Here is a 144,179-nt window from a genome sequence, read left to right as displayed (position 1 = left end):
ATATATATATTTAGTCATTCGCATCTGTCTGTGTCGGTGTTCGTTCGCGTTCTCCGTGCTGAAGGGCCGTGTCCCTGTGTATTCCCGGTCCTGCGTAGCCGGTTCTCTCTCTTTCTCCTCCCTCGCTTGCTCTTTGGTTCGAGACCCCCGCGGTCCCGCCTCGTTTCCACACGCACTTGCGTAAAAACTCGACATCATTGGTGAACCCGACGTGAAAGAGGCGGCAGAAGAGCAGAAGATGAGGGGGTCGGATCTTGCGGAGGCCATGGCTTCGGCCGTGGATCGGATTGTAAACGCGCGCGAGGGCACCGGTGCCCTCGACAGAGCTATTGAGGCGGTCGTCGGCACGATCGGCCGGTTCGATGGGAAGGATGCCACGAAGTATTTGGCGTCCTACGGTGCAGAGATGCTGATGCGGGACATTCCGGAAGAAAGGCGTCTTGCCGGATTTCCCCGAGTGGCAATGCCGAGCATCCATGCGGAGGTGCTCGAGGTGCGGGCGGAGAGCCGTACCTGGGAGGAGTTCGAAGGTCGGCTCCTAGAGAAATACGGGCTGGACGACGCGCTCCGGCTTTCGAAGCGAAGGTTCATGGAATGGGTGGAGTCCCCGGGGAAGGGAAGAAACGCGTCGGCGCTCCTCCGGGAGTTCGAGGAAAACTTTGCGCGCCTTTCGGCGCTCGACCGAACCATCCTGGACACGAGCCGGGTCTTGCTGTTTGTCAAGTCGGTCGACGAGCGGGATCGGGAGCACGTGGGCCTCTTGCTGGAAACTGAAGACGGGCTCACTACCGACTGGGCGGCTGTCAAGAAAGTCTGTGGCCGTTTCGACAAACGGCGAGAATGGGCGGATAACGGGGCGACCGGGTCGGGCTCGGTCGCAGCAAGGAAGCTCGAACCAGCGCCACAGGTGCGCAAGGAAGAGACCCGGGAGTGGTTGGAAACCGGTTCGGCTTCGACCGGCGTAGTCAGAGGCTCAACAGGAGGAGCGGCGCTGGAGGAATTGACGAAGGCGATAAAGGACCTCCAAATCGCGCAGGCCCGAAGGGAAGGAGGCGAACCGGCTCGCGACCGACGGCCGGCGGCAGGAAACAGGTGCATGTGGTGCGATGAAGTCGGCCACATTCGGAAGGACTGCGGCGACTTCGCGGAGGTGCTGAGGAACGGGGTGGTGTACCTGTGGGAAGGACGGGTGCATGCCAGCGACACCCGAAGGGCCCTGAGCCGAAACGACGGAAAAGGTGGTATGAAAAGGTTGATGGAAGAGGCGGCGGCCCGGCACGCGGAAACCGTCCACTACTCGGCGTCGGCCGGCATTCGAGTCGGGGGCGGCGAGGGCCGAAAGGAAAGCAAAGCCGGATTCTGGCCGACGATGCTAGAAGGCCTTGCCGGTGCAGGGCTTAAAGGGGAGGAATCGGACCGTGCGGAGAAACGGGTACGGGAGATGACCGGGTGGAGCGACCCGGTCGAGGAAAAGACGGGCTTCGTGGAAGCCGCTTGCCGGAACTACGAGGCTCTGGTAGAAGAGAAGCGGGTGGGGAAACCCGGGACGACCGGGCCCTCACAACGATACGAGACCCGGTCCGGGCCACGACGGGACGAAGCCGGCGGGGCCGGTACGCAAGATAAACCCCAGAAGGGCGGGTACCGTCTGGGGACGGAGATAGAAAGAACCACGGACTTACGAAAGGTCCTGGAGGAACGGATCCTCGACAGCAAGGTGGAGCTGTCGTTACGGGAGGTGCTGGGAATCGCCAAGAAGGAGTTCCATGACTCCATCGTGGACTTAGTGAAACGGAAGAGGCTGTCGACGGAGACAGAACCGGAAAGACCGGTGGAAGTGCGGACGACGCACCTAGACGACATGGCGCTGGGAGACGAGTGGGCGGAAAGCCACTATTCGAGACCACACTGGGCCCGAGCGACCACGGAAACCCCGGTAAAGATCGGCGATGTCCAGGAACCGGTGATAGCTTTGGTGGACCACGGATCGGAGATCAATTTGATGTCCATGGACTTCTATAAGAAGGGCAAATGGCCGATCAACACCAAGCACGGGTGGAAAATAAGGGCAGCAACGCGCGCCACCGAGGAACTGCACGGGGCCTGTCCGAATGTGCGAGTCAAGATCGGCGACGTCGAGATTGACCAGCACTTCTTCGTGCAGGAGACGTCTTCGCATCCGGTCATACTGGGAGAGCCGTACATCACGGCGGCGCGAATGGAGACCAAGGTGCTGGACAATGGTTCGGCCTACGCGAGGGTCAAAAGCCAAGACGGGCGCCATTCGGTCCAGTTTCTGACGGTACGGCCGAACCACGAACGTAACCGCGACTCCCTCGGTTCCGAAAGCCGAGAGGATTTTTAGAGAGGACTGCCAAGGCGTGGGGCCGCGACAGTCCGGATGCTCCGGAAAAACCCCACAACTGTACGATAAAACCGTGTACAATAGGTAGGAAATTTTGCTTCTCCGGCAGCGGAGCATGTGCGATGGTCGGCATCGCCGGCCGAGAGAAAACAAAGACGGAGGGGAGACTTCGAGCGTGCGGAGTTCTCGGCCCTGACGAAGGGATCAACGGAGCCGTGGAGGCAGTCTCCTTCGACGACACCTTGGGAATGCTGGGGAAGGTAGTCGAAGAAGACCTTAACGAAGACCGGACGATACCGGTATGTTCCGAAGAAATGTACGAAGTCATCGCGGACTTCGGTCGAGGGCTCGAGTCGGAACGGACGGCCCGAGTGAGCACCAAGTACAAGACTGTGGACCGGAAGGTGAGGCCAGTTGCGGCGCCCTTACCGGAGGGCAGCGAATCCCGGATTAAAGGGGTTGCATCGGACCCCAGCTTACGAGATCGGGCCTGCATAGGACACACCTTCACCAACGAGACGCTCCGCGAGCTGAAGATCGGTGGGGGCGGGTTCCTGCTGCCGGCGGAGGAAGACCGGTTTCGGAGAATGCTCGGAAGGCACGGGAAAGCCTTCGCATTCTCGCCGGAGGAAATCGGGTGCGTGGACCCGACGATCGTAGAGCCGATGGTGATATTCACGGTACCGCATGTACCGTGGAATCTCAAGCCAATTTCGGTTCCGAGAGCTCACATCCCGAAGTTGATGGAGCTGTTGAAGCAGAAAGTTGATATGGGCATTCTCGAGCCGTCGAGCGCCCCGTATTCAAACCGCTGGTTTACCGTACCAAAGAAAAACGGATCATTGCGCTTCATTCAGGACCTGCAGCCGGTCAATAGGGTGACCATTCGGAACGCAGGGATCGGACCGACCATAGACGAGTTCGCGGAGGCCTTCGCCGGAAGGTCGATTTACTCGGTCGGTGATCTATACTCAGGGTATGACCAGTTCCAGCTAGCCGTGGAGAGCAGAGACGTTACGACGATGCGAACTCCCCTCGGCCTAGTGCGGATGTGTACGCTGCCGCAAGGAGGGACCAACTCGGTGGCCCACATGGTGAATGCGATGAACAAGGTGCTGAGGGACTGCATCCCGAACATCACCATGCCGTTTCTAGACGACATCCCGATCAAGGGGTGCCCGGTGGAAGAGAAGGACGAGACGGTCGGACCGGACGGATGCCGGCGATTCGTGACGGCGCACATCGACGACTGCGAGAAGGTGCTGCAAAGGCTAGAGGATGCGAGGCTCACCTTCTCGGGGGAGAAGTCAGCGTTCGGGCAGTCAGAAATCATGGTGGTCGGACATTTATGTGGACCATATGGCCGGAAACCGTCTCCGGCAAAGATAGAAGCCATCTCCGCGATGAAGCCTGATTGCAGCTCGGTCACGGAAGTACGAAGATTCCTGGGGGCATGCGCATTCTACCACATATGGATCCCGCATTACGCCCACGTTGCGGAGCCGCTATACGGATTATTGAGGAAAGGGCGAAGATTCGAATGGCTAGACAAGCACACGGAGTCGGTCCGGAAGCTGAAAGAGGCTCTTTCGGCAGCACCGGCGCTCCGAAAGGCCGTCTACGGGAAGGGCACTCCAATGTACATAACGGTTGACACGAGTCCGACCGGAATCGGGTGGGTCGTCAACCAAGAAGACGAGGACGGCAATCGGTTTCCGATCCGATTCGGCGCGAAGGTCCTCAGCGAACGGCAGCGAGGATACGCCCAGGTTAAACGCGAACTCTGGGGTATCGTTTCGGCGGTGAAGGCCGACAAGGACTATCTGATCGGGACAGAGGTAATCATAGAGACGGATTGCATGCCGATTCTCGGCATGATTTCCGGATGCGCGACGCCGGACCTGGCAATGCTCAGGTGGATAGCGTACATCAAGTCCCTGGACCCGGAAATACGACACATTTCCGGGAAAGACAACGCCATGGCCGACATGCTTTCAAGGGCGAGATTCGATGACGAGGGCGGCATGGTTTCGGAGGACGAAGAGGTCGGCGTGGACTTCTTCGAGACTGCGTATGTAACAACCGACGGGACAAGCACTCCGGCGCTTAACGACTTCGACGCGAGCAAGTACGACGGGGAGTGGCTGCAGATCGGTGGGTTTTTGAAGACAATGACGCCTGATGCGTCATGGACGAAGGACGAGGCCAACCGGATCCGGAAGAAAGCGTACCGGTTCTTTCTCCGGGATGGCTATCTATGGAAACACCCAAAGAAGAGGGACGGCGCTCCGCCCCGGGTGGTGGCGATGAAGGAAGAACAGGAGGAGCTGCTGACGGCCTACCACGACAGCCCTTGGGCCGGACACCGAGGAACTTGGGCCACGTTCGAAAAGATAAAGGAGAAGTACTGGTGGCCGGGACTGTACCAGGACGTGCACCGATTAGTGACAACTTGCGAGAGCTGTCAGATGCACTCCGTGGTCCGACACCGGGATGAGCTTCACCCTACGTACCCTCCGACCATCCACTTCAAATGGATGGTAGATCTGGTGACGATGCCAATGGGGGTAGGACAGATGCGGTACCTGGTCCTAGCACGGGAGGATCTGACGAACCAGGTGGAAGGCCGGGCCCTTCCGAACAAAACGACCGCGGCCGTATGTCGGTTCCTAATCGAGGACGTGATATGCCGGTACGGGTGCGTCGGGAAGATTGTGGCTGACCGAGGGGAGTTGGACGCCGAAGAAGCCGCGGAGCTGTTCGACCGGCTGGGAGTCAAGCTCTCGCTCACCACTGCGTACAATCCGGAGGCGAACGGAAAGGTGGAGCGCGGACACGGACCGATCGTCAAGGCGCTGGTTCGAGCATGCCGAGGCCAAGTCGGAAACTGGCCGCGGCTGCTACCTTATGCTTTGTGGGCAGACCGGACCACGCACAGTTCGGTAACCGGGTACATGCCGACGGAGCTCATGTTCGGCCAGAAGCCGATCATGCCGATAGAACGGACGATCTCCTCGTGGGCAACGGTCGACTGGAGGGACGAAATGAGCCGGGAGGAGTTGTTGGCCGCACGTATACGACAGCTCGAGCGGAGACCGGAGGACGTGGCACTGGCTGCGGAGAAGCTCCGGGTGGCGAGGACAAAGAACAAAGCCCGGTTCGACCGAACGCACCGGCTCCGACCGAAGAAAATCGAAGAAGGTGACTGGGTGCTCGTCTACGACAGCAGCCTCGACAACCAGCACCGAGCTACATGGAAGTTCGCGCGAAGGTGGTTCGGGCCTTACGTGGTACGGAGCGCCAATGACAACGGGACATATCACCTGACGGAACTCGACGGCACGAGAATGGCGATACCGGTTGCGGGGAAGCGGATCAAAGCGTTCAAGAAGCGACACGACGACGAGCCAGACCCAGCTCTCCTAGTCAGCAGTGACGAAAGATCCGAAGACGAGGAAGAACCGACGGGCGAAGAAATGAAGACGGGCCGGTTTTCTCCGTCCCAACTCTCTTGGTGCATACCGGAGGATGCACGGTTAGGTGGGGGCGGATGTCGTGAAGAAAACCGTCCATAGGCGGAATCGGCGCACCAAGGCGTGGGAACCGGTTCTTCACGCGCGCACGCTCCGAGTTGTACATAGAAGCGAATTAGGAGGATAGTCGGCGGGAACGGGCCCTAACACAAGTGGAGACAAAGACCGCGCGAACAGTCCTTTCGAGCGCGCGCGCGAGCTAAAGGACGGCACGAGTCGGCGGCGTAACTACGCGGATGCGTGAAGAACGGAGCGGATCCCTGTTCGAAAGGGACAGGGAATAAAGCTGACATGACGGCCTGCTCGTCGGACTATATAAGAGCGGGGAAAGAGCTGTTGCAGGCATCTCGCGCAGAGAGGACGAAGTGCTGCCGGACCGTTTCTGGACGCTTCTCTCTCTGTCTCCTTCCTTCTTGAGCTCCATAGCTTTCTGTGCAGGGTTCCGAGGAGGCTTGCGCTGTTTCGAGGAACGCCCGAGTGCTTCCGGCAGCACCTCCGACCGGCTACCCCTTGTGCGTCGAAGCGAACAGGCATCGGCATCTGTTCGCCGGCCTGCTCGGTTGTAACCAACCTGTGCCCCATCGAGGGTTGTAGTCGTGTTAGCCATTCTTGATATATATATTTAGTCATTCGCATCTGTCTGTGTTGGTGTTCGTTCGCGTTCTCCGTGCTGAAGGGCCGTGTCCCTGTGTATTCCCGGTCCTGCGTAGCCGGTTCTCTCTCTTTCTCCTCCCTCGCTTGCTCTTTGGTTCGAGACCCCCGCGGTCCCGCCTCGTTTCCACACGCACTTGCGTAAAAACTCGACAGCGTGTAGAAGGGTGGGACCACGAGGGTCTTGGACGAGAGAGGAAGGGATGTCAAGAGGGCGATTCCGGACGCGTCCCTGAAGCGACCGAACACGAGAGAGAGAGAGAGAGAAAGAGAGAGAGAGAGAAGAAAAAGAAAACACGTGCGCGCTACACCGACTCTTATGCACAAGAAACAAAAAGGGTGTGCTTCCGACACCACCAAGTACACCGATATGCACAAACAGACGCAAATGTGTATATTACAAGGGAAATAATACAAAACCGGCTTCGAGCCGGACCAAGGTAGGTTACAGCCACAGTCGGTTGCCAAGCCGCCGGTCGGGGAGCTCACAGGCTGTCGTGCCAAGCGGGGTCTTGCACAGGACCGAGCAGAAGGAAACCTCCAAAAGAGGGGGGGGGGATACAACCACGGCCCCGAGCCGGCTACGCACAGAAGAAGAGAAACTAACCTAACAACTTGTCGACATAGCTACTGCTCGACTCCTCGAGACGAAGCAGGAAAGGAAAGAAGAAGAAGGGAAAGAAAGTAGTTAACCCTAGAAAGAAACACAAAACGGTATACCCTTATAACTCAAAATTGGGCAACCCCTTCACAAAGGACGCTCCCTTCCTTTTATAGAACAAGGAGAGAGATGCGTTACAATGTGGGATAAATCCCGATTTACATGGGATCCTCTGTCCCTACTTAACTCCTACTATTCACACGTTTTTACAAGGGTAAGTGCACATGGTGCACACCACTGATTCTCCCGATATTCTTCGATTCCGCCTAGGGACAGTTTTCTCCACGACATCCGCCCCCACCTAACCGCGCATCCACCGGTATGCGCCAAAATAGACTCTTGACGGAGAAGACCGGCCCACACTTACCCTTTGTCCTCCGGGTCACCAATTGCTCCGAACCGGTCGTTGTCGCTATCCATGTTGCCCAGATCCGGTTCATCCTCGTGCCGCTTGCCTCTCCGTAGGCTCATTCTTCTCATCAATAGGTTGTTCGCTGCGACCGGAGTGGAACGGGAGGCCATCGGGATTGAGCTCGAAGACGATGACGGAGCGAATGGGCTTACGAAGGACTGGTCGAAGGTCGGAAGGGTTTGCCAACGGCTAGACAATGAGCGAGCCGAGAAAGCTAAGAGGAAGGCACACGACGGCGTACCATCACAATGGGAAGAGGCCGAACGGCAAAGAGAATCGGAAAGGGTCGGCGTTGGGGCCAGGATTGTGGAGGCGTACGCAGCTCTCGAGGCGATGCTCGAGGAAGAGGAAAGATCGAGGCCACAAGCCGAGACCGAGGAGACAGACTTGCCCCACGCGATGGCAGGAGATTGGTATGACGGTACGAAGGGAGAGGGTGCGGAACAAAAATCCCTCTCGACTTGCAAAGATAGAACGGCCAAGGACGAGGCCGAGATACCGATCGCGGAACCAGATAGTTGGGACCAGCGGTTTCGGGCGTGTCAGCCCGAAGCCCCGGACATCGGAGAAGCGAGCCCAGGCGGGGCTTGCGCAATCAGTAAGGACACGACCGCCGACCACGAAGAGTCGGTGGCTACGGACAAGGGCGTAAAACGAACGGGCGATTCTTTGTGTCTTCCCGCACTTGCTCCCGAGACGATGGCAGTCGGGCCCAACTGCCCACGTGAGTCCCAAGAGGAGGAAGGCGGCGGCGAGAGACCAAGAATCACCGGCGAGACGATACGGGGAAGGAGCGGACGAAAGCCCCCGAACCCAATTCCGGAGAACTCGGCATTCGGGCCCGTATGCCCATGTAAGACCGAGGAGATGGATGACGGTACCGAGGAGTCCTGGCATGATGCCAGCGAAGATGGATGAGAAATACCAAGGAACGACCCGACCGGGGACCGAACCACACGACGCTCCGATACGGGTGGAGCGTAATCCGGTCGTGGATTGTTCGATCAGGGCCGGATTCGGCATAAAGGTGCCGATACAGGAGAGGGTGCGGAACGAGCCGCCCTCTTTTACATGGGGAGAAAGACCGACCGGGCGAAGGTCGGGAATTGGAAGGAGGGTGGTCAGAGGTTCAGAACGAGTCTGGCAAGGTCGGCATCGGAGCCGAAACTCCGGACATTGGAGGATCAAGCTTAGGCGGGGCTTGATTGATCACAGAGCGGATGCTATCCACCAACACCACTAAAAGGGGCGGTGGCTCGGACGAGTTGCTGAAAGACGTTGCGAAATCGGTTACGCCACATCCTATCCGAAGACTTCGGTTGTTCGGCCAACGTGGCAACGTAAGACCAAAGAGAAGGAAGATTGAGGCGGGAACGCAGCAAGGAGAGCGACGACGAGTTCGGGAGAAGTGCGGGGAACGAAGACCGGTCCCAGGAGATCTTCACACTGAGACCCAGCAATCCAGAGAATGACGGACGGACCCGGACGAGAACCGGGCGGAGCGGACTTCCGGAAACCCATTCCAGGAGGGAGGAAGAGAGCAGGCCTACGAAGAGGCCGGGAACACGGTACGTCGGTACCACAGGAGAGGGTGTGGAGTGAGCCACCCTCTCGACTTGCGAAAGAAGGAAGACCCAGGATAAGGGTTAAGGATACGAGGAGCCCAAGGAGGATCCTTCACACCGAATCTAGAGACTTCGGTAGTTGGCAGCGCGGTCGGCGTAAGACCAAGATACTGACGGTGGCGGCGGGGGGACAAGGGCGGGCAAACCGCGGTCCCACGAAGATCCTCACACTGATCCGGCAGTCGGCCCGAGTGCCGACGTGAGTCCTATAGGGGAGATCAGTGGCGGCAGGTGAACGTGATCGGACGACGGAAGCAGAGAAAGAAGGTATCAGGCCGGCAAGGCGGCTACGGACCCTCTCAAACCTTCCGGCAAGGTGAGTGGGCGTAAGGAAGTCTGGTCCTACGGGATCCCCACACCAAACCAGAGACTCCGGCAGTTCGGCCAACGTGGCAACATGAGACCGAGAGAGGTTGGTGGTGGTGGGAAACGGGACCCGACTACGCGGAAGACACAAGGAGAATCCGGGAGGGACTCAAACAAAGACACCCTGAGTTTCAGCAAGCAACGAAACGAAGACCGGTCCTATGGGATCTTCACACCGGTTCCGGAGACCCCGGCTGTTCGTCCAACGTGGCAACGTAACACCGTGGGAGAAGGAAGGTGGCGTAAGACGGGACGGACGAAGTGCGGAGCCCTTACTGGCCGGTTACGGTAGCGGAAGGAGCCGGTAGGGCAAACCCGGGGAGGTGTCCGGCCGAAAAGGCACACCTAGGACGGAACAAGAGTCTCGCAAGTGGCCATCGTGGGCCGGATCGAAGCGTGACTACGGGACTGTAAACGTGAGTGTTTGCGGAAGCGTAAAACAGAGAACAACAGAGAGAGAGAGAGAGAGAGAGAGAGAGAGAGAGAGAGAGAGAGTGAGACAGACAGAGAGACAGAGAGACAGAGAGAGCAGAACACAATTTCAAAATTATTTCAAGACTCTGTACACACATTGTGCTAAGTAGCACTATTTATACAAGTCCTCTTGGGACTGACAGAAGTACCATGTACTTCAATGCTCACACGATCATCTAACACTTACTACGAGACTATAGCTACCTAGTAGTCTATCCTATACTAGGCTTCCGATTGGACTTCCGGTTACGGATTGCACCCGGCCTCCACTGCTTGCCGGTTTGGTTGCTCACCGTCATACCGATCCGTTTCGCCCGATCCGTCTCGCTTACCGGCTCCGGCTTATTCAGCCGATCCGGCTCCGGTTGAGCTTGCCACTCAACACTCCCCCTCCAGCTCAACCTGAGGTGGTGTCGTAGTGTCGACCTCTGTGACAGTCAGTTCTTCCAACCGACTTCTCCTGGCGTCACTCTGCCTTGCTCGCGCTCCTCGTCCGGTCCGGTCCCATTTGCCGCGACCCCTTTCGTTCTGCGCGCCTCGACCCTCTCGGTCGGCATGTCTGCTCAATAGGCCCATCTCAGCACTCACGCTGCTGTGACTCCGGCGCTTGCCGATCCGTCGGTTCTCCCACAATGGCATCGACTTCCGCTGTGTCCGTGTCCCTTTGGCCTTCAGTCGATCCGACTCATCCAGATCCATCTGTTGATCCGAGTCAGCTGTCTCCGACTCGTTCCAGCTCTTGTCCGAATCGGTACACTCCGATTCGACTTCCGGCTTCAGGCCTCTCACCACATCAGACCACTTCCGAGTCTTGGCCTTCTCCATGCTTCCCTCGGCTTCTTCAGCTGGTGAACCGAAATCAAATTCTTCATTCAACTCCGCATCATGGTCAGTACCGTCGTGATGACCTCCGCACACCATGCACTTCTCTTCTTGAGTGCACAACTCTTCTTCACAGCCGCTTGCTCCGACTTGTTCGGATGTGTCGACTTCCTTCGTCGACTCGGCTTCCTTCATCTTCTTGTCTCCTCTTCTTCCAGCTCTCCTCTTACCGTGTTGGGATTTCGGTCCCTCCGGATGGGATGTCCGGAGATGAATGACGGCAAGCCCGGTTGCGATTACGGAGCCGGATGACGAAGACCCCGGCTACGGAGCCGGATGCTGAAGACCCCGGTTACGGAGCCGGATGACGAAGACCCCGGCTACGGAGCCGGATGCTGAAGACCCCGGTTACGAAGCCGGATGCTGAAGACCCCGGTTACGGAGCCGGATGACGTATGTACCCGGAGAGAGAGATCCGGATGCGGGGACATATTTGTGAATATGTTTGCCAAGGGCCCTTGAGGCTATATTTGTAAATAGCCCGAAAGTCATATATGTATAAATATGACTTAGGGCAAACAGTTTTATGTTGTTGCTCATGTTTCATGCGAAGTGAGAGCAGCCTAGAGAGAAAGAGAGAGAGAGAGAGAGAGAGACGAAGAGGTCGTTGCCTCTGTGTATTACCGCCGCCTGTGGCGAAGACAGTGAACTCAAGGTTGTTGCCTTGTAGCTTCACCATTGTACATCTCTGTTCATACTGATAGTTGGAGTCTGAGGACTCCCGTGGTTTTTCCCATTTAGGGTTTCCACGTAAACACCCTGTGTACCCTCCTCTCTATTGTCTTCGTGCATTTTGTATTTCCTGTTTTCTGTGAGGTAATCCTATTCCTCGGTTGTGGCCGAGCACTGTTTTACAACAAATTGGTATCAGAGCGACGGTAACACAGAAAATGGAAGGCGGCGGTAGTGGGCCTCCGGGCATGATGGTGTTGAACTCACAGAACTACGCCGATTGGAAGATAAAGATGGAAGACCTTCTCATCGTCCGAGACCTGTACGAACCGATCGACAATGCCGAGATACCCAAGGGAGTAATAGAGTCGGAGTGGAAGCTCCTGAACCGGAAAGCCGTAGCGACGATCCGGCAATATGTCGATGTAAGCGTCCTACAACATGTGGCGAACGACACCAACGCATATGAGATGTGGAAGAAGCTGTCGGGCCTCTACGAGAGGAAGAATGCGTTGAACCGGACCTCCCTGATGAGGAAGATAGTGAACCTCAAGTACCGGGACGGCGAGAATATGGTGGAACACGTAAGCACGTTCATGGGATTCGTGAACCAGCTTGCGGCGATCAAGTTCCCGTTGGAGGATGCAATGCAAGCCATCATCCTGATGTGTACATTGCCGGACAGCTGGGAGAACTTGGTGGTGACTCTCAGCACCTCCTGCACCGAAGATAACTTGTCTCTACAAACGGTAAAGACAAGCATTTTGAACGAAGAAGCGCGTCGGAGGGATAAGGAACAGGTTTCCGATCCGAAGGCGCTGCTTACCGAATCGGATCGGGGAAGACAATGGAACCGGAGTCCGCAAAGACGGGAGAAGTCGGGGACCTGGTCGCAGTCAAGAGGAAGGCCCACATGCTTCCACTGTGGGAAGCCGGGGCACTTCCGGAAGAATTGTCGGCATTACCGAAAGGACAACGGAGCCGACGACACCGATTCGAAGAAGTCACCGGAGAGAAACGGTGCATACCGGGGAGCCACGGACCGGAGATGTCCGGATCGGCGAGGTCAGGACCGGAAAGGAACGACGGCACTCGCGGCAAGTGAAGAAGAGATAATGCTCATTACCGAAGAGAGGGAGCTGAACCTTGCCGGTGTAGAGATGACCTGGGTGGTCGATTCCGGAGCGTCGTTCCACTTGACCCCGGAGAAGAAATACTTCTCATCCTACACAGCCGGTGAGCACGGCTGTGTCCGGATGGGAAACGAAGGTACATGCCGGATTGCCGGCATAGGAGACGTGTGGCTGATGACATCAACCGGATGCAAGATGCTGCTGAAGGATGTTCGACACGTTCCGGAGGTTCGATTGAATCTGATTTCGGCCGGGAGGCTAGATGATGAAGGCTACACGGGTAGCATCCGGAACGGTGTCATGAAGTTCAGCAAAGGGAGCCTGATAGTGGCTCGGGCCCGGAAAGACAACACACTGTACCTGATGAATGCCCGGTTATGTCCGGAAGAGCTGAATGTGGCAGCCGACACTGCCGGTGAGCTGTGGCACAAGAGACTGTGCCATATGAGTGAGAAGGGGATGAAGAGGCTTGCAGAAGACAACCTTATTCCAGTGAAGCATGTGCACCTGGAGAAGTGCACCGACTGTCTGGCCGGTAAGCAAAACCGGACCTCCTTCCACTCAAGGCCACCGACGAGACGTAGCGCACCATTGGAGTTGGTGCACACCGATGTGTGTCAGGTAGAAACGAAGTCACATGGCGGAGCCCAGTACTTCGTAACATTCATTGATGACCATAGCCGGAAGCTGTGGACGGCACCGTTGAAGACAAAGGACCAAGTATTGTCCGTCTTCAAAGAACTTCACGCGAGAGTGGAAAGGGAATCCGGCAAGAAGCTGAAAGCGATACGAGCGGATAACGGAGGGGAATACCGGGGGCAGTTCCAGGAGTACTGTCGCTCGAAGGGAATCCGGCTCGAGTTTACTGTGCCGAAGACGTCGGAACTGAACGGGCTGGCCGAGAGGATGAACCGGACCATAATGGAGAGGGTCCGGAGTATGCTGGCACATGCGAAATTACCCAAGGGATTTTGGGCTGAGGCAATGTCGACGGCGACATATGTGATAAACAGATCACCCTCAGTACCTTTGGACGGAGACACGCCGCAGAGAGTGTGGACCGGTAGGGAAGTATCCTACCGGCATCTGAAGGTGTTCGGGTGTCTCGCATACGTGCATGTGGCAAAGGACCGGAGAGGAAAGCTAGATCCAAAGACCCGGCCATGCATATTCCTCGGTTACGGCGACGACGAGTTCGGCTACCGAGTATGGGACCCGGTTGACAAGAAGATATTCAGGAGTCGAGACATCATCTTCATGGAGGACAAGACACTCGCCGACTGGGAGTCGGAGAAGAAGATGAAGAGCTCAAAGTCGACCGGTGAGGATCAACTCTACGAGGAGCAGTCCCGACCGGCAAGGGACCGGTTAGCACTCGAGGATCCGGCCGAAGACGGTGAAGAAACAGAACCGGCCGAAGAAGACGAAAATGATACCGGAACCGGCCCCGATCCCGAAATGGATTCGGATGAAGAAGAAGAATCGGAAGAACCGGTTACCGAAGCTCCGGAACGGAGATATCCTCTAAGAGAGAGAAGGGCCCCCCGGAGATTTCCGGAACCAGAGCACGTGCTGCTAACCGACGAGGGGGAGCCGGAGAGTTTTGAAGAAGCGAAGTATGACACCCATAGCCACAGGTGGTTAAGTGCCATGCAGGAGGAGATGGATTCCCTGCATGAGAACCACACATATGAACTTGTGGAGTTGCCGAAAGGAAAACGGGCACTCCGTAACAAGTGGGTGTTCAAGCTGAAACCGGGAGATGCCGGAAACCCCCCGAGATACAAAGCCAGGATCGTGGTGAAGGGGTTTCAGCAGAAGAAGGGCGTCGACTTCGACGAGATATTTGCCCCGGTAGTGAAGATGACCTCCATCCGGACGGTGCTGAGCATAGCGGCAAGTATGGACCTCGAGGTAGAACAGATGGACGTGAAGACGGCATTCCTTCACGGTGACCTCGAAGAAGAGATCTACATGCAGCAACCGGAAGGATTCGAGAAGAAAGGGAAGGAGCACCTGGTATGCCGGTTGAAGAAGAGCCTTTACGGACTGAAGCAGGCTCCCCGGCAATGGTACCGGAAGTTCGACTCCTTCATGACCGACGAAGGGTACCACAAAACGCAGTCTGATCACTGCGTGTTTGTGAAGAAGTTCGAAGGAGGAGACTCTCTAATACTCCTCCTGTACGTGGACGACATGTTGATCGTCGGACGGGACCAGGTCAAGATACGGATGCTGAAGAAGGCACTTCACCGAACCTTCTCAATGAAGGACCTGGGTCCGGCGAGGCAAATACTAGGGATGCACATCATCCGGAACCGGAAGAAGAAGCAGTTGTGGCTGTCACAGGAGAAGTACGTGACAAAGGTGCTTCACCGGTTCAACATGTCGGAAGCAAGACCGGTCGGGTCAACCCTCCCGGCAAACTGCAAGTTGTCCAGCAAGCAAAGCCCCAAGACAAAGGCTGAGAAGGAGGACATGATGAAAGTACCATATGCCTCTGCCGTCGGAAGCTTGATGTACGCAATGGTGTGTACAAGACCGGACATAGGATACGCAGTCGGAGTGGTGAGCCGGTACATGAGCAATTCCGGCAAAGAGCACTGGAACGCGGTCAAGTGGATACTCCGATACCTGAAGGGCACGGCAAACGTGTGCCTCCGATTCGGCTCTGGTAAGCCCGAACTCGACGGCTTCACCGATTCGGATATGTCGGCTGATGCAGATACCAGCCGGTCCACATCAGGGTATGTGATGACGTATGCAGGGGGAGCTGTTTCATGGCAGTCGAGGCTGCAGAAGACGGTTGCGTTATCAACCACGGAGGCGGAGTACATGGCGGTTGTTGAAGCCGGCAAGGAAATAATATGGATGAAGGACTTCATTAGAGAGCTCGGTATCCGGCAGGAGGAGTACCGACTCTACTGCGATAGTCAGAGTGCCATCCACCTTGCGAAGAACGCGGCCTACCATTCCCGGACGAAACACATCCAGCGTAGATACCACTGGATCCGGGAAAGGATAGAAGATAAAGAGCTCGTACTGACGAAGGTCCGCACGGACGAGAACGGGTCGGATATGCTGACCAAGGTGCTCACACCCGACAAGCTGGAAACATGCCGGAAGAGGATCGGATTGGAGAGACATCCCATGCCGAAGTGAAGGGGGAGTTTGTTGGGATTTCGGTCCCTCCGGATGGGATGTCCGGAGATGAATGACGGCAAGCCCGGTTGCGATTACGGAGCCGGATGACGAAGACCCCGGCTACGGAGCCGGATGCTGAAGACCCCGGTTACGGAGCCGGATGACGAAGACCCCGGCTACGGAGCCGGATGCTGAAGACCCCGGTTACAAAGCCGGATGCTGAAGACCCCGGTTACGGAGCCGGATGACGTATGTACCCGGAGAGAGAGATCCGGATGCGGGGACATATTTGTGAATATGTTTGCCAAGGGCCCTTGAGGCTATATTTGTAAATAGCCCGAAAGTCATATATGTATAAATATGACTTAGGGCAAACAGTTTTATGTTGTTGCTCATGTTTCATGCGAAGTGAGAGCAGCCTAGAGAGAAAGAGAGAGAGAGAGAGAGAGAGACGAAGAGGTCGTTGCCTCTGTGTATTACCGCCGCCTGTGGCGAAGACAGTGAACTCAAGGTTGTTGCCTTGTAGCTTCACCATTGTACATCTCTGTTCATACTGATAGTTGGAGTCTGAGGACTCCCGTGGTTTTTCCCATTTAGGGTTTCCACGTAAACACCCTGTGTACCCTCCTCTCTATTGTCTTCGTGCATTTTGTATTTCCTGTTTTCTGTGAGGTAATCCTATTCCTCGGTTGTGGCCGAGCACTGTTTTACAACATACCGATGGGTTCAACAGTTTTTTGTCCTTTGCCCGTTTCGGTAGAGACCTTGCCCTTGCTTCTCCCCCTCAAGTGCGGCATGTCGAGCTGCTGAATACCGAGCATGTCGGTAAAGTGCTGCAACTTGTCCGATCCGAGCGGCTTGGTGAAGATGTCGGCAACTTGTCGATCCGTATGAAGATACCGTAGGTCAACTTCACCGCTCAGGACTCGCTCACGCACAAAGTGGTAGTGCACCTCGATGTGCTTTGTGGGAGCATGGAACACAGGGTTCGTGGCAAGCTGCAGGCTACTCATGTTATCGCAGCAAATCGGGATCGGGGTCGGTACCTCGATCCTCAAGTCTCGCAGCAGTCGCCGAAGCTAGATGGCTTCACAAGTGGCAACGGTAGCGGCCCGGTACTCAGCCTCAGTGCTTGACAAAGCCACTGTAGGCTGCTTCTTGCTGCTCCACGCAACGGCCGCGCTACCTATGGAGAACATGTATCCGGAAGTGGAGCGACGATCAGACGCATCGCCGGCCCAGTCAGCATCTGTGTAACCGACAAGCTCTTCGGGTATACCTCACCGGTATAGCAGTCCCCGGTCCTTAGTGCCGCTGACATACCGTAATATTCCTTGCGCGCACTAAAGGTGCTCCACGGTCGGCTTCTGCATGAACTGACTTACCATGCCGACCGGATAGCTGATGTCGGGTCAGGTGATGGTTAAGTAGATCAGGCTTCTGACAACCTGTCGGAACCGTTTCTCATTGCAGGCCAGTCCGGAGTTGGGACGAAGCTTCTGGTTCCGGTCCAGGGATGTGGAGACAGGTCGGCAATCCGTCATGCCGAACTTATACAACATATTCAACACGTAATGTCGTTGTGAGAGCAATATGCCGTCGGGGGTCCGGATCACTTCGATCCCAAGAAAATAATGAAGGTCCCCCAGGTCCTTCATTTCGAATGCGTCCGACAACTGGGACTTGATGCGGTTGATTTCGGGAAGACCCGGTCCGGTGATGACTAAATCATCCACATACAAGAGTATACATACCGGACCGTCAGAGCCTTCCCGGATGAACAACGAAGAGTCCGACTTAGAGACAGCAAACCCCAGCTTATGCAACCGGTGCGTGATCTTCACGTTCCAGGCTCGGGGGGCTTGCTTCAAGCCGTAAAGCGACTTCTTCAGTCGGCATACCGCCGACTTGTTCATCTCCGATTGAAATCCGGGGGGCTGAGTCATAAAGACTTCTTCTTCAAGCTCTCCTTGAAGGAAGGCGTTCTTCACATCCATCTGGTGAAGATGCCACCCCCTTGCCGCAGCAACCGCCAGTACCACACAAACCGTCGTCATCTTCGCCACAGGAGCGAAGGTCTCGTCGTAGTCGATTCCGCGTATCCCTTCGCCACTAACCGGGCTTTGTACCGGTTAACAGAACCGTTGGCGTTGTACTTGACCTTGTACACCCACTTGCATCCAATCGGTTTACAGTGACGGGGAGGATCAACTAGGTCCCAAGTTTCGTTGGCATCGAGTGCCCGCATTTCTTCGTCCATAGCGGCACGCCAATTTGCGTCCTTTGCCGCTTATGCGTAGCTCTCCGGCTCACGCACTTCTGTCACCTTAGTCATGTACGCATAATGATGCGCCATGTATTCATTGTACCCGTACCGCATGACGGGATCCTTCTCACGGGTTGATCGACGCAACGCACCGTCACCTAATTTGAGGCCCTTCTTGACCAGTTCGGTCTTCGTTGCCGAAGATCTGCCTTTCTCCTTTCCGGAGTCGGATACGCACCGATCCGACTCATCGTTGCCGGTTTCGAATTCCGACATCTTCCTCTTCCCCTTCTCTTTGCGCATGAACCGTTTCCTCGGTTCCTTGCGCGGGGAGAGCACGGCAGAGTCTCCACCACTTGCCGTCTCTTCATCCGATTGGTCCAACCGACTCAGTCGCTCGTTCGGTCCACTCAACCGAAACGATTCCGGACTCTCATCTTGAGTCCCGGCTTCATCATCCTCTGCCAGGGCTGATTCAGGCTCACTGGCCTGATCTTCCGGCATTGGGTCGGGATCGGAAGTCGGAGTCGGTACGGAGTACCAGGATGCCGATTCATCGAACTCGACATCCCGGCTAACTCGAACTTCCTTCGTGCAGGGGTTATAGCACTTATACCCCTTTTGCTCTTGAGGATAGCCGACTAGGATGCATTTTTCCGATTTTGCATCCAGCTTTCTCCGCTTCTGATCCGGCACATACACATACGTTATGCTGCTGAATATCCGAAGGTGTCTTAAGTTCGGCTTGCGCCCGAAATACAGCTTATGAGCTGACACCTTGTCACCAATGCGGTTTTGTATGTAGACGGCCGTCTGGACCGCCTCCGCCTAGTAGAACCGGGGCATGCTCTTCTCCTCCAGCATTGCCCTTGCCGCTTCGACGAGTGTCCGGTTCTTCCTTTCGGCCACACCGTTTTGCTCCAGTGTGTATCTGCAGCTGAACTCTCGCTGAATTCCCTTCTGCTGCAGATAACTAGTGAATTGGCCGGAAAAATATTCCTTTCCGCCATCCGACCGAAGGCATTTGATCTTCCTCTCTGATTCCCGTTCCACCATCTTCTAGAGGCTCCGGAAACAGTCGAAGACTTCGCTCTTCCGCTCAATGAGGTAGATCCAAGTATGTCGAGTATAGTCGTTGATGAAGGAGACGAAGTATCGGCTCCCGCCAAAGCTTACACTTTGTGTCGGTTCCCACACATCCGAATGGATGAGATCGAGCTTGTTACGGCTCCGGTTCCATTCGGTGGGGAATGGAAGCCGGTGTTGCTTCCCAAGTTGGCAGGCTTCACAAATTTCGGCTCTCCGGCCGCTGAACTTCGGCAAACCGAAAATGACTTGTTTCGTTTGCAGGTCTTGAAGCCTCTGGTAGTTGACGTGGCCTATCCGCTTGTGCCACAGGTCGATGTCCGACTCGACCTTCTGTCGTTTCGCGAATAGAGCGGTGCCAAAGTCATTGGTGTTGAGGATAAACTTCCTCCCATCTCTGCGCCCTTGCGCAATGACTTCGCCCTCATCCTCAATGAAGCACCTGAGGTGCGTAAACCGCACCTGCATCCCCTGGTCGACAATCTGACCGACGGACACCAGGTTCTTCGTGATTGTCGGAACGTGTAATACGTTCATCAGCTTCCCTTTCTGTCCGATGTGGCTTAGAGGGACTTCTCCGACGTGCATGATTGGGTGAGGAGTGTCGTCTCCGATTTCGACTACTCCTGGTTGATCCGGTTTCTCCAGAAAGGAGAACCACTCTTTGTGGCTCGTCATGTGGTTCGACGCGCCGGAATCAACATACCACACTTCCTCTGTTTTGGAAGTGGTCTTCTTCATTGAGTTTGCCTTGTGATTCATCACCAAGGTTGGCCCCTTACCGGCCTTTCCGGTTCCGGATCCTCCTGATCCGTTTGCGTAGTGCGAGTTTTGTCGGCCATCCTTACCGGTCTTGCCGGATCCGGATTTTTCCGAATCGGCACGCTTTCTCCAGCACTCGCTTTCCCTATGGCCTTTTTTGCCACAATACCAGCATTCCGTAGCGGATTTGTCTTGCTGGCCTCTGGCACCGCCTTGACTCCCCCTGCTTGTGGAAGTCCCGGAACTGCTATCGGCACTCTCATAGTGCCTTCATTCCTACTTTTGCCGGCCGCCTCCATTGCGTGGCGACCCACCTCTTCCACCACGCCCACGGAACAAATCTGTTCCCGTGTACAACATTCGGCTGTCCGGGGATGCACTGGTAGATGCACTGGCGTGGTATTCTCCCTTGTACACACCGCAGTCCAGAACGCTCCGAACTTGGACGCCAGGCCTCTGAGACATACCTGCACCATCTCATCTTCCTCTATGGTAACATTGATAGAGGCGAGCGAGTCGCAGATCTCCTTTATCCGGCCTGTGTAGTCTGCCACGAACATGTTCTTTTGTCAAACATTGCTCAACTCCTGTCTGAGTTGCAGCTTCCGGGCAGTGGTGCTTGCGGCAAAAACCTTTTTCAGGTTCCCCCAAGCATCCTTCGGTGTCTTAGCTTCACGGATGTGGCTGAGCAGCTGATCGTCGACACTGGATGCGAAGCAGTACATCACCCTGCTCTCCGCTTGTTCCCATACCGGGAAGTCCTTGTGTGCCGAGTCTGGCGCCGCATCATTCGCTCCTTCGACATAACTCCAGTACCCGTGTCCAAGCAGGTACTGGTGCATCTTGTAAGACCAGGATGTGTAGTTTCTCCTGTCGAGCTTCTCCACCGGGAGCGACGTAGCCATGCCTCTATCCATGTCTTCTACTGTGTTTGTTTTCGACCTGTTAGGGTTTTCTTCTCAAGAGTAAATGTTTGCAGCAGAGGTTCTCAACCGTCGTGCTCTAATATCATGTAAACGTGAGTGTTTGCGGAAGCGTAAAACAGAGAACAACACACACAGAGACAGAGACAAAGACAAAGACAGAGAGAGCAGAACACAATTTCAAAATTATCTCAAGACTCTGTACACACACTGTGCTAAGTAGCATTATTTATACAAGTCCTCTTGGGACTGACAGAAGTACCATGTACTTCAATGCTCACACGAGCATCTAACACTTACTACGAGACTATAGCTACCTAGTAGTCTATCCTATACTAGGCTTCCGATTGGACTTCCGGTTACAGATTGCACCCAACCTCCACTACTTGCCAGTTCGGTTGCTCACCGTCATACCGATCCGTCTCGCTTACCGTCTCCGGCTTATTCAGCCGATCCGGCTCCGGTTGAGCTTGCCGCTCAACAGGGACGGTGTTCGGCACGGGCGGTGCCGAACAAAGGAAGCGGAAGATGGCACAAGGGAGGTGCCGGGAACGAGGTGACGGGTGCCTAGTGGACTGCACAGGGTCGGAGTCAGGGGATGGCAAAAGAGGCCCGAGGAGGATCCTCCACACTCGCTTCGTAGATCTCGGTAGCTCCGTCGAAGTAGCGAAGACTAACACGGCGAGCCCGGGGTGACAAGCTAGTGGGGGCGAGGGGACGACGACAAGTGGAAGACTCAGGACCTGTTGCAACAACACGAAGACGGGAAGGCCAAGCGGGCTACTACAGGGTGTTCCTCGGATGCGGAGGACACCGGTATCCGGGTGAGCGCAGATGCACGATCTAGCCAGGAAAGGGGCCGACAAGGCGTGCAATGAACCGGAGTATGGCACAGGCAGTGCCAAACAACGGACGAGGGTATGCGGCACACGGAGGTGCCGGAGCGGAAAGGCGAGCGCGAAGATGGGTTGTGCGGTTTAGAGGTAGCGTGTAGAAGGCCAGAGAAGGATCCTCCACACCGTTCCGGAGACCATGGCGGTTCGAGCTGACGCGGCGACGTAAGACCATGGAGAAGGAAGGTGGCAACGCGAGGCAACATGGGACGGCAATCAAGACAACACGAATAGTCGATGGAGGCCAAGCGGGCCACTACGGGCGTTCCTCAAGCGGAGGACATCCGGCATATGGCAGAGAACAGAGCGTGCATACGGCCGAACAAGGGCCAGCGGAAGTACGCGTACTACGAAGATCGCAACGAAGGACCCATCAACGGGTCGAACTAGCCTACAGGGAGGTAAGCGCGAAGGGAGAACCGAAGCCGACGGTTCAAACCGGCAGCGAGCCAGGATGCGGATTACGGAAGACCGGTTTCTCACCGGTCGAAATCTCTCACCCTTCACCGGATTTCGCATGTACCGGTGGACGTGCGGTTAGGTGGGGGCGGATGTCGTGAAGAATTTCGTCTAGAGGCGGAAACCGGGAAATATTGGCTACATTGGCGGGGTGCACCATGTGCACTCACCCTCGTGTAATTGTGTGAGTAATAGGAGTTAAATCGGGACGAAGAATCCCATGTAAATCGGGATTTATCCCACATTGTAATGCATCCCTCACCTTGTTCTATAAAAGGAAGGGATGGTCCCTTGTAGAAGGGTTGCCCATTTTGTATTAGTAGGGTATACCGTTAGACGGAGAGACGTTCTCTCTTTCTCTCTCTCTCTTGTTTTAGGGTTTCTTCTTCTTGCTCCCCTCTGCTTCTTCTTCTTCTTCGTCCTTCTGTGTGAAGAGCCTTGGCATCTAGCGTTCCAATTTTCTGCCCTGTACTCTGTGCAAGACCCCGCTCGGCGCGACAAGCCCGAGAGCGCCCCGACCGGCGGCTTGGCAGTAGACAACGATTGTATCTCATGCGGCCTAGGTCCGGCTTGAAGTCAGTGTTGAATCTCGTTGTCTTGTAAATACATATACATGTGGTTGTGCATATTCGGGTCTCTGTTGGTGTGCGTGTGTGTGTCTTAGTGTTTCTTTCTTGCTTATGTACATGTTCGTGCGAGAGTCAATGTTGCATGCCTACTCACTCTCTCTCTCTCCCTTCGATTGCTTCTGGTGTGCTCCTGGGGTGCCCCGGAAAGGGTGAAGCGCGGCTTCCTACGCTCTGTCACTCCCTAGTCCAAGACCCCCGTGGTCCCGCCTTTCTACACGCACGCGCGTAACAACGCGACACCGGGTTTGTCGTGAGTTCGGGATGTTGAAGCATAGTCCAACGAGGATGGTACCCAATGTTTGCAAAAAGTGGGGAATGTCCAGTAAAAGAATGTTTTGAGTTGTTGTAAGCAAATTCCACCAAATGTAATAGATCAACCCAATCATCTTGTTGATAGTTGACAAAACAACAAAGATATTGTTCTACTATTTGGTTGGTGCGTGTAAAGAATCAAGAGATGGATTCTTGCGAAGCGGAATTGGTGTGAACTGTGTGTGTATGTGTGTATGAGATAGAGAGAGAGACACACACAGAGTATACGCAAGGTTAAGTATATTAGCAAAGGAGAAAGACTCAACATTATACAAGGTGGGAGGAGGGTGCTTTATGTAGTCACCCTCTCTCTTCATTAACTACAAGGCTCATGGAGCATGGGGAATGTGAAAGCTCATAAGTTATGTGTCATAGAATATGATTCTATGACTCATACTAAATGCTAGAATACAAAGTGGTGACATAATGGTGACTCTTGACCGTTTGAGTGTCTCTTCACTCTCAAGGTGAGTTCACACACTAGACCAAGTTGAGCTTGATTCTCAACACGCCCCCTCAAGCTCAAGTCGGGTCGGTTTCAGACTGTATCCGAAATCCGCTTCAACTCGCGTTCTGGAGTCCGTGTCAACTCGTGACGACTCGCATGTATGCAGAGTTGGGGAATCCGTGCTCCAGCTTGCGTTGTGCGTAGTTATGAAGTCAGTGCTTCGGCTTGCGTCTTTCTTCGCGGCTTTGTTGCGTGGTTGCGGAATCTACGCGTTATTGCGTACTGTCTTCAGTACTCCCCCTCAACCTTGGCAGGTCAGGGATCGTCAATCCAAGATCGGTCATGAATTGCCATAACTTGTCGGCTCCTAAGGCTTTAGTGAAGATGTCAACCGTTTGAAGATTGGTGCTAATGTGTTGTAGGTCAACATCGCCAGCCAGGACGCGCTCTCGGATGAAGTGATAGTGCACTTCGATGTGCTTTTTCCGTGCGTGGAACACCGGGTTCCGAGCCAGATAGATACTGCTCATGTTGTCGCAGTAAAGGGGAGTCGGATCCCTGATGGGTACGCCCAGATCCTTCAAAATCCTCTTGAGCCATACGGCTTCACACGCAGTTACGGCTGCGCCCCTGTATCCCGCCTCCGTACTCGAAAGAGCGACGGTAGGCTGCTTCTTGCTACTCCAGGATATTGCTCCACTGCCGAGGGAGAAAACAAATACGGAGGTTGATCTTCTATCGGCTTTGTAGCCGGCCTAATCGCGTCAATGTACCCCTCGAGTCGTATTGGCATCGCGGTCTTGTAAAGGATGCTGCAATCCATTGTGCCACTCACGTATCGTAGAACTCGCTTAGCGCAATCCAAGTGAGTATCACGCGGTGTTTGCATGAATTGGCTAAGGAGGCCGACCGGATAATTGAGATCGGGTCGTGTGATCGTGAGGTAAATGAGACTCCCGATGAGTTGCCGATACTGAGTCGGCTCACACGGTGTCGAGATATTTCGCAAGTGCGTGTGGAGACGAGGCGGGACCGCGGGGGTCTCGAACCAAAGAGCAAGCGAGGGAGGAGAAAGAGAGAGAACCGGCTACGCAGGACCGGGGATACACAGGGACACGGCCCTTCAGCACGGAGAACGCGAACAGACACCGACACAGACAGATGCGAACGACTAAATATGTATATTAACAAAAATGGCTAACACGACTACAACCCTCGATGGGGCTCAGGTTGGTTACAACCGAACAAGCTGGCGAACAGATGCCGATACTTGTTCGCTTCGACGCACAAAGGGGGGAGCAGGTCGGAGGTGCTGCCGGAAGCACTCGAGCGTTCCTCGAAACAGCGCGAGCCTCCTCGGAACCCTGCACAGAAAAGCTATGGAGCTCAAGAAGGAAGGAAACAAAGAGAGAAGCGTCCAGAAACGGCCCGACAGCACTTCGTCCTCTCTGCCCGAGATGCCTGCAACAGCTCTTTCCTGCTCCTTATATAGGCCGACGAGCGGGCCGTCCTGTCAGCTTTATTCCCTGTCCCTTTTGGACAGGGATCCGCTCCGCTCTTCACGCATCCGCGTAGTTACGCCGCCGACTCGTACAGTTCCTTAGCTCGCGCGCGCGACCGAAAAGACTGTTCGCGCGGTCTTTGTCTCCACTTGTGTTAGGGCCCGTTCCTGCCGATTATCCTCCTAATTCGCTTCTACGTACAACTTGGAGCGTGCGCGCGTGAAGAACCGGTTCCCACGCCTTGGTGTGCCGATTCCGCTTATGGACGGTTTTCTCCACGACATCCGCCCCCACCTAACCGCGCATCCTCCGGTATGCGCCAAGAGAGTTGGGACGGAGAAAACCGGCCCGTCTTCATTCCTCGCCCGTCGGTTCTTCCTCGTTTTCGGATCGTTCGTCACTCCTGACTAGGAGAGCCGGGTCTGGCTCGTCGTCGTGTCGCTTCTTGAACGCTTTGATCCGCTTCCCTACAACCGGTATCGCCACTCTCGTGCCGTCGAGTTCCGCCAGGTGATATGTCCCGTTGTCATTGGCGCTCCGTACCACGTAAGGCCCGAACCACCTTCGTGCAAACTTCCGTGTGGCTCGGTGCTGGTTGTCGAGGCTGCTGTCGTAGACGAGCACCCAGTCACCTTCTTCGATTTTCTTCGGTCGGAGCCGGTGCGTTCGGTCGAACCTGGCTTTGATCTTTGTCCTCGCCACCCGGAGCTTCTCCGCAGCCAGTTCCACGTCCTCCGGTCTCCGCTCGAGTTGTCGTATACGCGCGGCCAACAACTCCTCCCGGCTCATCTCGTCCCTCCAATCGACCGTTGCCCATGAGGAGATCGTCCGTTCCATCGGCATGATCGGCTTCTGGCCGAAGATGAGCTCCGTCGGCATGTACCCGGTTACCGAACTGTGCGTAGTCCGGTCCGCCCACAAAGCATAAGGTAGCAGCCGCGGCCAGTTACCGACTCGGCCTCCGCATGCTCGAACCAGCGCCTTGACAATCGGCCCGTGTCCGCGCTCCACCTTTCCATTCGCCTCCGGATTGTACGCAGTGGTGAGCGAGAGCTTGACTCCCAGCCGGTCCAACAGCTCCGCGGCTTCTTCGGCGTCCAACTCCCCTCGGTCAGCCACGATCTTCCCGACGCACCCGTACCGGCATATCACGTCCTCGATTAGGAACCGACATACGGCCGCGGTCGTTTTGTTCGGAAGGGCCCGGCCTTCCACCTGGTTCGTCAGATCCTCCCGCGCTAGGACCAGGTACCGCATCTGTCCTACTCCCATTGGCATCGTTACCAGATCTACCATCCATTTGAAATGGATGGCCGGAGGGTACGTAGGGTGAAGCTCGTCTCGATGTCGGACTATGGAGTGCATCTGACAGCTCTCGCAAGTTGTCACGAACCGATGCACGTCCTGGTACTGCCCCGGCCACCAATACTTCCCCTTCAGTTTCTCAAACGTAGCCCATGTTCCACGGTGTCCAGCCCAAGGGCTGTCGTGGTAGGCCGCTAGCAGCTCCTCCTGATCTTCCTTCATTGCCACCACCCGGAGCGGGACGCCGTTCCTCTTCTTCGGGTGCTTCCACAAGTATCCATCCCGGAGAAAGAATGGGTACGCTTTCTTCTGGATCCGGTTGGCCTCGTCCTTCGTCCATGACGCATCGGGCGTCATTGTCTTCAAAAACCCACCGATCTGCAGCCACTCCCCGTCGTACTTGCTCGCGTCGAAGTCGTTAAGCGCCGGAGTGCTTGTTCCGTCGGTTGTCACATACGCAGTCTCGAAGAAGTCCACGCCGACCTCTTCGTCCTCCGAAACCATGCCGCCCTCGTCATCGAATCTCGCCCTTGAAAGCATGTCGGCCATGGCGTTGTCTTTCCCGGAAATGTGTCGTATTCCCGGGTCCAGGGACTTGATGTACGCTATCCACCTGAGCATTGCCAGGTCCGGCGTCGCGCATCCGGAAACCATGCCGAGAATCGGCATGCAATCCGTCTCTATGATTACCTCTGTCCCGATCAGATAGTCCTTGTCGGCCTTCACCGCCGAAACGATACCCCAGAGTTCGCGTTTAACCTGGGCGTATCCTCGCTGCCGCTCACTGAGGACCTTCGCGCCGAATCGGATCGGAAACCGATTGCCCTCCTCGTCTTCTTGGTTGACGACCCACCCGATTCCGGTCGGACTCGTGTCAACCGTTATGTACACTGGGGTGCCCTTCCTGTAGACGGCCTTTCGGAGCGCCGGTGCTGCCGAAAGAGCCTCCTTCAGCTTCCGGACCGACTCCGTGTGCTTGTCTAGCCATTCGAATCTTCGCCCTTTCTTCAATAATCTGTATAGCGGCTCCGCAACGTGGGCGTAATGCGGGATCCATATGTGGTAGAATGCGCATGCCCCCAGGAATCTTCGTACTTCCGTGACCGAGCTGCAGTCGGGCTTCATCGCGGAGATGGCTTCTACCTTTGCCGGAGACGGTTTCCGGCCATATGGCCCACATAAGTGTCCGACCACCATGATTTCCGACTGCCCGAAGGCTGATTTCTCCCCCGAGAAGGTGAGCCTCGCATCCTCTAGCCTTTGCAGCACCTTCTCGCAGTCGTCGATGTGCGTCATCACGAATCACCGGCATCCGTCCGGCCCGATCGTCTCGTCCTTCTCTTCTACCGGGCATCCCTTGATCGGGATGTCGTCTAGAAACGGCATGGTGATGTCCGGGATGCAGTCCCTCAGCACCTTGTTCATCGCATTCACCATGTGGGCCACCGAGTTGGTCCCTCCTTGCGGCAGCGTACACATCCGCACTAGGCCGAGGGGAGTTCGCATCGTCGTAATGTCTCTGCTCTCCACGGCTAGCTGGAACTGGTCGTACCCTGAGTATAGATCACCGACCGAGTAAATCGACCTTCCGGCGAAGGCCTCCGCGAACTCGTCTATGGTCGGTCCGATCCCTGCGTTCCGAATGGTCACTCTATTGACCGGCTGCAGGTCCTGAATGAAGCGCAATGATCCGTTTTTCTTTGGTACGGTAAACCATCGGTTTGAATACGGGGCGCTCGACGGCTCGAGAATGCCCATATCAACTTTCTGCTTCAACAGCTCCATCAACTTCGGGATGTGAGCTCTCGGAACCGAAATTGGCTTGAGATTCCACGGTACATGCGGTACCGTGAATATCACCATCGGCTCTACGATCGTCGGGTCCACGCACCCGATTTCCTCCGGCGAGAATGCGAAGGCTTTCCCGTGCCTTCCGAGCATTCTCCGAAACCGGTCTTCCTCCGCCGGTAGCAGGAACCCGCCCCCACCGATTTTGAGCTCCCGGAGCATCTCGTTGGTGAAGGTGTGTCCTATGCAGGCCGGATCTCGTAAGCTGGGGTCCGATGCAACCCCTTTGATTCGCGACTCGCTGCCCTCCGGTAAGGGTACCGCGACTGGCCTTACCTTCCGGTCCACAGTCTTGTACTTGGTGCTTACTCGGGCCGTCCGATCCGACTCGAGCCCCCGACCAAAGTCCGCGATGACTTCGTACATTTCTTCGGAACATACCGGTATCGTCCGGTCTTCGTTAAGGTCTTCTTCGACTACCTTTCCCAGCATTCCCAAGGTGTCGTCGAAGGAGACTGCCTCCACGGCTCCGTTGATTTCTTCGTCAGGGCCGAGAACTCCGCACGCTCGAAGTCTCCCCTCCGTCTTTGTTTTCTCTCGGCCGGCGATGCCGACCATCGTACATGCTCCGCTGTCGGAGAAGCAAAATTCCCTACCTATTGTACACGGTTTTATCGTACAGATGTGGGGTTTTCCCGGAGCATCCGGACTGTCGCGGCCCCACGCCTTGGCAGTCCTCTCTAAAAATCCTCTCGGTTTTCGGAACCGAGGGAATCGCGGTTACGTTCGTGGTTCGGCCGTACCGTCAGAAACTGGACCGAATGGCGCCTGTCTTGGCTTTTGACCCTCGCGTAGGCCGAACCATTGTCCAGCACTTTGGTCTCCATTCGCGCCGCCGTGATGTACGGCTCTCCCAGTATGACCGGATGCGAAGACGTCTCCTGCACGAAGAAGTGTTGGTCAATCTCGACGTCGCCGATCTTGACTCGCACATTCGGACAGGCCCCGTGCAGTTCCTCGATGGCGCGCGTTGCTGCCCTTATTTTCCACCCGTGCTTGGTGTTGATCGGCAATTTGCCCTTCTTATAGAAGTCCATGGACATCAAATTGATCTCCGATCCGTGGTCCACCAAAGCTATCACCGGTTCCTGGACATCGCCGATCTTCACCGGGGTTTCCGTGGTCGCTCGGGCCCTGTGTGGTCTCGAATAGTGGCTTTCCGCCCACTCGTCTCCCAGCGCCATGTCGTCTAGGTGCGTCGTCCGCACTTCCACCGGTCTCTCCTGTTCTGTCTCCGTTGACAGCCTCTTCCGTTTCACCAAGTCCACGATGGAGTCATGGAACTCCTTCTTGGCGATTCCCAACACCTCTCGTAACGACAGCTCCACCTTGCTGTCGAGGATCCGTTCCTCTAGGACCTTTCGTAAGTCCGTGGTCCTTTCTATCTCCGTCCCCAGACGGTACCCGCCCTTCTGGGGTTTATCTTGCGTACCGGCCCCGCCGGCTTCGTCCCGTCGTGGGCCGGACCGGGTCTCGTATCGTTGTGAGGGCCCGGTCGTCCCGGGTTTCCCCACCCGCTTCTCTTCTACCAGAGCCTCGTAGTTCTGGCAAGCAGCTTCCACGAAGCCCGTCTTTTCCTCGACCGGGTCGCTCCACCCGGTCATCTCCCGTACCCGTTTCTCCGCACGGTGTCGAGATATTACGCAAGTGCGTGTGGAATAGAGGCGGGACCGCGGGGGTCTCGAACCAAAGAGCAAGCGAGGGAGGAGAAAGAGAGAGAACCGGCTACGCAGGACCGGGGATACACAGGGACACGGCCCTTCAGCACGGAGAACGCGAACAGACACCGACACAGACGGATGCGAATGACTAAATATGTGTATTAACAAAATGGCTAACACGACTACAACCCCCGATGGGGCACAGGTTGGTTGCAACCGAACAGGCCGGCGAACAGATGCCGATGCCTGTTCGCTTCGACGCACAAACGGGGAAATGGGGGGGGGGTAGCAGGTCGGAGGTGCTGCCGGAAGCACTCGGGCGTTCCTCGAAACAGCGCGAGCCTCCCCGGAACCCTGCACAGAAAGCTTTGGAGCTCAAGAAGGAAGGAAACAGAGAGAGCGAAGCGTCCAGAAACGGTCCGACAGCACTTCGTCCTCTCCGCGCCCGATCCCTGCAACAGCTCTTTCCCGCTCCTTATATAGGCCGACGAACAGGCCGTCGTGTCAGCTTTATTCCCTGTCCCTTTTGGACAGGGATCCGCTCCGTTTTTCACGGATCCGCGTAGTTACGCCGCCGACTCGTACAGTTCGCGCGCGCGACCGAAAAGACTGTTCGCGCGGTCTTTGTCTCCACTTGAGTTAGGGCCCGTTCCTGCCGATTATCCTCTCAATTCGTTTCTATGTACAACTCGGAGCGTGCGCGCGTGAAGAACCGGTTCCCACGCCTTGGTGCGCCGATTCCGCCTATAGACGGTTTTCTTCACGACATCCGCCCCCACCTAACCGCGCATCCTCCGGTATGCGCCAAGAGAGTTGGGACGGAGAAAACCGGCCCGTCTTCATTCCTCGCCCGTCGGTTCTTCTTCATTTTCGGATCGTTCGTCATTGCCGACCAGGAGAGCCGGGTCTGGCTCGTCGTCGTGTCGCTTCTTGAACGCTTTGATCCGCTTCCCTGCAACCGGTATCGCCATTCTCGTGCCGTCAAGTTCCGCCAGGTGATATGTCCCGTTGTCATTGGCACTCCGTACCACGTAAGGCCCGAACCACCTTCGTGCGAACTTCCGTGTGGCTCGGTGCTGGTTGTCGAGGCTGCTGTCGTAGACGAGCACCCAGTCACCTTCTTCGATTTTCTTCGGTCGTAGCCGGTGCGTTCGGTCGAACCGGGCTTTGTTCTTTGTCCTCGCCACCCGGAGCTTCTCCGTAGCCAGTGCCACGTCCTCCGGCCTCCGCTCGAGCTGTTGTATACGTGCGACCAACAACTCCTCCCGGCTCATCTCGTCCCTCCAGTCGACCGCTGCCCACGAGGAGATCGTCCGTTCAACCGGCATGATCGGCTTCTGGCCGAACATGAGCTCCGTCGGCATGTACCCGGTTACCGAACTGTGCGTGGTCCGGTCTGCCCACAAAGCATAAGGTAGCAGCCGCGGCCAGTTACCGACTTGGCCTCCGCATGCCCGAATCAACGCCTTGATGATCGGTCCGTGTCCGCGCTCCACCTTTCCATTCGCCTCCGGATTGTACGCAGTGGTGAGCGAGAGCTTGACTCCAAGCCGGTCGAACAGCTCCGCGGCCTCTTCGGCGTCCAACTCCCCTCGGTCAGCCACGATCTTCCCGACGCACCCGTACCGGCATATCACGTCCTCGACTAGGAACCGACACACGGCCGCGGTCGTCTTGTTCTGAAGGGCTCGGCCTTCCACCTGGTTCGTCAGGTCTTCCCGCGCTAGGACCAGATACCGCATCTGTCCTACCCCCATCGGCATCGTCACCAGATCTACCATCCATTTGAAGTGGATAGTCGGAGGGTACGTAGGGTGAAGCCCGTCCCGGTGTCGGACTATCGAGTGCATCTGACAACTCTCGCAAGTTGACACGAACCGATGCACGTCCCGGTACAATCCCGGCCACCAGTACTTTCCCTTCAGCTTCTCAAACGTCGCCCACGTTCCACGGTGTCCAGCCCAAGGGCTGTCGTGGTAGGCCGCCAGTAGCTCCTCCTGCTCTTCCTTCATCGCCACCACTCGGAGCGGGACGCCGTCCCTCTTCTTCGGGTGCTTCCATAGATGCCCATCTCGGAGAAAGAATCGATATGCTTTCTTCCGGATCCGGTTGGCCTCGTCCTTCGTCCATGACGCATCGGGCGTCATCGTCTTCAAAAACCCGCCGATCTGCAGCCATTCCCCGTCGTACTTGCTCGCGTCGAACTCGTTAAGCGCCGGAGTGCTCATCCCGTCGGTCGTTATGTATGCCGCCTCGAAGAAATCCACGCCGACTTCTTCGTCTTCCGAAACCATGCCGCCCTCGTCGTCGTACCTCGCCCTCGAAAGCATGTCGGCCATGGCGTTGTCTTTCCCGGAAATGTGTCGTATTTCCGGGTCCAGGGACTTGATGTACGCTATCCACCTGAGCATCGCCAGGTCCGGAGTCGCGCATCCGGAAACCATACCGAGAATCGGCAGGCAATCCGTCTCGATGATCACTTCCGTCCCTATCAGGTAGTCTTTGTCGGCCTTAACCGCCGAAACAATACCCCAGAGTTCGCGTTTAACCTGGGCGTACCCTCGCTGCCGTTCACTGAGGACTTTCGCGCCGAATCGGATCGGAAACCGATTGCCGTCCTCGTCTTCCTGGTTCACGACCCATCCGATCCCGGTCGGACTGGTATCCACCGTTATGAATACCGGGGTACCCTTCCCGTAAACCGCCTTCCGGAGTGCCGGTGCCGCTGCAAGGGCCTCTTTCAGCTTCCGGACCGATTCCGCGTGCTTGTCTAGCCATTCGAACCTTCGCCCCTTTTTCAGCAACCCGTACAGTGGCTCCGCGACGTGTGCGTAATGCGGGATCCATATGTGGTAGAACGCGCATGCCCCCAGGAATCTCCGTACTTCCGTGACCGAGCTGCAGTCGGGCTTCATCGCGGAGATGGCTTCTACCTTCGCCGGAGACGGTTTCCGGCCATATGGTCCGCACAGGTGTCCGACCACCATGATTTCTGACTGCCCGAAGGCCGACTTCTCCCCGGAGAAGGTGAGTCTCGCATCCTCTAGCCTTTGCAGCACCTTCTCGCAGTCGTCGACGTGCGTCGCCACGAATCGCCGGCATCCGTCCGGCCCGATCGTCTCGTCCTTTTCTTCCACCGGGCATCCCTTGATCGGGATGTCGTCCAGAAACGGCATGGTAATGTCCGGGACACAGTCCCTCAGAACCTTGTTCATCGCATTCACCATGTGGGCCACCGAGTTGGTCCCTCCTTGCGGCAGTGTACACATCCGAACTAGGCCGAGGGGAGTTCGCATCGTCGTAAGGTCTCTGCTCTCCACGGCCAGCTGGAACTGGTCGTACCCTGAGTATAGATCCCCGACCGAGTAAATTGACCTTCCGGCGAAGGCCTCCGCGAACTCGTCTATGGTCGGTCCGATTCCTGCGTTCCGAATGGTCACTCGATTGACCGGCTGCAGGTCCTGGATGAAGCGCAGCGAACCGTTTTTCTTCGGTACGGTAAACCATCGATTCGAATATGGGGCGCTCGACGGCTCGAGAATTCCCATATCAACTTTCTGCCTCAGCAGCTCCATCAACTTCGGGATGTGAGCTCTCGGAACCGGGATTGGCTTGAGATTCCATGGTACATGCGGTACCGTGAATATCACCATCGGCTCCACGATCGTCGGGTCAACGCACCCGATTTCCTCCGGCGAGAATGCGAAGGCTTTCCCGTGCCTTCCGAGCATTCTCCGAAACCGGTCTTCCTCCGCCGGCAGTAGGAACCCGCCCCCACCGATTTTGAGCTCTCGGAGCGTCTCGTTAGTGAAGGTGTGCCCTATGCAGGCCGGATCTCGTAGACTAGGGTCTGATGCAACCCCTTTGATTCTCGACGCGCTGTCCTCCGGTAAGGGTGCCGCTACTGGCCTTACCTTATGGTCCACAGTCTTGTACTTGGTGTTTACGTGGGCCGTCCGAACTGACTCGAGCCCTCGACCGAAGTCCGTGATGACTTCGTACATCTCCTCGGAACACACCGGTATCGTCCGGTTGTCGTTAAGGCCTTCTTCGACTACCTTTCCCAGCATTCCCAAGGTGTCGTCGAATGAGACCGCCTCCACGGCTCCGTTGATTTCCTCGTCCGGGCCGAGAACTCCGCACGCTCGAAGTCTCGCCTCCGTCTTTGTTTTCTCTCGGCCGGCGATGCCGACCATCGCACACGCTCCGCTGTCGGAGAACAAAAATTCCCTACCTATGGTACAAGGTTTCTTCGGTTTTATCGTACAGGTGTGGGGTTTTCCCGGGGTGTCCGGACTGTCGCGGCCCCACGCCTTGGCAGCCCTCTCTAAAAATCCTCTCGGTTATCGGAACCGAGGGAGTCGCGGTTACGCTCGTGGTTCGGCCTAACCGTCAAAAACTGGACCGAATGGCGGCCGTCCTGGCTCTTGACCCGCGCATAGGCCGAACCATTGTCCAGCACCTTGGTCTCCATTCGCGCCGCCGTGATGTACGGCTCTCCCAGTATGACCGGATGCGAAGACGTCTCCTGCACGAAGAAGTGCTGGTCAATCTCGACGTCGCCGATCTTGACTCGCACATTCGGACAGGCCCCGTGCAGTTCCTCGGTGGCGCGCGTTGCTGCCCTTATTTTCCACCCGTGCTTGGTGTTGATCGGCCATTTGCCCTTCTTATAGAAGTCCATGGACATCAAATTGATCTCCGATCCGTGGTCCACCAAAGCTATCACCGGTTCCTGGACATCGCCGATCTTCACCGGGGTTTCCGTGGTCGCTCGGGCCCAGTGCGGTCTCGAATAGTGGCTTTCCGCCCACTCGTCTCCCAGCGCCATGTCGTCTAGGTGCGTCGTCCGCACTTCCACCGGTCTTTCCGGTTCTGTCTCCGTTGACAGCCTCTTCCGTTTCACCAAGTCCACGATGGAGTCGTGGAACTCCTTCTTGGCGATTCCAAGCACCTCCCGTAGCGACAGCTCCACCTTGCTGTCGAGGATCCGTTCCTCCAGGACCTTTCGTAAGTCCGTGGTTCTTTCTATCTCCGTCCCCAGACGGTACCCGCCCTTCTGGGGTTTATCTTGCGTACCGGCCCTGCCGGCTTCGTCCCGTCGTGGCCCGGACCGGGTCTCGTATCGTTGTGAGGGCCCGGTCGTCCCGGGTTTTCCCACCCGCTTCTCTTCTACCAGAGCCTCGTAGTTCCGGCAAGCGGCTTCCACGAAGCCCGTCCTTTCCTCGACCGGGTCGCTCCACCCGGTCATCTCCCGTACCCGTTTCTCCGCACGGTCCGATTCCTCCCTTTCAAGCCCTGCACCGGCAAGGCCTTCCAGCATCGTCGGCCAGAATCCGGCTTTGCTTTCCTTTCGGGCCTCGCCGCCCCCGACTCGAATGCCGGCCGACGCCGAGTAGTGGACGGTTTCCGCGTGTCGGGCCGCCGCCTCTTCCATCAACCTTTTCATACCACCCTTTCCGTCGTTTCGGCTCAGGGCCCTTCGGGTGTCGCTGGCATGCACCCGTCCTTCCAACAGGTACACCACCCGGTCCCTCAGCGCCTCCGCGAAGTCGCCGCAGTCCTTCCGAACGTGGCCGACTTCATCGCACCACATGCACCTGTTTCCTGCCGCCGGCCGTCGGTCACGAGCCGGTTCGCCTCCTTCCCTTCGGGCCTGCGCGATTTGGAGGTCCTTTATCGCCTTCGTCAATTCCTCCAGCGCCGCTCCTCCGGTTGAGCCTCTGACTACGCCGGTCGAAGCCGAACCGGTTTCCAACCACTCCCGGGTCTCTTCCTTGCACACCTGTGGCGCTAGTTCGAGCTTCCTTGCTGCGACCGAGCCCGACCCAGTCGCCCCGTTATCCGCCCATTCTCGCCGTTTGTCGAAACGGCCACAGACCTTCCTGACAGCCGCCCAGTCGGTAGTGAGCCCGTCTTCGGTTTCCAGCAAGAGGCCCACTTGCTCCCGATCCCGCTCGTCGACCGACTTGACAAACAGCAAGACCCGGCTCGTGTCCAGGATGGTTCGGTCGAGCGCCGAAAGGCGCGCAAAGTTTTCCTCGAACTCCCGGAGGAGTGCCGACGCGTTTCTTCCCTTCCCCGGGGACTCCACCCATTCCATGAACCTTCGCTTCGAAAGCCGGAGCGCGTCGTCCAGCCCGTATTTCTCTAGGAGCCGACCTTCGAACTCCTCCCAGGTACGGCTCTCCGCCCGCACCTCGAGCACCTCCGCATGGATGCTCGGCATTGCCACTCGGGGAAAACCGGCAAGACGCCTTTCTTCCGGAATGTCCCGCATCAACATTTCTGCACCGTAGGACGTCAGATACTTCGTGGCATCCCTCCCATCGAACCGGCCGATCGTGCCGACGACCGCCTCAATAGCTCTGTCGAGGGCACCGGTACCCTCGCGCGCGTTTACGATCCGATCCACGGCCGAAGCCATGGCCTCTGCGAGATCCGACCCCCTCATCTTCTGCTCTTCTGCCGCCTCTTTCACGTCGGGTTCACCAAAGATGTCGAGATATTACGCAAGTGCGTGTGGAATAGAGGCGGGACCGCGGGGGTCTCGAACCAAAGAGCAAGCGAGGGAGGAGAAAGAGAGAGAACCGGCTACGCAGGACCGGGGATACACAGGGACACGGCCCTTCAGCACGGAGAACGCGAACAGACACCGACACAGACGGATGCGAATGACTAAATATGTGTATTAACAAAATGGCTAACACGACTACAACCCCCGATGGGGCACAGGTTGGTTGCAACCGAACAGGCCGGCGAACAGATGCCGATGCCTGTTCGCTTCGACGCACAAACGGGGAAATGGGGGGGGGGTAGCAGGTCGGAGGTGCTGCCGGAAGCACTCGGGCGTTCCTCGAAACAGCGCGAGCCTCCCCGGAACCCTGCACAGAAAGCTTTGGAGCTCAAGAAGGAAGGAAACAGAGAGAGCGAAGCGTCCAGAAACGGTCCGACAGCACTTCGTCCTCTCCGCGCCCGATCCCTGCAACAGCTCTTTCCCGCTCCTTATATAGGCCGACGAACAGGCCGTCGTGTCAGCTTTATTCCCTGTCCCTTTTGGACAGGGATCCGCTCCGTTTTTCACGGATCCGCGTAGTTACGCCGCCGACTCGTACAGTTCGCGCGCGCGACCGAAAAGACTGTTCGCGCGGTCTTTGTCTCCACTTGAGTTAGGGCCCGTTCCTGCCGATTATCCTCTCAATTCGTTTCTATGTACAACTCGGAGCGTGCGCGCGTGAAGAACCGGTTCCCACGCCTTGGTGCGCTGATTCCGCCTATAGACGGTTTTCTTCACGACAACGGTCCGATTCCTCCCTTTTAAGCCTTGCACCGGCAAGGCCTTCCAGCATCGTCGGCCAGAATCCGGCTTTGCTTTCCCTTCGGGCCTCGCCGCCCCCGACTCGAATGCCGGCCGACGCCGAGTAGTGGACGGTTTCCGCGTGTCGGGCCGCCGCCTCTTCCATCAACCTTTTCATACCACCTCGCCCGTCGTTTCGGCTCAGGGCCCTTCGGGTGTCGCTGGCATGCACCCGTCCTTCCCACAGGTACACCACCCTGTTCCTCAGCGCCTCCGCGAAGTCGCCGCAGTCCTTCCGAATGTGGCCGACTTCATCGCACCACATGCACCTGTTTCCTGCCGCCGGCCGTCGGTCACGAGCTGGTTCGCCACCTTCCCTTCGGGCTTGCGCGATTTGGAGGTCCTTTATCGCCCTCGTCAATTCCTCCAGCGCCGCTCCTCCGGTTGAGCCTCTGACTACGCCGGTCGAAGCCGAACCGGTTTCCAACCACTCTCGGGTCTCTTCCTTTCGCACCTGTGGCGCTGGTTCGAGCTTCCTTGCTGCGACCGAGCCCGACCCGGCTGCCCCGTTATCCGCCCATTCTCGCCGTTTGTCGAAACGGCCACAGACTTTCTTGACAGCCGCCCAGTCGGTAGTGAGCCCGTCTTCGGTTTCCAGCAAGAGGCCCACTTGCTCCTGATCCCGCTCGTCGACCGACTTGACAAACAGCAAGACCCGGCTCGTGTCCAGGATGGTTCGGTCGAGCGCCGAAAGGCGCGCAAAGTTTTCCTCGAACTCCCGGAGGAGTGCCGACGCGTTTCTTCCCTTCCCCGGGGACTCCACCCATTCCATGAACCTTCGCTTCGAAAGCCGGAGCGCGTCGTCCAGCCCGTATTTCTCTAGGAGCCGACCTTCGAACTCCTCCCAGGTACGGCTCTCCGCCCGCACCTCGAGCACCTCCGCATGGATGCTCGGCATCGCCACTCGGGGAAATCCGGCAAGACGCCTTTCTTCCGGAATGTCCCGCATCAGCATCTCTGCACCGTAGGACGCCAAATACTTCGTGGCATCCTTCCCATCGAACCGGCCGATCGTGCCGACGACCGCCTCAATAGCTCTGTCGAGGGCACCGGTGCCCTCGCGCGCGTTTACAATCCGATCCACGGCCGAAGCCATGGCCTCTGCAAGATCCGACCCCCTCATCTTCTGCTCTTCTGCCGCCTCTTTCACGTCGGGTTCACCAAAGATGTCGAGATATTTCGCAAGTGCGTGTGGAGACGAGGCGGGACCGCGGGGGTCTCGAACCAAAGAGCAAGCGAGGGAGGAGAAAGAGAGAGAACCGGCTACGCAGGACCGGGGATACACAGGGACACGGCCCTTCAGCACGGAGAACGCGAACAGACACCGACACAGACAGATGCGAACGACTAAATATGTATATTAACAAAAATGGCTAACACAACTACAACCCTCGATGGGGCTCAGGTTGGTTACAACCGAACAAGCCGGCGAACAAATGCCGATACTTGTTCGCTTCGACGCACAAAGGGGGGAGCAGGTCGGAGGTGCTGCCGGAAGCACTTGGGCGTTCCTCGAAACAGCGCGAGCCTCCTCGGAACCCGAAACGGCCCGACAGCACTTCGTCCTCTCTGCCCGAGATGCCTGCAACAGCTCTTTCCTGCTCCTTATATAGGCCGACGAGCGGGCCGTCCTGTCAGCTTTATTCCCTGTCCCTTTTGGACAGGGATCCGCTCCGCTCTTCACGCATCCGAGTAGTTACGCCGCCGACTCGTACAGTTCCTTAGCTCGCGCGCGCGACCGAAAAGACTGTTCGCGCGGTCTTTGTCTCCACTTGTGTTAGGGCCCGTTCCTGCCGATTATCCTCCTAATTCGCTTCTACGTACAACTTGGAGCGTGCGCGCGTGAAGAACCGGTTCCCACGCCTTGGTGTGCCGATTCCGCTTATGGACGGTTTTCTCCACGACAACGGTTTGGTGCCGGAGTGCGCATCTAGTTTGAGATTACGATCGAGCGGGGTTGCCACGTATTTGCACTCAGTCATCCCGAACTTGTATAACAAGTTGAGGATGTAGTGTCGTTGAGAGATCATGATTCTAGCCGGAGTCCGAATTACCTCGATGCCGAGGAAGTAGTGGAGCTCCCGCATGTCCGTCATCTCGAACTTGTCGGAAAGGAGGGATTTGACCTTATTGATTTCGACGAGATGCTCACCTCCAATGACTAGGTCATCCACATATAAGATGATGACGATCGGACTTACAAAATCGCTTCGTATGTAGAGGGAGTTGTCCGATTTTGACATACGAAAGCCGATTTGATGAAGATATTGCGTTATCTTCGAATGCCAAGCACGCGGTGCTTGCTTGAGGCCGTAGAGTGGCTTCTTGAGTCGGCATACGGCTTTTGGATGAGTGCTCGAGTTGAAGCCGGGTGGTTGGATCATGTACACCTCCTCTTCTAATTCGCCTTGTAGAAAGGCGTTCTTGACGTCCATTTGATGGAGGTGCCACCCTTTCGCCGCGGCAAGCGCAATTACGGTCCGCACCGTTGTCATCCTTGCCACCGGGGCAAAAGTCTCTTCGTAGTCGACGCCATGCGTCTAAGCGTATCCTTTTGCTACGAGTCGAGCTTTGTAGCGGTTTACAGAGCCATCCGCGTTATACTTCACCTTGTAGATCCATCTGCATCCGATCGCCTTTTTGTGTGGTGAGGTGGGAACGAGATCCCACGTCTCGTTCTTCCGTAGTGCCTACATCTCCTCGTTCATTGCTTCGATCCATCGCGGGTCCTTCGCGGCTTCCGAAAAGGTTTCCGGCTCCCGTACTGTCGCTACCTTCATCATAAAGGCGTAATGGTACGCAATATAATCGTTGTAGCCGAATCGGCTTACGGGGTTCTTTTCACGAGTGGATCGGCGGAGCTTTTCATTTGCCGAGATAAGGGCTTTCTTGGCTCCGATTGGTACCTCGAAACCGTCGAACTCACTGTCAAGTGAGTGAGTCGATTCATCGTCGTCGAAGCAATTGTCTTCATATTCCGCCATTTTCGCCTTGCCTTTGTCTAGCTTCAGGCTAGGCCATGATGTGATTTGATCGCTCAAAGGCTCTTGTGGTCCACTCAGTCGGGTCGTGATCGGACTTTCTTCGATCATGCGCGTAGGGCGATCTTCATCCTCGATCTCTTGTTCGGTAGATTCCGGGTCGAGCGGAGTCGGAGGCGAAGTTGTCTCTGGTGCGTACCAGGATGCGGACTCGTCAAAGACGACGTCTTGACTTACTCGAGATTTTCGAGTTGAGGGGTTGTAGCACTTGTACCCCTTTTGTTCGAGTGAGTATCCTACGAGGATACATTTCTCCGACTTCCGGTCAAGCTTTTAACGCTTCTCGTCGGGGATGTGCACGTACGCAATGGAGCCGAATATCCGAACATGTGATAGGTTCGGCTTCTTTCCGAAGAATCTTTCGTGCGGAGTGACCTCGTGCACGCAAGATGTTGTGCACCGGTTCATTAGGTAGACGGATGTATTTGCAGATTCGGCCCAATATGACTTGGGCATATGCTTCTCGTTCATCATGGCCCGCGCTACTTCCAGGATGTGCCGATTTTTGCGCTCGGCTACTCCGTTTTGTTGCGGAGTGTGTCGGCAAGTGAATTCTTGCCAAATTCCTTCCTTTCAGAGATACGTCGTGAAATCGTCCGAGAAGTACTCCCTGCCGCCATCCGATCGAAGGCATCGTACATGTCGGCCCATGGCTTTCTTGACTTCATTCTTGAAATTTTGGAAGTGTCTGAATACTTCGCTCTTTTGCCGCATCGGGTAGATCCAAGTGTGCCTAGAAAAGTCGTCGATGAAGAGCACGTAATATCGGCATCCGCCGAATGTCACCATTTGAGCCGGACCCCATACATTGAAATGAATTACGTCGAGTACGCCTTTGCTCACATTCCGCTCCTTCGGAAATGGGTGTCGATGTTGCTTGCCGAATTGGCACGCTTCGCATACACCTTCAATATCCTTCTCTTTGAATGTCGGAAGTTTGATGACGACTCCTTTCGATTTCATTGCTTTGAGTTTGTTGAGATTGATGTGGCCGATTCTCTTATGCCATAGCTCTATGTTGGAGTCGGCTTTCGTGCTTTTCGCGAACATGGCGGATTTCATCTCGTGCGAATCGAGAATGAACAGCTGGCCCTCTCTTCTTCCGCGTGCGATGATTCGGCCTTCTTTTTCGATGAAGCACCCTTCTTGGTCAAATCGTACTTGCATCCCTTGCTCAACCATTTGGCCGACCGAGACCAAATTCTTTGTGATGGTGGGTACATGCAAGACATTTTTAATGTATGTTTGCTTACCTCTTTCACCGAACGGAACATTGCCGATGTGCCGAATCGGGTGCGTAGTGTCATCTCCGGTTTCGACATAACCGGGTCGCTCCAGCTCTCGAAGTCATATGGTTTGAGGCTCCGGAGTCAACAAACCATACGTCCTCCGGATTGAGGGCACTAGTTGAGGTAGAGGCCGACATAGAGTTTGCTCTATGTTTCATCATGAACATTCCGCCACGGTCGGAGTTGTATGCGTACATTCCGCCACGATCCTCGTAGTCGGAGTTGTGCCCGTACATTCCACTATACTCTTCGTAGTCGGAATTGTGCGCGTAATTCGTGAGTTGTCGGCTTGTGAAAGCCGATTCACGCATCTTCTTTCGGCACTCTTCTTCGTGGTGGCCGAGCTTTCCGCAATATCCGCATTCGGTTACGTTTTGACGGCTCGGGCCGAAGTGGAAGCTCCCCCTTCTTGCGAAGGTTCCTCGTTGGCCTCCGTTTTGCGGCCGAAATTGGGAGTTGTTGTCGTAGGTCGGACCTCGTCCGCCTTGTGCTTGGCCGAATCGGCCTCTCGCTCGTCCACGTCCTCTTCCTCCATTAGAGTGTGTGTAGAGCATGTGGCCTTCCGACTCATTGCTCCTTGTACGCACGTGGTTTTCTTCGACCAATAGCATTGATTGGAGCTCGAAGTAGGAGGGAGATCTCTCCCGTGCTAGAACGGCGGTTCGCATTGCGCTGAACCGTGGTGCGAGGCCGCCGAGGCATATTTGCACCATCTCATCATCATCTATACTTATGCTTATTGAGCCAAGCGAGTCGCAAAGCTCCTTGATCTTCAAGGTGTATGTCGTGATCGACATATCCCTTTGTTGAATGTTGTTCAACTCTTGGCGGAGTTGAAGCTTCCTCGCGGTCGTGTTGGCGGCGAAAATCTTTCGTAGGTTTTCCCACGCTTCCTTCGGCGTCTTGGCTTCTCGAATGTAACCGAGCATGTGGTCGTGAACACATGTCTCCAAACAATACATCACGCGGCTTGTGGCTTGCGGCTTGCTCCCATGTTGCGTATCCGGGAGCCGCTTCGGCGGGTCGGTCTTCATGCGCTCCTTTGATGTAGCTCCAATAGCCTTGTCCGACAAGGTATTGGTGCATCTTGTACTCCCAAGATGCGAAGTTGTTTCGATCCAACTTCTTGGTAGGGAGAGCGCTCCCCATTTGAGTATTCATTTTGTCGATTCTTCTTCTTCTTCTTCTTTTTCTCTCTTGAATGTGAGCTATGTAGCGAAGCTACGATAGTGATGAGCCGGTTCTTGGTCGTCGGCGTGGAGCACAACACACGATCACGATGAGGCGAATGGGCTAGATCGAGCTACCAAATCGCTCTGATACCATGTAAAGAATCAAGAGATGGATTCTTGTGAAGCGGAATAGGTGTGAACTATGTGTGTATGTGTGTGTGAGAGTGAGAGTGAGAGTGAAACGCAGAGAATACGCAAGGTAAAAGTATATTAACAAAGGAGAAAGACTCAACACAATACAAGGTGGGAGGAGGGTGCTTTATATAGTCACCCTCTCTCTTCATTAACTACAAGGCTCATGGAGCATGGGGAATGTGAAAGCTCATAAGTTATGTGTCATAGAATATGATTCTATGACTCATACTAAATGCTAGAATACAACGTGGTGACATAATGGTGACTCTTGACCGTTGGAGTGTCTCTTCACTCTCAAGGTGAGTTCACACACTAGACCAAGTTGAGCTTGATTCTCAACAGCTTCTGACTTTCAAATGCGGCCTCTCCTGGTTGAAGTTCCATATATGAAATCAAGATAAAGCATCTGATTTTCCTTGTTGCGTCCCAGGGCGATATAGAATTACGAAATCAAAACGAGTTAAGAACTGCGCCCAACGAGCTTGTCGACAACTCAAGACTCGAGCACTTTGGAAGTACGTTAGGTTTTTGCGATCATTATAGACAATGATTTGTTGAGACAAACCCTCCAAAAAAGGACGCCATTGTTGAAAAGAATCCACAATGGCAAGAAGCTCTTCGTCGTGAATCTCATAGTTGATTTCTACAGCTTCGAATTTCCGTGAATGAAAAGCCACAGGGTGTAGTTGGCCATCATTGCTAATCTGGGATAATACGCTTCCTAGTACGAAGTCAGATGCATAAGCTTCGAGTATAAAGCGCTTCAATGGATCAACATGCATCAAATTTGGTGTGAATGTAAATGCTTGCTTTAATCCTTCAAATGCAAAGTTTGCATTTATACTCCACACAAATGGTCGATTCTTTTGTGTTAGTTGAGTGAGGGGCAATAGGATCTTTGAATATTCCTTGATGAACTTGCGATAAAAGTTTGCGAACCCCAAAAAACATTGTACATCTCGCACAAATTGTGGTGTTTGCCGATCCAAAACTGTTTGAACCTTTGCTAGATCCTTAGAGATGCCATGCGAAGAGACTATGTACCCCAAAAATTCCACTTGACGCTGGTCGAAACTACACTTCTCCAATTTTGCATAGAGACCATATTCACACAACCGTTGCAAAGCTTGTCGAACATGTATATCATGATCTTCTTGAGTTTTTTAGTAGATCAAGATATCATCCAGGTAAACTATGACGAAAATATCGAGGAAATCTTGAAAAATGTCATTCGCCATATGTTGGAAAACTGTTGGTGCATTCGTGAGACCAAATGGCATCATTGTATACTCAAAATGGCCATAGCGAGTACAGAAAGTAGTCTTCCATTCATCCTCAGGACGAATTCGAACAAGGTTGTAAGCACCTCGAAGATCTAACTTTGTGAAATACTTAGCTCCACTAAGGCGTTCCAGAAGGCTCGAAATCAATGGTAGAGCATATCGGTTTCGAATAGTTACTTTATTCAATCCTCAATAATCCACGACTAGACAAAGCGAACCATCTTTCTTCTTAACGAAAAATATGGGTGCGCTGGCAGGACATCTTGAATGCTGGATAACCCCATTCACCAAGTTCTCATTGATATATTCCTGAAGAACCTCTAGCTCCGTGGGTGAAAGGTTATTGTAAAGAATCGATGGTGATTCTTGTGCAGCGGAATAGATATATGTTATGTGCGTATGTGTGAGAGGAAAAGAGAGGACAGAAAAGAGAACTCAAGATAGTTGAATGAGAGGAAAATAGAATACTCAAGAAGAAGGTGTATATTTCACAAGTAGAATAAGAATTACAAAATGTAGCATAACAAGGAGTCACAGCCGACTTTTTATGAAGTATGAGGAGGGTGCTTTATATAGAGTCGCCCTCTCTCTTCATTAACTTACAACAACCACTCTCTCTCTTGGGGAATGTGAAGACTCATAGTCATGGGGAATATGTAACTCATTAGTTATGTGTCATAGAATATGATTCTATGACACATAGTTTAATGTGTAGAGAATGGTATGACTCTTGACCTTTGAGTGCACATAGATTCTCAAAGGTGTGTTCACACATTGCACTATGTTGAGCTTGATTCTCAACAATTCTTAAAGGTGTGTTCACACATTGCACTATGTTGAGCTTGATTCTCAACATGCCCCCTCAAGCTCAACTCGGGTCGGTTCCTTTCAATTAATGTCCGCTTCAGCTCGTATCCGGTTCGGATGATCTCCAGTGTCCGCTTCGGCTCATACCTGGTTCGAACGGTATCCTGTTCTCGCTTGTACTCCCCCTCAAGCTTGGCAAGTCAAGAATCGTCAATCTGAGGTCTGACATGAATTGTCGAAGCTTGTCGGCTCCTAGGGCCTTGGTGAAGATGTCGGTTGTCTGAAGATTCGTGTTGATGTGTAGAAGATCGACATCTCTAGCCTGAACACGCTCTCGAATGAAGTGGTAGTGCACTTTGATATGCTTTGTGCATGCGTGGAACACCGGGTTTCGAGCTAAATATATACTGCTCATGTTGTCGCAGTAAATGGGAGTCGGATCCTTGATGGGAACGCCCAGATCCTTCAAAATCCTCTTGACCCATATAGCTTCACATGCAGTTACAGTTTCGCCCCTGTATTCAGCCTCCGTACTCGAAAGTGCGATGGTAGGCTGCTTCTTACTACTCCAAGATATTGCTCCACTACCGAGCGAGAAGACAAATCCGGAGGTCGATCGTCGATCGGCTTTGTAGCCTTCCCAATCCACGTCTGTGTACCCTTCGAGTCGTATTGGTGTGGCCGATGCGTAGAGAGCGTCATAATCCATTGTGCCGCCCACGTATCGTAATAATCGCTTAGCGCAATCGAAATGGATATCTCACGGAGTTTGCATGAATTGGCTAAGGAGTCCGACTAGATAGCTAAGTTCGGGTCGAGTGATCGTGAGATAGATGAGGCTCCCGATCAGTTGACGATATTGAGTTGGCTCGCACTCATCTGTGTCGAAGTCAGCATCTAGTTTGAGGTTTCGATCGAGAGGCGTAGCCACCGATTTGCACTCAGTCATCACGAACTTGTATAACAAGTTGAGGATGTAGTGCCGTTGAGAGATCATAATGTCGGTCGGAATCCGAATTACTTCGATGCCCAGGAAGTAATGGAGCTCCTTCATGTCCGTCATCTCGAATTTACCGGAGAGGAGGGACTTGACCTTGTTGATGTCGACTAGACTTTCACCTCCAATGACCAGATCATCCACGTATAGGATGATGACAATTAACCTTCTAGAGTTGTGTCGTACGTAGAGGGAGTTGTTGAATTTCGACATTCGAAAGCCGATTTGATGAAGATATTGCGTAATCTTCGAATGCCAAGCACGCGGTGCTTACTTGAGGCCGTAGAGTGGCTTCTTGAGTCAGCACACAGCTTTCGAATGAATGCATGATTCGAAGCCGGGAGGTTGTACCATGTACACCTCCTCTTCTAATTCACCTTGGAGGAAAGCGTTCTTGACGTCCATCTGGTGGAGGTGCCACCCTTTTGCCGCTGCAAGTGCAATTACGGTCCGCACCGTCGTCATCTTTGCCACTGGGGCAAATGTCTCTTCATAGTCGGCTCCATGTCTGAGCGTATCCTTTCGCTACGAGTCAAGATTTGTAACGGTTTACGGAGTCATCAGCATTATACTTCACCTTGTAGATCCATCTACAACTAATTGTCTTCTTGTGCGGTGAGTGGGGAACGAGATCCCATGTCTCGTTCTTGGAGAGTACTTGCATCTCCTCATTCATCGCTTCAACTCATCTGGGGTTTGTCGCGGCTTTGGAAAACGTTTCTGGCTCTCGTACTGTCGCTACCTTCATCATAAAAGCGTAATGGTACGCCATATAATCATTGTAGCCGAATCGGCTTACAGGATTCTTTTCACGGGTGTATCGGTGGAGCTTCTCATTTGCGGATACTACGGCTTTCTCCACTCCATTTGTCCGAATCTCAAGGCCTTCGAACTCACTATCGAGGGAGTGAGTCGATTCGTTGCCGTCGAGGTGATTGTCTTCATACTCCGGCATTTTCGCCTTGCTTTTGTCCAACTTCGAACTCGGCCGAGATGTGCTTTGATTGCTTGGGGGCTCTTGTGGCCCACTAAGCCTTGTCGTAATTGGGCTTTCTTCGAACATGCGCGTGAGCCGATCTTCGGCTTCTATCTCTATTTCGGCGGAATATGGGTCGAGTGGAATCGAAGTCGAAGTTGTCTCTGGTGCGTACCAAGATGCGAACTCGTCGAAAACGACATGTCAACTTACTCGAGATTTTCGAGTTGAGGGGTTATAGCACTTGTACCCCTTTTGCCCCAATAAGTATCCTATGAGGATACATTTCTCCAACTTCGGGTCGAGCTTTTGACGCTTCTCGTTGGGGATGTGCATGTACGCAATGGAGCCGAATATCCGAACATGTGATAGGTCTGGCTTCTTTCCGAAAAACTTCTCATGCAAAGTAAGTTCGTGCACACCCGATGTTGTACACCGATTCATGAGGTATACGGCCGTGTTAGTTGCTTCCGCCCAATACAATTTCGGCATGTGCTTTTCGTTAAGCATAGCCCGTGCCACTTCGAGGATGTGCCGATTCTTGTGTTCGGCTACTCCGTTTTGTTGTGGCGTATGTCGACACGAAAACTCTCTTCGTATTCCTTCTTTCCGTAGAAACGCCAAAAATTCGTCGGAGAAGTACTCCTTGCCTCCATCCAACCAAAGACATCGTACATGTCGGCCCGTGGCTTTCTCAACTTCATTCTTAAATTTTTGGAAGTGTTCGAACACTTCGCTCTTTTGCCACATGGGGTAGATCCATGTGTGCCTGGAGAAGTCATCAATGAAGGCCACGAAGTATCGGCGTCCACCGAATGTAGCCGTCTGAGCCAAACCCCATACATCGGAATGAATTACGTGGAGTATGCCTTTGTTCATGTTCCGCTCCTTCGGAAATAGGTGCCGATGTTGTTTGCCGAATTGGCAAGCCGCACATACGCCTTCAATCTCTCTCTCTCTTTAAAGGTCGGGAGTCCGATGATGACTCCTTTCGATTGCATCGCCTTGAGCTTTTGAAGGTTGATATGGCCAATCCGCTTGTGCCATAACTCTATGTCGGACTCGGCTTTCGTGCCTTTTGCGAACATGGCCGATTTCATCTCGTGCGAATCGAGAATGAACATTCAGCCCTCTCTTCGTCCGCGCGCGATGAGTTGGCCCCCTTTTTCGATGAAGCAACCACCTTGATTAAATCGAACTTGCATTCCTTGCTCTACAATTTGGCCGACGGGGACCAAATTCTTCATGATAGTTGGTACATGCAAGACATTTTTAATGTAATTTTGCTTACCTTCTTTTCCGATCGGAACATTGCCGATGTGCCGAATCGGGTGTGTAGTGTCGTTTCTAGTTTCAACATAGCCGGGTCGGTCCAGCTCTCGAAGTTCTCAGAACCATTCTTGATGCGATTTCATATGGTTCTAGGCACCGGAATCGACGAACCATATGTCTTCCAGACTAGAGGCACTAGTAGAAGTAGAGGTCAACATAGAATTCGCTCTATGTCTCATTACAAATAATCCACCATAATCATCGTACTCGGAGTCGACAGCGTAATTGGTGAGTTGTCGACTAGTGGAAGCCGACTCGCGCATTTTCTTTCGGCACTCTTCTTCGCGGTGGCCGATTTTTCTGCAATATCCGCATTCAACCGAGTTTTGTCGACTCGGACCGGAATGGAAGCTCCCCCTTCTTCCGAAGGTTCCTCGATGGCTTCCGTCTTGATGCCGAAATTGCGAGTTGTTTTCGTAAGTCAGGCCTCGTCCGCCTCGTCCTTGGCCGAATCGGCCTCTTCTTGCACGATCGCGTCCTCTTCCTCCGTCCAAATGCGTGTAGAGCATGTGGCCATCCGAGGTGTTGCTCCTTGTTCAAACATGATTCTCTTCGACCAACAACATGGATTGAAGATTGAAGGAGGGCGGATTCTCCCGTGCTAGTTCGGCGGTCCACATCGCGCCGAACCGTGGTGCAAGGCCGTCGAGGCATATTTGCACCATTTCGTCATCCTCCACATTGACGCTTATCGAGCCAAGTGCATCACAAAGCTCCTTGATCTTCAAGTTGTAGCTTGTAATGGACATATCCCGTTGTTGGATGTTGTTCAACTCTTGGCGGAGTTGAAGCTTTCTCGCGGTCATGTTGGCGGCGAAAATCTTTCGTAGATTCTCCCACGCTTCCTTCGGCATTTCGGTTTCTTGAATGTAGCCGAGCATGTGGTCGTGAACACATGTCGCCAAGCAATACATCACTCGGCTTGTCGCTTGCTCCCAAGTTGCATAGTCGGTGTCTTTCGAGTCGGGTCGGTTTTCTTGTGCTCCCTTGATGTAACTCCAATAGCCTTGGCCAACAAGGTATTGTTGCATCTTGTACTCCCAAGATGCAAAGTTGTTGCGATCCAACTTCTCGCTAGGGAGAGCGCTCCCCATTTGAGTATTCATTGTCGATTAAGCTTCCTTTGTTCTTTTCCTTCTCTCTTAAACACGAGCTATGTAGTGGTACTACGATAACGATGAGCCAGTTCTTCTTGAACGTTGGCGTAGAGAACAACACACAATCACGATGAGGCGAGGGGACTAGATCGAGCTACCAAATCGCTCTGATACCATGTAAAGAATCAATGGTGATTCTTGTGCATCAGAATAGATATATGTTATGTGCGTATATGTGTGAGAGGAAAAGAGAGGACAAAAAAGAGAACTCAAGATAGATGAATGAGAGGAAAATAGAATACTCAAGAAGAAGGTGTATATTTGACAAGTAGAATAAGAATTACAAAATGTAGCATAACAAGAAGTCACAACCGACTTTTTATGAAGTATGAGGAGGGTGCTTTATATAGAGTCACCCTCTCTCTTCATTAACTTACAACAACCAGTCTCTCTCTTGGGGAATGTGAAGACTCATAGTCATGGGGAATATGTAACTCATTAGTTATGTGTCATAGAATATGATTCTATGACACATAGTTTAATGTGTAGAGAGTGGTATGGCTCTTGACCTTTGAGTGCACATACATTCTCAAAGGTGCGTTCACACGTTGCACTATGTTGAGCTTGATTCTCAACTGTTATAAATTGGTTCCCATGGAGGCTCTTTTCCAGGCTGCAAATCAATCGGGCAATCATATGGTCGATGCTCTGGTAGTCTATTGGCCTTCACCTTATCAAACACATCGGTGAATTCTATATATTTCTTCGGTAGTTGGACCCCCGATTCTTGTGAGCTCGATGTGGGAGTTGCTAAAACTGCGAACACCAACATGTCTTCCTTCTGTTCTTCCTGACGTAGCTGATGTATAGAGATTGTCGAAATCTTTTGGAATGTCATATCCTTTGTTGGAGTTTTAAGAGACTCGGACTGTATTGTGACCTCTTCAATGGTTCTTTTCCTCCAATCAATAGTTCGGTTATGTAGCTCAAACCATGGAAGACCAAGAACTAGGGAGTGCTTTGGACTACTAATGATGTTGAATGAGATGACACTAACCAGATTGCCTAGGACTACACGAATTGGTTCAGACTCTTCAACTATATCACCTCATGCTATGGGGCGTCCATCAATGACTCCGACAGACACTGGGCTTGGGAGCTTATGCAACTGAATATTATGCATTACAACAAACTCACGATCCATGAAACAAGAGTTGTCTCTAGAGTCTAAGAGGGCAGACGTTGGGACTTGATGGCACCTAGATGTGTTAAGCTCAACTTGTGCAAAGAAAACTCGACTAACTTGACCGGATGAAATGGAACCACAACTAGGGACAAACGTTATATGCCTAGGGCTATCCAACCAAATGGCTCCGATTTTTTCCGGACTTACTCATTTAACACATCATCTAATTGGATCAAGACATCAAATGTATTTTTATGACAGGGACTACTAGGCCTACTTGGGTTACGAGAAGGTGGGGCAGAAATTGAGATGGGATTGTCATGAGCACTTGGTTAACTAGTCGTCGTGGTTTATGTGGACAATTCACAACAATATGCCTTGGACCACCACAATAGAGGCATAGATGATTCGCTCATCGTCATTGCTTTTCAGCATCCGATATTTGTCCTCAACGTTGTGTTGTCTTGATTTCCATTGGAGTAGGGCCTTCCACCAAACTTGACTTTGATACTTGGGGTGGAGTTGCGACCATTGAAGCATATGTTTCTGTTGATTGGAAGCGTAACATTTGTTGGTGCTTAGAACGCCGCTCAAATAAGCGATTGTCACATCACACGACTCGGCTTACTGCTTCAGTAAGAGATTTTGGATCATCATGGAAGGTAAGAAGTAAATCCTTCACATCATTGAATAGACCTTGACGAAATTGGTCCATTAACCCCACCTCGTCCCATGAAATATCACATGCTAGAAGGGCGAAAATCTGCACCATAAGCGGAAGCAGGACGATCTCCTTGTCGTAATCGTTGAATTTTGTTTATTACGGTTCTCATACTATCAGCGTCTCCAAAATTGGCTTGGAACTCATTAATAAACCCTTCAAAATCTTCTAATAATGGTGAGTGCTTCTCTAGGAGTGGTGCAAACCATGCTAATGCGGTACCCGTTAACAAGGTACCAACTAGTCCCACACGGGCAACATTAGTTGGATAACGGCTAGGATGCAATTTAATCACAAGTCGTACCTGATTTAAAAATCCACGAAATTGAGACCTTGTACCATCAAACTTGGCTAGTAGACTAATCTTTGGTTCTTTCGGTAAAGTTTGAACTTCCACCACTTGTCGTTGCAATATAGTAGCCTCCAATTGATGCACCCGTTGAGATAACTCTTCAAATTGTTGTACCTTCTCAGCACTTACTTGTTGTAGGTTGCCTAGCAATCTTTGATTTTCTTGCTCCATGGCCACGAATTTGGTTGTTAGCATATCGAGTTCGGAGAGAACACACATATATTCTTGCTTGCTAACGGACTCCATAGTTACGAGAGAGATTTGCTAGATTCGCTTAAATAAGTTTAAGAGAAGAAGAAGAAGAAAAGAATATTTGGTTCAAACTGTCGAGACTCGTGAGTAGGAGAGAGAGAGAGAGAAGACAAGAAATGGAAATGAGATTATATTATAAGGAAACAAGGTTACAAAGAGTAGGTCGAGGGCTAAAGACTAGTGTTGAATCGAATGAGTTGTGATGAATGAATAGAAACCTATTTATAGGTCCTTATGGAGTATTCTAGAATGTTCTAGAATATTTTAGATATTTATGATATTTAATATAATCATGGAATGTCCTAGAATGTTCTAGAATACTTTAAATATCTTGTAATAACTAATAATATATTTATTATCATATATGTTATTATAATGGTTAAAGGTTTAACATATAGACCAAGACGTCGTGGGCTCGAATTCTTGTAAGGCCAAAATGTATGTCTTCATGACAGATATCAATGGTATGTTCATGTTTATGAGTTGTCAGAACCCACCAAATTCATCCATGATCATTATATGCAACCATAGTATGCTCATTGACATAAACATGCATGACATATTCATATTCTTGCTTTCACCAAGATTAATGTTTTATTCAAATCATGTTACCATCACTTCCAAATATATCAGCCATGAGAACATATGACACTATACCATTATTATGTAGTTGTATTGCAAAAATAATCTCCAAAGCTTCTCATTTCCCCATTTCCTAGAAGCACCCAATAGTGAAATCCATATGATTGAATACTCAAAAACTGGCATTACCTTGATCGCTGAAATAGCCTTATCATATTGCCCCCCACATCCAAATACTACAACCATGCAATTAAGATGCTCTAAGTTTGGAGAAATACAATATTTTGTGGTCATAATCTGAAAAAGCATTTTGGCATCGTTTACGAGCCCAATGTGACCACATGCACTCATCACACATACTAATGTTATGCTGTCAGGAGATATGCCCTCACTTTCCCTGTGTTTGAGACACTTTAGGGCTTCATGTGCTTGTCCTTGTTGAGCATAGCCAGCAATAAGGGCTGACCAAGCCAACATATCTCAAAGATGAAGCTCTTCCAATACTTTTCTTGCTTTCTCAAGCATACCACATGTAGCATACATATGAACCAAGAAACTACATCTTAGAGTGGAAGCTCATCAAATACATTTTGTGCTTTAATACTTTTTAGTTTCTTAGATATATCATATAAGTTATAAGTTATGACAAGGAGGAATTTGACAATAAAAAAGGGGATATTTTACTTCACATTAAGAAGGAGACTTAGAGTAATAATATTTTTTTTTTCCAAAAAAAAACACTACTTCCCATTAGTTAGCAAAAGAATTACATCGAAGAACAGCCATAATCAAAACAGCATAATTCTCACCTAACTATTTACAACAAGAGTAACCCACTGCCTCTTTTTACATAGTGACCACCATGGTGACCACATATTCACAACGAAGCCAATGGCGGAAACAGCCAATGGTTAATTCAGCGTCTGGTCCTAAATGGAATTACTTAGAGTAATAATATTTGTATAATAGATGTAAAACTTAAAAGTATTTGTTTTATTTTTTAAATAAAAGTTTCATTAATTCCCCACTTTTTACTCTCCCACAAAATTTGATATTTTTATTTGTCATTAAAAAGGGCACCTCACACTAATATTATTTTTATAATAAATATAAAACTTAAAAAGTATTTGTTTTATTTTTTCATAAAACAATCAATAAATAAATGAAAGGTTCGTTGATTCCTCATTTTTTACTCTCCCACAAATTTTGATATTTTTATGTGACATAAAAAATGGGACGTCACACTAATAATATTTTTATAATTGATGTAAAACTTAAAAGTATTTGTTTTATTTTTAATAAATAAATAAATAAAAGGCTCATTAATTCCCCACTTTTTACTCGAATGGTTAAATAAATAATAATAATAAAATTTTAAATAATAAATAAATGAATGAATGGTTATGTAATATTCTTGGGGTCATTTTGTATTCTCGAATATTACGAATATTACGGATGTAGAATACCATGAATATCATGCATGGGAAATCTATGCTTGCAACCTTGGTTGAGCATAACCGAACGTGCAAAGAGGCAATTCTAGCCTTCCAATTTGTAGACCTCTCGTCCTTATCCAATGACGCCACCTTTTCCAATGCTTGTATGTGTTTACAATGACGCCACCTTTTCCATCCTCATTGTCTAATAGAAGTTTCTCTATCTTTTTCCAAAACTGGGAGATGACATACTTGTCAACCCATTCCAAGCCCAAGATTACATCAAAGCCATCCATATCTACTGAGAGAAATGTTGTTTGTCCCTTCCAATCTCTAGCTTCTACCTTAACATCTTCCACTATCGAGCATGTATTTGTGAATCCCATTACAAAATTGTCTGCAAGATTGCTTAGTGGTTGTAGTTTCAAGCCAAAATTCCTTGCATACAATTGCATTATGAAATTGTGAGTTGCTCCATTATCGCTCATTCCAAGCCCAAGATTACATCAAAGCCATCCATATCTACTGAGAGAAATGTTGTTTGTCCCTTCCAATCTCTAGCTTCTACCTTAACATCTTCCACTATCGAGCATGTATTTGTGAATCCCATTACAAAATTGTCTGCAAGATTGCTTAGTGGTTGTAGTTTCAAGCCAAAATTCCTTGCATACAATTGCATTATGAAATTGTGAGTTGCTCCATTATCGCTCATAGCTTCACACGTGTACCCATTGATTTTAACTTGTAGAAATAAGTTGCTTGTGTTGCTTAGACTTGCATTAAGGCAGGTAGGCCGTGATTTGATCGCGCTAGCTCAAATTATGGTTTCATCCACTTCATCCTCGTATTGAGCTATCGATGTGTTTGCTTCCCACTCGGTTCCTTCCTCGCCTTCCGTTATCTCAAGTTGGGACGAGCCTACTCTCACCTGGAATTGTTTCTTTTTGGGTATTCTAATGCAAGGTTTAGACCACCGCACTCAAAACATTATCTCCTCTTCACAGGACCACAAGCTGATGTTATTGGGGTATTATTGAGCAGTGGTACACCTTGCCCTGTATTGCTCATCCATTGATTTTGGGAAGCTTCTCCTCGAGTTAAACCTCTCCCCATCAAGTCCGTTGTTGTCGTCCAACTCCTATTGTTGAAGGTAGCAAGTTGATTGCCATAGGTTAGACCTGTATTGGCTTCGATGTCACTAATTCGTTCTGCTAATCGCATGGCTTCTTCACATGATTGTGGGTTCATCTTCCCCACCTCTATCCGAATATGTGGCCTTAAGCCGAACACAAACCCATGAAGGTTGGTGATTGGATGTAGATGAGGTAAAGTTGGCCCTCTCCTTCACATGTTTTGTAATACTAATTGACGATATTTCTCAGTATAGGCGATAAGTTGACCCTCTCCTTGCTTCAATGCCTTCCACTCATACATAACGCGTAAATACTCGTTGTGAGGGATAAATTATTACCGCAACTCTCCTTTGAACTTTGTCCAGGATGCAAATTCTAGTGTTGTGCGGGTCCATCTAGAAAACTTGCTGACACTATCACCCATAGCTCTGGCTCTACACAAATTTGAACCAAGAACAACTCAATTTCCCTTATCCATCTTGTAAGTGTTATGGAGTTCCTTTCTCCTACATACGTATGTGGTTTGATTGGTTTGAATGTACCAAGGTTGTTGTGGCGATCTCCACCATTGCCTAATTCCACTCTATGGATAAGCTCTTCCAATCTCCCTTGCTTGCCTTCCACATGCGTTCTTCCTTGCGTTTCCATTGTGTTTACTCCTGATCCCTCCTCTTCTCTCAGCCATCTCTCCCTAACTTGCTCCTCCTCGCAATTCCTTAAGTGCTCTACTTCTTTGATTTCCTGGTTTACTTTTGTCTTGTAATGTATTGCTCAGTGTTGTCCTTTCCCCTTCACCCATCTCTCTTGAGTTGAAATCCTTTTTCCTTCTCCTTTCTGCCATGCATGTGAAATATCAACCCCCAGCTTTGCTTCTTCCGTTGTGCAACTTGGCCCTACATATCTTATTGTGCTCTAATACCAAGTGTTACGTTAAGACACAAAAATTTAAGTAGATAAGCTAGATTAATTGAGAAAATGACAAACGGGTAATTATTGAATGATAGTTAATAGTGATCGAACGCCAGAGTACACTTCAACTCCCCCAATTTGGGAGGTCCCCTTTTTCAAGAAGATGTGCTTTATTAAATACCCTACTTAGGAATGAGGAATAGGGATCACTTCATGACTGAAACGATTACTCTTCTTTTATCTTTATATTATGTGAACGGTTCTTTATTTTATACCATATTAACATATGTAGTGCGATCATAATTAAAAGAAATGTTTTGACTACTTTATTTTGACATTCTTCACTTAATGATATAATTAAAGTATTTATGTTAAATCTAACATGTTGAACCTTATTTCTTTAATTAATTCTTACTACTGCAGAGTTTAGTGTAGGGTTTTGTCGATGTGGTTAGCACAATTGAGAATGGTTAACGTCAATTCTTACCCACCTCACCCCAATTGGGTAGGCACCAACTTGAATCACCCAACATGACCTCGATGTGGGAGACCTTTGTTACATAAGAAGTTCACTCATAGCAAGATCTTCTTGGGGAGGACACAATATTAAGTAAATTAGTTTAGTCAAAATTAGAGTCATTTGGTTAGGTAATCTAGAATCTAAAGATTGTTCCCAATACTCATTATATTTTGTTGAATGGATTTAGCAACTCTTGTTTCATGGATCTTGTTGTGTAGGTAATGGGTATCTTAATCCAACACCTTTAGTGAAATAATTGCATAGAGGGATATCGTTGAATACCTAAACCTATTCATATGGTTCTTGGTGGTTTAGTTTCAAACATTTTCACTTTAATTTATTTGGATGACATCTTCACATCCAAAACTCAAGAGAATCATGATGTCCATGTTCATCAAGTTGTATAAGGATTGAAAGAATATGGCCCAGCCCCTATGCTAAATCAAAGAAATTTAGGTTTATCCACAATCAATTACAGGATTCATGACAAAGAGCTTTATGCCATTGTGGATTATTTTGAGCAATGGTGTCACCTTTGGGAAAGGTCCTCCCATTAGACCATTGTCTATAATATCTATAACATCTTCATGCATTACTAGAATGCTCATGCCTTGACTCAACAAAAAACTCATTGAGAGTAGTTTTTGACATTTTTTAACTTCTTGATCATGATCTTTTTTTTAGTAACACTTTATTACTAGTGAGAAATCTCAATGTGAGGCGAAAACCCATAAAGAGAAGTATACAAGCGTCAATTAGACACTGAAGAGGTTAGAAGCACTCAAAGTAAAGAGTGTAAATTCATAATGTGATATCTCTAAGTTGCAGACAATGAAACAGAGATTGTTTGAGGGATTGCTTAAAGAAGCTAACTTCATGCAATTGGTTTCAATCAAAGACCTCACTATTGTGGGCCGTCCAAATGGTCTAGACTCCAGAGTTCCCAAAATCTTGTCCATCAGAGAAAATATGCATTGTTGGATAGCGCACACAAAATCTGTCCAAATAACCAAAAGTGCTTCCCAAACCTTCGGCCAAGAAATATGTGAGAAACTTAGTCCTATGTACAAATGTGGTAGTGAATGACCATGTCCATAATAAGTGTAGGATTGTCTTCGATCGTCCACCACATCAATCGCTTTTTAAGATTTGACGCAGTTGGGAGCACAACGAACAGGCGTCTCCATAGGAATACCCGTTGCTTAAGTGGACCAGAGCTCCATAAGCCCATAAGCCTATTTTTTCCACCATGATTGTGTTTTATGTCAGGTGCCACAATGCATTTCTTGTTCTTGAAACCAAAGGGCACGTTGCAACAACCTATACACCGAATGTGTTGTAATATTATCCATTGGAATAACAATGTTGCCTTTTTGTAGCATCCAACCCTGAATTTTATGATCTCCGTCTAGAGGAACCACATGAAAGTACCAACTTTGTGACTTGATTCTATATAACTCGATGATGTGGCCGAATACTATAAAGACATGTCATGTCATTGAAGCCTAATAGGTGACCTTGGTCATTTACCACATCTGCAATTGATTTCAGCCCCTTCTTTGTTTAAAAAATAAGCTTTTCTAGGTTCTTGTTCAGCTAGTGACCATGGGAATATAGCACTCCAATGTACGCTTTCAAGGCGTAGACCACATCTGCAATTGATTTCAGCCCTTTCTTTGTTTAAAAAATAAGCTTTTCTAGGTTCTTGTTCAGCTAGTGACCGTGGGAATATAGCACTCCAATGTACGCTTTCAAGGCGTAGAGAGAGTTCCCTAATTCTAAATTCCTACTGTTATGTACACATAACGTTGGTGAGGGTAGGTCACTAATATTTACATTAGTGAAGGGTATGTTCACTATTATTAAAAAGGGGACTAATGATTGGATAGAATGAATGATATGTGCATGCACTATCATGATTTAGACAACCAATGAATAGAGAGCCTTTTAGAAAGGCACATCTATTCAAGGGGCCTAGGAAAAGGTATAAATATGAGGCTTAGCTACCCTCATAGGGATAATCACGTCGGAAGGCTGCTGTCGTAGACACCGGTGGTGCGGGCTAGGCTTTCGTCTCGACGATCGTGTTTATCTCTTCCAAGGTATTAGTCATCCTAATATCCGGCGGTATGGGACGTCGGTGGTAGGTTGGCTATGTCTAGATCATAGCTCGGGGGTGGTCGGGTGGAACGGGTTCTTCTATCCAATCTATTTTCTTCCTTTTTACTTGATTTGGTCTATTGATTAGTAATAGACTCTTAACAGTGGTATCAGAGCTTTTACTAACAATTTTTTTGTTGTTTTGATGTTTTTTGCGTGTGAGCGAGGGGGATCTAACAAGGCTCGTCATGCTCTTCCGATACCATAGGACTTCCAAGAAAGACCACAATAAACCTGAGTTCGCCAAAACTCCGAATGTCAAGTTCATTGGGAAACGTAAGCAATCCAGTGACACTCTTGACCGCGACTCAAAGAAACCGAACCTCTTCTGTGCATATTGCAAGAAGCGGGGCCACACAAAGGATACCTGTCGTCGTCTTGAGAGGAAGTCAATGAACACCCCTCCTCAAGACAAATCTACGAGTCACACAGGTGAGTCTTTTGATATTGTTGAAGTTCATACCAATCACTTAAGTTTATGTGAATGCACTTTTCCTTCACATCTACTTGGACCTAATGATTTACTCCGAGCAGTCGGATATATCAATGGAACACAAGCACATTTCTTGTTTGATTCCGGTAGTTCTCACAATTTTCTTAATGATCACTTTGTGCAGCAAATGGAGCTCCACATAAACGCAAGTGATCATATCTATCAAGTTCACATGGCAAATGGAAACGTTCAATACATCAGTGGCATTGTTTGTCAACTGCCAATTCAAATAGATACTTATTTGGAGAAGCTTGACTTTCATGTTATGAAATTACAATCCGCAGATGTCATTTTAGGATATCCTTGGTTTTTTAATAAAAACCCTTCTTTGTCCATTGATTGGGTTAATCACTCAATCACATTTGAACTTAATAATTGTAAACATTTTATTCAATGTTCCAAACTTCCTTCTCATTCACTTGTGTCTTCTAAATCTTTAAGTGAGTATTCTAGTTCATTAATTTATTCGTGTGTAATTGATCCTGCGGTTCAATTTTATTATTTTAATATTGACGCCACACAATTACCACATTTTGAGCAACGATTACTCGACTCTATTTTAGAGGATTTTCAAGATGTGTTTCCTACTGAATTACCGCTTACTTTACCACCTAAACGTAATGTGGACCATCAAATTGAACTCATCCCTGGGGCTGCTCCTATGAGCATTCCACCTTACCGACTTAGTCGATTAGAAGAGGATGAGATCGCTAAACAACTTAAGGAATACTTGAGTATGGGCCACATTAGGTATAGTAAATCACCTTGGGGTGCGCCAGTTCTATTAGTCAAGAAGAAGGAAGGTTCGTGGCGAATGTGTATCAATTATCGCCGTTTGAATAAAATGACAATTAAGAATGCATATCCATTACCTCGTGCCGATGATTTGATTGATCGTTTGCACGGGGCTCGATATTTTACGAAAATTGACTTACAAACTGGTTATCATCAGATTCGCATCGCCGAGGATGATATTCCTAAAACCGCTTTTCGTACGCGCTATGGCCATTATGAGTTTTTAGTCATGCCATTTGGGTTGACTAATGCTCCAGCCACATTCCAACAAGCGATGAATGATGTTTTCCGAGATCAACTCGGTGATTTTGTTGTCGTCTTCTTGGATGATATTTTGATATATAGCCGTACCTTGCAAGATCATGTTCAACATGTTCAATTTGTTTTGCGAAAGTTGCGTGACAACTCTTTCTATGCAAAACATTCAAAATGTGACTTCTTCCAAAAATCTATTGTGTACCTAGGTCATTTAATTACAGAAAATGGCGTTGAAATTGAACCTTCTCGTATTGAAAAGGTTAAACTTTGGCCCATTCCTCGTAATATTCGTGAACTTAGATCATTCTTAGGGTTTGTTGGATTTTTACGAAAATCAATTCGTAACTATTCCAAATTGACTACGCCATTAACTGACCTTTTAAAAGGTCATCCACGTAAGTCTGTCAAACCAATTTCATGGAATGAACAACTTGACAAATCATTTGAGACACTCAAGGAGCATGTGTGTCAGGCTCCCACTCTTCTATTACCAGACCCTTCTAAGCCTTTCTCAATTGAAACCGATGCTAGTGATTATGCTATTGGTGCCGTTCTTTATCAAGGTGGTCACCCTATTGCTTTTGAAAGTAAGAAGCTTGATGCTGCTCAATCTCGGTATTCGGTTCAAGAGAAAGAGTTGTTTGCGGTAATACACGCACTTAAAACATGGAGGCACTATCTCTATGGAAATAAATTTGTGGTTACAACAGACCATCAATCATTAAAGTATTTTTGTGACCAGCCCGATCTTGTTGGTCGTAAAGGCCGTTGGGCTGACCTTATGCAAGATTTTGATTTTTCCATACGATATCGCAAGGGTTCTATGAACACCGTTGCTGATGCTCTTAGTCGCATTAAAGAAGTTAACATGCTTAGCTTCACGGAAATAAAATCTGATCTTTTAGATCACCTTCGAGGGAAATACCTTGATGACAGTTATTTCTCAAAATACTGGACGAAAGCCGAATCTGGTTTAGATGCCGATACTAGCACCCTACCCTCGAAGGCGACCTTTCACATTACAAACGGTTTGCTCTACCGTAGTGGAAAGGTCTGTGTTCCAGATTTACCAAATGTTAAACAGAAAATTTTTCATGAATGTCATGATGCACCATCTGCTGGTCATCCTGGAATACAACGCACACTCGTTCTCATCTCGTGTACTTTTTTCTGGCCTAAGATGCGCTCTGACGTGCATAAATACGTAACTCAATGCTTACAATGTCAGATTAATAAGTCGGAACGACTTAAAGCTGCTGGTCTTTTACATCCCTTAGATATTCCCAACAATAAATGGGAAAGTATCTCGATGGATTTTATTGTTAGTTTACCTCGTACACAGAGGGGTCATGATGCCATATGGGTTGTCGTTGACAGGCTAACAAAATTAGCTAGATTTATTCCTACAAAAACCACGGTAACCGCTCAACAGTTGGCTTATCAATTTGTTGATGAGTTATTTCGTTTTTATGGATTACCGATGGATATTGTTAGTGATCGAGATTCCAAGTTTACTAGTGACTTTTGGACTCAGGTCTTTAAGAAACTAGAAACTACGTTGAGCATGAGTTCCGCAGATCATCCTCAGTCTGATGGACAAACTGAACGAGTTAATCAAATTATTGAGGACATGCTTCGAGCTTATGTAGCAAAAACCCCTTCTAAGTGGGAGCAATACCTTCCTATCTTAGAATTTGCCTATAATAGCTCTAAACATACATCCACTGGATATAGTCCTTTTATGTTGATGTATGGTTTTCAGCCACGTGCCCCAGTTGATGTCACGATTCATCGTGATACATTAGACAGTACACGCAATTTTTTGCAAGACATGAACCAAATGTTGCATATTGCCAAAGAAAATGTCAAGACAGCTCAAGATCGTGCTCGATTTTATGCTGATCAGGATAGACGTCCTCGTGCATTTACTATTGGTCAAAAAGTTTTTTTGCGTGTCCCGACTGATTCTACGTCATTATCTACGGGCAAGTGCGCTAAGTTAGCCCCACGATATTGTGGCCCATTTGAAATCCTTAAGCGAGTTGGGTCATCTGCTTATCACCTTGCCTTACCTCGTAACGTTGGTATTCATCCTGTTTTTCACGTCAGTCGTCTAAAACCATTTTTAGGCTCTGGTGATAACACCATCACAATCCAAGATCTTGTAACATTAGAGGATTTTTCTTACAAACCTCATGTTCCTGAACGAATTCTTGATTCTCGTACTAAACGTTTACGTTCTAAAGAGATTCGGCTATTCAAGATCAAATGGATGGATAAACCTATTGATGATGCCACATGGGAACGCGAGCATTCGCTTAAGGCACAATTTCCTCACTTTATATTGCAAGAGTGCAATCTTTTGAAGTAGGGGAGTATGTTATGTACACATAACGTTGGTGAGGGTAGGTCACTAATATTTACATTAGTGAAGGGTATGTTCACTATTATTAAAAAGGGGACTAATGATTGGATAGAATGAATGATATGTGCATGCACTATCATGATTTAGACAACCAATGAATAGAGAGCCTTTTAGAAAGGCACATCTATTCAAGGGGCCTAGGAAAAGGTATAAATATGAGGCTTAGCTACCCTCATAGGGATAATCACGTCGGAAAGCTGCTGTCGTACCCATTTGAAATCCTTAAGCGAGTTGGGTCATCTGCTTATCACCTTGCCTTACCTCGTAACGTTGGTATTCATCCTGTTTTTCACGTCAGTCGTCTAAAACCATTTTTAGGCTCTGGTGATAACACCATCACAATCCAAGATCTTGTAACATTAGAGGATTTTTCTTACAAACCTCATGTTCCTGAACGAATTCTTGATTCTCGTACTAAACGTTTACGTTCTAAAGAGATTCGGCTATTCAAGATCAAATGGATGGATAAACCTATTGATGATGCCACATGGGAACGCGAGCATTCGCTTAAGGCACAATTTCCTCACTTTATATTGCAAGAGTGCAATCTTTTGAAGTAGGGGAGTATGTTATGTACACATAACGTTGGTGAGGGTAGGTCACTAATATTTACATTAGTGAAGGGTATGTTCACTATTATTAAAAAGGGGACTAATGATTGGATAGAATGAATGATATGTGCATGCACTATCATGATTTAGACAACCAATGAATAGAGAGCCTTTTAGAAAGGCACATCTATTCAAGGGGCCTAGGAAAAGGTATAAATATGAGGCTTAGCTACCCTCATAGGGATAATCACGTCGGAAAGCTGCTGTCGTAGACACCGGTGGTGCGGGCTAGGCTTTCGTCTCGACGATCGTGTTTATCTCTTCCAAGGTATTAGTCATCCTAATATCCGGCGGTATGGGACGTCGGTGGTAGGTTGGCTATGTCTAGATCATAGCTCGGGGGTGGTCGGGTGGAACGGGTTCTTCTATCCAATCTATTTTCTTCCTTTTTACTTGATTTGGTCTATTGATTAGTAATAGACTCTTAACACCTACCTCTCCATTTTATGTGATGCAATACTTCCTTTCAGTTCTTTAGAAGCTTTGATCTAAACAAACATCCTTTAATGTGTCTGTCAAGCTTTCCGAACACTACATCCCAATTATTAGTATCCCATGAGCCAAATGACTTGGTTTTCACATTATCAAACATATATGATAGCATTCTTGCCCAAACCAATGTTTGTTAAGCATATTTTGGCTATAAAGTTGCTTTCTTAGCCAAGATATTTGTAGAACCCATTCAACCTTTCCTTTCCATGTTGCATTCCATCCCAATGGACAGCCAAGGTGTTAAATCATTTCATTTGGGTTAACAACTTGGCCTAGCCACAAAAGTTGATGCCAACTATATGGTGTCAAGTGTAGGAGTTTAGACTTGTTGAAGTTAACATGTAGTCCAAGAACTAATCCATACAATTTGAGGGCATCCACAATCACTCTCATATCCTGTGGATTATTTTGTGCATGAATGATGTATCATCTACATATGCATTAGCCACAAAATCGTGTCCATCTTTCATTTTAAAACCATGCAGTCAACTGGTTGATACTAGATTGATTATCCATGTACAATAAAAGTGGATGAGTTGCAATTGCATACAACAATGCACTTCAGAACAACCTTGTCATACTAATTTGGCTAAGCTCCATGAATGTGTCAATTCACCATCAACAATGCATGAAGATGTGCTAGACCTATAAACCCAGTAGGTTACTTGAGACATTTTCGGGCCAAATCCTAGTATGACCATTGTGGCTTCCACAAGATCCCATTGGAGTATGTCAAAGGCCTTTTCAATGTCAATTTGTATGATAAATACATGTCTTCTTTGATGTATTTTGCATAATAGTGGCATTAGCTATATTATTTGTAATTTGCCTTCTTGGAATGAACCCATATTGGTTTACATGTATGCCTCCCAACAAAGTGTCCTTAATATGATTAACAATTACCTTTGCAATAAGTTATCGATCACTGGCATGAGATTGATCAGTTGCCAATCTGAAAAAGATTCACACAATTTCTTTGTGGGTATTAATTTGACCAAAACTTCTTTCCATGATATAGGCATATCCCATTATTTCCAAGCTTTATTTGCCATATACAATATTAGATCCTTAAGCAAGTCCTAAAATTCTACAATGAACTCTAACGTAATACCATCCCAACAAGGCGCTTTGTCTTCCCTGAGACTCTTCTGAGTCTCTAAAAGCTCCTCCATTGTGAATGTTGTATCCAAAGCAATAGCTTTATCAACATAAATTGTGGGGTGAACAAGTGACAAGAAATGTTATCCCATGAGTGTTATCGCTTGCATTTGGATCATACAAATAAGCATGGTGGTGATACTAATATGCAGTTAGATTAGTACTCTGCTTTGTTTCATATCTTCAACCATAGTAACCATGCATAAACAAGTCAAATGCATCTCCTTCAATATATGGGGCCTTGCAACCCTAGTAAACAAGTGGATGTAATTTGTGTTCAATAACATAACCAAGTTGAATTCAAAGGTCAAGTTGGTTCATTTGGAGGTTTTGACATCTTCAATGCATGCCAAAGTACAACGTTCGGAGTACATGATAATGTATCACTAAGGTGATGCAACAAGCAAAATCATTTTTTGACAGATAGGTGGTTGGAGATTTTGAAGATGATAATACTCTAGAGTAAGCTTAGTAGTTTTTCTATGGCCTATGATCACACTTGTGATGTCTGTTGTTGGTCAAAGATGATGTTACATCCCCCAAATGGGTTACAACATCCTTTGTTGATCATGTATGATTTAGGTGAGGCAACAAGCAAAATCATTCCTTGGCAAATAGGTGATTGGACTCTCTCTTTTCCGACAATGGTTTTAATTATGTCTAAATTGATTTTTATTTTATTTTATTTTTTGGTAAAGTCTAAAGTGATTTACATGATTGATACATTGACACTTTGAAATATCTTAACAACTTCAACACAAATTTTTACCTTTTTCCAACTAATCTTAGGCTGCCACAGACATACATAACTCCCAAAGCATTGCCAAGAATAGTTCCTTTCCCTTATCCACCGCTTGGACATGGACAAATGCTTCATGTCGATGAAGGAAATACCCAGAGAGGTGGTTGATACCTCCAACGTATACAACCATTAAACATGATGAAGACATTCACCCTTTCCCATCTCTTCTTAAAAACCTCTTGCTTTTAACATAGGTGGTTGGACATTTTGAAGCTCTAGAATTAGGTTAGTTGTTTTTTCATGGCCTATGATCACACTTGTGATATCTATTGTTGGTCAATGATGTTGCTACATCCCCCAAATGGGTTACGATAACCTTTGTCTATTAAAGCAGATTCATGTAAATTTATCTCTCTTGATTTCATTACAAGTCTCTTATCCTCCAAAGGTTTTGATTTCATCCTCACATTGGTGAATATGTTTTATTAAAATGACATACTTTCTTTCACATACCAAAACTATTAATAGTTGGGAAACAACTAATATAGTTATGTGTGAAATATTCAAGCATCATGTTTTTTTGAGATGACATTATTAGCAATTGTGAGCCACACTTCATATTGACAATTTGGATGCATTTTCTCGACCTACTGAAAATATCATGTAAGCTCTCCTCAACCTATATCATCCACAAAGTGGCATCCAATCCAATGTCCATATCAAACATTGAACCAAAAACCTTTGCTTTTTCATCAACTATCAACAAGATGATTTGGACAATATTTATTCATTTTGCTGATTTTGTTGATAATAATTTGATTTCCTTTATAATGTACATCCCATCCTTCCTAAAGACATGCATTACCCATGTTGTTCTATGCATGTTCATCCAAAAGTCTATCAAAATTGTTTTGCAAAATATTGTATAAATCAATTCTTCGATATTCAAATTCAACTTTTTCATCATTTACGAGATGTCAAGACCACACAAAGTTTGTTGCAAATACTTATTACTTCCATCAAGTTTCAAGTTTCAAGTTTGGGATTGTTTGTGGTTGTCATATTGTGGCCACCATCAAGCAAGATATATGACAAATTACTTCAATAACTCCTAGTACATTCGTGATCTTTGCCTGAAATCAATTATGTTGCTTTTCATTTAGATCTCCTTTCACATGTATAGTGTTTTATGTCTCCCTTTTGGAACCTTTTGTTTCTCACTCTATTTCAACTTGTGTTCCTCACCCACCCCTAATTCTACACTGCGAACATTGTTCTCCCTTCACATGTACACTTGGACAAGCCAAACAAACTGGTTAAGCTGAAATTGAAGCGTTGTTGATACCTACTAATAGGTAAGGAGTTATATTTCATTGAGGATTGTTTAGGTTTACCTAAGGTACACTGCTTATATTCACGTGAAACGTGAAAGTGTGCACAAAAGTACTTATATTGGAACACATACACAATTACACGTATTCCGATTATTGTACACTTAAGTAAACATTATACACACTCTCATAAGGGCATACAACATAAAGAAACAACATACACGAGAAGAACAAACTAAAGAAAAGGGTTTTTCAAGAAGCATGAATGAGTGCCAACTCATCCACTTACTCTTGCAAAGGGGATATGTAAAGATGTCAATATTGTATATAAAGACATTGTAACCGGCACATAAGTGGATCAAATCATTGAAGGAATCATAGTCATATTTGAGAAAATAATGTTAATTTATCAACCATATGTTGTGGAATTTGACACATTGAGTATGGAACTTGAAATTGTGAGACGTTTCCATGTTTACAAAGGGGACATGTAGGGCTTATCTTAAACCATTCCTCCACGCATCTCTTGTGGAATTCATGGTTGCATTGAAGCTTCACCATGATGATACCTTGGACATAATCATTCAAACATATGCAACATGTCGAAGAAGATAATAATGATTGGGATGACTACAAGAATATTGGGGAAAAAGGATCAAAACTCCATATATTAGTCATTCAAATGTACGATAAAATGTTCAAAGGAATAATAGGGAACAATTTTTTTAAGAGTTTGAAATTAATGATGGATATAATGAAAGGGAATTTTAGCTAATAGGATTGATTAAAATACCTCTCGTGGATGAGAAATCGATATATTGAATGCAGGTTTGATGTTCCCCCCATTGGCCATTATATGTAAATGAACATTGTCATCATCATTTTGACAATATGATGTTTGGATTGACATGAAGACAACACGGAAGACAAATGAACACATCATCACTAATGCCATCACTAAAGTTAGGAGAGGAATTCTCCAACAACCCAATAGTATCAAACTAAAGACTCCAACCCTGCATTGATAATTGCCCGACATGTAAAAAAACAAAAAATATGTGATTAGGGTTACTTAACCACATGATTAGGATGAGATAAAGAAGAGGTTTAACATGTGATAAATTCCATTATGTTAGGATTTGAACCAAAACAATATAGTTAGACAAAGTACATGATGATTAAGAGGAGGTTGAAAGATCAATCAAGTTAATTACCGGCATATGTTAGGGTGGCACATTAAGCAATATTGATAATCATGATTAGGGAGGGGTAATAAGAAACCTGGATTGCCAATCATGAACCATAGAGTGAGGACATAATCTAAATATGAAGAAGCCAAGGAAGAATAGAGATATCCACAAAGTATTGGCCTCATGTTTAATAACAATAGATCAATTTCATAATGAGCATAAATACATCCATAGTGCTAGTTATTTCAAAACCCCCAAATTTGGTTAAGGAGTCATGGTGCTGGACTCTAGTTATTTCGATATTAATAGCTATCCTATCAATCTTCTCTCTCTATACATATATTTATTTATTTATTTATTTATTAAAATGGAGTGGAGTGGTCTTATCCACAATGCTATCACATCAGTCAAAAGCAATATTTGGAAAAAATATCTTAAACCAATGCAAGCTATTTAAGAGAGGGAGGATACTTATGTCTTTGAATTGTCCCTACCCCCACTCAAAAGATCACATTTGACTATCATTTATGAGCTAGTCTTTATCTTTGGCCACATATTTGCATTGGGACCCCACTATCCTGAAGAGTTGTAGTTATGCTTCCAATAATTGTAGTGTCGTTGTAAGTATTCCTTGAACGATAACAATACCATTTCATACGCCAAAGTTGTATGTCGGTCCACACTACTGATTATATCTTTGTTTCTGGATTATAGCTTCATCGACTTGATCAATGATATCAGTATTATGTCGTCATGCACTATCTGAATTATATAATATGCTCATCCATGATACGTTGATTCTTTGTAAGAGTTTACTAGACCAAGGGGTAGGATGTTCATGTTACCCAATAGGACTTGATTCATTACCATAAAGCGGATTTAGAGAAGAATACGAGTTCTATGCATACCCATGCAAAACTTTAGCTTTACGAGTTTTACACAATTGATGTTTAGATAACATTTTTTTTGCCAAAATCCTCAATTGTTGTGGTATTTCCTCAAAACTTCCTATTTTTTCAATCAATGGCAAAGGAAACTTGATGGTGCTCATCAAGGAAACAAAAGTCTTAAGTATTCATTATGAGATGTCTTTTCCATCATTAGAGAACCCTAGAATTTTCTCAAAGAAAGTATGATGTAACCATATTCTGTTTTTTCAATAATTTCTATTAGGACAAAAACATTAGTTATAGTGTGCCTATCATTGATTCATTTATCTTGTTCTGTTTTTCTAATAGCTTTTATCATCTTATTATTGTACTTGGCAAGAGGTTCCTTGTCATGAATTCTATCATTACTTGAAATTGTTGTATGCCAAATATTGTGTGTTGAGTCATCCCGATTCCCCACTACTAGGAAAAAAACTCCAGAATTCAAATATTTAAATGTGATTTTGTATAATCTTCAAGTGCATGACACAATATCACACAATAGAATGGTTTCGTATCATTATTGTTCCTAAATAGTTTCCTAATATAGTTTTTTTGCTCTCATTTAACATTGTTTTCCTTGATTAGTAACCTAGCAATATAAGCCCAAAGAGTTTTAAAAGTCCAAGTCCAATTTACTTAGTTCCGTTTAACAAATGTAACATCCAAGGATATTTGTTGTTTTACTCTCATCTACATTTTGAGGCAATGCCAAATTAAAGTTCCACTCTTGCCAATGCTATACTAATGAAAACAACACATATCCTTTATCGTTAACTGCTTAGTGGGGTGCATCGTGCCTCTATGTTGGAAGTTACTAGTACTATGATATTCTTGAACAAGAAGAAAGTTTGCAACATCGGCATTTGATATTATTGGGTAATGAAAACAATTATTACGGATATCATGTTTACATGACCACATATTTGTAAGAGAGAAAGAGAGAGGGAGAGAGGGGAAGAAAATTTGACTCAGCAAGGCGAGAATAAGTAAACATATCAACAAAAGATAAAAAAAAAGCATTCATACATAAGAATCACTAAGAGAGGAAGAACAGGAGATACATCATACATCAATGAGTGACCAAAACTATTATATGGAATAAAAGTGATTAATGGCTTGTGTACGTTTATGTTTGAATGGAAAGTTAGATGTTTATTGGTTTTATTTTCATTAAACATGTGATTAATTATAAAATGAACAGATATACAAGTCTAAAATTTAAATACAAGGTGTCCAGACTCCACATAACATAGATCTATTGTTTTACTTTTGCCTTTCATTCAATGGAAAATTTTAAAAATTTACTCCTAGTAATATATTGAGAACAATTACATACCCCTCTCGAGAAAGACAATGTAGTTAATGTAGTTCAATGATTGCAAGTCACTTTACTTTGCCTTTAATTCTAATGCTCCACGCGTCTCTCTAATCAACCCCATGCTCTCTTTATCTCATGTAAGTTCGACGTGACTCGTGAGAGGTGAAATGTGTGTGTGTTTGAAGTTGAAGGAGGGAGAGAGAATTTGACAATTTGTCATTGACTTACAAATATTCATTAATTACTTTACCACAACGGGCAAATTTGATGTTTTATATATTATTATGGGTAAATTTGGTGTTATGGTTAATGTGAGCGGTAGTTTTTCAATGTTCCATTGATTTGATAAATCCTCTTGCATTAAAATCAACCCAAACATTTTTAATTGAGCTAAATCCCTTTAAGTATGAGAATCGTAGGCATATGTCTCCCCGTCTTATATACTTGTATAATTTTTTTGTGTAAAAAGCTCGCCTAACTAACTAATGGGAAAGTGGCTCCTTTTGTGGAAAAAAAAATTACATAATATTAAACAACGAAAAAACACCCCAACATGAAAGGGTGTTTTCGCTTTGAAACAAGGAAATAACAGATGAATGTGTAAATGTACTTCTAGCAGGGTTCGTGACACAAACTCATTATAGTATATTTTCCTTTGCTTATTATACATGACGGATGCACATTCAATTGTTCTCTCAATGAATCCACCAAAACAAGCCAAAGCTCTCGTTACAATGGTCGCTAAGTATCATACAAAGCTCAACCTATAGCCTTGGTCCCCTATATGTACTTTGTTAGGAACTGGAAAATCCCTTAAATGTCTTACTTTGGTATTACGAGACAATACTAAATAACCAACCCCCAAAGACGATAATAACTTTCATCGAACAACTTATGTTCTTTCTCTCTCATAAATATTAATTGTCTGGGATTGGAAAATCCCTTAAATGTTTTAGTTTGGTATTACGAGACAATACTAAATAACCAACCCCCATAGACGCTAATAACTTTCATCAAATGATTTATGTTCTTTCTCTCTCGTACATATTAATTGTATAGGGACATAATGTATAACAACAATAGATTGGGTACAATATAAAGTGAACCGCACCCATTCCCATTGTATCTATCCCTTATCAATAATTAGGAGGGATACAATACCTTCTCACTATCTTAAATTCCATGATTCTTTTTTGGAATTCTAGTATGATATATCATTTAATAACTAAACGCAATTGAGCCTTACAATTAAACTATGCTCAAAGAGCTCAGTTACCTTCCCATTCCATTGAACGAGATGTTACCAACAACTTGAGTTGCAAGGAATTTGAGTTTTTCTCTTTCCAAAGGAAGATGTTACTCTACATACTCAAATATACTATGATACAACCTCACGGAATGGTGAATAATCATTGATCTAACACTTTTAGTTTGTCTATCACTATTAGCCACGTGATACCGAGTACTTATAATCCTTCTCTTACCATGTCGAATGCCTACTTTCTTTATTAAGAGCACAACGATTTTTGTTCATGGTTGTTGGCCCTCAAACATGGCCTTGAGAAAGGCACATTGGTGAGACACCATATGTTCATAGAGATTTCATAATGTTGTGCCCCCAAGTTGTTTTGACATACAAATATGATTCCAGACCAACCAAACAAATACCCCAAAATCCCTTTCCTCTCACACCTCAACAAAGTCCAAAAACCTTTGAGATTGAGCATCAATTGCATCTCACACTTCATAGACTCCTAAAAGACATAAGTGATTGATTTGAGAGTGTAAACTCTTCTTTCCATGCTAGCATAACAATTGAAATATTGGATGATAGATCTTCGTGGTTGTGAGTGTAATATAAATATATTATAGTAACAAAGGTCTATGAGTCATCATATGAATAGATAATCATTAATAATTAGGTAATTAAGCAAGGGTTAATTAGTACCTAATGATGTGATTAAGTTAAGCTGCGGAAGGTTATGTGATATGTGTGCGTATGTGTGTGAGAGGAAGAGAGAGAGAGAGAGAGAGAGAGAGAGAGAGAGGAAGTTACACTTATGAACAACGAGACAATATGGGGGATTATTAACTATATTAAAAAGCATCATGTAATACAAAAATATCCACAATGAGGTATATATAGTATATGCATCTCACGTCCAAAGGTGCACATGTGTGAGTAGAATACAGGTATAAAGGTGTAAGTCCTATATTAAATGAACATGGGAGTGGAGGATCTACAATGTATCCCACTCAAGTACAAAATCCTATGTAAGGCTTTAAGGACAACACGCTAACTAGATTCTATCTAGGTAACTACTAAGTTATGTGTGTTAACTAACTAACTAAATCTAGTTGAGCTTGATATCTCAACAATAATTAATCCAATATTGCAACCCCTCCCCCCTAAGCTTCTAAGGGGTGCTTGATGGTTCCATGCAACCCACATGACCTCTATTTTCCCCTTTCTATCCACAACAAATATAGAAAAGGTTGCGAAATGGAATAAACCCTAATGTTGTTTTTATTTAAGTTCATGTTCGTTTTGTTGAACTCATAAATAGCTTTGCATGTCTCATGGATAATTTAAATTTCATTTAAATAACCTCTACTTACTCAATATCAAGGCACAGTTCGGGTTGTAAAAATTATAGAAATAGTATCAAAACACTATTGCCTTATGAGCCATTTGTGAAACTATACAGGAATACAAGCCACAATGTTCTTCATAACTAGCTTGACGAGCATAATAACAATGAGAACAAGATGTACATGATTTGTTATTGGTAATAATTGAAATGATGGAATGGTCAAAATCTCACTAAACGCGAGCAAGGCATTAACTATTTGCTTAAGGGAGCACTTTTCACCCTTTCCCGCTTAGAAAACACATATGCATGTTTTACATACCACGTGACATTGTGAGCCATAAAAAACCTAACTCTGCAACTTGCACTATGCATACCTATGATGTTGTAAAGTATTTCCATTATATTATGATTGAAGTCGCACGTAAACACACCACATGGACAAGGGAAACTCACAACAAAGTGTGAATCTAGATGAACAACCTTATGATAGATCATATAGGTGGTAAATGAACAATCAAGACCTCAGTAATAAATCGCACAACATAGGATGAGGTTGTAAGGTCTTGTTCTTATTAAGTATGAGTCTCTAATAAAAATACCATATGGACAAAGCAAACCATTAACAAAACACCAACATCGCCAACAACAACACTAACAACAATTGGCGGGTCTAGCCCAACATTCTAACAATGCAAAGAACGAGCAAGTCCGGAGTAAACATATCATGTGGACGGGGTAAACCAAAGAGCCACCAAGACCAAAACCATCACTAATCTAGCCAAACATTCTTCTAATGCTCTCTTAAAATGATTTTGCATCATAGGTTCTAGTTCTATTGGGGTTTGATGACTTCCCAAGAAGCCATGCATAAGGAAAGAGAAAGAAAGAAGCCTTAGGAGCCACACCCTCCTATGTTAAAAAAACATTCAAAAAAACTATGCAGAATTTGAACCCACAAACACAGACACACATATACGCAAACTATCTCGCAGAGAGAGACAACAGTTCTTGCCATGGAGGATTCCATACCCGAGGTAAGCTATCGTCACACAACGAAATCTCTCTCTCTCTCCCCTTTTCCACCATCTTCTTTCCATTGATTCTTTTGCTTCTTCATTTATCTGTAGATTCTGCGAAATCGATGGCAAGTACGAGACTCTCTCCTGCTTCATCTTTCTCATGATGCCACTAATTCCTCCTTCAAGGTGCCATATCTTTTTGCTTCCTAGATCTCTCTGTTATTTTTTTTTTACGTCTAAAAGCTTTCGTTTCTTTGCAGCACATCTATGTTTTAAATATAAAAGTTTTTTTCTTTCTCAACCTTTATGTTTTAGACATAAAAACTCTTTATTTCTCTCTAAAGATGAATGCATATATAGGAATTTCGTTTAAATATTGTCTGTTTGAACAATGGTATGATGTAAGTAGATGGTTTACCTCATACTGGATATACCTTGGCAGAGAAGATTTCAATCTCATCTGCTGTTGCATAGGCAAGAATAAATGAAATAATGAGTACTATTTCATATAATTGGTGTATACATACATACATACATTTATATACATACACTCAGTATTTTCTGTTGATAAGTTTTTTTTATACATGCTAATTCATTAACGTAAACACTGTCCCCAATTTCATGAAATGGATCAATGACAGAAAATTCACCAATTTCAGTGAATAGGCAAGAATAAATGAAATAATGTGTACTATTTCAAATAGTTGGTGTATACATACATACATACATTCATACATTTATATATATACACCCAGTATTTTCTGTTGATAAGTTTTTTATACATGCTACTTCATTAACATAAACACTATCCTCAATTCCATGAAATGTATCAATGCCAGAAAATTCACCAATTTCAGTGAATATTTGAATTCCATAAAAAGGATGGATTTTTATGTACATATATACATGTCACCAGGTATAGAAACCCCCCACATATGACAAAGTGCTCATTTTGCCCCCAAGCACTCTTGCCTCCCTTGACTATTTGAGTGTATATAATTCAGAAACAAATGTTTCTTTATGGTAATTTAATTTTGCTTTCTTGAAATTTCAGGGAACATCTGATTGGGAGTGCCAGAAAAACAAAGCCCTACTTCAATTAGTGCATCAAAACGAGGAACTTACTTGCTTATTAAAAGAAGTAAGTGCTTTTGATCTCATTATCAGTACACCTGGAAAATACATACTTTTTATAGAAGCACAAAGGATGCTCTCATCTTTGTTAGATTTCTATATTGGAATGTCAATAGATAAATCATACAAAACTAATAAAATAGTAAATTTCATAAAGATGTGGAACATAACAATTCACGTGGTTTCTTTTCATGTTTAATAACTCATGAGCCATATCTATATTTATTGATATATAGTACACTTGCACATAATTGTTCTTGTAGACTTTGGTACAGACTATTCAGAAATTGGCTGTCTATTTTAGTGATACACTATTTCATATATGTTTCACTATTATAGAGATATATTTCTTCTTATCTGCTGCTGCCTATCATTCGAGTTGTGATGGAAACATTGTTATCCATACAATATTTGTATGATATGAATGCACAATGAAAATTCAGCTATGCTGCGTATTCTTGATGTGAAATGGGAGCATCATTTTCATAGACAATGGTCTGTAAAAAATTTAAGGTCTTTGAAAATTTGAGCTGAATTAGTGTAGCCTTGCATTTCATTGCAATGTTAGCTGTATTTTCTGTATATTTTTATGATAAATATCTTAATAACATATTTATTAGAAACTAGTTCAGCAAGTTAAAAAACACATGCATATAAGAGTAGACATTTTCATTGGTGGGATTAATTACATGTATGCATGCATGCTGTTTGTTTATGTACGAGTTAGAGGAGGAGGACTGCAAATGGAAGCATGATTTCTTTAAGTTTTTGTTCACTAGGTTGAAGACACACACATAGACACACCTGTAGAATGCAGAATAAATTGAAATTAACAGTGAATATCGCAGGCCAAAACTGCAGCATTTGAGTGGGAAACAGAAGTGCATTGTAATGAAGAACGCTTGAAGAAAATCGAGGATGCTCAGAGTCAAGTGTCTGTCTTACTTACCAAAAATCAATTGGCACAATCTGCACTTCTACAACGTGCTCAAACCATTCTCCATTTCAAGAAACTGACGGCTTTCTTCTCATCATGGTGCAGATATGGTACTCTCTACAAAGAAAAACAGGTTGCTAACATAATATATGTACTGAATTGATAAAATTATTAAAAGGATGTTAAATGTCAGTCAGGAATAAAGTGGTTAAATGTTAGTTTGTGAAGTTATTTTCTAATGCTCTTTTTTCTGAAGTGAAAGTACCATAACATTAGTAAGTAGTATTGATAAGGTCATTACGTCTTATAGAAGCTCTAGTACCCAGCTCATGCAGATTGGAAGAAGCGGAACAAACAACTCTTCTTCGTGTCTTCGTCTAGTTTTTCACCAATATCTGTCATTCCAAATTTACATACCATTTATCTTATAGGACAGGCTTCTTTTTATATTGCCAGCCGGCGTGGGCCTATTTAAAAGCCCTAGTCAATCAATTCTCATGTTTGTTTTAGTTACATTCTCCGGATGTCTCGAACAAGGCATAACAAAGGGGTTACAATAGATCAGGCAATAGCAATTTGTTGTGCACATAGGCCCCAACCCCATGGACCACGATCTTACCACCCGTGTCATTGACAGATAAAGGCCATTATCTCTTGCCATTGCAAGTGCTTTCCGCACTTCGGATGCCTCTCCATTTTGGATTGACCTATGCTAGAGATATTTTGTAGAAAAAACTACAATATATTTGACGTGATAATCTTATGTGTACCGATAACAAGATTCTTTAGTCTCCTTTTATCTTATTTACCCGTTTTTACTTGTTAACATCTATTTATTTTGATTTGCTGTTCTCAAAGATGAGACAACACTTAAGACGTAATCTCTTGTTTGGCCTTATAATCATCGGGAGAGATTGTCTCTGAACTACAACACTTGGAGCAAAAACATGAACAGTCAGACACTTATGCTCAAAAGTTCCCATTATTGTTGCAACACATGCTCTTTGGGAAGGGATCACTAGAAAAAATCTTGATTCAAATGTTTCTCAATGGGGTTCACCCATACATCCGGGCAACAATGATGATGAAACGGATAAGTGGACAGAGGACACCATAGTGTGGTTTCTTGGTGGGAATTGTTGAAATGGAGAGTGGTTGTCTGATGAGGAACCAAGAGCTGGGGAAGACACCATTCCCCCATGGTAGGATTGCCAGTGTAGAAGTTAGGGCGAGCTAGTGGCTACGCGTAAGTTGGCTCCCTCTCTTCAACAGGGTCTTGATCAAATTTTTGAAGATTTTTTCGTAGATGAAGCCACTGTTACAGTTTTCACATCCTTAAGCCTGCAATAGAATTCTAGAGTATTGTTTCCATGAATCTATGAAATCATTGTGATTTTTATCCTGGAAATTCTTATTAATAAATAATGTATTTTCTTCTTGTTGGCACTTGTTTGGAAATTATATATGAACCATCTCATGATTCATACTTATATCATTTGTAAATGATAGTATACTCTGCTGGAGGTTGATTATAGTTAGTATAAGTTTTTTAACATTGATAAAGTTCATAATAATAGGTGCTCATGAAATTGGCCCATATCTGGGATCAAAGAGTGTTATTCAAGTGGTTTGGAATGTTCCGAAATGGCCTCCTTTTAGTCAAAAGAAAGAGGCAGGTATTACAAAGATGCCTAACTCATAGAAGGAAATGGATTATGTCTCAAAGTATTTATTGGTGGCACCAATTTTCCAGAAGGGAAAGGATTGCCCAGACAGTGTCCAAGGTTGTTTTGCGAATGAGGACTCAAGGAGTGATTAGAAAATTGAACAGTTTTTGGAGGTTGGCTTGTAGCAAAGCACTATATAGAAAGCGGCAATATAATAGAGCTAAGATGGCATGGTTTAGATGTTATTTTAGAAAAGCATGGAATCGATGGTTGCAACTTGCAGAGACAGCTGCAAATTACCAATATTTGGCTGGGCAATTCTACGCCAACAAGGTTAAATGCACAATTTTATCTAGATGGATATTTTTTCATAGAAAAACTGTTGAAAAGGCTACACATTTACTTGCAAGCAGCAAGCAGAGGGAGACCATATTGAGTCAAATGTCATTTAAGTGCTGGTATACGCTCACCAAAAATAAGCGAACAATATCTGAAAGAAGTATGTCATTTATACATCGTAGCCTTTACAAGATCAAGAGAAAATGTTTCCAACATTTGTTCCAGGGAGCAAGTAGAAATAAAAGAAAAAGGGATTTCAGGACATTTTTGATAATGAAGAAGGAAAGGCACAGCAAACAAGTAGTTTTTTCACATTTGGCATCTCGAACGTTGCAGAAAAAACTAATTAACAATTTCATACTAGTTCAATCATCAAAAAGAGGGTAAAAAGTTCTTATTGTGCAAAATAAATGCAGCTCAGAATTATTTCTTCTTAAACCTAGTTGAAGGTTCTCTCATTTTTGGTATGAATATTTCTTTTGCAATGGTCTGCAGATTAGCTGCTTTGAATGGATGGCGGTTGCATGTTGTTCAAACTATAAAGTTTAAATCATGGGCTCTCTATAGGCAAAAACAAAGAGACATTCAAAGTTTAAAAAAGGCATTATTTTCCTGGTTGCTATATCATGAAATGAGCAGGTGATATAATGATTTAGCTAGTTTTGGAATGTATATCTTTCCACCAATACTTCGTTCTGATTTGATTCTAGTCTTGATTACAATATTCTTTACATTTATATTTCTTTCCTAGCTCACTAAATTTGAAATTCCCTAATCAAGCTAAACAGTAAGGAGGTGGAGGCTAAGGGTGGACAATCTTGTGTCATAGCTTTAGCCCAAAAGATTTACAAAATTTATCTACGTCTTCAAATTTGCATTGCTGCTCATCAACCCAACATTTATTTACGTTTTCAAATTTATGAGAAAATGGTGTCTCACTTTTTTGTCCCAATTTTTAGTGTTCTTCTCTAGAAGTGGATTCTTAACTCTGAGTCTTTGGTGTATTCTTAAATATTTTATCAAAATTCGAGGCAGAGAAACAAGCCTTGAAGTAATTACTCATGTATTGGTTCCTTTACCACAGCTCAGACCCAACAATGATTTCAATCCATGGACGTGGAAAGGTAAATTCATGGACATTAGGCCTCACTTCTGGGTAGCGCTCTCTAATGGAAGTGACTCGCTGGGGTCTCATAATGAAAAATTCAAGCTGGAAGAGTATAGTGATTCCCCTGAAAGAAGAAGCATGAGCATCAAGTCTCAGAGGCAACAAAGCCCTCCCTTTGGTTCCCAAAATAGTATCACCGTCACAGCAAAGAGTGTATTTTTTACGCAAAAAATTGTATCACTGATTGACATCTGCATAAAACCCATTGCCTGCAGAAATTGTTCTTGACCCTTACTGTAGGTGTAAAGCTGTATATGATGTTGACAAAACTAAAGATGATAGATGTATGAGCTTGAAACAATAGGGTATGTAAACATCAAGTCGGATGACTATATGCCAGTGCCACTATATGATATCTCATGAAGCTGGTCGCCCATGATCAAATTCACAGAAATTGTGTATCATTTATGTTCTTAGCACTCTAAACTAGAGCACCATGTAGCATATTTTGCTAGAAATGGGTATTGCATATGTGTTTCAAAATTTTATTCGTGGAATTGTTGACTATCCTAGAATCTATTACCTTTAGCAAATTTTGAAGTTATTTGAACTTTCTTCTTTTCCTTTCGATAGGACCCATAGTGCTCAACGGAGTATGCATCTTTTGGAAGAGAAAATGAAGCTAATTGATGTGCAGTTGAGAGAATGTCAAAAACTGAATGTTGAGAAGGAGCAGCTCTATTCATCATTTGACAATGGAAAAGATGGGTCAGCAGATGCTTCTCAGAAAATTATAGACAATACTGCATCTTTACTGCAGCATAACCTGTCTTTTCTGGAAGGTGTGTCTGTAAGAAAGGGAAAATATGATATTCTGGTTTTTGTACTGTCTATCTTTAAGAATTAGTTGGAATCAAGATTTTGTAATGGGTTTGTACAGTCAACTTGCAATGGACTCCTATCTTTCATGAAGCTGAGGATGGACCTTTATCTCGTGCTGGACATACTAGTGTACCTATTTCCTGCTTTTCTGGTCATAAATTATCGACATTCATTGTTATATTTGGTGGTTATAATGGAGAAACTTCATTCGATGATGTATATATTTTTGATACAGGTAACAATATTACTTTTAAATTTTGTAGGTACCAAGCCCATAAAAAGGATTTTGTTTTTCATTATAGTAACATGGTGTTCTTTTAAGTGTCTTTGAAACCAAAGTACAGATAATGGGGATACCCAACTATAAAACTTAGACCAAATTCCATCTATAAGACTGACTTATATCTTCTATTATGATGCTGCTTTGCTAGAGGTTCTAGATCAGGCTTGCTTGTGCTCGTGCCACTGACTTATGACAGATCGATAGTTTAGATTTACTTGTGAATCACAGATTGAATTATTTTATTTGATACGATTTCTGTTTCTTGCATAGAAACTGGTAAATGGAGAGTTCCTGTTATTTCTGCGGAGATGGGAAGTGCATGTACTGGACCAATATGGAACCACACAGCATGTGCATTTGAGAATAAAATGATTGTGTTTGGTGGCTTTAATGGAAGTTTGCAATCATGTGACCTTTCGATCCTATCCTTCTCAGATGATGGAAGTGAGTCTTTGTTGATTTTAATTTCTTTGTAGTCATCTATTTTTAATATACATGAAAAACATGGATGCTCACGATATTTTCAGACTCTTGTAGGTGGTCTCAGCCCAGATATTCAATAGGTTCAAAACCATGTCCATTATCTCAACATACGAGTTGCCTTTATCAAGGACGATACATGGTAGTCTTTGGTGGCTATAGTACATCTAATGGCCATTTGAATGAGGTTTGGATATTTGATTTGCACGTTTTGTCATGGTCCTGTCCTGAATATTTTGGAACTCCTCCCTCAAAACGCCGTGGTCATGGAGCTGCTATTGTTGGAGACAAAATGTACATTTTTGGTGGCTTTGATGGTACTTTGCATTTAAATGATCTTCATTGTATAGACTTACAGAGTTTGAGTTGGGTTCTCCTTGACACGAAGGGAGGACCATCACCAAGAAGGCATCATGTAATGGAAGTTGTTGGAGAGCATATAGTGGTTTACGGAGGATTTGATGGAGAGAAATACCTTGAAGATGTCTATAGTTTTGATGTCAAAAGAAATATTTGGACATGTTGGCACGTATTGAGACCATGTATCAGTTCGTCAAATAATATTGGAGGAAATGGAACAATGATTGGACGATCTCTACACACAATGACATTTCATAAAAGGCGCCTAATTGTTTTCGGTGGTGTCCATGGTGGAGGATCTTTGCAAGATGTGCTTTGTTTAGAAAGTGTCGCTGGTAAGAGATTGTTGAAACCTCAATTTGTTCTAAGAATCCTTAGAAGTTAAATTTATGCCAAGGTTCTTGTCCTGTATATTTATAGTACATTATTAAAGCCATCATATATTATTTTTTATTTCAGACATATAATTAAAGTTTTAGAATTGTATAAATACATATACAAGATGTATATCAGGTGGCTCACAGTAATCAAGGTGTTTACATATTGTGAGTCCGTTCATTAATTAAACGAGACCTGATGCTGTCACATTCTTGATGGCATGTCTTGCACCACATTAGATATCTCGCCTCTGAGCTGCTGTAGAATCTGAAATTTCGAGGCATATATGTGTCTTCTGAGGATGGCTACGAGGGGAAAATCTGTGAAAGCATTTCATTAGAGGTTGAGAACTGTAGCCTCTCACAGGATAACTCTTTCATGTTAGGTTTGGGATGAGTCTATGTCAAAGATGGTAATAGAACAATAACAGAGAACATCAAAGACGATAAAGGAAGAAAGATGGGCTGAGCATGAACTCAATTTTGTTTCATGTTAGAGATGATTGAGTGCAACATGAATAATGCCTTGAAGCAGCCAAAATGGAAAACCATGATAGGGGTATAATATGATCCAAACATAGAATCGTACAGCCAAAGATCATCTCTTAAAAGTGTGCTGTCAGAGAAGTATAAATCTGTGCGTATAATGGTCCAATGGAAAATACTCTTTTGTGAAAGGGTTGAAACAGAATTTCACACTTGACTTTCTGTTTTATATGGGAACTTATCTAACCAGGAGACTGGAGATGATATACTACCAAATATCAGGGAATTCTACTGCCTATATCTTTCATAAGTTTAAAGTTATTGTAATTGTTTATTTAAAACCTAAATTGCAGAATTGGAATGGATTCAAACCATTGATTTTGGTTTAGGTATGAGATAAAACCTAACTAGAGGGCTTAGTGCACTGATCATGATCATTCTTTTGGTTACCTTATCGTTCTGGATGCTAATGCATGTTGATTTCATAGTATTCATATATTCTTCTCTTTCTCTCATAGCATTGTTTCTGTTGGAAAATAGATGTGCAGAGAATGTGTATAGAAACACTTGCAAAGAACGAAGCAACCAAAACGATTGAGCTCCAACAAAAGATTGACAGTTTAGAGGATTTGTTGAACAAACAATCAAGGGTTCTGATTGCTACTGTAAATAGATCAGCACAATTTGAGTTTGCCTATGAGGTACAAAGAAGTTATAACTTTCGAGGCAATCAAAATTCAATTCTATCTGAGTTGCTCCATGAAGTTGCATTACATTTTACATGTGCGCTATAGAATGCCACATTTTTTGCTTTGTACTGTAAATAGAAAAGGCTACACTATTTTCAAAACAAAATAATTAAATGGTCTATTCCCTTTATCTTTAAGGCCCTAACTAAATGTTTTTATGGAATTGTCAGATACAAAAAGTAATATAAGCATGTATCGTAAAAACATTATGAATCAAACTTAGCAATTTACTTTTACTTGTTACAGAAGGAACAAAAGGAAAGGAGAGTTTTGGTTGACAAATGCATAACTTTAAAAAAGAAGCTGGAGAAGTTACGAAGCAAATATGAAAGAGCATGCAACTCCTAGGTTTCCACATATATAGCTACTCTCACTACATTGTATGATCAGCCTTGCTTCTTTTTGAAAAGTTTAATTTAAGATAGTAAGCGTACCATTACTAACTTGATGGGATGTTTTTTTGTTTTCGTACAATGAGAACATATATGTGGACTAAAATCCAAAGAATGAAATGATGATCATAAGTAGTTCCAAGTAATGGACATCAAGCTTGTCTTCTTGTTCATATACAACCATAGAACTTTTATAAGCGCTTTTACAAGTTTGTGGTAAATTTGTAGTGATTAATTTGTAAGTATTAGATGGGAGATCAATTAACAATTTTGAAAAAACTATTGTGTTATTTTTCTTAAGTGGATCACGAGATTGTATTTTTTGGTAAACCAATTGATTGTTATGAGTTGGTGATGTGTAAGGTGGAAGTGCTTGGTAATTGGGGGACTATGATTCCAAGGAGTGTCTACATTTTCAGATTTCAATGCCTAGTGTTGAAAGTGGCAAACAATTGTTAATTTGGGCAATGTTATCTTCAAAAATGTTATCCTTTCATAGGGTTTTTGCTCATGGACTCTGAGTTTTACCCTCTCTGTCATGTAAAGTTGTGTTTGATTGCCTTAGATATTTGGATATTTAGTATAAGAAATTAATTTTTGTTTGATAATCTGCATGGAATATTAGTTGACAATTTTTCCCAACCTTATCTTGAAAGGAGTTGTTTTTATTTAACTTAAACTCACAATACTTTTTTGGTTTACCTTGGCACAAGGTGCTCATTGTTGTAATTAAGACAACTTGAGCTTTTTGTGTTGTAATATTGTTTTGATTTACATGAACATTTGTTGAGAAATACTCATTGATGCAATAGCAACAACAAGCAAATTTTGTATTGTCATTTTGTTTTAATATGCTTCAATTCTTGCTAAAAGACCATATTTGAGATGGTGATGCCACTTTGATGCACTAATGGCACAAGTAGTCTACGAGCAGTGTGATATATGGAGTAGCAAAGATTTGAGAAAAAGTACAGAGTTGAATCCATGACCTTGTATGTAAACATGAGTCCAGAAGAAGTGGGACTCTCAGCCCAAGGTGTGAAGGGAGCTTTGATGTGCCTCTTGGTAGCGAGACGGAGCTAAGGCACGAAAAGTGTGTATCAAGAATATCAAGAGCGAGTGTGAATGTGTGTGTCGAGAATATCGAGAGCAAGTGTGTGAATGTGTGTATGAAGAACATCAAGAGTGAGTGTGTGAATGCGTGTGTCGAGAGCATTGGCAATGAGTGTGAATGCGTGTGTCGAGAGCATTAAGAGAGAGTGTGTGTGTGTGTGTGAATTTGTGTGTGTCGAGAACTTCGAGAGTGGGAATATAGTCATGGCTTGTACTAATAATTGAAGAGGACTCTTATGTGAATGAAGCGTTGCTTGCTACTAGTATTTTTAATGGTAGATAGAGTACATGGGTAAGTAGAAAGTCAGAACAGAGTCATGGTCATGAAGAAGATAATGATGGGGGCGTGTCCACTATGGAATATAATCAGAGGAAGGGAAAGAGACCCATCATCATCACGGTCCAGAATCTCTCTTTACCTCCAATATTCTGACAAGATTTGATGGCACTAAATCAAAGTTTGTTCTTTCCTTCATTCTCTATTCCTTCTTCCTCTGGTTGAAAAAGTCTTTCTGTTATTTGTTTCTGTTTTTGGAGGATATGGAGGTCCCTAAGAACACCGCAGAACTACTCACCTCTCTCTTTCAACAGGTAATGTCTCTCTTCATTTGTTTTATTTCCTCTCTTGTTTTCTGATCATGTGTGCGTCAACACAAAACTTGTGTTTGTGGATGAAACCCTAACTTTGTTTTGTGTGTGCATAACAAATGGTCTCTAATCCTTCAGGATTTATTTTTCCATGAAAATATAGTATTTCTACTTTTGCTTTGTTTTCACATAAAAAGAGGCAAGAGAAAAGAAGAAGATATACGTTTCTTTCTATGATGAAACCTTAGCACCATGACATGGAGACAGAGAAAGAGAGATCTAAATATGGTTTATTTTTATGAGAGAGGTTTGTCATCGGTACCATTGGCCTCAATGAACAAAATGAGCCTGGCTTTTTTAGGGTTTTATTGACGACCAATTCATTCAACTTCATCAACTTCAAGACGAGAGCAACCCTGACTTTCTGGTGGAGGTTGTTGGGCTTTACTTTGAAGACTCGGAGAGGCTTATCAATGAACTTATGAAGGCTCTGTATGTCTTCTACATATACATAGTATTTAATCGTATACAAATATATATGCTACATTCTCATGGTTTTTTTTTTTTGCATTGGACCTACACAAATCCCAATCTCTAAATGGTGGCATTTACCTGTAAATACGAATGGGTTTCTTCAAGTAATTGAAAGTTGTTAATCCTAATTTGTGATGTAACCTACATAACATGCGTATGCCATACTAATAATATAATCGTAGGTTCTTCATGAAATTGTAAACTCAGTCGCAGCTTTATCTATGAAACATGAGAATACCAATAGGTTCTTCAAGCGGTAGGAATTTGAGAAATAATCCTAAAAGGGGACTTCGTGTACTCATCGCACATACCAATAGAGTTTCCATGCATGGGAATGTGGCCCAATTTCCTAATTTAAAGTCTCACATACACACCCATGTGACCATGAATACCTATGTTTCTTCAAGTAATTGGAACTTGGAAACTTAAAATAAACCTGAACCCCTTATCTGAAGAGGATGAAGATCTATTACATTTCAATTGCATCGTATGCATATGTGTATTGAATGCTCATGCTGCTTATGGTCATGCAGAACCCAAGATCCGGTCGACTTCAAAGTCGTGGATGCATGTGTGCATCAGTTAAAAGGAAGTAGTGCAAGGTTGGTTTGATATCTTCATTTGTTTAACTGAGGATGGCATGTAAAAAACAATCAAATAAATTAGTGATTAAAGATCACATCACTGATAAATATGTAGGATTACAATCACTTCATTATATATTTTAAAGTTTATGTCCAGATCATGGCCTATAGGCTATCGATAGTGAACCTGCTCTGGCAGTAACGCATAATGGTGTACTTAAGCTTAAAGTGCATAATGCTATAACAATCTTGAAATGAATTTTGATGTGTCGAACAAGCATTTTCAATGATTACCCTGTGATTCCGCAAGCTGATTAGGGAAGTAACTTGTTTTATCATCGAGGGTTCGCAGTCTAGGAGTTCTCAGGATGAAGAATTGTTGCGTTGCTTTCCGCAGCTTTTGTGATTTGGGTGATTTGCAAGGGTAAGAAAACATTAAGTTCTGAAAACATAGTGTGGAAATTTGAAGCAACATAGATTATAGTAGAGTAAGAGAATATTCTTACTTGCTGTTTACCTGGATGTTTTAAAATAACCAATAGGGTATGATATTTTGATGTGAGCAGATGTTGGCAAGCATTCCAACAACTCAAACAAGAGTATAGTGTATCGAAGCATAAATTGGAGGAGCTTATAAACAGCAGCACTCTTTCATGCCAATTTGATCCATGGACTTTAAGTAGCCAGGTTTCTGCTCTTAAATCATGTTAGTTGGAATGTTTATATTTCTATCTTTCTCTAAAGATTGGCTTACAAAACGTTTTGGCCAATGACAGCAGAAAGAGCATCCCGTGACAATGGACACTGCAGAAACCATGACAACATAATAATACCATCACCTGTGGCATTCATCATAGAAACTGTTGATTGTGCAGATTATTGCAATGACAGCACATAACAATCAAGGAGGTTCATTAAATCTGATGTGATTGTGTGATACTACTGACAATAGTGTAGAAATTGGTATAACATCAGTGACGGTGTTTATTCTTTTCACCATTAATTAACTGATAAACATCATGTTTCAGTAATTCAATGTTGCAGTTGCCAAATATCAGTGTATCCTTAAAATTATATGATAGAAAAAAGCTTTGAACTCAAAATATAGAATTCATATTTCTATGCTACATCTGAAGAAACATTAGAAACAGCCCATAGATTCATAGGTTCCATTGCAAATGCACGTTTAGACATTTATAATATATGTCAAGATTGAATGGCAATGAGTAAAGGGCCAACTATAAGAAGAATAGAAGCATTCAACATAGAGAGAGCTATGACCTCTTGGTATTCATGCACATCACGAATATTCATAATTGGCTTAGGTTGGGCAGATACTTTAGTTTGCCTAAAGTTCTTAGGGTAATCTTTAGTGATCAACATATGTTTTCATCCATCACTATGTAAATAGTGGATGAGTAAGAAAGTAAACAAAAGGCAATATAACATAGTCTATTCATAATTGCCTCAGGTTGAGCAAATACTTTGATTTGCCCAAGGTTTTTTGGGTAATCTGTAGTGATCAATATACTTTCTTTTCATCCATGACTGTCAATAGAGGATAAGTAAGAATGCAAAACAATGATAACATCGTCTATTTCATTAACAAGAAAACACAATTAATTTTAGAACACCAGTAATGGTAAAATTGAGCATTAGCAATTCACAAGTTCGCTTAGAATTTGCAATTATCTAAGCCACCATAATATTTGCAAAGACACTGCTGAAAAAACAAGTAATTTATTACAGCCATTAAGAGTATTCGTTGCCAAACTATTATGGTGAATATGTGGCAGAGTTTGCAAATACATAAGGAAAAGGAAAGGTTGTAAGAAATTGAAACATTTTGCACCACGAAAATACTAATATGGACGCTGATGAAAAACAAGCAATCTATTTATCACAGCCATCATGAGTAAACATTGGCAGACAAAAAATACTATATTTCTGGCAGAATTTGAAACTACCTAACGACTAAGAAATGTTATTGCTACTGAAACATTTTAAGCCACAACTGTAATTACAGGACGACTGATAGAAAGCATCAAATTTAACAGAACCAAAAAACAGACTAGACTCGTGGTAAGTATTAGCTAATATCATATTATATTTGGATTAGTGTTCAACTATCTACGTAATAAGAATCACAACAATTGCAAGCCTTTCGCCAAAATAATATCTACTTCAGCAATTTTATTGCAGCCACAAGACAAACCCTAAACAGTCCATATTTGAACCTGTGCAAACCTCAATTGCTAAAATTTTACAGTTACCCTAAATTAATACAAAACAATGTCAAGACAATTCTGAGAGCAAAGCATTGAAACATATTATTATATTCTCGTCCGTCATCAAACGTTCAAATGTGTTTACCACCAAAACACCTCTCTATCAAGAGGTTTCGAAAGCAACTCCCAAGCTCATACCACACTCAAACACAAAGATATAAAGGAATTTCCAAACGCAGAAGGTAAGAGTAATCCATTATCAGAATAATGGTGGTGTATAAATACACCGTTTTAGTAACGAATCTTTTCTATTTAAAAGCATTTATCTTCTACGCCCTCTCCCCTCTGATGCGACGTGCAAGCTGAATGTCCTTGGGCATGATGGTGACCCTCTTGGCGTGGATCGCGCAGAGATTGGTGTCCTCAAAGAGCCCGACGAGGTAGGCTTCAGAGGCTTCCTGGAGGGCAAGCACAGCAGAGCTCTGGAAGCGGAGATCGGTCTTGAAGTCCTGTGCGATCTCACGGACGAGGCGCTGGAAGGGGAGCTTGCGGATGAGGAGCTCCGTGCTCTTCTGGTACTTCCTGATCTCACGCAGGGCCACAGTGCCGGGGCGGAAGCGATGGGGCTTCTTGACGCCGCCTGTGGCGGGGGCGGATTTGCGGGCGGCCTTGGTGGCCAGCTGCTTGCGGGGGGCCTTCCCGCCGGTAGATTTGCGAGCTGTTTGCTTGGTCCTAGCCATGGCGATGGATCGAACAGAGAATTGGAGATGGAGATGGAGATGGAAGCAAAGAGCAGACAGAAATCGGCGCCTCTGTGTGTGTGAATGTTATCTGAGTCTGAGATCTGAGAGCTGCGGCGGTTAGATATTTAAAGAAGAGAGGCGAGTTCAAAATTCGTTCGTCTTTCTCCCGCCTTCTTTTTCCTTTCCTTGAGATCCAACGGTCCACTATCGCCCCCCTCTTCCTCCTCTTCATCCAACGGCTCACCATCAGCGATCCGCTCCCTCGTTTCTGATTGGCTCTTCTCCGGATCGCCCCCCACGCACAACACACAAACCTCTTGTTTTTTTGTTGGTTTTGTGTTCTGTTTCTCCTCTTTACCATTCATTCCATTGTCTTGTGTCATTTCATTTCCGGAACCTTTGTTTCTAGTTCGTGTGTTTTCGCTCCTTTGGGTTACCTCAATTTGCATTTGATCTCTTATTGTTCATCATGAGTCTCTTGATTTATTTATTTTTGTTCTATTCATCGATATCATTTGTCTTCTACATGTGTGTGTCTGTGTGTGTCTGTGGAACCCACTTAATGTAAATATTTTGCAACACATCGTCGAGAAGATTGTTGAAAGACACCAATTGGGTTATCTAGACAACCTCCACGTGACAAACACCACCAAACACACACCCTTAGGTAGGTAGTAGACTAATGGAAATATATTACCATCTTAGAGAAGAGCTTCATCGTGGGGGCTCAAGACAATGAGTTGTCATACTACTCAAGAGAAGGAATAGATGAAATTGATGGGCTAAGAGCTAGAAGAATGAAAGTTTGTTGCATTATGTTGTCTCAAAAGGTACTTGTACACCAATATATGCTCTCAAAAATTATGATAGAGACAATGGTGCATCCAGACATTCTACAATAGAATGTTTTAGTGTCAAGAACCTCGCTAATTGATTGAATGCCCGAACAAACAGGGATATTACGATTGTAACCCAAAACAATGATATATGTATGTAACCAAAGGGAAGTCTAATTGATAAACAAACTAATGACATCTACTGGCCAAAATGCACAAGAGTACTGGCATGGTTTTTGCGTGAATCTTGCAATTATGAACATATCATCTCAAAGTGCCCAAGTGAGAAAAGAAGGTAGATATAAACTTGTTATTAGTTGTGCATTCAAAAAATGTGTACAATGAAAAGATCACTCATACTATAGCCATTGTCAATAGTATGTATCCTTCAATATTGAAAGTGTCAATGAGGATGGGGTCATCATCAATTGCTTTATGGTATAAATCAGTTTACTTTGTTAGATCATATGAAAAAAATAAGGCCAGGTGAAAAAAATGGTTGAATAATGTTGAGGTGGAGATAAGATTCCAGCATGTCATCCCTCACAACACTTGCAATGTGTGGAAGAGGGAATTATTACAAACGCTAAAAAAAATGATGATAAAAATGTCAGCAAGTTTGAAAGAGCTAGATATACGTAAAGTTCGAGCTCTACAAGTTTGGAACACATTAGGTGGATTGTCTTAAACAAACATGGAATGACTCGCATGTGACGAATGAACTCAAGTTAAGGAAATAAACTTGGGCGATAGAGAATCCCCAAAACTCGTTTACGTAGCAATAGAACTAAAACTAGAAGAAGGTTCAAGTTTTGTTGCTCTACTCTAGGAGTTATGAAAGGCATGCCTCCCAAACCACCACATGTTCCCATAGGTCATAGGTCTATATGGGTTTGTCCGAGTTCTTGGGATAATCAGTTTTCCGACTATCCTACTCGTATTAATTATAGAATCAGTTCATAAGGTTACGATTATAATCTTGAGAGCGATTTGACAAGGAATCCATACTTTCATATACCCTTTAATGGGGATTCAAGTGGGTGTGGTCATCGAGCACTCTAGAGTGACTAACTTTGTGTACCTAAACTAACCGAACACTAACTCACCTCTCTTCAAGGTTATCCTAACCTAGAAGCTTGCCAATGCCCTTTCAAGGTTTATTCGTTAAACAATGTAGTCAAGCAAATGAACATGAACACATTGACTAACCACACTTCAATTAATGAGAATCACCACCACACATACAAGAGAATGAGAATGAGAGGCTCAAACAATACGTAACACTAATCTCTCTAAATGTATGAGAGAGAGGGAGGTTTGGCTTAAATTGGAGATCAATAGAAGCATTCAAAAGGTCTAAAAGTGACCTTTATAGTTATTATTATTAATTTAACAAAAAAGTTTTGTCCCTTTTCACATTGGGTGACCCTAAGGCTCTAGCTTTACAATACATCACTTGTGACCTTAGTATTGATGTTGATATTATCATTGGGCACATTATTATAATAGGTACTTAACAATGTCACCCATTTAACAATTTATTATTATTATTTATTTTTCTTTTTCTTCAAAGATTTTCCTCATTAGTATTAAGGAAAACATGTGAATGCTACAACTTAAGCTTATCTGGCCAAAACCTTACAATTTTCATGTACAATGATATACGATAATCCTAAGACCAAAGCTAGAACTTTGTAAAATGTTATTTTTTTGCATTCTGTCGTGCTTCACTGTTAATCAAGAAAGGGTCCAAGGAAGTTGATAGTTCCATTGAGGCCCTTGAGTTGACTCAGAGAATAGGGGTAACTTTTTCCATAAGTGAAGGTGCTTCTTCTTTCTCTTGTTCACAGTCTCTGGTGAACCCTGCATGTTGTCATACTGGTCGCGGACTACTGCCACCAAGTTCTCCCATATCTCACGTAAGACATCTGAGAGACATTGATATGTCGCATCATAACGTCAATTGCATCGACATTTCCATAATGCCCATAACGTTATTGTAGTCACTGTTTTTCGTATATGGGCAAATCGCGCCTACTTTTGAGGTTGTTGAAAGGGGCTGACCAATATCAATCTTCTATTATGTACCATCATTGACTCTTGAACATCGTTTGCCTCATACAACATCAAACTGGAATGTAACACTCCCCACATTGTTGTTCCCCATGAAAATAAGCAACCAACATTGATTGTTAAAAATAACGAAAGAACTTTATTCCATACTTGTTGAGCCAAGGAACATGACCAAAGGGCATGCTTGATAGTCTCTTGCGCTTTGTGGCAAAAGCCACATTGTCGAATATTAGGTGTTACATTCCCTTTCAATGAGTGATCAACTGGTAAGGTCATATGCACTAATAGCCATCTGAAGAGAATAAATTTAGTTGGCCCCTTGAACGACCAAATCCATTTCCAATAGGTTTTCAAATGCAAAGTTGAGAACCCCCAAGTGGTCCAATGTTTCTGAGTTGTTGGTATCCTTGCATTCTGAGAAAGCAATAGTGCTCTTCCAAGTTTTACTGAGTATTGAAAGAAAGGAACCTTTATGATCTATTCCCCCAAGGAATGTGACCAAAACCAGCCCCTCGGATCCCATGTTAATCTTGCAACCGGGTCTTTTGCATATAGCCACAACATATCACACGTATGCGCAATTGAAGGATAAGGATCGAGCATCCATTTCTTTCCAAATTTAGCAACGACTCTAACTGGTGCACTTCGCAAGTGTTGTAGATAACTGCACTCTAAGGTATAAGGTTGTAATGTATGATTGTCTAGGACCTTAAAGTATTAAGCACACCCGTTAGGTGAAACTGCCTTGACAGCCACCGATGTGTCATTTATGAAGCATCCAAACCACATATGTTCCTTTGTGGGTTGAAAGGTTGTAGAAAACAAAGAATATGTTGTTGATATACTAGCAATCATTATCTTGGCACCATAAACTGATTGTAATTGTGCAAGACGATCTTCTTATGACATTTGCTGAAAATGATTCCACATTCTTACAGATGCAGCAGGTCCATTATCCAATTTTCCCCATGCAAGGTGAGTTCTCAAGACCAACACTTTTCCTGCATTATCCAGAAATAAAGATTTGGCAAGAAGAGGTTGATTAAGTAGCGCATCCCATGTAGAAGGCTTGTCCTTAAGCAAGAATGACTTAATCACATCCCATGCCTTTATGATTCCTAGCAAAAATCTATTGGATGCAAGATCCCGCCTTGGTGTTTGTACATCATTCAAGAATAACCATTTTAAAGAGGGTAACCCATTTAACAATTAAGATTATGATAGAGAAAAAAGACTATGGTTCGACTCACAACATCACTCATCCTTTAAGACTAGCCATATGTCGGTGATGGTCAACAACATGCACACGATTGGTCCACAAAGTTGTGACAACAATGGTTGGACCAAAATTTGCTACATGGTTGTACCATTCGAGCTAGTGACCCACCATCATATAGATATTATGAAATATAACCTTGAAGATAGTTGACAACTCTACCTCTCATGTGAAATATATAATTAGAGATACGATCGCCTCAATTAACAGACAAACCATTGTCACAATACTCCTATGGAATGTAATGAACAACTCTCAAGCCTCTAGGTGGTGATCATCCAATGTGTGGGGTCATTCCCACGTGATATTAAAATCTTTGGTGGCATGACATGTGTTGAGGCCTAGGGAACCCTTCCAAAACCATGTATTCCAAGTAAATATTGGTGTGGTGCAAGTAAATGTATTATTTCTTTGAGAGCATTGGTGTACTTCCCAATGTTTGATGGTTAATGCACTAAAATCCTATTGTGTGGTTTTCCTTCAAATGTTTGGAGTCATTCCCATGTGAGATTAAAACCTTTACTCACATGATACATTGCAACCCTGGTAATGCCTAGGGGAACCCTTCCAAAACCATGTATTCCATGTCATGTGGTGTCATTTCCGTGTAATACACCGAAACACATCTATGGATCGATGAAGTTATCCCTTCTATCAATGTCGTTGGCCTAGGATTTGGACTGGCATATGCCCTTTTGGTGGTGAACTAGGCCATTGTGGTTATCAAGCACCTTGGAGCTACTGGCCTACTTAACTATGATTATTAGTAGTTAAGCTCACAAACACACACTCACTCACTCTCTCTCTCTCACTTTATTATCTCTTGCACATGAACGTGAATGTAGAGACAAATAAGATATAATCAAATACACCAATTCTTACGCAAAGAGGTTTAGCACCGTAGAAGAGGTGGAGATTAGAGTTTGTCTTACTTAGCTCTTAACCCTAATCTCCCATAGCTCTAATAGAATATTAGGGGATTAGAGTAAGAGCTCTATTGCATTAATGAGAAGGAAAAAACCTAAGATTGGAGAAGAGCTACAAAAGTCACTCAAAAGTGGCTTTTATAGCTTTTAACAAGGTACTAAGTGAGTTCCTTTCACACTAGGTTGCCCATTGGCTTACATTGCTTTATATTTGCTTTTTTCTATCTCTTGTTCCTATGGTTAGTTGAGCTCGGTGTCCCTTATTGGTGCTGCAATCTCCACAACAAGTGTCTCAGGTGTTAGATACTTAACACGTGCTGCAAGTAAATATATGATTTTTTCAAATGCACAATAGGAGTACTTCCCAATGTTCGATGGTTTCTGCACTACAATCCTAGAGAAGAGTGTAAACTTGAGCCAATCATCTCCTTCGGTGGCAATGCTCAAGTTAAACCATGAAATTCTTAGGTTCAACGTGCCCATTGCCTACCTTAACTTCCCTTTCAGAAGGGACTCCATTGGCTACCATTGTAAGTCTTAATATATCAACTTCAAGCACATCACATTGTCGTGGTCCAAGTTTGGCCCCCAAAAGGAAGTCTAATGGAGATGATTATTCACACCAAGGTAATTTCGAGTAGAACTAGAAGCGCAATCCTTATTCTCTCAAGTCACTTTTTTGCAATGTTTCCCCACAACATCAATAATAGCTTCAACTCTAGGTGAATAACCCTACAAATAAATATATAAAGGAATTTATTTTATCCATCTCACAAATAATGTTGTGGGAGAACTTATCTCATGTAATTGTGCAAGCTCCCATATCAATGACGTATTTTGGTTTAGCCATTTGTTCATAAAACCTTACCAACCCAAAATGTTTGCCATTGTATGAAAACCCTTCACATTATTAAGTTGGAATGACAAGTCATTTAAATTTCCTCAAAGACTATGTGCCAACCATGAGCGAACATGCATGAGTTATTGTTGAAGGCCCACACAAAGGAACCTCCACATAACGAGTACTTAAAAAGTTGACGATTGTTCAGTGGTTCCATGAAGAGAAGACACAAATATGGCTTCCCAAGCATGTGCACACCCATTCAAAGCCAAAATCGCCCCAAGCTAACTCTTAAGTGTGTTACAAAATCCCATAAACACCACATCCATGGCAATGGGTGAGAAGATAGAATTAATCATATAAATATGTTTTATATGTAGTACATATTTGTATAATTAGCCCCAAAGCTTTCATTTTTTGCATTAAGTGGGCTAATGGAAGCTATATCAAGCTATTGATTTCTTGTCTCTTCGTTATTCTATTGAGTGCATGGAATGGGATGTAAATGTGGTAAGGGCTCTTCATTATTGAGTGGTAAAGTATTGTCTTGAATAAGGGATTAATTCTTAGTGTGAGATTAGAGTTTGCTTTAGTAGTAACTTGTAAGTAGCTTGGCGGTGATCGACACTCGCTCTCGATTGTCCTGACTACTACCAACAAAAGGGTAGATAGTATATGTCCTTGCACACCATCCTCAAGGTGGTTCTTGAGTAGTACCCACGAGTAAAAATACATTACACATCCACATCCCTTGCTCACAACACCTACAACTCACCCTTTCATATTCACGTTGTGCTTCATCATTGGGCATAATATCACGATTCACACCTAATGTGAAGGTTGATCCATCTATATGAAGGTGAAATTCATTGGTGCAATATGGGGAATTTGAAAATTGGGACTTTTTATTTTATTTTAAGAAAGATACACCTTAGTATATTACTTGAGAAATGTACATATAGAAAACAGAAGGAGACATTTCATCTCGCCTCTATTGTAATACAAAAGCTAATACCAACATCTGATCAAACAGATGATATCATATAAGGAACAAATGGAGCACAATCTACAAGCTATGCAATAAAAAAGAAGGTATGGCATAATTCCACTTCATACCATAAGTTGTATCTGAAAATAAGTGAAGCCCTCGCCGTCGTTTCTTAAAGTCCACTTGAATTTGCCTTTGAGCATCAATTGAACCCTGCATATCATCATATTGTCCACGTATGGTATGGACAAATAACAACCAGAATTCAATAAGCATAGTACTGAGATGTATGTGAGCATTATTAAAAACAGCCTTGCATCTCATTTTCCATATTGTCCAAAGAGCTAATGACGTAATAGTACGCCAAATAACCAAATTTTCAGTTCTAAACCGAGGAATAAAAGATGGAAATGAAGTGAGATAAATGTACCCATTGGAAAAGTGAAAAACATGAGAAGCATGCATACTTTCATACTTCATAACATCTCCATGAAGAACACCCCATAATACTGCACCCCATGAGAAGATAGAATGAGCATAATGGTGTCTCAGTAATAAAAACAACTTACTCTAGAATTGCTTGATTTTGGGACATAACCAAAACAAATGCAAAATAGATTATGTAGATGCACCACAATGCATTCCACAAGCATATTGTTGATTTTGCCTCAACCAATCACCAACAGGAAGAGCATAATGCATCAACAACCAACGAAAACAAATCACATTTTTCGGCAACTGCATACTCCACAACCATTTCCAAAATTTTGTAAGTTGCAATGCATTCACATTATTTGCATTCCAATGCTTCATGGCAGTAGGGCATTTATACTTTTATTGCAATAATAAATTTCTACCTAGCTTAACTGAATATTGGAAAAACTCCAAGTGTTTACCATTTCCACTAGCATTCGTTTTTTTCCATTGATAATCAGTTGGATCCCAATCCAAATTATAAAGAGGCTTTTTTTGAAAAACCCACAATGAACAACACCGTAAACATTCTTGAAAGGGTGGATCGAAGAACCATTTTTTTCTAGATTTTGCAACTACTCGAATCGCTGAAACATTGGCATACATCCACACATTTGATTCAGAAAATACATGCCACAACCTACCATCATCATCCACATTAAAGTATATTACATCACCCGCAGTGTTAATTACTTTAACTCCTAAAATAACTTTTAAATGAGAGAAATAACCAATCCAAAATCTAATTGCTAGAGGTGGACCATGAAGCCATAAATTGTCCCAATGCCACTTGCATATCATTGCACATAATAGCACTTCCTCGAACTGAAAACCTCGACAAAGATTGTAACGGTTGATTCATGACATATCATCCCCATGATAGAACATTACCTGCTATTGATGCATCCATAGAAGCCCAATTCAATCGAGGACGGCTACCAAGCAGAAAACCCCTTGAATCTGAAAATTTGGACTTTAGCTAGACATTCTTTAATTAATTCAAATGATTGCTTACACCAACATGTCCGTTTGAATTCTTTTAAAAGTTTGTTTAAATTGTTTGTAGTAACCAACACACCCCATGAGTACTTTTAATGCCTTTTCATTATTTAGTGGGGAAATTTGATGAATTAATTTGACTTTGTATTTTTTCATTGATATGCCATCTTTGGGTACTACATGACCATGCATTAACCCATGTTTTATCCAAATTTGACATTTGAGAGGACTTTGGATTTGTTCATTGGTATGCCATCTTTGGGTACTACATGACCGAGCATTAACCCATGTTTTACTCAATTTTGACATTTGAGAGGATTCAAAGACAGTAGATATTGTCAACAATATTCGAATATGGTTTGAAACAACCCCAAGCATTCACCCCTCGATGAGTTACAACAAAGGTTACCTACATTTAACAATCGGCAACGGTTTGGTTTGGTTCGAAAGTGTCAAAACCGAACCATTAAAAAATTTGAAACTTGAATCAAACCATGAAACTATTTGAACAAAAACCGTTAAAACTGAACCGTTACAAAAAATGCAAACCGTAAAACCGTTTAAACTGCGGTTTCAGTTTTCAAGTTAGATCAAATTTCAATTTTACAATTTTAAAAATTTAAAAATTTCCATTATTTCGAATTTTAATTTTTCAAGATTTTTCTAAAATGTGAGAATTAGGCTTTAAAATGTTTTAAAAAAATATTTTTAAAAAAACAATTGGCAACCTAAACCATCAAATGATTTAAACCAAACCAAACCCTTTTAACTACTATGTCGCAGTTTCGTGGTTCGATTCGATTCAAACCAAACCATTGCCGATTATTACCTCTGTCTAATTTGTAGGCAAATGTCCAAAACTTTGTAGCAAAAGTAGTGTTGTTGGTCTTCTAACGTGACAATGATTTGGTTGTACCCTAAGAACCTACCTATGAAACTATTCAAAATTTACCATTTTACTTAGGAACGCCTATGATAGGTGATATCCATGTAGTGAGCTCAATGGGGTATATGATCATTGCTTCACGCATCTTATCAATGTCTTCTTGAACTTCGTTCGTGTAACAAGCACTCATATATTCACAAAGTGTTTATGCTAAATATAGCCTTCTTGTAGAAGCCCAACAAGTGTCTCTCAAACTCACAAGTAAAGTTGTAGTATTGTGGAATGCATTAATTTCAAGCTATATTGAATGTGGGGATGTTGAGAAGGTAATCAGTTGTATTCAGAAAATGCAACAAGAAGGTGTTTCTCTAAACACTATATCATTAGTTTGTAACTTGAATTCATACAATGGTCTAGTATTCATCAAGGAAATGCATGTTGAGATAATTAAGAAAGGATTTGACAAAGATCTTCTTATTGGCAATACGTTGGTTGATACATATGCTCAAATTGGATTGCTTGAAGCAACACGTCAAGTTTTTGACAACTTGCCAGTCAAAGATGTGATCCCATGGATTGCACTAATCATTGGCTATGCAAAACATGAGCATGGCGAGGAAGCACTAAACCTCATGAAGGAGATGCAAACACATAATATCTCGCCAAATACATTTGTACTTGTTCCTAACTTGAAAGTTTGTGGTGATACCATAGACATCAATCAAGGTAGCGTAATACATGTCGAGATTGTGAAGAAAGGGTTTAAGACTAAGACCTTCGTTGCCAATACCTTAGTGGATATGTAGGCCAAATGTGGTTTTATCTCAACAACACAAGAAATTTTCAATGATCTTCTTGTGAAAGATGCAATTTCATGGAATATAGTGACTGCAGGATATGTGGAACATGGATATAGTGAGACAACACTCTTCCTCTTTGAGCAAATGCAAAGTCTGGACATCCCTCCAAATACTATCACACGTGTTGGCTGCTTGAAAGCATGCGGTAGCATTAGAGGTACATTAGTAGGCAATGAAATTCACAAGGACATTGTACAAAAACCAGTCAAAAGAGATTATTTCATTGACAATACATTAGTATATATGTATGCTAAATGTGGGTCACTTGTCGAGGCACAAGTAGTATTTAATAGACTTTTAGTCCAGGAACAGGTCTCCTAGAATGCAGTGGTTGCAGGATATGTTGAGAATGGGAAAATTGAGGAAGTGCTCAATCATTTCTATCAAACGAAGGATTCATGGCTAGCCATTGTTACACAAGATGGGCTTGGGAAGAACCGTCGCTTCCTTTCCATCTATTTTGTAATTTGTAGTTGATATGCCTTTTTAAAACTAATGGAAGGTATGATGTTGTTTGGAAAAAAAAACAAGCACTCACATCTTCACAACTTTCTCAAAAAAAAATCCATAAGAATGATATATGTGACAACATTGGTTGAGTTTTACAAAGGGCACTAGCCACCACTTTCAGCAAGACATCTTGAGGCTAACTTATCTTCTTTGGATTTGTTAGGCAACAACCAAGGTATAACATAAGGTAATATTCAATTCTATGAAACACCGATGATATTCTAATTAGGTCACAAATATTAAAGTAAATCTTGTATTTAACCAAAACCCTCAAACAATCGGTTTATGTATTATTATGTTTTTGTCTCAAATTTCATGTGATTTAATAGCAACATCACCTTTGACCATTTTTATTATTATTCACATACAAATATGAGCATGTTTTAGTGTTTTCCCTTTTAATTTATATATACATGGATATTAGTATTTGTTAATGCATACTCAACAATGACGTTGATCACACACACCTAAAGAGATAGTCTATGTTACTCATCATATCTAACTAGGATTGGCACACACCATCATGTCATCAAAGGTTTTCCCAAGGTGATTGTTGTTAAAATATGATGTTGCTTAAGTGACGGTTTAATCAAAGCTACATCAAGCAACACGATTCAAGAAATCTTACGACATCACTTTTTAATGATCATCTTGTGTGTCTCTATGCAATGTATGTATGTGCATTGATATAACAAACTAAATTGATTAAGTTTACCCATTACTCTGGTAATTGCAGGCACTCCCTTTGGTTCGTTAAAACAATTAGTTCTGTGTGTTTAGCCATCCGATGAGATACCTAAGAGTTTGTCACATGGGGTTCACAGTTTCCTTTCAAAACTACAATAGTTGGTCAATGTAATATTGTATAGATTTACTACAATGTCAACTGTTAAGCGTGACTCTAATTTCAAAATATTTACAATTGTACCATAAACATTCCCTTCTCCCACTCTCCTAGGTTTTGGAGCTGGACAATTTTCCCCGTTCAACCTTTCTGACACAATTTTTGAATATGCCAGATATGTATCTTACACACCATTTTGCTACCCTCTCAATTATCATACCTTGAACATTCCCTTTTACCAAACTTTTACTACATGTTACGCACATCAAACAAGTATCGAGACTCAAGAACAAACTTAGTGCTTTAGATTGATTAGCTTATCTTGCTTCATGAATAAATTTTGTTGACATTTCCCACACACATTCATTTCTTACAATTTCGATTGGCATCTTCATATTTTCTAATCATGTGCCATCCCTAGCATTGTCATTGGAATATTGTTAGATGTGGCATGCTTGTTATATACAATAACTTTGGCGTCATATATATCTTATAAAATGAGTTTGAAAGATGGAGCGTAAGTAAAATGTTTTGAAAAGGAAGAATACTTTCATAAACGAAAAGGCGAGTTGGTAAGATCACGTGCATAAAAAATGGAAAGGTATGTACAAGAACGCATGCATGCACAAATATATAGAGATATATGAAGAAATGGAAAAGCTTATAATGATTCCTGACACCCTCATCTATTTTAACTCCCTGTGTCTTTGTCTCAAGCTTAAAACTACATGGGTTCTCACTGTTCATTCCATTCTCAACATACGTATACATTGTCTCCTTTCGAGGCTTGTGAAAAGATGATTTAATTATTAATAATAAAAGGCACCAAAATCCACGAAGAAGAATATAGTACAATGATGTATGTGTATGTACCATGTTGATACGCACATGTTTTGACATGCATTCAGGGGTACCTACTACCACCCCAACCATCATATGTATAAATATTCTTGTCAAAGAAAGAAACTACCGGAACTACTTATGCCAAGACCCCCCTTCCCAAAACCATCTCAATTATTTGTTGTGGTCCATCTAGTTTGGGCTTATAAAATAAGTTTTTTCAAACTATTTGAATTGACGTACATATCTAGTTGGTGCTTAGAAGGGGAGTGGTTCAACGTTTTTTGGGACAATATGTATGTGTTTGTACATTGGCTTTCAGGTGTATAATATGTTCAATGCACACACCAACAATGCCTTGTTGACGTGTTTCGTGTATATCACTTGATGTCCATTTTAAATTTGATGTTTATACTTCACAAATTGTTAAATCAAATCCATCTTTTGGCTCGTTGCTAAAAGAAAGATACTTTTTACCTTGTGGGTGTGGATTATTTCCTATCTCGCTTCTTAAAGAATAATAAATTATTGCTAACTTAGGAACAAAAATGAAACATAAATTATCTCATGGGTAATAGCATGATGTGTTTACTTGCCATCCATTTACAATGACCATTGATAATTTGTTTATTGCAATCTTATACAAACAAGAATTAGGCAAAGATGTTTCTAATATTTTCCATATAAGTTACATACTAGGGACAACCATATTCGCTCAACTCTAAAGCATGCCTTACTCTATTATAATACAATTTATGTAACTATAGTCATTTACATAACATGTTATTTCCATAAGAAACAATTGAAAATATATCAAGGGTGAGTAATGTTTCATGGAAGTTTCCATCCCCATTATAACTAGGATTCATCCTCATCTTTTTATTTGAAGGTGTTGAACATTTCTAGGTATATGTCATATAGTATGACATATTACCCTCTTGACATGTAAGTTTGTGTTGATATCCACGCATGCACATACCTACATGAGTATGTTTATTGCATATTGACTCATTTTTCATGGCATTTCTTCAGGAATCCAAGCAAGACATAGGTTACATGCATGACTTCTTTAAGAGTTAGCAATGTTTCATAGTGATATGGAAAGAAAAGTGAAAACATTCCTACATGGATGTAAATTTGCAAAAGTTGTCAGACATCACAAGGTTTTATTTTTTGTAATGCGTTGGGAATCAAACAATGCTATCATAATGTAGCTACAAAGCATGCAACCAAATGTGTATTATCAATGTTATATTGTAATGGTTTTGAGCTTTGGTAAAAAAAGACATTACATGTTTCGTGTTATGTATGTTTTTTTTTTCCTTCAAAGATTTTCTTCAGTAGTATTAACGAAAAACACTCGAAGGCTACAACTTGAGCTTGTCAGCCCAGAAGCTTACAATTTTATTTATTTATTTATTCCAAAACAAAATATACTTCTTATACCAAGCATCATATGTTATTTGAAGAATAACAACTATCTGTGAAGATTGATTGACAAATCATTATGAAGTGGTAATATGGTGAATAGCATGATTATGTATGTTACTTGAAGAATAACAACTATCTATGAAGATTGATTAACAAATCATTATGAGGCGGTAATGTCTATTTCCTCATTCTTTTAGTTCAAAAATGACCGCCAATGTTAAATGACAAAATGCATGTCTTGCTTATAAATTACGTTGTTGTTTTGGATGTAAATGTTCTAAAGCTGAGTAATACCAATGGAGGATATTTTTTATGGGAAAAAAATATTGGAAATAGAGAAGCATTTCCAAGCAAATAAAATTGAAAACATAAATGATATACTAATCATCACTTTCAAAGTTGCATTTTCCTTAGTATGGATATATGTGGCTATTAGGAAAGCAACAATACAATGAAACTTCACCCACATACATAGATGAAAGGCTAGCAAACAATAATACAAGGGCCATCAGATCTTTACAAATCTCATAATATAAATAGAATTACAATGAGTTTGTAATATAAATATCACAACTACTTGGTTCAATAACTTCATGTTCAAGACAATACAATACTTATATGGTTTGACAACTCACGTTTACACTACGGTTCTACGAAAGAAGACACTCTCATGACATATGGATGGTTCATATCACGTGAGCATTGAGACTCGTGACTTAAGCTAACATGATTACGGTCACTCCGTTATATTATATGTTAAATTATGATAGAAAATTCATTTGCCAACTTTGTAAAGTCATATAATATGTTGATCTCTAGTGTTGCACCACATGCATGCTAGTAGGATCAAACACCATGATGAATCCGATTAGCATATATCAATAAAAACCCTATGAGTAGTTGATGTAATGTAGTGATTTCCATAATTACTCGCAACACTTGTCGGCATTCCTTTCATGTTTTGGTAATGTGAGTAACAATGACATCTACATGTTGAGTACTTTAGTCTCACAATTTGGGTACAAAACTATTGGACTTTGTGGCTTTCTACGCATACATGAAAACTTTCTTGGAAACAACATAAAAACCAAGCTTAGTGTAGTTGGTCCTAGGGGCAATTCAAACGAAGAGATTGAAAACAACCTAGCGATCCCATCTGGTGCATTATGCACGCAAGTCAGTACAACATATCAAGCAAGAAATTGGTGTTCGTCATCTGAAGCCCACATTTGTGTGAAAAATACTTTGTGCCATACGAACACAAATATTGGACTTAACACAGGGAGTGTGAAAATAACTTGATGACGCATTATTCTCGCATGTTACACAATGGGTTGAACTATAGATCAAACACAACTTCAACCCCAATCCCCTCATAAATACCCCCTAATAAACAGAGCCATATGTGCATATATGATTGACTATCCACACAAATAGTGACCAATGCAATGGGCAATGGGCAAGATAAGAAAGTCCGTATGGAGCGAACCCGTTTTTTGTGCCACGCGAACGTGTGGGATTGCATCGGAGTTAGCAATAGAATTCGATATCTTGGGATGTTAGCAATCAAAAGTGATTGATACCCATGAAAAATCCACCATTGTGGGTGATTTCCACCCACCAAGTTTCTCTCTCTATCTATATGTATACCTATTATCTATATAGATATGGTATTATATATGTACATAATGTCTATGTATCTACCCCCATTGAAATATTCATCCCATGGTGAGTATGTAGAAACACTTCCCAATAGGGTGAAGGATTAGACCTATGATTATATATATACACACATACATTCATGTTATGTGTGTGGTTTTGTGTATCTTATATTTACCATTGGATTTGGTGAAGGTGTAGTGGAGATTCTCAATAGAAATCTAGCTTTTTTGTTGGTGAATTCCAACAAACCATATCTATCTATATCTATCTATATATTTCTGTATATCTACCCAACTGATTCCTCTTACACATACACTCAAAAAGAAGAACAGAGTCTCTGTCTCTGTCTCTCTTACCCTGTCTCTGTTTTTGGCTCTTCCATATGTCTCTGTTCTTTCTGTAACTTCAATGCAGAGTAGCAGAAGAAGAAGAACAGGAAGAGGAAGAGGAAGAGGAAGAAGAAGAAACTGATGGGGTTCTCCTCTCAAGTGGATTCCATAAGGTAACTTACTTGATGAAGGCCTATTTGTTTCATTATATCAATGGAGAATGTTTCTGAAAATGAAAATGCTTTTTTGTTGTTGTTGTCTTCTTTCATTTAATGATTGTCTGTATTGGTTGGTCTTCAATGCAATTCATTGACTTGAGCGTTGATTGCATTCTTGTTGCACATATTTTGTTCTCTCTAAAATCGATTCTGTTAACTGAACCCTAATTTCTAAAATCTCAGCTGATCTCTGTGCTTCCTTCCTCCCCCCTCTTGATATCAATTCTTAGGGTTTTAAGGGTTTATTCAGAGTAATTCGTAAGAAACCCTAAATGCCAAAAAAATCTAAATCCTAAACCCTAATCACTATTAAAGGTTATCTATTAATGCTATAAACCCTGTATAGGGTCTTCTCTATGATGTTATCTATTAAGGGTTAGGGTTTTCTCTATGCTCTAAACCCTGTCTAGGGTCAGTTTATGGTTTCATTAAACTCCAAACCTAAAGAAAAAACCTGAATCCAGTTTCCCCATATGCTTCTTCTCCTTAATTCTTAGTGTCTCCTCTAACCCTTAACCCCAAGAAAAAGCTTAAAACTCTGTTTTTAAAATTCTTGCCTTCTCCACTTACAGTAAATTCTGTTTCCTTTTCTGCTTCCCAATCAACATATGTCTTATAATAAAGTTTATGGATTCCTCTGGACACAATGTCTTGCTTCTCTTTATGTTAATTCTTAAGGTCTAGGTCTGATTTTTGGGTTTATGTATACTCCAAACCCTAAGAAAAACCTTCAATCCCAATATGTTTCTATCGCTTACTTTCTAGGCTTTTCTGTAAACCCTAACATCCTAAGAGAAACCCTAAAATCCTTATATAATCTCCGAACTCCATTTCTTAAATCTTCTCGTTTGGGTTAATTTGCAGGTCATTGCTTCTCCGAATACACTCTCTGGTAAAGAAAAAGGCTAGAATATCGCCCTCCTCTAGCAAATACTCTGTTCTAGGTTCATGTCTAGGCAGACTCAAAGGCCTCAGAAACTCTGCTGCTATTCTTGAAAAAGAAAGAAGGAGAAACAGAAGAAGAAGAAGAAGAAGAAGAAAGAGAAGGGATATCAGCTTTAATGGAGATACCGAAGAAGCTCAAATGGTGACTTCTGCCTCATCCATTCCCTCCGAGCAAGAAGCTTTCGAGAGCTTCACAACCATCCATCCGGAGTATCTTGAAACCCTAATCGTGGACGAGCTCCGCGAAGAAGAATACAGTGAGCTCCAAGCGGAAGATGGCCGCGTTTGCTTAGATTACAGTGGCCATGGCCTCTTTTCTCATCTTCAACAGGAGCTCGATTCCCCGTCTTCTTCCTTTGTTCTGTCCCAGGCATCAGGGGACCTAGTTTCCATGGAATCTTGTCATGCAGAGGAAGGAACTGTGGAATTTGATATAAGGAGAAGGATAATGGGGTTCCTTAACATACAAGAAGGAGAATACAGTCTGTTCTTCACAGATAGCAAAAGCTCTGCTTTTAAGCTTGTGGGGGAGTCTTATCCATTCAATGATGGCCATGGGAGAAGGCTGCTTACCATGTTTGATTATGAGAGCCAGTCTGTGTGTTCTTTGGAAGAGATTGCAAGAAGGAATGGTGGAGCAGAGAATGTGATGAATGCGAGGTTCCATTTCCCTTCTCTCTCCGTTTGCTCGGCAGAGATGAAGCTGCAGCTTATGCAGAAGAGGAATGTGTGGGAGAAGGAATGGGCCAATCTGGATGAGCTAAAACAGCCCAAATCAGGCAAGAATGGGGCTAATTTGGGAAAGAAGCAGCAACCCAATTCAGAGGAAAATGGGTCTAATTTGGAGAAGAAGAAGAAGACGAAGAAGAAGAAGAAGGAAGCCAATCAAGAAGCAAAAGATGAGATCAAAGCTGTCCAGAATTGCGCATTGACGGATGTTCCGAAAGAGAACAAGGGATTGTTCGTGTTCCCCATTCAATCTCGGATTTCGGGCACCAAGTATTCGTACCAATGGATGTCTCTGGCACAAGACAACGGCTGGCATGTGCTTCTCGATGCATCCGCGGCGGGTCCCAAAGATATGGACTCTCTCGGCCTCTCTCTGTTCCGCCCCGATTTCATAGTCACTTCATTCTACAAAGTCTTTGGATCCGATCCGACTGGCTTCGGGTGCCTCTTTGTCAAGAATTCGTCCATGGGCATCCTCCGCCCATCCTCTGGTCATGATTCGAGGAGCAATAATCTGGGCATGGTGAGGCTTGTTGCACCCATTGTTGTGGATGAAGAAGAAGAAGAAGAAGTACATAATTACAACTATATTGAGAGAAGGGCACATAAGAGGGAATGTAGAAGAAGCATTCGGCATGCTGAAATTGCTTTCTCCGGACTAGTAAACTCGGCAATTCCCGAAGGGGTTATGTCGGATGGAGCTGATGTGAGTCAGCATTCTAAAATGAAAGAGGATTCCGTTGAATCTAGTGCCGAGGCTATATCAAATCTCGACACTGCATTACCATTGCCAACAATCCATGTGTTTCAAGGAGATGGAGATAGTATAAATGACCTTGCAACCAAGGGTAAGATAGGCGGACCTCTCACCCCTAGGTCGGTCTTAGAGGAGAGCCTTCTTATAGAAGGGCAAAGTAGCCTAAGTTACAATGATCGGGAGACTAGCGTAGAATCGAATCGATGTAATAGTGGGTGCTTGAGTCCATCTCTTCGGCGATATGAGCCCGGTGAAAGCTCAACTGCTTCTAAAGAAAGTGCCTTGACTGAGATGGAATCCTCAAGGCAATCGGATATTGTAATGCCCATTCATAACCCTCGGAAAACCGAATCTACTGATAAAACGAGGTCTTGGCTGTCATATCATAGTCACGAGATTTTCGGCCCCCGCCACCGCCGATCCAATGCATTTATAACGGATCCAGGGTCATTCTCTCAGCCTCTAGATACCAAGAAGAATCACCTTACCCTTAATGTAGACAATGAGAGCTCATCATTTAACTATATTGATGGTAGTGAAGATAGCTTAGATTTCTCGTCATCCTTATATGATGACGATGACAATGATGGCTATGAAAGTGATAGTGACCTCGATCACCTCGTGGATGATGCATCAATGTTTAATGTAGTTAGAAGGGATCCAGAAATATATTGCCGAGGTCTTAACCATGCTGATGCACTTGGGTTAAACAAGACCAATGATAGGCTAGGGTTTTTGATCAATTGGCTTGTAAGCTCCATGTTGAAGCTTCACCATCTCGTAGAACATTCATCATCGAATAGCTCTAGCTATGTACCCTTGGTACATGTATATGGACCAAAGGTGAAGTTTGAGAGGGGTGCATCAATGGCATTCAATCTATTTGATAGTAATGGATGTTTGATAAAACCGATGATGGTGCAAAAGATGGCACGGGCTCACAATATCTCCATTGGGACAGGGGTTCTCGCTCACATTAATGAGGAGGATTGCACAAAGGTAATACAATGTCTTGATGATGAATTAAGCTCACCATTAAGGTTTAGAGTGGTGAGTGCCACTCTTGGTTTCTTCACTAATTTTGAGGATGTTTATAGACTTTGGGCTTTTGTGGCAAGGTTCTTGGATCCTCACTTTGTAAAAGATGAAACTTTTATTATAGACCATTGAATGACACAACTCACTATTCGTCACATTCTACACACAAGTTTGTGTATGGTTTACGCCTCATGTGTCATTAGTCCTTAACATAGACAAATTGACAACCTTGTATATATCTTAAGAGCCTATCTTCCCTTTAGTAGTGGCTTATTTTGTACTTCAATGATGCTTGAGTTTTAATTTTTTTGAAAACTCTAATTGTGAGTGTCACTTGACGTCATGGTGAAAACCTAAGAAACATGTACATGATGTGTAGGAAATAGCATATATTACATTATAGAGTATCACTAGCAATAAAATCCCCCATATCCATAGGGCTTTCTTGGATTACTTACATGCTTGAATTCTACACTTGCTTTCTCTAATTCTCGGATTCCTCTTCGGATAGTGCATCACTCCAATTCAAGCACAACTTCGACAATCATAGTTGCACCCTTATATCGTCCAAAACGGATTAAATAATAATTGCAATTTGGACATTCATATATAATGAAACAAGGTTACCCTTGTGCATCTTTGACTTGACTAGTATATTTCCAAAAGGCTTGAAACTATAAAACTTAAACAATTAAAAAAGGGAATTTGTTGACAAATTTAAAGCCTTGTGTTGATCCTTGCACTTACTACAATAATTCTCCATGTAAAATCAGTGAGTGCCTACTCAAAATTTCAGCTTCTTCCATCATGAACAAAGTGCCTTGCCATTGCATTCTTGTTTTCCACATGCACATACATGCCTACTTTTGATGGTATTGAAATTGTCATCATCCAAGCTTTTTTTCAACCCTCATACCTTTGTTTGCCTAGTTTATATTACCCATCAACAAGCAAGATAGATTTTGATCAACTTTTTCAAAGCTTTTGAAAACCAACTCTTTTTATGAGAAGCCATGCACGATTGTTTATCTAATGGATTTTCTAAAACATGGTAAAATATGGGATGATTTTCAATAATGGTTAATACCTAAGTTGAGATAAAAAGTAGAAAGGATGTTTATGAACAATTTCAACAAAGTTAAATGAAAATCCAAGACAATACTCTTTTTTTACCCCTTGATGGTGGATCAAAGTGGTTTGTGTCATGACCTTGTAATTGTATGGGTTGAACACAATTGCTGACACTCTTGACACATTTGCAAAACATATTGAAAACAAAAATAGAGATCCTTTTTGTGATGGATGAATAGTAGTTCAAGATTGGCTTAACATTATTTTGTAACTTTTTATTTTAGTACGCCGATAAGGGCTCACAATGCCAATCTTCAAGTTACGCCCTTATGTGAGCACTAGTTTGAGATTGGCTTGGCATAAAATTGTGAAGTTTTTAGTTTTTACTCAAGCTCTAAGGACTCAACATGCGATCATCATGGTCCTTCAACCACATGTGAACACAACCTTATGCCATGGATTATGGTTGTGACTTCGGTCTTGTAGGTCCATTTGGCCATATGTTTGCCATGTCTCTCTCTTTCTTTATTGGCTTACTACTACTTAGGTTGAGTTCACGAATCACCAGTTGGGCACTTTTCCAATGCGAAACATTTTTAAATAAGGAGAAAGCTATAATCAAATAAATGGGCATACTCAGGGCTATTAGAGACTCGACTCTTTATTTACCCTAATGTCCTCAAGTTTCGCAAATTCATGGAATGCCCATGGTTAGGCAAATTATATGACCAATTCATCCCCTATTTCTCCGTGATGCACCAACCTATATGCCAACAATGGTTGGATCATAAAATGCCTTCGGTCCAGGCAAATTGTATGGGTAAGTCCACCATCCCCATTTTGTCTGATTATATGAGGTTGTTATGAGCGATTAATGAGATAAAATGAAGAAGACTCATGGTTAATTTTGAGACTTATCTTTGATAGAGATATAGGTCTTATGATGAGATGTGGGGGCCAAAAGTTGTAAAGCCTAAAAAGATATGTTTGGATGAGTGTGGAGGTTCAAATCCCTCTTGGCTTCATTTTAAGATGTGGGATGAGCCCCTATATGCTGTGTTTTCTGTTAGTGATTACCCTCTGCAGAGGAAGCAAATACATACATATCTGCACATTTCTGCAGAGAAAGCACAATTCTCCCATCCAAACATACATACTTACATACATATCTGCAGAGGAAACACAAATCTCCCACCCAAACATACATACATACATGCATACATACCTGCACATATCTGCAGAGGAAACACAATTCTCCAACCCAAACATACATACATACATACATGCATAATACTTAGATCCATCCACCATCTCTCTCCAAGAACAAACACAAAGGCAAAAGAATCAGAGTCTGAATGTCAATGGATGGCTTGTTTAGGAGGTACCAGAGATGGAACCCTGTGCATCCTACATATGGGGCATTCTGGGGGATGGGCATCGGAGTCGGTTGCGGTGTCGGATGGGGTCCTGGCTATGGCCCTGAATCTATTGGTTTTGTCGGCAGCGGTTGCGGCTTAGGTTTCAGTGTCGGCCTCACCTTCATTGGTTTCGGCCTTGGCCTCCCTGCCCATGGCTTCATTTCTCTACCTTACCAAGGTAAAACTCACCCTTTCTTTTGGTTTCTCTGCTTCCACTGTTGCTAAGTCTTTGTTTTCTTCCTTACTGCCCCTGTTTCTAGATCTTTGTTAATATGCCCATAGAAACACTGTTAATTTCACTCGTAAGCTGGTGTTCTATATCCATGTTGGGAAGCATTAGTTCTTCTCCCTTTTCAAGGTTAAATCTTTCTTTTTAGGCTTCCTGTATTTCTATTGTCTTTATTAATAATGTCCATAGAAACTCTGTTTCTGGCTCAAGGGTTGCTGGTAGGCATGTTTGGGAAATTTTACCCAACCCTAAGGTTTCCCCAAGCTCCGATGGTATAGCTTTAGGTGATAGCTCAACAAGAGGCCAGTGATAAGATACAGAAAATTTTTACTTGTTTCTTGTGGGTAAGAATGCTGTCTAGAAAGTGATATATTGATTGTGTACACTTATTATTTATCAAGCAATTGTATACGAAACTGTTTCTTGTACAGTTATTAAGCAATAAAGCAGAGATGTCTATGAGTCCATATGAGGATAATATGTTTATACACACTCAAACCAAACGATATACAATGTAATTTGGAAACCTGGTGAACAGACATGGAGAAGTTGTTACAATTCATATGGGGAGTAGTGAAACATTTTGAGGACAGGACCAAAATGAGTATTTCTTGTTAGGATAATGAACAGCTCAAAACACAGGGATGGAGTAGAACTCGACAAAAGGAAACATGACAGGGAATGAGAAGCTGAAAAACTGCAGCAATCCTGCTTAATGCTGCACATAGACCACTAGTAGATAAGGTTATATGGATATCATCTTGCAACATTACGAGACGAATTGAAGGATAGTCATATGGTCGGTAAAGGATTTAATATTTCTCGATGTGGCTCAGGATATTGCTCAATGTCAGCACTCACAATTGTCTCTTTGGAAGTTCTTTCATCAGTTCTTTGATTTTGCGTGCCATTTGTGGCGTGAATCCTGCCCTATTGTATTGTTTCACTATATCGAACAGATTAGCAACTATGTGAATGTTAGTGGCAGAAATCAAGAGAATTCTGACTCTCTTTCCATTTTCCTTTATTTGTTGCACAGCTTTGACATCTATCACTTATGAAGCGTTAAACTTGATGAAGATGGGTGCTCCTCTTGTTGTGGATGCGAGCAATAGGGGTCTGACATCTCTATCATGTAAAGCAAGTGAAATGCAGATGAACATAAGGCAAAGCATTGCGAGGAACAGGGGTCTGACATCTCTATCATGTAAAGCAAGTGAAATGCAGAAGAATGTAAGGCAAAGCTTTGGAAATGTTCGGTCCAAACACTTGTTAATGGAAGCTAAAGCTAAGAGACAGTGGATCTCCATGGAGGCAAGAGTTACGGAGTGGGAGAAGAAGCTCAAGCATCGAGCTTTCCATTCATTCAAGATCTTGACATCCAAAGGTCGCCAAGATAGTTCGGGTGGTCCAATTAGATAAAACTAGAGTATACAAAACTGTGTTTGGAAAGAGGATTAAATGAGAGAACACCACAGGAGTGGGCATGGCATTCTTTACTCTTAACTAATTCCTAAACTTAAACAATTCGATGAGAAAGTCATAAATTTCTTCTCGAAACGTCTTAAAAGATTTTGGGTTTCTATATCCTATAACTATTGTATCATTGACATCGTTGCTCGTATGTTGCTTCAGCAACAATGGAGAGCTTGAGAAGCTATTCTTTGTTAAAGTTACTGCACACACAAACCTTGTTATTCCTTGTTATTGTATGTGGATAAGCTATAGAATTATATCATTCCATGTCTTGAAGTGTATTGATTGTTCTTTCTAGGTTTGATCAAAATGGTTACCTTATTGTTGTAAGGTTAACTAGATCCAAGATGACCATGTTTATTTATAGGAAATTACTGATGATATGCTTTGTACGCTCATGGATATGCAACTCTGGAGGTTGATATGCTTTTGAGGTGCAAATAAGTTGAGCTAGTAAGAGAAAACAATGTGAGAATGTATGGAAGCTATTAAAGCTCAAGATTAATGTGATGCCTCGAATGATTATCATGCTTGATGATAAGGAGTCACATTTACTTTGTTCTAGTGCTTTAGGGTTTAGGGTCATGTCCAATAAAAATCCTCCCTTGATGCTTAGCCAATGTCCAAATTGTCATGTAGTGAACATATTTGGGGCAATACCCTATCAATATGTGAACTCTTGTCCAAACACTTGTTTTTAGGCTTCTCCAAGACTAACTTCAGCAAGACTTGTAAGGCTCCTCCAAGACTATGAATTCCTTCAGATAAGGCTTACAAGTGGGTTGGATCTTTCGTTATGATTGAATGGTTTCAAGTTCATGGTTGAATACATTGTTTTATGGACAATGTCCACTATTTTCTTGATGTTTTTCCATTGTAGTTCAATTTGGGTTCCTTGTCACAAGTAAAAGATTGTCCTAAGCATGTCCACTTCATAAATTTAGGCATATTTGTTTTATCTAATGTCAAAAATAATATTTTGCTATCTAAGACCAAATATTCAACATCTAGATTTCATCCCCTACATCATCTCTGAGACGTATTTGCAGTTTACCACTTCATACATTTGCACATGTTTGCAATTTTCACTTGTGCCAAGAAACAAAAGTTTAAGTTCACCGGTTTGTAAACGTAGGCATGCTCTTGTAATCCTTATCTCAGAATGCAAAATTTTAATAGCTAAGAGTCTAGACCAAATTTAATACGATTGTAAGTAAATATTTCATATATAAATATTTGTTCACAAGTCTTGAGTCATTTCATTGATTATATCTTGGATTCATGCAAATGAAAGACACTCTACACTCTTCCAAGAAGGAATACCATTTCCATACCCAAAAAATTTACAATTCACATTTGCATTGAAAATATCAAATTATAAAGTTTTGCTTTCATTTGATCAACTCTAAAGATAGAAAATAAAGTAAAATGTTTGTATATTTTATGAGCATTGTTATAGAGAGCTAAGTACTTGATATTTTGATGCACGAGCTCTTGATCGAAGTGTTAATCCAATTGGGACTTGATGATATAACATTAAAGCATGGATAAGTGGAAAGTTGAAACAATCATGTTTTCTTAGCTGTGTGGATTTGTACCCATAGAACATACCATTTCTAAATGTGAGAAACTAAACTCGTAGAGACATCGTGGGTAAGGCCATTGTGGGTATTCATAGAAGATAAAAAAACTAGAGCTAGATTATGTAATTAGACCATTTAATTATGGATGTAGACATATTTGTGCATCTCAACTATATTTAGTAAAGTACTTGCATTATTTACATGTTTGACTTATAATTTCATGATGAGTAAGTATGCCATTTTATTATTCATGATGTGTAACTTGAACAAAGTGTGATTTTTACCACGAACAAGCCAATTTTTTTATATGATCTCACTTACGAAGTATAAGTGATGCAAGTTGATGAAACATAAGCAATAGTTTGTTTGTTACACAATTGCCTATTATGTTTAACTAGTGAATGATGTGTAAAGGTGATCACTTCAGCTTGCGCTTTAACATGTCATGGTTGAGTGATATAATAGACATGCAAATGCCTCATATTGTGCTTCAACATGTAATCCCCTATGTCTGCATATTCTCATCTTTCCTTCTTTAAGTAGCCTTTTTTAAGTATTTGCAAATGAGGATTGAACTTGCAAATTAATAGAAGTCCCAACTCTTCCGCACATTACTCATGATGCCATCCGCAATGTCATTTGTCATAGTGGTAAGATGGATAAACTCTCTCATGTGCAATTGATGGTGTACTCATAGTCATGGAGGTTAAACAACTGTGACTTGATATTGTGTTGATTTAAAAATAAAATCTTGTTCCACAAGGCCAATATAATGATAAGCATATCCTTGAGCCGAGATTAGGTAAATGTACTTTATCAAGCCAACAATATCTTTTAAACAATCGCAAATAGTTCTCAAAAGTTGTGTATGCACACATACACATGCAATCACGTTAATATCGTACTAATTGAGTTTCAATATGACTGAACACAAGGAAAGAAGTTTGAGAATTGGACTTTGAAGTCTAGATATCTTCCTAGATATCTAATGTAAGCATTTTAGTTTGGAAGGCAATGAATATTTTTCATATAATTATCATATCTTATAATTTAGGAATGAGTACAATGGCCATAGTAATGCTTTCAATGGCTACAACTCTTTCCTTTATTTTCGACAATTCTTAACATATGAATTTAACTTGAAGGTGTCACTTGCTCGAAAATTACAAATTAGCTCAAAATTCAAACATGTCCTAACAAGCCAAGTGTTTAAAGTCACAAGAGAAACGATCTTGGGAGATGCAATAATATGTTTTTAGATAGAAGGATACTTGTAGTTTCTCTTTAAACTAAGGGTCATGTTGCTTTGTTAACAAATTACACTAACAATGAGAAGTAGGAATCTTGCATTTGCCCATGCTCATGTAGAAGAACTTGGTATTTCACTTTTACCAACCAAATAAGCCACTCCATCATCCATGCATTATTGAATGGGAAAAATCCTCTAATTAATACTTTGGTGAGATCAAGTGTTTTATCTAGTAATTAATTGAGTCACCTCTCTAGTCGTAATCATGTTTATGTTGCACCAATTCATTCTCAAAGAAATTGGCCCACCCATTTGCCGAGACTTTGAGGGCATAATCTCCCTTCTAGAAATTAGTTGTGAAACAAACAATGTGCAACATCAATCTAGTTGCCAAGGATAATTCATGGCACAAATGAACTATGGAGCTTGGTCGTAATTTAAATATTCCTTCGCGAGAGACCTACAACTAAGGATCACATATTTGCACATGTGTCTTATTGCAGAAGCTTACCTTTGAGCCTACTTCAATAAGATTTGTGAACACACCTTGATGTGTATGCATCAGAAACTAATGTTGATGGAGAGTCAAAATGTAAACAAACTTTAAGCCAACTTGTTATCGCAATGTTGAAAATATGGAGGCATGAAAGGTGAAATACAAATTCTAACTAGACTTTTAGCTTGTTAAATAGCTAAATTTGAAGGAGAAAATATATACTAATCACTTCATTGAAATATAACCTATATAGCTAATTTTGAAGGAGAAAATATATACTAATCACTTCATTGAAATATATCCTATATAGCTAAATTTGAAGGAGAAAATATATACTAATCACTTCATCGAAATATAACCTATATAGCTAATTTTGAAAGAGAAAATATATACTAATCACTTCATTGAAATATATCCTATATAGCTAAATTTGAAGGAGAAAATATATACTAATCACTTCATTGAAATGTATCCTCATACTTGGAGATTAATTTGATATTAAAACAGTTTCATATATTGGCCTCATGGGATTGTAGAGCTTTTCTACTAAACAGTCAAAGCTTAGAGACGTACGGTTCTAGTTATTTGATGCTCGAGCATACAATACTCAAATGAGCTCTCAATTGCAATTTGCCACCATATGCTGCCTAGATAGAAGCTTATGCCCTCTACAGGAGGGCATGGCATGATGTGTTTAAACTCTATTAACAATTTTCCATGTAGTAGTCATCATTAATTCTTCCATTATATGTCACCTCTATAATTTATTTACTCATAATGTATTCAAGTTCTACAACATCATGTGCATGCCGACTTATAACTTTGATTTGTGATTATATTAATGGGCACTCTTAAAAATATTTTGTTGAATGAACCCCCCATCACCACACTACATACAACTTCATTTCCATACTATTCGTACATGTATCTTTGTTTCAAAATCATTCACAAACTCCTAATTTCTAGTTGCACATAAGCACGGATTTGAATAATTAATCACTGGGATGGTAGTTTACATCATAATTGTCATTTGTCATTTTTGTTCATTAAAAATATTCTTCACTTTGAAAAGCAAAACATAAAGTTATCCATTCCAAAATAATATTTAAAGAGGCTCTAGTCAAATTCTATGGGGGGCGTGTTTCAAGAGAGTATGGAAATACGCAACTAAAGCATTTGTACAACTATAGTACATTGAGCATGAGACTTCATATTGGGCAGTCTCCTTTGCACTTTCAAGAACAATATGTCATAAGCATGGAGAGTCTCGTCCCGAAAGCATCACAATTGGTAGTTACCTTTGAATTTGATGGACAAAATGGAGGAATCAAACATTTTGGCCATTCGCTAGGACCTGTATTGTATGGAAATTTGAGGCACTCTCCTACATACATCACATGGTCTTTACCCCATCGAGGAGGTTTCTTTGTGTCAGTTGATGTTCCATCCATGCTTCACACGAGGATATTTACATTTGTAAGGGCATGATGTGTTGTATGAAAGAAGAAGACAAGACAAATGAGCACGAGAATAAAAAGTAAACTCATAGTTGTGTGACGTGTCTACAGAAGAGTGCCTTGAAGGCATATAAACATAGGAACCAAAAGTTGATTTAGCATATTGGCACAATCCAATTCGGGTAAGGTATTGGAGGCGTAAAACACACATGAAAGTGCATGAATATGTGAAAAACTAAACAAGGTTTGGTCAATACAATATCTATAGTTTGGATGTAGATAAGAATGAGGCTAAGGAAATCCTAATAAGCTTGACGTTCTTGTATAGGCACATCTAAGATTTTCGGAGGCTTATGCATCTACAAATGTTCTATTGTCCCTCATTCACTCGTGTGGTAACCAAACGCAATTCCTAGCTTGTCAAGTGTCACAAACCTTCAATGTTAAACACGGTCACAAACCTTCAGTTACGTTAAACACCATCACAAACCAATAAAGCACGGATTGATTCTCAATAAAATGCTAATTGTAGGAGCAAGGATACAAACCATAAACCCATGGATCAATTGTCAATACTATTTCACCCTAAACCTTAAAATTACCAATTGATTCTCCATATAACGAAAACAAGTCTTGACCATAACAAGAAGGATTGGTTCTTGATATGAATTCAAATCATGACCATAAAAAACACAAGACCGATTTTCGGGGTGCGAGTACACATTCTAGAGGCACAAATTGATTCTCCCTACGAATACAAGCCGTGATGACAATAAGAAAGATTGATTCTTGATACAAATACAAGTTACTGTATTCATAAGGGAGCATAACTATAAGGGCACGGATCGACCTTTGGCCCCTAGGAACAAGAACAAATTGTAAAATCACGGATCGACTCTGGCCCTTGGGAACAAGAACACGTTGTAAAAGCACGGATCGATCAATTTTGGTCGCTAGGAGTAAACGAGTTCATGAGCACACTACAAAACACACAGAATTTGATCGATCCTTGGTACCAATATTGTAAACCCTAAAAAAAGAAGAGATGGGATGGACATACACATATATGTATAGTCTATAGATGTATGTATGTTACTCTATATGAGAGCTATTGGGCATATGGTTCAAAGATGGATAGATGATCATGGACCGGTCATTGTAATTTGTCCACCCAATTGTAAATAATGGGCCGCCCATGTCCAAAATATTGTACACACTTCTTCATTAACTGTAAACTGTGTTACCTTCCCCAATCCCTACCCCCCAATCATTTTTTGAGCTAAATCTCTGATGGTGGTTGCTCACAATTGCAGATTTGTATTGAAATCGGATCATCTAAATCCATTCTATGAAGGAATGATCAGTGAAATCAATCAGAGAAAAGATGCAAAAACTGATTTCATGGCAGAATAGCAGGGAAACAAACACCCAATGATTCAGAGAAGTAATTGCTACCCCTCGATCTTATGTTCACATATTGGTTCTGATGATGATGATGATGATGATGATTTGTGTTACCCCTCTCGAGAGATTTGGCTAGCTGTTCCGCCTGACGAGCGCTCACGGCCGCCCGCATCTCGGCCGCCCGCACTCGGGCTGCAGCCACTCTGTTCATTATCTTCTCCGTAGCTCGTGATCTCAATCTCTCCAATTTCATCTAGCGCCATCCAAAGATGCTCAATGCTATATTAGTTCCTCGATTACAATTCAGTAGGTCCATATGCACATATGGATTGATTTGAGAGTATCAATTCGATTCATTAATCATCCAAATTTTCAGTAGTTGAGAGTATTAATTTGATTGATTGATCATCCCAATTTTAAATGATTGAGAGTATTAATTTGATTCATTGATCATCCGAATTTTAAGTGATTGAGAGTATCAATTTGATTCATTGTTCATCCAAATTTTAAGTGATTGAGAGTATCAATTTCATTCATTGTTCATACAAATTTTAAGTAATTGAGAATATCAATTTGATTCATTAATCACCAAATTTCAGACAATTGAGAGTATCGATTTGATTCATTAATCATCCAAATTTTAGACAATTCAGAGTATCAATTTGATTCATTAATCATCCAAATTTTAGACAATTCAGAGTATCAATTTGATTCATTAATCATCCAAGTTTTAGACAATTGAGAGTATCAATTTGATTCATTAATCATCCAAAATTTAGACAATTCAGAGTATCAATTAGATTCATTTCATTACCTCGAGCTTCTTCAGCTCAGCCTCAGCTTTTGCTTTCTGATGCTTTTCCCACGCATCGATCCGAGCCGCCTCGCGTACAAACCTACGCATCCAAAACAATTGATTAGATTCATTCTGCCGTACCGATCTCTCTGCGAAACATCAACACACACACACATTAAAGGAACATCAGAACTATATGCCATCTGTAATTTGTTAGGTTTTCACTATATCTATCTATCTATCTATATATATATAGATAGATACATAAGATATGGTAGACATGCCCTTAATGGACATGCCTGCATTCAAAGACTCTGATGACTGGCGGAATTCTGTAATTCACATTAAGTATTAGATTTGTCTGCACATATATATATGGATAGATAGATAGATAGATAGATTTCTCTGTGTCTGTCTGTGCGCAGGTGATTAACGATCCTGATTAAATGAACATGATCCAATCTAATTACTTCGAGGAATGCTTGAATCGTGCAGTTTCGTCTTGATCGAACCAGCAGGTGGACACGATCAGGCTATCGAGTGGTGGCGGCACAGTTGAAATGGAAGCATGAGGATGGACATGAGCGGGAGGGTTTGGATCTGGGGCACTATTAGTTGCCCTAATCGCTAATCTGCTGCTGCTGCTCCTGCTGCTGCTCAGATCCATGGATTGATCTGATGGTGGCGCGGGCGGATAATAACTCTGTTTCTCATCCGCCCCTTGTTTCCCGAAGAGGCGGCGCTGTATATCTCCCTGTTTCGATGCGGCGGCGGCGGCGGAAGAAGCAGAAGGTTTAATGGCGGCGGCGGCGGCGGCGCCATGCGAATCATACAGATTCTTAGATTCCTTCGGATCTACGAGCTCGCAGGAGAGGAGAAGATTCTCCTGGCGGGGCGTGGCGGCGGCTGAGGCTCTGGAGCTATTAGGCAGGGGCGTTATCTGCGTGCCCATGTCTCGCCGCCTCTGATGATGATGATGATGAGGCGGCGGCGAAGCAGCAGAACGCTCCGCCTCCGCCTTATAAGTGGAACATCTGGGCGAGACTTCGGTGGAGGCATCTCTCATCATCGTCATCGTGGAGGCGGCGCCGCCACTTCCGCCGCCGCCGCCGCCGCCTCCTCCCGCTGGCCGTACCACCACCACCCTCTTCTTCGGCGCTTCCGACCTCATGATTAGGCTGCCATTCACCTGCGCCGGTGATCTCCAGCTTAGTTCCTCTGAATCAATGTTGCTGCGCTTATATTTATCTTGCCCCTGCCACACCACCTGATTCATGCACATCCCTGCGCTCATCTTCTCCGATTTGTCAACATGCACAGCCCTGCCCTCATCTGCAGACAAAATCATCGCAGGATTAATGCAGGCATCCAATCATAATTTTTGCTCACAGTTTAGGGTTCTGGGTTCCCCTAATCCCTAAACCCATGCAGAATCTGCAACGACATCATCACAGAATTAATGCAGGCATCCAAATTATGAATTTTGTTCTCGATTTAGAGTTTAGGGTTCACCTAAACCCTAAACCTCTACACCCTAAACCCATGCAGAATCCTGCGTTGATCTGCAGGCAAAGTCATCACAGAATAATGCAGGCAGCCAATAATGATTTTTTGTTTCATAATTTACGGCTTAGGGTTCAGCTAAACCCTAAACCCATGCAGAATTCCTGCTCTGCTCTGCCGACGAAGTCATCACAGAATAATGCAGGCATCCAATAATGATTCTTGTTTCATAATTTAGGGTTTAGGGTTGACCTAAACTCTAAACCCATGCAGAATCCTGCCCTGCTCTGCAGAGAAAGTCATGACAGAATAAACCAGGCATCCAATAATGATTTTTGTTTCACAATTTAGGGCTTAGGGTTGACCACCCTAAACCCTAAACTCTGCTTTTTAGACAAAAAACATCACAGAATAATGCAGGCATCAATTAATGATTTCTGTTCACAATTTAGAGTTTAGGGTTGGCCCTAAACCCCCAAAGTTCAAACCTCTAAACCCTAAACCCATGGATTTTAGCTCCTTACTGCTGCCATGATCATCGGATTGCGGAGGAGGAGGAGGAGGAGGCGGGAGATCAGAAAACGTTATAGACGCCGCTCTCTGCACCACGGTCATGCAGCACTGCATCTGATGAGCGTCTGAATCCCCCACGACCTTCTGTCGCGGCGCCATGGATTTCACTAGCTTATTCTTCCGACTGCCGCCATCTGATTTGCCGAAACGGATCATCCGGCCGAGGCTCTGCTTATTCAGTTGCCCTGGGGACGCAGGGCTGCCTGTAATGGTCTTGCCGCCGAGCTTAACAGAGACGGCGATGGCGGACGAAGCTTCGGGCTCTGCTTCATGGCCGCTGAAATGAATGAATCGAGGCGGCGCAGTGCGGCAGTCTGAGGAGGAGGAAGATGAAAACGCCACCGCCGAGTGATCATTAGATCGAATTAGAGGCGGCGGCGCTGTGACAGTGCCAACAGATCGAGGATCATTATAGTAAGGATGATGGCGCTTATGCAGGCATTGAGGCGGGCTACGATTGAGGAGCCATTTCTCTGCATCATCCCATTTACTGGAGCTCATCATCATCATCTGCTTATGTCGAGAATGGTTGTAATTATGGCGATGAGCAGTAATCTTGGAGCTTGTGGCCATCCCTGAGAAGCTGCTTCGAGGATAGTAATTAGGGTTGCGATCTAGATCATTAGGGTAGTTAATCAGGTCCCCCGTACTGATGCGGTGCGGCACTAATCTCTGCTGTAGTTGTGGGCTCGCAGGATTCTGATGATTCGCCTTTGCAGTCTCATCATGCATTAATGTGTGGTAATCAAGATTGTCCAGCTTCAGCATCTCTGCCTTGACTGCAGAGAATGAGCTGGATTTGCGCATTATGAAGCCTGCAATGGGTCTCTTAATCGCGGAATCGTGGATGCTTTTGCCGCTAATCGCAGTATCAGGCGGCTCAATCATCGGATTAACGATCTGATGCTGCTGAGAAGAAGAACAAATCAAGAAAAGAAATGATGAGCCAGGAAAGAGGAAACAGTTTAATTAATTTATTAAGGAAGAGATTAAGTGCTAAATACTACCTTAATGGCCCCACTATCGTCCTTGTTGTTGTTGTTGTTGTCTTCTGAGCTGCTGATCAGAATGTTATCACAGAGCTCCTCCTGAGAGGTGGAACGATCGATGGAGCTATGGTAATTCAGCGAGCTATTGCGTATACTTCCTGCAGAATGATTAGAGCGGGGTTTTCCTACTGATCCATCATCACAAATGCAAGAGGTAGCAGAAGAATCATCAGATGGAATTGGCGTAACACAATTCGCTGGATGGGTAGAATCAGTAGAAATGGACACAGGAGATTGATCAAAACCCATCACGAATCGAGCTAATAATGCCAACTCTCAGCTAATCAGAGCTAATCGGAGGGGCTTAATCACTGTAATTAAGGGGAATAGAGTGGCGATATTAGCACACTAACGAAGATCAGAAGTAGCTAATTTAGGTCTGGATAATGATGATTATAACAGAACTCACTTGAATGGTAGAGAAGATTATATGTGTGAGCAGCACAGTATGTTTAGTTGTGGGTAAAGCCGGATTTGAACTCAGGTACTTGTGTTTTCTGTCCGGGGCCTTGGGATAGTGTGAAAGCAAGAGGAACGAAGATTGTCCGTCCGGTCATTTCTCTCTGTCTCTCGAAAGACCCACGATAACCTTGTGGCTTGTCCGACCCACGATAACCTTCGTCCGTCCTAAGACAATTGAACCGAGAGTGTGAAAAAAAGCAAGGAGAACGAACCTGACGACGTGAAGCGAGAGTGTGAAAAAAATGCAAGAAGAACGAATATGTCCGGTCATTTTCTCTCCAAAGATGGACCCTGGTCGTGGCTTGTGTCTGACCCACAACAACCTTTGTCCTTGCAAAGGACACATGAATTAACAAAACGCTGAACCGAGCATGCGAAAGTAAGAAGAATAAATTTAAGGCCGGCGACGTCAAGCCGAGAGTGCGAAAGAATGCAAGACGAACGAAGATGTCTGGTCATTTCTCCCAATTTAAGACAAAACACCAACTATAGTTTTGCCTGACCCACAAAAATCTTCATACTTCCAAAGATACGAGAATTAACAAACACTAACCAAGATAGTAATAGTATAAATGAGAAGATATGATCGATCGATCATGTTATTCGATTTCTAGTTATTATGGTTGACAAATCTTGACTCCAGCTTCTGATTATGGTTGTTATCTATTTGTGGAGAATGTGTGGGTAACTCATTCTTCCCCCATGTGCGTGTGGAGGAATCACCTAGCCCTACTTGATGTGGGAGTGCCCTATCTTTCAATATTGTTGATCATTTATGTCACTCAAGACCCATGTTATAAAAAGCCCCAAACACAAATACATACCATGGTGCAAATGGTCGAAAGAGGTCTTCGAAGAAACAACCATATTTTCCTTGGATACTAGATTATTTCTTTCATCTGTACATATGATGTTCCTCCCTCACACATAGTTTTGCTAGCTTGGTGTCAATTATTGTGCCCTTCGGTCTACAAGTCTCTATTTTAAGACGACGTGAAGAGGTGCATATTTGGCTAGCGAGAAGCACATTAGTCTTGCATAAGATGTGTATCCAATCTTATATCTAGATCAGGTGGAGAAAGTGTGTGTGGTATTGTGTCATTCTGATACCACACGGAAGTGAGGATCTATGTTCTAACGCACACCCCCCTCTTCTTTGTATTTGTCTATTTCATTTGATATTGATGTAGAGATTCAAATGTTGGATTTGGTTATTTAAATTGATATTGATGCGAAGATTCAAATGTTGGAGCTCTTGTGTCGATGGTTCAAGTTTCTATAGCAACAATATATTATATATACATAACATTGCGCTTAAGCCATATTGGCGGGAAATTGGAATTTATGGTTATTTTTATCGTGTATACAATTCTATAATTATGCTCACTAATTTCAACATTGCTTGACTACTCATAATCAAATACTATAGATTTATATAAAAATAGAATTAAGTTAAACAACTTTTACTTTTCATGTAACATGAGATAAATTCTTTGATAGATCAATGAATAGGCAAATATATTTTATTATCATCTTTGACGGTCAAATATGATCTATGGAGCTTATTAAAGAGGCCGATCTAGGAAAAAATAGTGCGACGAACTTATTAAAATATGAATATGTGTATGGGTCAAACATTTGAATAGATTCTTCTGAACATTACTGGGACTTGGATCTACAGTCTTAGTCATGGCCATAGAAATCCTTAGCTTGTTGTTGCTATACTGTAATATCATCAAGCTAGGATTAAGACATTATGGCCAACTTCTGGTTCACTTTGAATTCCTTAGATTTAGTCTCCCAATGTACACTCTACCTTGGTTACATGACTCTTATTATTTATATCCTTTTCGTATCATATCCTTTCGACACTCAATTCTTATCATGTCATTTTACCCAATTGATTTTCATTGGAATCTTATCACTTGTGCTATCCCGCTCCACCTTGTCGCTTTTCTCCAATGACTTCTCTTTGGGGACATCTATTTATTGGTCATCATTCCCGAATCCCCATAGTCATTTTCTTTTAGCTCTTGACTTGAATATTCGTTATTAACACAAGTGTTTCCTTTAAAGTTTAAACACATTGCTAACAGTGTCAAACACAAATTGGTTCTATCGTTTAGACTCGTTTGATTCAATTCTTCAACAAATAAACCTTGTTTTGTGTCACATAAGTGATCAATGTGTGTTGGAGCAATTTCTCAAACCTTTCCTTCCTGGAACTATGAAGCTTTAAATTGCATGTCATGAGTGTGTAGATAATTAAAGGGGTAACAATGACAAAGGATGATTGTACTTTAAGAATATTTGGGATGAAAATAAAGAGATTTATGTAATGAACCAAAATGATACGGCCATGCAATGATCTACTTGACATAATAATAGGCCTTACATTTGGGTACCTCATTGGGTTCTTAAGCTCATGAGAGCATTTTGATGGGCTCATGATTATCCTTATCTTACAATCCAAACAAAGGATCCCTTCTTGGCCAACTCCACACAAGCCTAAAAGATATACCATTATACTTGTGTGAACCTTCTGAAAGAGAAGAACCTACTCTTTGATCATCATGATTTGCAACACAAACCATCTCCCAATCTCTTTGATGTTTAGAAATTACTTGTATAGCCTATAACAAAACCATCGCGATGGGGGAAAGGGTTCTTGTTTCTAGACCCTTCAATAAGAGACCAAGTTGTAGATTGCATACAACTTATGCAAATTCACTAATGTCTTGGGAAGTAAATAACTCTAAGTTTATGAGATGTGTTTGGTATCATTAGAAATGAAAACAAAAATCAACCCAATGGCATGATTACAAGATTACGAATTTTTAATTGCAAACATAGATGTCCTCATCAAAGAATGATCGGCAAACATAGATGTCCTCATCAAAGAATGACATACTACGATTAGGGAATGATTCTAGAGGGATATAATTGTAGTGTCTTATAATAGTAGATGCTTTAACGAATATGTACCAAGTTTACACACTTGAATAATATTAACTTGTGAATGGAAGATTTAAAATGTTTACTTGGAAGAGACTTGTTTATGAATAAACTCATCGACACTTCCTTTTTATGTGATTATACCATACTTAACTTTTCTATTGAATCTAGGTGTTCGGTTGTGTAATGGTATCGTGTTTCTCCAAATAGGTTCACTAACAATATTTGTATTCAATGTTTACCAAGTAAAGTTAACATGTTGGCCATGAAGTTATTGATTCCCCATATGTCTTGTGTGTCACATAAGTTGAGTTAGAATAGCTGACATCTAATTTCACAAGTTATGGTTATGATGCCACCCAAAATATAAAAATAACCTTAATTTCTTGGCTACATTACTAGAAGCTCCCTAAGTGTTTGGATATTACTAGAATACCACTATAGAATAGTATATTTTACACTATATATGAGTATTGTGATAACTTATATGTATTCAAAACGCTATGAGTATTTTGGTGTCTTGCAACAAAATGTTATCGAGGAAATATTCGGTCATGGTGGATGAATTAGTATGCATATATATTGATTCTTATAAGAAAATGCATTTTGATTAAAAAACATATTAGAGGATGTACGAAGTAGATACAGGATCAAAGTATTTGACATTTTATACTATTACCATTTGGAGAAAGAATGAGAAATCAAAAGATACGTAGAGCTTAACTTCAAGCTAGTTTGCATTTTTTTAAATTGGTAGACAAAAAATATTGGCCATGCAATATGCGATATCATTTATATAACATATCTTAAACACGTAATGCATTTGGATTGGGCGTGCTTCATAGACACTTCTAAATGGAGTTTCGAAAGAGTTTTTAGTCTAAACTACTTAGATGATGAGGGCGCTCAACTTCTCTATTCACATGGATCCTTTTGAAATTTGAAATGGTTTCATTTTACATTTTTCTTATCAACATGCAAAATCATTGTAAAAAAGTATTGGCGATACTCTCAAGCTTGAGTTGAGAATCAAAATAGCCTTCGGGGAAACAAATCTTGGAGACTGGTTGGGATGACATTATAATATGGTCTATCTCTCTGGCCGAAAATATATCTAACAAGTACTTCACACATGTATTATCATTACGGTAATCCAAATAATAAAATAATGTGTTATTGTGACACCTAGAACAACTCTAGTAAAAGAATAGACGATTAATTTCTAAGTTGAGGTATTTTTTTCATTTACCGATGCTAAATTTACTCATGTGAATTTGCTTCCCCAGGGAAGAACCAATGTGAGCACACATACCCATCACAAGCATATGTATTTGTGTTTGTCCTCCATCAATTTCGCCGAAAACTATAGAGCATACACATATCGAGAACATGTGGATATGTGCCTTAAAAAACATATTGTATGGACAAATAAATCCACATACCTATATTAATGTGTGTATCACATATATCTCTCTTAAATATATGCGGGTGTTATTGAATGTAGAAGTTTATAACAGTAGTAAGTACTATTTTTTTGTCATAATACAAACAAACATGTAGAAACTACTTTGACTCGAGACTATTCGTTGTGAAATTGACCACCCTCAATGACAATCATACTTCGTTCACATGTGTCCATGTGAGACCGTGTCACATATATCTAGGAGGTTCAAATGCATTGAACTACAACTAAACAAAAAAAAAGATAGCTTATATGAAATTGTGTAGACGAGAAAATCAAACAAGAAAAATGGTGGTATATCTCTTGCTAGATGTCCCTTTTGTGCTCTAGTTTGAAACAAATAAGTGAACATGAAATAGTTTTTGTCACTGCAAGGCCTACACAAACAAATAGACCTCACATGAATTGTATTACAATATGATTTCTAAAGCATGCACCAAATATCTTGGCAAAACAACTTAACATCATGTAAGAGGAGAAATTATGTATGTATGATGATGCTAAGTATAAGAAAAAAAACTTATGTAGGAAAGGTGTGTGATCACAAACTAAAAGCACGAAGGAGATACAAACAAAATGAAAGGGCGGCTCATTGGCTCAACAAGTTAATGTTTCTAACCAGGAGGCGGCGACGGGATAACAGAGTATCAGAGGCGCCGACAGCAGAGGGAGGATCAAACGACATTGTCAAAGACATCGACCTACGACTCAGCCGTGAGGAGCGATGGCAGCAGAAGGATCTTCGAAAAACGACTCGGCTGCTTCAGAGCCTGCACAAACATCAGCCCCAAACCTTCTCGACATCAATGGGACATAGGTATGTCACGAATATCTATTTAATCGCATTGATGCTGAAACCGAACAGGAAACACAAGGGGTGGACAATCAAAATGGTCCCTCAATGCATGCAATGGGAGCCTTTGTTCTCTCCCCGGAGGAAGAATGCCTAATGGAGAGTGAATTAACACATCTTAAACGGGAATCCTTTGTAGTAAAAGTGGTGGGTAGTCGACCCAATAGAGCAATATTGCGTGATTGGCTGCAAAGTTGTCTACAAGAAGACCTTGGTAGATTGAAGGACATTGCATTTATGGGAAAGGGCTTCTACCATGTTATAGTGATGCCGGAAACGAATGTATGCAAAATTGTTGAGAGCAGCCCATTGATTTGGCACAATACGAGGGCCCATGTATTCAATTGGGATGCAGACTTTGACATGTGTAAAGCCGATGCTTATATAGGCAATCCTACAGTGGTAACGACATTTTTTCCTAGTTTACCTAAGCAATGGGAATCCTTTCTCCCGGCCATTGGCAAAAGTATGGGAGGTCAATGCCTGTAAAAGACTCTTGCGGAGAGAATAAGTGAAACACCGAGGATCAAACTAATTGTTTCGGATGTAAAGACCTTACCGCAATCAATGTTGTTGAGCAGTAAACAAATGGCTGACCATGTACAAACTGTTGAGTATGTGGGACTCCCAGGGCAATGCTTTGCATGTAGACAGATGGGGCACATGGCCCGAGAATGCCCTAGAGGAAAGGAGAACATGCATCATGGAAATGGGAAGCAAGGACAAAAATGTAAAACAAGTCTGATGCAACAGAAAAATCAACGAATGAACCATGCATTGAGTAAGAATGAAGATGGATGGAAACATAACACCTATAAAGGCAAACAAAAAGTCATGGTCGGACAAGAATGGCTCCCACTTAGAAATAAGTATGCGCTCTTAACCTTAGAGGACAATGAATACAAACCTAATGAAAGGGAAGAAAGAACGAAGGCAACTCATGAGAGTAATTATGTGGAAGTAATTAATGATACGACGAAACTACACCAGGAGGACAACTTGGTAGGGGACGTTATTGGCCAGATGCTTCATGAAAGTATAGGCGAGGTAGGAGAATTAAACATAGGAAAGGTCGTAAGCCCATTGAAAGAGCAGTCTAAGTCATTGGTGACAACCCTAGATATTAAGGGGATAGCAAAAATGAAAAGGCACATGCATGCTAAAAAAGAGGAGATGAAGGGGATGGAAAAAAATAAAGGGATGCGTAAATGGCCAAGAGTGAACTGGAATCTTCAATACAAGGCGGGCCCCCTCTCAAATACTGGACAACAGATCAAAGTGAATCTGACGGGCAAAAAGTGGTTCAAGGAACTATGTGGAAGTGAGATGAAGAAGGACAACATATGTAGAGTCAATATATATGGCAAATGTAGTGATGGAGGGGTTGCTGGTCTGTCCTATATTTTGGCCTTGGGAACTAAGGAGCCACATAGTAGAGAAGAAGCCCTCGGGTGTTTGGAACAACAAATGGATGCTTATGTAGACGCATCATATGGTACCGCAATAGGGATGAAAATGAAAAGACAATGGAAAGATGCCTTGATTTGGAGTTCGAGCAAGGCGAATGAACAAGGCATATGCTTCATAAATGTGAAATTTAGGAAGCTTCCTAATCTGATAACGGAGTTCATGGTATACGTCCCTGAAATGCTGACACAGTTGGAAGAGGAAAATCTCCAAGATCGGATATTAGCTACCATATTGGAAGCGGAAAATGCATTGGCTGGGCCTCAGAAGGTGCAGCTTATATGAATCTCAGTTTGCTAACTTGGAATATACAAGGAATTGGTGGCACCCAATTCCAGATGAAAAAGAATGTGCTGGTTGCTGAAATTCAGCGATGCACTAAGGCAGTGTTGCCTGATATTATCTTGGTGCAGGAGCACCATCTAGATGGGGACAAGATCGATAAAATAGGAAGCATTTGCCCCGGAAATTGGACCAATACATGGTCAGCAGCTACGGGAGATAGGCAGATTCAGGGGGGAGTACTTATAGCTATGAAAGCTAAGTTTATTGCTGACTGTACAGGCATGGGTAGTTTAATAGAGGGTCGTGCTGTCTACATAAGGATAAAACACAGTTGTGGGCACTTGGGCATATTGAACATTTATGCCCCAAATTCAGCTGCTGAAAGACAAGAATTCTGGTTGCAACTAGTGGCCAAGAAACCAGATGCTGAGTTGTGGATCATTGGAGGAGACTTTAATATGGTGGAGCATCCAGAAGATAGAAGAGGCAATGCAAATGGAACGGTACAGGGGGTAGAGAAGAATGCATGGGATAAGTTTTGTTTAGCATATAATGTGATAGATTGTTGGAATGCCCCTAACTTTCAAATGCAAAAAGAAAAATCTCTTCGCTACTCTAGAGTAGGAGGAAGTGTGCACGGGAGGACGATGTCTAGGCTGGACAGATGGTATTTGGACCCTTGACTCATGGATAGGAAAGGTAGATGCATTATTTGCCCGGGTACAATGTTCTCTGATCATGCCCCAGTTCTGTTACACATACAAGAAAACAATCGATGCAAGCCACATAATGTGAATGTGTGTAAGGAATTGGTTATGGATACTAAATGGACCGATGATATACGGAAAATATGGTATGATATCAGATGGAGGTACCTTGACCCTGCTCATAGGCTGGCTGGGAAACTTGAGGCATGTGCAGGGTTTTTTCAACAAAAAGCGATTGAAATTAGAAAAGAGATAAGAGAGAAAATGCAGAGAATGCAATGGTCACTTGCTTCTATGCAACGACTAAGAGAATTATACCCACATAATGTATGGATTGAGGCGCAACTTGAGGAGGCCAAAAGCAAATTAGAGAGGTACCAAAAACTTAGGAGTACCTATGCCTATCGAAGTAGGGCAGCAAGCTGGATGAGGGTAGGAGATCGGGTTACTAAAGGTTTTTTTAAAGGTGTTAAATGTAAAGGATCTGGGTTTCAACCTTCATGCTTAAAAAAGACAGATGGCACAATGACCTCATGCAAAGAGGAAATGCTTGAAATAGCCACAAGCTATTATACTCAACTACTAAATGTATGCAATAAGGATCTGATTCATCAGGTTGCCTTTAGAAATATAATAAAGAGGATACCAAGGAAAGTTACGGCTCAAATGATGGACCAACTAAATACCCCTATAGGTATGCATGAATTGTGGGATGCTATTGGGGATATGAACAAACAAAGCTGTGCAGGAATTGATGGACTTCCTCTATACTTTTACATCCAGTATTGGGATCTAATTAAGGATGACATGCTGGCAGGGATGCAACACATTATGGTAGAAGGACTAATGCCCACAACAATGTGTAGAGGCATGATTTATTTAATACCCAAGGCTGGTAAAGACCTAGCAACGCTTGATAATTGGTGACCACTGACGATCCTCACCAATGCATATAAGATAATGGCCAAAGTCGTAAGTAAGAGATTGAAAATGGTACTTGGGGACATTATACATACAACGCAAACTGGATTCTTGGAAAACCGGAGTATTGTGGACAATGTGATAACATTCTGGGAATACTCAGCATGGGCTGAGGAGCAAGAAGTGGACCTAGCAGTAATGCTACTTGACTTCGAAAAAGCATATGATAGGATTTCATGGGATTTCCTAGAAGCAGTGATGGCAGCCCTAGGTTTTGAACAACAATGGATCCGTGGAATGGGTGCCTTCTACAGAGGTGCATCCAGCCAAGTGTTAATGGCTGGAAGTATGGGGAAGAGCTTTAAGATGCTACATTCGGTACGCCAAGGATGCCCATTAGCCCCGTATTTATACATAATTGCAGCAGAAGCTTTGCATTATCAAATTGCTGATAGATCTTGGCAAATACAAGGCCTTACCTTACCCGATGTTGAAGTTATGGTGCTTGATACGGCATATGCTGATGACACAATGACCTATGTCAAAGGTGATGCACACAACTTGGGCAGATTGCAAAATGCAATTGATGAGTTTTGTAGGGGATCCGATGCTAAAATAAATTGGAATAAATCTGTGGGCATTTGGATCAGTAATAAACCCATGTTAAACTGGGTCCCCGACCCCAATTTTAGATGGTTGAGGAAAGGAGAAGCTACTAGATACTTGGGCTTCAAAATTGCTATGGACATTGATCGGGCAGAACACTACAATTTACTAGTGGATAAAATAAAAATGAAGCTAATATGGTGGAATGCAAGAAAACTATCCTTTGCGGGAAAGATTGTGATTGCAAATCAGATTCTAATGGCCACTATATGGCACACTGTTGCATGCTGGATAATCGTGCCCAAGTCGATGAAATTGATAAAAAAGATCATTAGAAATTTCTTATGGGAGGGCACAGAGGAAAAACAAGCCGTTGCAAAGATTGCTTGGACCACACTTATAAAAAGGAAAAGTGAAGGGGGGGTGGGATTGATAGATCCCGTGATGCAAACGAAGGCCTTGCTAGGCAAACTAGTGGTCCGGAGCCTACAACCTCCTGAGGCACCTTGGAAAGTTCTATGGCGGCGTAGATGGAAGATGTGGCTGCCAAGACAAGGTGGATGTTGGCCTAGCAGCCCATTTTGGGGCTTTCTGCCAGAAATGAGGTCCAAATATTGGGGAAGTATGCAGAGTCTTTGTGCTATCGGAATTATGAAAGCATGGCAAGAAATCAGAAAGGGGATCATATGTGTTACGGGCATGACCATATAATATCCCGTGGTGAGAATTGTCGTAGTATTCTATACACGTGGATAAGTGTGAGGGTTAAACAAAGAGTCTAAAGAAGGGGAGGATTACTAAAACCACGGTAACAGCTCCTGAATTGGCTTACCAATTCGTTGATGAGTTATTTCGTTTTTACGGGTTACCGATGGATATCGTGAGTGACCGAGATCCGAAGTTTACTAGTGACTTCTGGACGCAAGTCTTTAAGAAGTTAGAAACTACGTTGAGCATGAGCTCCACGGATCATCCTCAATCCGATGGACAGACAGAACGAGTAAATCAAATTATTGAGGACATGCTTCGAGCATACGTTGGTGCAAAACCAACAAAATGGGAACGTTACCTCCCAATTTTGGAGTTTGCTTATAACAGCTCCAAGCATACGTCGACGGGATATAGTCCTTTTATGTTGATGTATGGATTTCAGCCACGAGCCCCGATTGATGTTAATATACATCATGATGAGTTGCGAAGTACGCAAAACTTTCTTCGGGATATGCAAGATATGTTGCATATTGCACGGGATAATATAAAAACAGCTCAAGATAGAGCGCGTTTTTATGCCGATCATCACAGGCAACCTCGTGTATTCAGCCCTGGACAGAAGGTATTTTTACGTGTACCTCACAATTCTAAGACATTGTCTACGGGTAAGTGCGCTAAGTTAGCCCCACGGTTTTGTGGACCTTTTACAGTCCTCAAACGCATTGGATCATCAGCCTATCGTCTCGCTCTTCCCGATGGTGTTGGAATCCATCCAGTCTTTCATGTAAGTCGTCTAAAAGAACTTCTAGGTTCTGCCGACAATACAGTTACAACTGAAACTCTGGTTACTTCTGAAGATTTATCTTCTAAACCACATGTACCAGAAAGAATTCTCGATGTTAAAACAAAAAAATTACGTGCTAAGGAAATCCGAGAATTTAAAATAAAATGGATGGATAAATCAATCAAAGATGCCACATGGGAACGCGAAACGACTCTAAGAACTAACTTCCCTAACTTTCCATTGCAAGAGTGCAATGTTTTAAAGAGGGGGAGTATGTTACGGGCATGACCATATAATATCCCGTGGTGAGAATTGTCGTAGTATTCTATACACGTGGATAAGTGTGAGGGTTAAACAAAGAGTCTAAAGAAGGGGAGGATTACTTTTAATCCTCGGGATTGAGACAACCCATGAGGCCAAGTGTGAACATGGCTGGGGGCCTTGAGAATTACTATAAATAAGAGGCCTAGCTACCCTCATTTGGGCATGCATTGACTACGTCGAGACTCTGTCCGTGAGTGGAACGACTCTTGTAGCAAGCGCGCTATCGTCCAGGTACGACTCGACGCCAAGGCGGTGGTATGGGACGCCGATCGAGGCTCGAGTCCGTCTCGATCCCTTCGCTCGGGGGTGGTCGGGTGGATCGGCACCCTTCTTTCTCTCTTTTCTCTCTTTTCTTTCTAGATCTATCATTGATATATCCTTATTTTATGCTTACTTTAGTACCTAATCTCTAATAATATGTAGGTGGAGAAATGATGCATATGCGCGGATATACATGCCAATTGTGTGGAACCCATTGATTAGAGATGTGGATGGGCTGATGATAGGCCAAAAAACAGGTTTCAAATGGGTTGAGTTAATCAATGCCCAAGGGAATGCATTAGTGGAGTGGGAGAGGTTTTTGTCCAATGAGGTGGGCACTCAAAAGGCTAGAATATGGAGAATAAGCAGGGGTAAAGGCATGCTCAAGAGAATTACAGATGCCATTGCATGCTACAAGAATACCTTGGAAGAGGAAGAAGTAACAACCTCTGAAATTGCGTGGACAGGTCTTATAGATGCTGAAAACTGTTTAATTGGCATTAAGGGAATGAAAGTAGAATCGAACAAGGTATGCTACTACAAACTAGAGCACGGAAGGGCAAGAGGTGAGCAACCAGTCTTTCAAAGAGAAAAGCCGATTAGGTTGATCGTAAAAACTGGCAAGAATATGATTATTGACCCTAAGCCAAGGGAGATCACACCGACGACAGTGTGTTGGCCTATAGAAGGGCATTTGGATCAATTATCATGGGACCCAGCCAGGTATTTTTGGAGAACTCAAGGACAAACTGATGGGGAAAAGCTGGTTCAATTTTTCAAGTATAACACGAAGATTGGGAGGCAAATTCTTCTAGAACAAAAACATGACAAGGTTGCGGCAAGGAAATTTTGGATGCAGGAGGGCATAAGTGAAAGGAGACTAGATAAATTCTGGAAAATGATATGGCATGACAAATATGACCGCAAGATAATGATGTGTTTATGGCTTATTGCACATAGAGCCTTGCTGGTAGGGACGTGGGGTAAAGGCCCCAATGTAGACCCTAGATGTACTGTATGTAGACAGATAGAAAGCATCTCCCATTGTCTATGGGAATGTCGCGATGCAATGGCTGTATGGGGAAGGGCACTTCGTTTGCTTTGCCATGCCTCTAGTTCGTTCACCCTCAACTGGGGACATGCTTGTTGGATGTGTCTTGACGTTGATGTGGCGACATACGATAGCACATGCAATGCTAAGTACAGAGGGGAGAATGGCATTGTTCGGATGATCCCTGACAACGGGGTACCTACAACTTGTGTACAGAATCAAAAACTTGAAGATCTTTGGATGTTGCTTGCCCCCATTACTATATGGCATATATGGACAGCAAGGTGTACCAGGGTATTTTCCGCACACAAACGCCCTCCAGCTGAATCGATTAAGCTAATTTGGCACACACTCATAACTACACTAAGAGCTCAATATGAGCGGATTAATGGTACTAATGATGCTGCAGACCTAATGAGGCTGAATTTTCAAAAAAGATGGTGTACGACACCGATGGCCGCAACAAATGGAATGGATATACTATGGAAGTATGATGTACCCAGATGGTTGTTTCCCCCTCCCATTAGTTGAACGAGGGGCGTGAAAGACATGGCAAGTGGGATAGTGAAGGTAGGTGATGTATCTGAAAGGATGGCTTGAGTCATATGTAAAAGTGTAAGATAAATAAGTGAGATCTCGTATGTAGGCTAGGATAATCTTGGCACGGCCTAACTGAGAAAGGGATCGTGTTCATGTATATTTTAACTAATGGAGTATATTCTCTTTTGGAAAAAAAACTTATGTAGGAAAACATTATTTGCATATATCATATATTTTTGTGTTGTACATGTATTAAGGAGAGGGCAAAGAGATCAAAGATTTTAATCTTAACGTTGTCACTTCAAGTCCCCAAAAACTATAGTTGATTATAGAGTTCTATATCTATTTACTTCATTATAATATGAGTTTGAGACATATCATATTGTATCTAGAAGAAGAATGAAATGAAAAGGAAATGAGATAAGACGAAGTGGAAAAAGAGGCAGAGACAAAACTAATCATAATAATGTTTCGCATCTAGATTTTGGATGGATTCATGAGGGCACTATTTGGGATGCCAAGTCAACTTGAATATTTCTTTAGAAATTCAAGTTGCTTCGTTGTTATTGAAAATTAGGAAAAAATTGTTGTTTTGGAGTAAAGCTAAACTATCATTTGCAAGTAGAGTGATATTAGTTAATCAAGTTTTGTTGTCTAGCCTATGGTATATTATGTCATGTTGGAGTTTTTCCAGATCATGTATGGGGCAATTACAAAGATTGATCTGGAATTATTTGTGGTATGGTAATGATGGAAGTTATGACAGGGCAAATGTCTCTTGGTTCACGATTGTTAAGGGCCCATTGGATTAGGGAGGATTAGGGATTGTAGATCCATTACAACTGTTCGAAGCTTTGTTTGCAAAATTGGTGATTCAAGGATTGTTAGCAGGATCAAAACCTTGGAAACAATTGTTGTTATATGAATTGCAAAAGTTTTGTCCCAAAACTACTGGGGATTGGAGGCATAGTTTTAGATGAACTTTAAATATGAAAAATAACAAGTGTTAAATATGATATGCGGAAGTATATGTGAGGACCTGTAAGAAGATGTGTACATCAAGCAACACAGACGGAATATAGATATGCAAGAAGGTAGAAGATGAGATAGACATGATTTAGCTCAAATGGAGGCTTTGCTATTGTCTTCTGTAAAACTCTCTCTCTCTACAATGTTACAATTGGGCTTATACATACAAAAGCCCTAACTTGACGACGTGTTCACACGAAGACACGAAGAACACAAAGTGGAAGGAGTCAACCTTTTATGCCAACAAACTCCCCCAAAAAAGGGCTACTCTTCGTATGTATACAAATAATTGGGGTTATCTCCCTTGTGAACCTAGATCTAAAGTCTAATCTATAGTTACAAGTGTATACATACAAGTTCATCGGCATTCAGTCGAGTTAGCGGAGGTATAGTCGAAATCTAGCCTAATTCGACATCATACAGATCGTATGTTATCCGGTTCGGCCGGACTGGGCCGGTTGGATCGACTCGTTTGGATCGGCTTGTGTCCGAGTTGCCTCGTTCGTTCGAATCGGCTCATGTCTAATTTCAACTCTCGGCCTCTAGTAGATCGTCTGCTCCAAATACACGCTCAACCGATCGAGTCGGTCTTCGACTTACCTATTGTGATTGTTTGTTCGACTCTCTTCTGCTTGGTCGCTTGCCATAGTCCCATCGTTGCCCTGAGTGCTCTGAAGCGTTGATCTGGGCGCGGCTTCATCAAGCAATCGACGATGTTCACCTTGGTGTTGATCTTCCAAACTTCAAGCTTCTTCTTCGTTACGAGCTCCCGAATATGATGGAACCGCACCTCATATATTTCGTCTTCGCATGGTAGACATGTTTCCAAATGAAGTGTATTGCACTCTATGAATCGCAATTGATGATCGACGTTGGATGATCCATTTGGCTTGTAGCCAAAAACTCGGCCGATTGTCAGTGCAACCAGATTGCTTCCTTCGTTGCTTCCGACGCGGCAATGTACTCGGCCTATGTGGTCAATAGGATCGTGCACTGTTGCAATTTCGATCTCCATGATATGGCGGTGCCACCATAGGTGAATACATAGTTTGATTGTTTGGATTGTCAACATTGTTAGAGTCGGTGTAGCCTTCGAGTTTGATCGGATTTGCCAATCCGAAAGTCAGTTGTACATCTTCGATTCCTCTTAGATACTTGAAGATGTGCTTGACGACCTCCCAATGCTTTCGTCCTGGGTTCAACATGTATCGATTAACAACTCCTATGACATATGCAAGTTTAGGTCAGGTCACCACCATTGCGTACATGATACTTCCTACGGCCAATGGGTAGGGTATCTTTCCATTGAGCGCTTTCTCTTTGTCAGTCAAAGGAGAGTCCTCGTCCGTTAGTCATGTCGACGTTGGAAGCGGAGTCAGGGTTGGCTTTGTGTTCTACATGTTAAACCATTTTAGTACCTTCTGGACATAGTCGGACTAGGAGAGCCGAAGAGACAAGTTGTCATCTGATTTCTCTCGATCCTCATGCCCAAGATATGTCGTGCTTGTCCGAGTTCCTTCGTCGCGAATTTATCATGAAGGCTCTACTTTAGTCATCCGATTTCTGCTTCGATTATTCCCTACAATCAACATATCGTTGACATATAGGATCAAGTAGATCTGGGACTCGTCGACCAATTGCTAAATGTACATGCATGGATCAGAGTCCGACCGTCTATAACTAAGCTACCAAATGTAGGCATTGAACTTCTGATACCACATTCTCGACGCTTGCTTTAGGCCATATAGGCTCTTTTCCAGCTTGCAGACGAGGTGACTTTGCTCCCCCATCGCCGGAAGCCTGCCAATTGAGACATGTAAATGTCTCCGTCGAGATCTTCATGTAGGAAGGTCGTTTTGACATCGAGCTACTCTAGCTCCAAGTCTTCCGTCGCCACAACCCCTAGAGGGAGCCGAAGGGTGGTCATTTTGACTACAGACGAAAAGATTTCATCGTAGTCGACCCCATGTTCCTATTTGAAAACTTTGGTGACGAGCTGACTTTGTATTTGGGCTTCTGTGAATCTGACACATGTTTGTATTTGAAGACCCATTTGCAGGGTAGCGACTTCCTTCCAGCTGGTAACTCGACCAACTTCCATATGTTATTTTCATTAATCGGGTTTGGCATTTGCCAATCTTTCAGTCGAATCGAAGTCGATTTTGATTGGTGGACCTCTTGTTGATTCGGATTCGATAGGATAGTTGTTGGCTCAGTTGATTTCGACCGTTTGTCGAATCTTTGATTTGGCCCATTGGGTCGGTCCTTCTACGACATCTTTGTTAATATCGAAGGAGACCTTTTTGTCGATCCTTTTCGATTGGTTCCGTTCAGAGAGAATTGAGTCTTCATTGAAGAATATGTCACTACGCCGGATCAATTTCCGGTTCTCTTGGTCCCATAGTCGATAGCCGAAGTCCCCGTTAGTCCACAACCGAGAAATATACACTTAAGTGCATGGGGCACCACATTGGTCCTTTTATCCTTGGGGATGAATGTGTAGGCTTCGCATCATGGAGCCTGTCGTAGGTCGGTTGTCTGCATGACCATAGTGCTTTTGACACGTCAATCCCTATCGCTCTCGACGATGATAGATTTATCAAGTATACTAGTGTCTGCAATGCTTCGTCCAAGAATTCCAACTTCAGTTTGGATTACTAGAGCATTGCCGCCACCCTGTCTTGGATCGTTTGGTTGATCTGTTCCATCACCCCATTGTGCATGGGGGTGTAGGGAACGATGTTTTGGTGCCGGATCCCTTTTTCGGATAAGTACTATTTGAACGCTCGAGAGGTATGTTCACCTCCGTTTTCGAACCGAAGTGTCTTCACTTAGTGTCATGATCAGTTCTCCACTTTGGCTAACCGCTGAGAGAAGACCTTGAGCGCTTCGTCTTTTGACCTAATCGAATAGGCCCAGACTTTCCGTGTACAATCATCTACGAATGTGATCTCCTCGTGATCTTTGGGGCATAGGTAACAATCGGCAACGGTTCGGTTCGGTTCGGAACCGTTTAGAGATGTTGAAACCTGAACCGAACTGAACCACGAAGCTGTTAAATCGAACCATTAAAAAAATTTCAAATCGTTAAGCCATTAAATTCGTAAAACCGTGATTTCAGTTGCTAGCTTAGGAAAAAATTTTAAAAATTCCCAAAATGTCAGAATAAGGCATGAAAATGAAAAGATTATTTTAAAACAATTTTTTATTTTATTTTTTAATTTAAAAAAATAATTAAAAACTGATAAACAGTTTAAACCGCGGGTTTTAACTGTTGAAACCGAATCGAACCGTTTAAACCATTAAGCCGCGGTTTTGAGGTTCAATTCGGTTCAAACCGAACTGTTGTTGATTGTTAGGCATAGGGCCACATATATCTTTGTGAACCAGTTCTAGACGATGTCATACCATCTCGTAATGAAGAGAGTGCGGACTTCCTGTCTGTTTCCCATAACGATAATGCTCACAGAAATTCTTCTTCGATTGGAGTTTCAGGATGCAACCGATCGCCATTAGCCGGTCCAGTCCGGCTTGAGACATATGGTTGAGTCGTTCATGCCATAAGTTTGAATCTGGTGATTCAACTACGTTCACTATGCCCTTTGGATTGATCGCCATCAGTGGATATAGGTTGTTGTACTTGCATCAGCTCCCGATTTTCATATTTCCTCTGTTAATCATCCATGATGACTCACTAAGAGTCATTTGGTACCTGGCTTCGGCTAGCATGCTGATGGAAACCAGAATCCTCTTCAGCTCGGGTACATGCCGAACTTGGTGTAGGGTGATAATATTGTCGTTCGGCAATTCGATGGTGACCTTATTGATCACAACAATTGCGCACTCCTGCCAGTTTCCTAGTCGGGTTGTGTCGCTGGCTCTGACCAAATAATCTGAAAACCATTCGATGTTGGGGGTCACGTGAAATGTGGCTCCGGAATTCAGTAGCCATGTTTGCGCATCTTGCGCACTATATAGGACTTCATCGGTCAATGACTCCTCCAAGGAGAGGATTTCTCCAAACCTAGATTTGGCAACATTAACTTGGTTGTCAGTAGGGGAACAGGTTGAATCAAATTGTCCTCGTGTTCGATTGAATCGCCGACCATCCTCCTTTCTTTTAATTGACCAACTATTAGAAACTTTATGACCAATCTTTCTACAATGAGTGCAGAAAATCAATTGATCGACTATTCCTCGACTTCAATCATTGTCGGTCTTCCATCCTCCTCAGCCGATTAGTGTTTCGATCAGTTCTTTCGACTTGTTCTCTTGGTCGGATGGTTCTTTTGATCGACTCAGTCGAGTAGTGGGCTTCTGCCGATTCATCGATGGTGAGTCACATCGATTTTCAACGAATGTCTTCAATGAGGACTTGTCCAATTGTTTTGTCCAAATTCAGTTTTGGACAGCTATTGGCGAATGTCATGTAGAATACCTCCCAACTCGTCAACAAGCTCGGAAGGAGGGCAAGGGCTTTAACTTCTTCTTCAAAGTTAATCCCTTGGTAGGAGAGCTCAGACAACACCTGATTGAAGGTGTTTATGTGGGAGGTCTCCGGTTCCGTCTCTATAATCATCATATTGAACAACTGTCAGATCAATATGAGCTTCAACGAGGAGGACTTTTTCTCGTATACGGCCTGAAGTTTCACCCACAAAGAGAATCACGTTGTCTCCTTGGCCATACTGAAATAGAAATTCTTGGCCAGGTGCATCCGGATGGTCGGTCATGTGATTTCGTCCATCGATCTCCACTCTTCAGCAAACATCGATGCTAGTTTATTGAACACCCCTCCTCAAGACAAATCTACGAGTCACACAGGTGAGTCTTTTGATGTTATTGAAGTTCATACCAACCACTTAAGTTCATGTGAATGCACTTTTCCTTCACATTTACTTGGACCTAATGATTTACTCCGAGAAGTCGGGTATATCAATGGAACACGACCACATTTCTTGTTTGATTCCGGTTGTTCTCACCATTTTCCTAATGATCACTTGGTGCAGCAAATGCAACTCCACATAAACGCAAGTGATCATATCTATCGAGTTCACATGGCAAATGTCTGAGGCGTTCAATACATCATTGGCATTGTCTGTCAACTGCCAATTCAAACAGATATCTATCTGGAGAAGCTTGACTTTCATGTTATGAAACTACAATCCGCAGATGTTATTTTAGGATACCCTTTGTTTTTTAATAAAAACCCTTCTTTGTCCATTGATTGGGTTAATCACTCAATCACATTTGAACTTAATAATTGTAAACATTTTATTCAATGTTCCAAACTTCCTTCTCGTTCACTTGTGTCTTCTAAATCTTTAAATGAGTATTCTAGTTCATCAATTTATTCGTGCATAATTGATCTCGCGCTTCAATTTTATTATTTTAATCTTGATGCCACACAATTACCAAATTATGAACGACAATTACTCAACTCTAGTTTAGACGATTTTCAAGACGTGTTTCCTAACGAATTGCCGCTTACGTTACCACCAAAATGTAATGTGGACAACCAAATTGAACTCATCCCTGGTGTTGCTCTTGTGAGCATTCCACCTTATCGACTTAGTCAATTAGAAGAGGATGAGATCGCCAAACAACTTAAGGAATACATTAGTATGGGTCACATTAGGTATAGTAAATCACCTTGGGGTGTGCAAGTTCTATTAGTTAAGAAGAAGGAAAGTTCATGGCGAATGTGTATCAATTATCGTCATTTGAATAAAATAACAATTAAAAATGCATACCCTTTACCTCGTGCCGATGATTTGATTGATCGTTTGCATGGGGCCTTATATTTTACGAAAATTGACTTATGAACAAGTTATCATTAGATTCACATTGTCGAGGACGATATTCCTAAAACCGCTTCTCATACGTGTTATGGCCATTATGAGTTTTTAGTCATGCATTTCGAGTTGACTAATGCTCCAGCCACATTCCAACAAGCGATGAATGACGTTTTCAGATATCAACTCAGTGATTTTGTTGTCGTCTTCTTGGATGATATTCTCATATATAGTCATACCTTGCAAGATCATGTTCAACATGTTCGATTTGTTTTGCAAAAGTTGTGTGACAACTCTTTCTATGCAAAACATTCAAAATGTAATTTTTTCCAAAAATCTATTGTGTACCTAGGTCATTTACTTACGGAAAATGGCATTGAAATTGAACCTTCTCATATTAAAAAGGTTAAACTTTGGCCCATTGATCGTAATATTCGTGAACTTCGATCATTCTTAGGATTTGTTGGAATTTTACGAAAATCAATTCGTAATTATTCTAAATTGACTACACCGCCATTAACTGACCTTTTAAAAGGTCATCCACATAAGTCTGTCAAACCAATTTCATGGAATGAACAACTTGACAAATCATTTGAGACACTCAAAGAGCATGTGTGTCAGGCTCCAACTCTTCTATTACCAAACCCTTCCAAGCCTTTCTCAATCGAAATTGATGCTAGTGATTATGCTATTGGTGTTGTCCTTTATCAAGGCGGTCACCCTATTGCTTTTGAAAGTAAAAAACTTGATGCTACTCAATCTCGGTATTCGGTTTAAGAGAAAGAGTTGTTCACGGCATTACATGCACTAAAAACATAGAGGCATTATTTCTATGGAAATCAATTTGTGGTTACAACAGACCATCAATCCTTGAAGTATTTTTGTGACTAACCAAATCTTGTTGGTCGTAAAGGCTATTGGACTGACCTTATGCAAGATTTTGATTTTTCCATACAGTATCGCAAGGGTTCTATGAACACCATAGTATGAACCATACGTACCATACGTGCATTCACATTCGTGAATGTTTCAATCATTCCCGAAAGAAT

At 43.6% G+C, this 144,179-nt stretch overlaps 8 protein-coding genes across 11 annotated transcripts; 5 read left to right on the top strand and 3 right to left on the bottom strand.

The window, feature by feature from the left end:
- Positions 1 to 67,319: 67,319 nt before the first annotated feature.
- LOC147851175 (uncharacterized) lies at positions 67,320 to 68,601 on the bottom strand. The gene is made up of 3 exons (XM_087335794.1): positions 68,329 to 68,601; positions 67,908 to 68,130; positions 67,320 to 67,744 (listed from the first exon to the last, which is right to left on the bottom strand). Exons 1-3 carry the CDS (start codon positions 68,487 to 68,489, stop codon positions 67,496 to 67,498), a joined length of 633 nt encoding a protein of 210 aa, XP_087191920.1. The 5' UTR covers positions 68,490 to 68,601; the 3' UTR covers positions 67,320 to 67,495.
- A 5,413-nt stretch (positions 68,602 to 74,014) lies between these two features.
- On the top strand, positions 74,015 to 83,365 carry LOC147851174 (uncharacterized). 3 transcript variants are annotated; one of them, XM_087335701.1, is made up of 12 exons: positions 74,020 to 74,182; positions 74,276 to 74,353; positions 75,222 to 75,308; positions 76,150 to 76,371; positions 77,816 to 78,627; positions 78,740 to 78,883; positions 79,986 to 80,194; positions 80,293 to 80,469; positions 80,788 to 80,961; positions 81,045 to 81,692; positions 82,761 to 82,921; positions 83,216 to 83,365. In XM_087335701.1, the coding sequence occupies exons 1-12, from the start codon at positions 74,162 to 74,164 to the stop codon at positions 83,315 to 83,317; spliced, it is 2,835 nt and encodes a 944-aa protein (XP_087191827.1). In that variant the 5' UTR covers positions 74,020 to 74,161; the 3' UTR covers positions 83,318 to 83,365. The 3 variants fall into 3 exon arrangements, with proteins under 3 accessions (XP_087191829.1, XP_087191827.1, XP_087191828.1); XM_087335703.1 differs by lacking the exons at positions 82,761 to 82,921; positions 83,216 to 83,365 and having other exon boundaries at positions 74,015 to 74,182; positions 81,055 to 81,230; XM_087335702.1 differs by lacking the exons at positions 74,020 to 74,182; positions 74,276 to 74,353; positions 75,222 to 75,308; positions 76,150 to 76,371 and adding an exon at positions 77,144 to 77,484.
- A 1,366-nt stretch (positions 83,366 to 84,731) lies between these two features.
- LOC147851173 (histidine-containing phosphotransfer protein 1-like) lies at positions 84,732 to 87,232 on the top strand. 2 transcript variants are annotated; one of them, XM_087335399.1, is made up of 6 exons: positions 84,732 to 85,065; positions 85,424 to 85,554; positions 86,130 to 86,198; positions 86,533 to 86,604; positions 86,747 to 86,867; positions 86,960 to 87,232. In XM_087335399.1, the coding sequence occupies exons 1-6, from the start codon at positions 85,015 to 85,017 to the stop codon at positions 87,005 to 87,007; spliced, it is 492 nt and encodes a 163-aa protein (XP_087191525.1). In that variant the 5' UTR covers positions 84,732 to 85,014; the 3' UTR covers positions 87,008 to 87,232. The 2 variants fall into 2 exon arrangements, with proteins under 2 accessions (XP_087191525.1, XP_087191524.1); XM_087335398.1 differs by having other exon boundaries at positions 86,957 to 87,232.
- Positions 87,233 to 88,714: 1,482 nt separating this feature from the next.
- On the bottom strand, positions 88,715 to 89,209 carry LOC147851172 (histone H3.2). The gene has a single exon (XM_087335392.1). The coding sequence runs from the start codon at positions 89,146 to 89,148 to the stop codon at positions 88,738 to 88,740; it is 411 nt and encodes a 136-aa protein (XP_087191518.1). The 5' UTR covers positions 89,149 to 89,209; the 3' UTR covers positions 88,715 to 88,737.
- Positions 89,210 to 98,881: 9,672 nt separating this feature from the next.
- On the top strand, positions 98,882 to 99,256 carry LOC147851171 (pentatricopeptide repeat-containing protein At3g03580-like). Its single transcript, XM_087335567.1, has one exon. It carries the CDS (start codon positions 98,882 to 98,884, stop codon positions 99,254 to 99,256), a length of 375 nt encoding a protein of 124 aa, XP_087191693.1.
- A 5,512-nt stretch (positions 99,257 to 104,768) lies between these two features.
- On the top strand, positions 104,769 to 108,768 carry LOC147851170 (uncharacterized). Its single transcript, XM_087335651.1, has 2 exons — positions 104,769 to 105,099; positions 106,009 to 108,768. Exons 1-2 carry the CDS (start codon positions 105,068 to 105,070, stop codon positions 108,743 to 108,745), a joined length of 2,769 nt encoding a protein of 922 aa, XP_087191777.1. The 5' UTR covers positions 104,769 to 105,067; the 3' UTR covers positions 108,746 to 108,768.
- A 1,932-nt stretch (positions 108,769 to 110,700) lies between these two features.
- Positions 110,701 to 113,078, top strand: LOC147851169 (uncharacterized). Its single transcript, XM_087336016.1, has 2 exons — positions 110,701 to 111,280; positions 112,371 to 113,078. Exons 1-2 carry the CDS (start codon positions 111,040 to 111,042, stop codon positions 112,751 to 112,753), a joined length of 624 nt encoding a protein of 207 aa, XP_087192142.1. The 5' UTR covers positions 110,701 to 111,039; the 3' UTR covers positions 112,754 to 113,078.
- Positions 113,079 to 118,668: 5,590 nt separating this feature from the next.
- On the bottom strand, positions 118,669 to 123,166 carry LOC147851168 (uncharacterized). Its single transcript, XM_087335566.1, has 5 exons — positions 122,876 to 123,166; positions 121,820 to 122,777; positions 120,263 to 121,124; positions 119,811 to 119,892; positions 118,669 to 119,249 (listed from the first exon to the last, which is right to left on the bottom strand). The coding sequence occupies exons 1-5, from the start codon at positions 123,164 to 123,166 to the stop codon at positions 118,992 to 118,994; spliced, it is 2,451 nt and encodes an 816-aa protein (XP_087191692.1). The 3' UTR covers positions 118,669 to 118,991.
- Positions 123,167 to 144,179: the final 21,013 nt, after the last annotated feature.

The sequence above is a fragment of the Azolla caroliniana genome, unplaced genomic scaffold (genome assembly GCF_043228905.1).
Source record: "Azolla caroliniana isolate FFs.n. ecotype wild unplaced genomic scaffold, voAzoCaro1.0.p SCAF_20, whole genome shotgun sequence".
Lineage (NCBI taxonomy): Eukaryota > Viridiplantae > Streptophyta > Polypodiopsida > Salviniales > Salviniaceae > Azolla > Azolla caroliniana.
The sequence above is the reverse complement of the archived record's forward strand: the minus strand, read 5'-3'. Positions and strand labels throughout refer to the sequence as shown.

Bases quoted from the DNA above. Each gene is read 5' to 3' on its own strand.
- LOC147851175 (XM_087335794.1), bottom strand. From the start codon at position 68,489: ATGAGGCCAATACTTTGTGGATATCTCTATTCTTCCTTGGCTTCTTCA. The intron at 68,131-68,328 runs GTAATTAACTTG...TTATCAATGCAG, and splicing joins TGCCACCCTAACATATGCCG to GGTTGGAGTCTTTAGTTTGA. The intron at 67,745-67,907 runs GTATTTTAATCA...ATATTCTTGTAG, and splicing joins CGATTTCTCATCCACGAGAG to TCATCCCAATCATTATTATC.
- LOC147851174 (XM_087335701.1), top strand. From the start codon at position 74,162: ATGGAGGATTCCATACCCGAG. The intron at 78,884-79,985 runs GTGATATAATGA...TCCTTTCGATAG, and splicing joins CTATATCATGAAATGAGCAG to GACCCATAGTGCTCAACGGA. The intron at 81,693-82,760 runs GTAAGAGATTGT...GTTGGAAAATAG, and splicing joins TTGTTTAGAAAGTGTCGCTG to ATGTGCAGAGAATGTGTATA.
- LOC147851173 (XM_087335398.1), top strand. From the start codon at position 85,015: ATGGAGGTCCCTAAGAACACCGCAGAACTACTCACCTCTCTCTTTCAA. The intron at 85,555-86,129 runs GTATGTCTTCTA...ATGGTCATGCAG, and splicing joins AATGAACTTATGAAGGCTCT to AACCCAAGATCCGGTCGACT. The intron at 86,868-86,956 runs GTTTCTGCTCTT...GGCCAATGACAG, and splicing joins CATGGACTTTAAGTAGCCAG to CAGAAAGAGCATCCCGTGAC.
- LOC147851172 (XM_087335392.1), bottom strand. From the start codon at position 89,148: ATGGCTAGGACCAAGCAAACAGCTCGCAAATCTACCGGCGGGAAGGCC.
- LOC147851171 (XM_087335567.1), top strand. From the start codon at position 98,882: ATGCATGTTGAGATAATTAAGAAAGGATTTGACAAAGATCTTCTTATT.
- LOC147851170 (XM_087335651.1), top strand. From the start codon at position 105,068: ATGGGGTTCTCCTCTCAAGTGGATTCCATAAG. The intron at 105,100-106,008 runs GTAACTTACTTG...GTTAATTTGCAG, and splicing joins TCTCAAGTGGATTCCATAAG to GTCATTGCTTCTCCGAATAC.
- LOC147851169 (XM_087336016.1), top strand. From the start codon at position 111,040: ATGTCAATGGATGGCTTGTTTAGGAGGTACCAGAGATGGAACCCTGTG. The intron at 111,281-112,370 runs GTAAAACTCACC...TTTGTTGCACAG, and splicing joins CATTTCTCTACCTTACCAAG to CTTTGACATCTATCACTTAT.
- LOC147851168 (XM_087335566.1), bottom strand. From the start codon at position 123,166: ATGGGTTTTGATCAATCTCCTGTGTCCATTTCTACTGATTCTACCCAT. The intron at 122,778-122,875 runs GTAGTATTTAGC...TCTTCTTCTCAG, and splicing joins ACGATAGTGGGGCCATTAAG to CAGCATCAGATCGTTAATCC. The intron at 119,250-119,810 runs GTAATGAAATGA...GGATGGCGCTAG, and splicing joins CTGAGCTGAAGAAGCTCGAG to ATGAAATTGGAGAGATTGAG.